General features: G+C 46.4%; 1 protein-coding gene across 1 annotated transcript; it reads right to left on the bottom strand.

Moving 5' to 3' along the window:
- Positions 1–8,948: 8,948 nt before the first annotated feature.
- On the bottom strand, positions 8,949–71,483 carry VAPB (VAMP associated protein B and C). The gene is made up of 6 exons (XM_082272152.1): positions 71,310–71,483; positions 30,832–30,984; positions 23,465–23,568; positions 21,939–22,019; positions 19,427–19,600; positions 8,949–10,038 (listed from the first exon to the last, which is right to left on the bottom strand). The coding sequence occupies exons 1-6, from the start codon at positions 71,365–71,367 to the stop codon at positions 9,880–9,882; spliced, it is 729 nt and encodes a 242-aa protein (XP_082128278.1). The 5' UTR covers positions 71,368–71,483; the 3' UTR covers positions 8,949–9,879.
- Between the last annotated feature and the right edge of the window lie 32,564 nt (positions 71,484–104,047).

Below are 104,047 nucleotides of genomic sequence, written 5' to 3'. Positions count from 1 at the left end.
AATCCCTGGACCATTAGAGTGGCTGTGGGGGTGCTGACATCTTGGCAATCGCAGAGGTAAGTACAGCAGGGTAAGGAGGGTATTTGGTGTTGGTTCACTTTTACATTTTTTTTCTGTAAAGGTGAACTAACACCAAGCTCCTGACAGGTAATAATGTGCAGATGGTAGGGTTGTATTCACCTATTGCTTTGCTCTGCATTGGTGTAGCACAGGCACTCTTTAATACAGAAAGACAAAAAACACACCATAAAAAGACACATTAAGCTTGCCTATAATCTTTGCGTCATCTCAGTGTGGAAGTCACTTGGAAAAGATTTTATTCTGTGCCAGATACAGCATATTGAAGGATAACATCATGGTCGCCATCAATGGATTCCAGGGACAGGTTCAGAGTATATGATAATGTCCAGAGGCGTGCACTCTGCAACATAATGCTCTTATCCTATAATTGCCTTGTTTGCCCCTCCACCAGCCCTTTCACTATAACTTCCATACCTAAGGCCCCATGCATACAGGATGTTTTTTCCTCCCTTGGATGCTTATGATTCAGGTGAGCAAAAAGCAGCATTAAACAAAATTGGATTTTTGTCTTACCGTAAAATCAATTTTTCTGATGTTCATTGACAGACACAGCTCTTTATCTTCTTGACTGTAGGGTTATACTGCCCCCTACAGGAGTAAGACACTAGGCAGAGAAAAAGCTTGAACATGCCTATGGGGCAGTCATTGGGGGTATACTCCCACTTCCTGCTGTAGGTATTCAGTTTTGTAACAAGCAGTGTCAGAAGGAAAAAACCCAACTCCATGGAGGGGGCGGGTGCTGTGTCCGCCAATTAAAATCAGAGAAATGGATTTTACGATTAGATAGAAATCCTTTTTTCTCTTTCGTTCATTGACGAACACAGCTCTTCATCTTCTTGACTGTAGGGACGTCCCAAAGCAGTGTCAAACATGAGGGAACAGCAGAAAAAACAAACTTCCCCAAGGCTAAACATATCCAACCAGGTAACTTGGAGCTTAACTGTCATGTCAACAACTGGAGCTCACCTGAAAAAAAAAACCCTCAAAAGGACAAGTCCTCTAAACAGCAACCTGCAAAACTTTGCATTCAAAAGAAGCATCCGCAGGTGCAAACACATCCACTTTATAAAACTTTGTGAATGTGTGTACAGACGACCATGTAGCTGCCTGCAAACATGCATCGCTGATGCCGGATGATGAAAGGTCCAGGAGGCACTGAATGCCCGAGTAGAGTGAACCCTGACAGGGAAAGGAGGAACCTGAACCTTAATAGAATAAGCCTGAACAACAGTATGTCTGATCCATCTGCAAATGGTCGCAGCAGAAGCAGCCAGCCCCTTGTGAGGTTCATCCGTGAGGACAAATAGTAAGTAGGATTTCCTAAAGGACTCCGTAGCTACCTGATACACCCTTACTGCCCAAACCACATCCAGGGAGTGCAAGGCAACTTCCTTAGGAGGCTTAGGACACAGGGAAGGCAACACAATGTCTTCATTCAGATGAAAGTCAGAGACGACCTTCGGATGAAACGACGGACATTTACGCAGAACCACCGTATCCCTGTGAACCACCAGGTAAGGTGGACAAGACAAGGCCGCCAGTTCAGACACCCTGCGCGCCGAAGTAATGGCCACCAAAAAGGCCACCTTCTGAGACAAGGTAAGCAGGGGAATCTCCTAAATATTTTCAAAGGGAGGCTTCTGGAGAATGGACAACACCAAATTGAGGTCCCGCGACGGCAATGGAGGATCCAAGTGTCCCACACCCTGGAGAAAAGTACACACCAAGGAGTGTGAGGCCAACGGGCATTGAAAGAAAACTGCCAAGGCTGAGACCTGGCCCTTGATGGTACTCAAGGCCAGGCGCTGCACAACCCCTTGTTGGAGGAAAGCCAAAATCCGAGCCACCAAAAAGGAACAAGGGTGAACCCGGAGGGATTCACACCACGCAATGTGCGCCTTCCACGTACAATGGTAAATCTTCCTAGAAGCAGATTTTCCAGCTTTTAACAGTGTAGGAATCAACAGGTCAGACAACCCTCTAACCTTCAGCACCTGGCTTTCAACAGCCATGCCGTTAAAGCCAGCGACTGCAAAGCAGGATGGAAGAATGGCCCTTGGGACAGCAGATCTTCCCTGAGAGGGAGTCTCCGGGAGCATCAGCGCATCAAGACAGGCAAGGCCAGTCTGGAACTACTCGGACGACCGGAATCCCTTCTGCCTCGATCCTGCGTAGTAGTCTCAGCAGAAGCTGGAGAGGAGGAAAGGAGTAAATCAGACAATACTGACTCCAAGGAGCCACTAAAGCGTCTGTAGCAACGGCTAGAGGATCCCGAGACTGTGTCACAAACCTCTGAACCTTCCTGTTGAGGCGAGAGGCCAAAGGAGCCACCTCTAGAGTACCCCACTGGAGACACGACCGATGAAACACCTCTGGATGAAGAGACCATTCTCCCTGTTCTAGCATCTGTCGACTGACAAAGCTTGCCAATTTTCCACCCCTGGAATGTGCACAGCAGAGAGGGCTGAAACGAATCGTTCTGCCCACCTTAGAATGCCGGCTACTTCCCATGCATGTATAAAGAAAGCAGCACTATAGCGTGCCCCCTTGGTGAGTGGCACTGTCCGATTGAATCCACACCGGCCACCCCTGGGGACGACTTGTCCAATGATCCAGACAAAGTCTGATCATTCGGGGCTCCTGTACATTGATTGGTAGTCTGGACTCTTCCTGAGACCAGACCCCCTGAGCACAATCTGTGCCAAGGACGCCTCCCCACCCGGACAGGTGCATGCAAGTCCGAAGAGACGACCGTCTGCTGGTCAGCAAAAGCTGAATTGCCTCCTACAACTTTTGAAGTTTCTCCCGAGGAAGAAACACTCTGGCTGAGGACGAGTCCAGAGTCAGACCCAGATAGACTAGGCTTGTGGATCGAACCAGGGGAGAATTCTGAAGATTCAGAATCCAACCTAACTCCCTCAGCGTTTGCAGAGTAATCTACAAGTTGTCCAACCAGGCAGATGAAGACTCCGTTCATAAAAGCAGATCGTCCAGATACCCCAGTACCGCAATCCCCTGCTGACGCAATAATGCTAGAACCGGGGCAAACACTTTCATAAAGACCCGAGGAGCGGAAGCGAGACCAAAGGGTAACGACACGAATTGATAATGCTCCTCTCCCACAGTAAAGTGGAGGAAACACTGATGGGTAATACATATTGGGATGTGAAGGTAGGCATCCTTGATGTCAATAGAGGTGAGGAAATCCCACTGAAGTAGGGACGCCACAACCGTGTGCATGGACTCCATGCGGAACTTCTGTACCTGCACAATGCGGTTTAGCGCCTTGAGGTCCAGTATTGGGCGCACCTTGCCCTCCTTCCTGGGAACTGTAAACAGGTTTGAGTAAAAACCTTGAAAACATTCCAAATTTGGAGCCAGATCACCCCTTGAAGTAACAAATCTTGCACTGCCGTATAGAGATTCTTTAAGCGATCTGGGGATAAGTGCAGGTTGGAAGGGAAGAACCTTTCCGGAGGATATGATCGAAACTCAATCTTGTAGCCTAAGTGAATGACTTTGTGGACCCACTTGTCCTGGATCAGGGAGGTCCACAGATCCTGAAAGCAGCGAAGATGTCCCCCCCCACTCCAGATACTGGTGAGGGCACCCCTTCATGTGGAGGAATTTTTGTCCGCAGGTCTGGCAGCAGCTGCTCATGGTCTACCTGACCAAGACTTTTTGGAAACCCCAGCGGAGGCCTGAAAGGGTTTGGATCTCTTGCCTTGAGAACCTGAGGGCCAAAAAAGTCACGTGTGAGCAGTCTACGATGGGAGTCTTTACCACTGGAAGCCTAAAGAAGAAGAGTACTCTTTCCTCCTGTGAGGCCCTTGATGATGTCACCCAAAGAAGCTCCAAACAGCCAATCCTCCACGAACGGATGATCAGACAAGGCCTTCTTAGAAGCTTGCTCCGCAGACCATCATTTCAGCCAGATAATGCGCCACAGGACCACTGCGGAGACAGACAGTCTAGAAAGCAGGGGAGTGGCTTCCAAAGAGGTGTCACAAACTGTAGCCCTTGGACCAACTGATCCGCCAGATCCACCAAAGCAGGCGGGAGCTGCTTCTCCTCCAGGTCCTGGCGTAAAAGCTTAGCCCACTTGGTTTAGAGTTTGCGACACCAGGGCAATAGTAATTACCGGCCTAATCGCTGAACCAGCCACAGTCACATATGGCGGGCCAGAGCCTCCACCCTCTTATTAGCTGGACCTGTAAAGGCCAGGGACTCCTCAACCAGAAAAAAGGTAGCTTAATTTAACCTGCAAACCGGCGAGTCCACTACAGATGGAACCATGTACCTTTAACGCAGTTAATCTCCATAAGGATACCGCAAGCAAAAACGCTTAGCACCTGCAAAAACGCCTGCTAAACCCCCCGTTGCGCCCCAGGAAAACCTGGTCAGCAGCAACTAGAACCAGCCCCCCTTAAGAGCCTGTGGCAACAGCCAGCTCATAACCTCACCCAGGGAGGGGAGTGGGGGGCCCAAAGACCCACAGTGACTGGAATTTTAGAGGTGCTGGGGGGGGGGGGGGCCCACATCCACCCCAAAACCCTCCAGGGGTAGTGGAGGGACAGCTACTTATCACACCAGGAACAGGATAGGCACCACGCCGGACAGGACACCTCTCTATCGTAATGTGGGTGCTGTCAGCCAGGAGGAAATGCTGCGACCTCGCGGGACGTTTAACTCGCAGGCCAGCCCCCGTCCAGTGGAGCTATGTCGCGGCCGACCTAGCGCAGAGCTGTATTCTGCACGCGCTCACTGGCCAGACCCTAAGGATCTATATTATCCAGTTTGTCGCCCAGTCCAGCACTTGATTGTAGATCACAGGAACAAAATAGGCTTCTGTAGGGAGCAGTATAACCCTACGGTCAAGAAGATGAAGAGCTGTGTACGTCAATGAACTTAAGATAAAAAAGTGTATAAAGCTGTGTTTTGCAAAAGCTTTTCAGCATGTCAAACGTTTGGACATTCATTCATTTCATTTGCCAGGATACTATTTGTTCTGCCCATTTAAATGAAGGCCCAAACGCTTTAAGCAACTAGCGCTAAGCGTGTTTAAGCATTTTTTTTATGTTGAAGCGCTCCCCTGCTTTTTTTTTTTTTTTGCTCTATGGACACAGATTAACATAGAGGGGAGTTTATAGGCAGAAAAGAAAAAGCAAAATGCCTACGAAAGGCAGCATTTTTAACACCCTGTGAGCATGGGGCCTGAAATTCGGTTCCCTGTTGTTCCACTGTGCAGCAGGCCAAGTAATTCTTCAAAATGCTTCCAATCCTTGTCCCCAATTATATTCACCAGGAAAATTATCCCTATTTCAAAACTACCAGCCAAGAAAGTCTGAAAACCATACTCCCGTTAAAAAAATATTTTTATGCAAATGCTATATGAATTGAGCCTATTATAATAATAATATCCTTTCTGAAAGTGCTAGTTTCCTGGCTGCTATACTGACCACCCCCCCCCCCCCCTCCCTTGCTTGAATAATCTGAATCACTGACCTAGAACAAGTATACAGACAGAATCTTCTTGTTCCAGTACAGCAACCTAAATGTAGTAAAGTAAGTTGGTCAGCAGAACAGCCAGGCACTTACAATTTTCAGAAGGGACTACAGGATAGCCTGTACTTATCCCATGCCAGGATCACATTAAAGTGAACCTTATCTGGCCTAAAACATTTCTAAGGTGCATTGCTGAAGTGGAGCACCTTGTAGTACCTGCAATACTGGTCTTCAAATCTGTCCCTGTGGATCCTCAAACCAGGCCGTACATAGGGTGTTGGATTTAGTCACTCCCTACCAAATACCCAAACCTCAGAGGCAGGGCTTAGCATTGGGGGAGGAGCCTAATTATAACATGGCTGAAAGTCAAGCCTGGGCCTAAAGCCTCGTAAACATGCACCGATTGTTGGCCATGAATTTTCGGCCAACGTCCGATCGGCCGATTGTTGGCTTGTTAGTATGATGCTTCCAACAACCGACTGCGACTTTTCGGCTGAATAAAATCTGGTGTGCATGCTATAAAATTTTTGTTGGCCTTCAACAGAACGGCCGATTGTTCGTCTGTCAGTACAGATTTCGGCAGACAAAAATCAGATGAGCAAGACTGGGCATGCTCAGAGAAGAAAAAACACAGGGAAAGTAAACCATCACATGACATCACTTCTGAAGTTGGTTTTTGTTGGCCAACAAAAGTCCAGTGCAAGTCTAGAGCACATTTCAACCAACACAACAACACTGTACAAAAGACGGCCGATCGGTCGGCCAACAATCGGTGCGTGTGTACGAGGCTTTAGATCCAAGGAATATCTGCAGTGACACAGGAATTGAGCAGAAGACTAGCGGAGGTACTTATAACCCATACACTTTAGCACTGTTACCCACTTTTAAAGCCAGGTCAGGTTCAATTTCCATGCAGCTTCATGTTAAAGTGTTACTAAACCCACAACAGTAAAATCAGTCTGTATATGCAGTAAAGCATGCTTGTTATACTCACTATGGGACCTAAGGGGTTAATCCTCTGCATTGTGTAAAAAGGCTGTTTGATCCTGTATGCACAGATCCTCCTCTTCTTCCACTGACTCCAGAACATGTCCGGATCAGACAAGAGCCTTTAAAGTCAGGCTGCACATACTCAGTTTGGTGTGTATTGCTAGAGTTTTTTTTTTTTTCTTGGGAGAGTGCATGTGATCAGCACAGGACCAATCAGCACTGTCCAGACAGAGGGTCAGGGGTCCTGGATCCTGATAGGACAGCTTAGTGCAGTATGAAAACTCCTACAAGCTTTACTATGAAGTAATAGACGTCACAAGGCCGCTATATACTGCTGATGAGAAAAGGCATTTAGCAGTTTATATTTACTAAAATAATTGCATTTCCATGTTCTGTGTATTATGGGAGACCAGATATAGTGAATGCAGGCTCCTGGGGAGACCAGATATAGTGAATGCAGGCTGCTGGGGAGACCAGATATAGTGAATGCAGGGTCCTGGGGAGAGCAGATATAGTGAATGCAGGGTCCTGGGGAGACCAGATATAGTGACTGCAGGCTGCTGGGGAGACCAGATATAGTGAATGCAGGGTCCTGGGGAGAGCAGATATAGTGAATGCAGGGTCCTGGGGAGACCAGATATAGTGACTGCAGGGTCCTGGGGAGACCAGATATAGTGAATGCAGGCTCCTGGGGAGACCAGATATAGTGAATGCAGGCTCCTGGGGAGACCAGATATAGTGAATGCAGGCTCCTGGGTTTAGTAACACTTTAAGCCTTTATTTTTGTTTGGTTAGCTAAACTGTATTTCAGGATAAAAAAGACAGACCAGAGAGAAAAACACAAAAAAAAAAACAGATATTTTTGAAAGATTTAATTTACAGCAGGGACTCCTAACGGGGGTTGGTTATATAACTGTTTCCCAATAATTTTTTTTTTTTTTCAATTTTTTTTAAACTGTAGATATAAAATGGTAAAGTCTGATGTTTAACAAGACCCAAGAGATCATTTCCAAGACAGCTGAATATTTTTTTTTTTTTTAGTTTTCACACACATATGGAACACACAAAAGAAAAAAAAACCCCAACAGATCTAGACGATGAATTCCAAGGTGTATATTGAGGTGTGTGTGTCATACATCCACACACATACATATATGTGTTTATCCACATCAACACCTAAAAGGTCACCTAAACAATAAAGTCCAAATATATAGTCAGCGTGGGGTAAACGACTAACAATGGAGCTTTAGGTGGAATTAAAGGGGCAGTGAAATAACGCAGATTCCTTCCAACGCTGAACGTTAATAAACTGCCAGGTGTAAATGGAGGAGGAGGCAGAAACTGATTTTTTTTTTTTTACAGTTTTTTTTTTTTTTCACACAGCATTATACTGCATTTTGCTCAAGTGCTCTCATGTACAACCAAACACAAAATGAACAAGCAGCATGTAATCTGATCCTAAGAGCATTACAGTCTAGCATACATACTACTGGCTGGCCTATGTGCCTTGCTTTTCTCCACAAACTGCAGATGCACCTACTCTCACATATCAATCTGGCACATTGTATACTTCCAGGATGAAAGTTGGGGACCCAGTGATCTACAAGTATGTAGAGCTGTGAAAACGCAAAAAAAAAAAAAAAACTCCCCAAAAAACGAGCACTAATGAGAAAAAAAAAAAAAGAAATCTGCTTGCCATAAGTCTTAACCTTAATAGTTACCTACAAAACCCCTTTAACAGGACGACAGGTATTGTGAAGAACTGATAAAAGTTAAAGGATGGCTATTTTGGGGTTCAATTAAGAATATACTGTTGGTGCTTTAAGAAATACTTATTGTAGACTAAATTCTTCCACCTCCCATAAACCGGCCTTTAAAAATGACTTAAAAATGCACCGTGGCAGTCAAGCAACCCGAAAAAGTGTGCATCCACTATCAACTGCCCATTTCCAGTATGGGCTCCCATCAACTGCCCATTTCCAGTATGGGCTCCCATCAACTGCCGAAATTCTGAGTTTATCTCAGTGAAATACTCTGAATAAAATACCCGCTAAGGGGCAGGCGCTGGCTGGCTTAATTCATTAATCGACCCTAAATCTCGGTAAACGTTTAGTTAAAGTTCCCAGCTGCGCCCACCATGCTTTAGGCCAAGTGAGATACTCAATGTTCGCCCTTCTGGATCCTCCGAGGGCATGACTGGTAAACCCAGCACTATATTTAGAAGTGAATATATATTTAATGCACCTAATAATTGCTAATTCTACTTCACCCAGCCAGACAGTATTGACGGATGGGAGGAAAGGGAAGCAGAGCCAGGATCTGAAGAAACCGCCACGGGATAATACAAACTAACATCTGCCCAATCTCAAGACTTTTATATTTTTTTGGATGGACTAGCATTTACATGTTCATCAGACAGCTTAGAAACAACTATTCTTGAGTCTACCACTTGGTCCCTTTTCAGATACAGTTCTGTAGCACCCCACGTTCAATATTAAGAGACAGTATCAGATACAAGAGGCGATCACTGTACAACACAGCCTTCATCTATTAGTAGGTACTGCCAAGGAGGACTGCACGCAACCAAAGCAACAAAGCTCTGTACTACACAACCTTGGCAGTTGCAATGCCCAAAAGGTTCCTGAACTGGATGGCCTACCCTACCGGGACAAAAAAAAAAGAAAAAACGCGTCGGGCTATGTGCAAATCCGAGCAGGCGCAAGATGGGCTGGACAACTCAGGAACGCTGGCACATGGGATTCATTAATCATGAGCAGCAAGAAAGATTATTTTATTTATATATGTATATATGTATATATTTAAGAAAGTGAATCACCCCCAACCCCCCTCCCGAACCCCAACTACTGAACACTGGAGATGCAATGGCACCACCTAGAGAGATAATTCATGAGAGATTGACATTTTTTCAGAACTTTTTTTTTTTCTTAAAAGAGGTAAACCAGAAACACTTATCCGGAACTTAAAAAGTGTTTTTTTTTTTTTCTTCTTCTTCTTTAAAATGACATTTTACAGTACGACGTTTTTTTGTAGAATTAGTCGTGACGTTACAGAATTGATCATGGTCTTGCTAATGAATTGTTCTGTACAACTGATCGGACCCTAGAAGCGAAAAAAAAAAGTTAGCGGGAACGAACGTAAAGGCAGGACCTGTGAAGTGTGGTACGGTTTTTGTTTTTTCTCTCGTTATGAATAAATTTAATTTTCTTGCTAAACCATCAACAGTATGATTTTTTTTTTTTAATTTTTTTGTTTTGTTTTCTCTCTCGTTAAAGCATGCTCCGTCTACAAGACCACTTTCCCTACAATGACACCGATGATAAAGAACACAACGATCATAGCAAGTATCCGGTTATTTAGGCCTTCCTCTTTTACAAGGCTAGAGGAAGTAGACCCGGGGTTACTGGAGATCGGGCTCTTTCTCATCCTTAGTCCTTCTTCCTCCTGCAAAACAGAGAAGAGCAGGGTTATTCTACCACCTAGTGGCCAAAGATGAGAATCACATTCTATAACAGTACACCAAAACTTTTCTGTGTTAGAAAGAATAGACATTGGTTAAAACTTTTCTTTTTTTGTCCATTTATGGAGATTTTTTACCAATTGACCTCCAAAAGAGTTACCCCCTTCAAGGCCTAGCCATTTTTGCGATACGGCACAGCGTTACTTTACCCGACAATTGAGCTGTCATGCAACGCTGTACCGAAATTAAAATTTATGTAATTCCCCCCCCCCCCACAAATAGAGCATTATTTTGGTGGTATCTGATCACCTCTAGTTTATTTTTTTGCGCTATAAATAAAACAAAAAAATATATATTTTTTTTTATTTTCTGCTATAAAACATATCCAAGAAACAAAAATCGAAAAAAAAAAAAAAAAAAATCAAATTTCTTCATAACTTTAGGCCAATATGTATTTTGCTACTTATTTTTGGTAAAACAAATCCCAATAAGCATATATTAATTGGTTTGTGCAAAAGTTATTGCTTCTTCAAAACTATGGTATAATATATATGTGCGATTTTTTTATACTAGTAATGGCGGTGATCAGGGACTTATAGCGGGACTGAGATATTGCGGCGGACAGTCTGACACTAATATAGCGATCAGTGTTAAAAAATATGCTCTGTCACTGTACTAATGACACTGGCTGGGAAAGGATTAACACCAGGGGCAAATAAAGAGTTACCATTGTGCCTTGCCAGTGTTTTTGCGTAAACTGTGTGCTGCTTTTACTAAGGAAATTGATAGATTTTATTCCCTACTTTGCTTGTACTAGTAATGGCGGTGATCAGCGACTTATAGCGGGACTGAGATATTGCGGCGGACAGTCTGACACTAACACTAATACAGCGATCAGTGTTAAAAAATATGCTCCGTCACTGTACAAATGACACTGGCTGGGAAAGGGTTAACACCAGGGGCAAATAAAGAGTTATCATTGTGACTAGCCAGTGTTTTTTTGCGTAAACTGTGTGCTGCTTTTACTAAGGAAATTGATAGATTTTATTCCCTACTTTGCAAGGGCACAAAATCCATTAATCCCCCCGTTAGGACAGAGCTTTGCCTTGTTTAAATAGGCAAAGCTCCAATCTGTGTCTCTGCCTGACGATTGGCGGGTGCCGGCAGACATCCAGTACCCGAAACCCACAGATCGGCTTCTGCTGTGAGTAATCACAGTAGAATCAGAGCTCCCCCTAGGCAGAAGTGTGTGTGTGTGTGTGTGTGTGTGTGTGTGTGTGTGTGTGTGTGTGTGTGTGTGTGTGTGTGTACAGGATTCTGCGAAGGAGGGCCACTCTGTAGGCATATATATCTGCTATGGAGTGGTTCGGAAGTAGTGTTCCGGAACAGAAAATAGGTGAAAATCCCCTCTCAGTTGTCACCAAAACAAGTGTCCCCATTGGAAAATATAGCAGGTGAATCTACCCAGTTGGGAAATATTGAAAAAAAAATCTGAAAAAGTCCTAGTTGCTGATACACTATAATTCCCATATGAAGTACTGTACTATAGTTTTTTGATCTCTTTATAGTCCTCTCGGACTGTATATATACATATTTTTTCTTGGGGGGGGGGGGGGGGAGATGCTCTTAGTAGAAATACACTTCTTGCTATCCTACCCCAGGGCTCCATATGCTGGCACAGATGAGCCATGGTCAAACCCCCCAAACCCCTCATCACAAATATACTCAGGCACAGTTGCGTTACGAAGGATAAGAGGTGGTGTGGCTGACCAGGTCTGTCAGATTACAGAGTACACAAGGCAGTGTGGTCAAACGCATTAGAACCCTTGTCAATTTTTATTGCTGTCTGTGCCCCCATTAAGATGATTCACCCTCACATTTGTCCTGTTTATATTATCAGTGAAAGAACATCCCAGATTTTGGGTTGTCCCCAGAAAAGTAATACAGACGGTCCTCGTGTTACAAACATCTGACTTACAAACGAATCCTATTTACAAACGGGGGGAGACAACAGGAAGTGAGGCAAAGACAACAGGAAGTGAGGCAAAATCTCCCCCTAGGAAGGGAAATTCACTACTGTAAGAGTTCTCATGGGAAAAAGGTGTCTCCACTGAAGATTTATCATTAATCCTTGTTTCCACAACGACCCCAAATTTTCAAAATCCAGTTGTCATAGGGACAGAACGTGAGGGGAAATCTTCTGAACAGGGGCACAGATAGGAAAACAAATGGTACAGGGGTGTTGACTCTTCCCTATGCTATCCAAAAAACTTAAAAATTTTTACTTTGGCTGGGGTTACACTTCATAAATGTACCTGTTCCGACTTAAAGCGGAGTTCCGCCTCCCCGTCCAAAAATTAAAAGTCAGCAGCTACACATACTGTAGCTGCTTGCTGACTTTTAATATTAGGACACTTACCTGTCCTGGTGTCCAGCGATGTAGGCACCGCAGCCGACGTTTCCATCGGCTGCCGGGTGTTGCCGCCGCCATTGCCAGTAAGGGAGCCGAGAAGTGAAGCCTTGTGGCTTCACGGGCGAGTCCCTACTGCACATGCGCTGTGCATTCCTACTGGCTCGGCAGAGGAGGGGGCCCAGCTTCCGAGGCAGGGCGAGCTGCGGCGCGGTATCCCGGAAGTGAGGAAGGGTACCTGTCAAAAGCAGGTACCCGTTCCTCCCTCCCTCCTGAAAGGTGCCAAAATGTGGCACCGGAGGGGGGGAGGAAGCAAATGAGCGGAAGTTCCACTTTTGGGTGAAACTCTGCTTTAAGAACAAACTTACAGTCCCCATCTTGTTTGTAACCAGGGGACTGCCTGTAGAGGGAAAATCTTCTAATGGGGATACTAGTTCTGGTGAATTAAGGGTCCCCAAGGAAGCCCTTCATTTCCTCTCAATTCCTGTTTGGCTATAGGACAGGAAGTGAAGGGAAATCTCCAAAATGGGATACAGATGGCGAAAAAAAAAATCTGACAGGGATTATAACCCTCTCTTACCTTATCCAAAACAAAAAAATATTTTTTTGCCAATAGTTCTTCTTTAACCACTTTACGGCTGCCTGGTATACGGCGGTCGCGCGCAGGCAGCTAAGGGGCGAGCACGCGCTCCCAGCGGCTCGCTCCCACCCCCACTTGTCAGCGGGGAAGCCGATGCATGGGGCAGGCAGCTCCGATTGCCACCTGACACCCACGATCGCTCCCCGCTGAGAGAGGACGGGCAGCTTTTGTAAACACAGCTGACCATTCTTCTCCCTGGAATGATCACAGAGCTCCTGTGATCCTTCTATATAGGAACACAGGTCTCTATGATCATTTCACAAGCCACGCCCCCCCACAGTTACAAAAACACCCCTAGGTACACATTTAACCCCTTGATCACCCACAGTGTTAACCCCTTTCCTGCCAGTGTCATTATTACAGTAACAGTGCATATTTTTAGCACTGATTACTATAGTAATGTCACTGGTCCCCCCCAAAAGTGTCAAAAATGTCAGGTGCCTGATCTGTCCGCGGCAATGTCGCAGTCCCGCAAAAAAAAAAAATAAAAATAAAAATCGCAGATCGCCGCCATTACTAGTAAAAAAAAAAAAAAAACAACAATAAAAATTACATAAATCTTTCCCGTAGTTAGTAGACGTGATAACTTTTTTACCAAAAACATGTAGCAGAAAACAAATTGGCCTAAAATGTTAAAAAAATTTGATTTTTACATTTCTTTTTTTTTTGGGGGGGGGGGGGGGAATGTTATATAGCAAAATGTGAAAAAATGGATTTTTGTAAAATCTTACCGTAAAATCCTTTTCTCTTAGCTCATCGACAGACGTAGTCCTCGGTGATACACCACCTTCGGGTTATGTTACCTCCGCAGGAGCAGGACTAGACAGGAAATTAAAAAGCTCTGGCCACACCCTAGGGGCAGTCCCAGAGGGTATATCCTCTCTCTCTCTGCCTCAGCAAATCAGTTATGTGAAAAAGCAGTGCTTAGAGAATTTAACCCAACCCAACTCCAAAACAGAGGGGCGGGGACTACGTCTGTCGATGAGCTAAGAGAAAAGGATTTTACGGTAAGATTTTACAAAAATCCATTTTTCTCTAGCGCTCATCGACAGACGTAGTCCTCGGTGATACACCACCTTCGGGACGTCCCAGAGCAGTATCACAACTGAGGGGTGGGAAAATGGAAATCAAATCCCAATCTAGAAGGCCCAACCGGTGCCAACTAGAAGTTTACAATGCTCATCCTTAATGATGAGACTCAACCAAAAAAAGAGAAAACAATTTTTTTTTTTTTTTTTTCAAACAGAAAAAAACCCCCGAGGTAGACCACCGGTCTCCTCAAATTGCGGCCTGCAAAACCTTGCGGCCAAATGAGGCATCCGCCGATGCCGTCACATCAATTTTATAGAATTTTGTAAAGGTATGTACCGACGACCAGGTGGCCGCCTTACATACCTGGACCACTGACGCCTGATGGCGAAAGGCCCAGGAAGTACTGAGCGCTCGAGTGGAGTGCGCCCTAACAGGGAACGGAGGACTCTGACCCTTAATAGAATAAGCCTGTACCACCGTTTGTCTAATCCATTTGGCAATGGTCGCGGCAGATGCAGGCAAACCCTTTCTGGGGCCATCCGTGATCACAAAAAGTGAATCCGTCTTACGGAATGATTCCGTAGCTTTCAGGTATACCCTGATTGCCCGAACCACATCCAAGGAATGCAACGCATGTTCCCGATGATGCTTGGGCTGAGGACACAAGGAAGGTAGTACAATATCTTCATTCAGATGAAAATCTGAAACCACCTTGGGAAGAAAAGATGGCTTAGGATGAAGTACTACCTTATCCCTATGAATCACTAGGTATGGTGACTGGCATGATAATGCAGCCAGTTCTGACACCCTGCGAGCAGAAGTAATAGCCACCAAGAAGGCCACCTTCTGGGATAGAGAAAGCAAGGGAATCTCCCTGATGTTTTCAAAGGGAGGTTTCTGTAGAACCGACAAAACCAAATTAAGATCCCAGGGCGGTAAGGGCGCGCGGACTGGAGGAGCCAGGTGCCGCACCCCTGGATGAAATTCCGCACCAAGGATTTGGTAGCTAAAGGCTTCTGAAAGAAGATTGCTAATGCTGAAACTTGACCCTTGATGGTGCTCAAGGCTAGCTTCTGCTCAACCCCTTGTTGCAAAAAGGCCAATATTCGAGTCACCGAATAGGTACGTGGAGGAAATCCTAAAGATTCGCACCACGCAATATAAGTCTTCCATGTGTGATAATAGACTTTGCTGGAAGTCGCTTTCCTTGCTTTAATAAGGGTAGGAATGACTGAAGTAGACAAACCTCTGTCCTTCAGTACTTGGGTCTCAATGGCCAGGCCATTAAAACCAGCGACTGTAAAGCACGAAGGTAAATTGGTCCTTGAGACCACAGACACTCCCTGAGACGAAGTTCCCACGGAACGTCTGCGACTAACATGTCCAAGTCGGCCAGGCCGGCTTGAGGAGGCCAGCCTAGAATTTCTAGGACCACTGGCGCTGATTGGATCTGAACCAGGCGTCCCTAGAGCTATCTGGCCCCGACCATCCGAGAAAGTCTGGTCGTTTTCTGTTCCCACACATTTATCAGATACCTGATAGTTATCAGGAAAGGTGATCTTTTCTGGTTGAACCTCAGGGACCGAAGTCACCCGACTAGAGGCTACTTGGCCTATCTGGTCAACCAGATCCGATTCCTGTGAGGTATCGGGACTAATCTTAGGAAAAGGAAAAGGAAAAGATCTTTTCAGGGAACGGTAACTACCGCTTCCTGTGGTACTTAAATGTTGGAAGGGAAGAATCGCACCGGTAGTAGTGGTTGATGCTCGATCTAATGTCCTGAATACCGGTGAAAACGTCCCCCCACCCTGAAACCGGGTGGGGGCGCACCTTCAGGCTGTGTACTCCTTTGCTTCGGGTTTGGCTGGGTTGGTCCCCTTCTTGAACCCTCCTGGAGTCTTGCCTTTCCCGCTAGTACCAGCCGGGCGCCCTTTATGGGCGGTAAAGAAAGGTCCTCGCTTGTTGCGAGGTCCCTTAGCTTTTGCAGCCTGTGGCAAAAAAGTGCTCTTGCCCCCAGTGGCATCCTTAATGATTTCATCTAGGTTGGCTCCAAATAGACGATTCCCCTGAAAGGGGAGATTGGTCAAGGTCTTTTTGGAACCTAGGTCAGCTGACCAGCATTTTAACCACAGCACACGTCTGAGGATCACTGCTAACTTAGATGCATGCCCTAATAGGGGAGTAGTGTCCAAGGCTGCGTCACAGATAAACCGTAGCCCTTGTATGATCTGTTCCATCAAATCAGATGTCTCCTGGGGAATATCTTTTCCCCTAAGATCTTGGCGTACCATTTTCGCCCATTCCGTAAGTGTCTGGGAAACTAGACCAATAACGATTACTGGTCTAAATGCTGACCCTATCAGAGAAAAGATAGTGCGGGACTCTGCTTCTATCTTTCGATCCACCGGATCCTTAAAGGACGAAGTGTCCTCCACTGGAATAACCGTGGCTTTATTCAGCCTGGAAATAGGCGGATCCACGACTGGTGGTACCGTCCATTTCTTAATGATGGATTCCTCAAACGGATAGCGTCTAGCAATATGCTTGGAAATAGTAAAGGTACGTTTAGAATGCTCCCATTCTCCTTTAATCTGATTACCAAAACATTTAGGTACAGGAAAAGCCTTCGCCGTCTTGATGGGCTTATTAGTCCCAAAAGGCCTCTCTGTTTCAGTTGCCTCTGCCGGTAAAGCCTCAAGTTTTAAGGTTTCTTGCACTGCCACAACTAGTGCGTCCACCAATGCTTCTTCCTGAATTATAGCAAGAGAAGAAGCGTCCTCCTCACTGTCTGAGGGGGCTTTACCTGGGATAACAGCCCTTGCAGAGGAACCTGCAACTGCCGTGACCATCTCTGAAATCTGAGTCAGAGGTGTCAGATGGTATAGGGGTAGGCGGGGGTCGCTTCCTTGACCCCCGTCCCTGACAGGCCGCCTCCACCCGAGCCACCATAGACTCCAAAATTGCTGTAAATGACTCTATACTCTGTGCACCGGCGGGTCCCGAGGCCCCCTCGAGGGAAACAGGTGGGGGGAATATGTGTGGCAGGGTCCATAATAACTCCAGTTACTTCCTGGATAATATAATTCAAAAGTAAAGAAAAAAACTTTTTTTTTTTTTTTTTTTTTTTTTTCTGACCCCCAGCGCCACAAAAAAGCCCCTTAGTGTTACCTGCTTAGGGATCCCTATCGATCGAGAGAGAGAGAGATAGACCCCCAGGCTCACCACTTGATGCTCAGAGTTAAACTGCAACAGCTTACAGCGCTGTCTTGACAAACAGGAAGTCTTTTGGCTGGCTGCCCAGGAAGAAGGGAGGCGGCTCCGCCCCTCTGCACGCCTTCCGGCGCCTCCCCCAAGCTCCACGAGGTGTAGGATCACCTCAAACATGGCCGCCCCCATGCTGGAGACACGAGGCTACGCCAAAATGGCGGCTCGTGCGATCCAGCAAAAAAAAATGGCGGCGGCCTAAACTGAATAGCGGTGTGCTGCAGGGCACACAACACTCTCTCTGCATGGGGATATGGCGTGGTTGGCGGTACCGGCCCTGGCGGACCGCGTGGCCGTTCGGGAGGCCTGCTAATAGCTGGAGATCTGATTTGGAAGGCAGTCTACATGTCCGTGGCTTCTGACTGGTAGGTAGCTTATACTTAACCCATAAGATTCCCAGAATGCCACAGATTACATCTTTAAAACATGTATACAATAGATTGTTAGCTCCCAAGCCAAGCCTCCTGGCTTTTGCACACATAAATCACACTCAAAGTAGGAGGATTTGTGACATGTTATAGGATAGAAAGGACTCTTTCTTACCATACAGAGAGGGGCCCGCGTTCACCACAAAACCCGTCAGGGAAAAAGGGGGAACATACTACTCACCATACCGGAACCAGGCGGGCACCAACTCCTGACAGTACCCCTCTCCACCGGGGCGGGAGGGCTGTCGACCGATACGGACGCCGTGACTCATGGTCTTTGGCGTTTCGGCGAGACGTTTAACTCGCGTGGACAGTCCTTTAATGGGACTTTGTCGCGGCCGACCCAGCGCGGAGCTATGGCCTGCACGCGCTCGTAGGCTGAACTGGGGTGACCACCGGATCTCAACATCCAGCCCGTCGCCCAGTTCAGCTTTCTTGCTTGAAGATCTCACAGGAACACTGGAGAAAAAAGCTGTCTAAAAAAATCCTTTAAGAAAAAATTCTTGCCAGGACCTAAGATCCCAGCAAGGTGTCTAGGTCCTTACTCCTAACTAGACAGAAAATAACTGATTTGCTGAGGCAGAGAGAGAGAGGATATACCCTCTGGGACTGCCCCTAGGGTGTGGCCAGAGCTTTTTAATTTCCTGTCTAGTCCTGCTCCTGCGGAGGTAACATAACCCGAAGGTGGTGTATCACCGAGGACTACGTCTGTCGATGAGCGCTAGAGAAATATTGTTTTTTTTGTTTTATTTTTTCAGAATTGTCGCTCTTTTTTTCTTTATAGTGCAAAAAATAAAAATTGCACAGGTGATCAAATACCACCAAAAGAAAGCTCTGTTTGTGGGAAAAAAAGGACATCAATTTTATTTAGGTACAGCGTCGCACGACTGCGCAATTGTCCGTTAAAGTAACGCAGTGCCGAATCGCAAAATATGGCCTGGTCATTAAGGGGGCAATTCCTTCCGGTCTAGAAGTGGTTAAACAACACACAGCTGCAATAAAAGATGAATGGTATTTAGATTAAAATAATGACAGTTGTCAGCATGTCTTCCTGGCCGATTACCCATTTCTGCAAGTTCAAATGGAAACCTAAAGCTTACACAAGGCTTTCCTTTGGTCTAGAATAGATGATGAAAGGAAGCAAGGCAAATGTAAGCTCCTGGGGAGTAGGATGTTAAAGTGAACTTTCACTTTAAAGGCTAATGGACAGATTAAAAAGTGAAAAACTATTTACCAGCCTCCATTTTTTTTGGTTCTGAATGTTCCTTCGCAACTGCGCTTTTTCTATCAGTTATCCGAGGCAAACTAAGCATGACAAACGGGTTTATGTACTAAAACTGGGGAGTAAAAAATCTGGTGCAGTTCTGCATAGAAACCAATCAATTTCCAAGTTTTATTGTCAAAGCCTAACTGAAGAAGCTGAAGTTAGAAGCTGATTGGCTACCATGCACAGCCGCATCAGATTCTCCAGTGCTCCAATTATACTAAGCCCCAGCATGACATGCTCATATTCAGTCCACTGTATAAATTACAGAGGACATTTCTATATTACCCCTTACCCACCCAGGACTCACACTGAGCGATGGGAAACATCTTACCTTAAAAGGTTTGTTCTCCTCCCGTAGCCTCTGGATTTCGGCCTGCAGTCTTTTGTTATCGTCTAACACCTTCTTATACTCGGAGTCGTCCAAACTGCTAAAGGATTTGAACATGGTAGTGGATTCTGTCTTTATTATACTGCTAGTTATAGCCTTGTTTATTTCCCCTTCATGCTGAAAAACAAGACAAAGACAAAATGAACAGGCTGCATGGACAAAAAGGGAAGTGGATCTCAAAGTATAACTTTTTTTCTGAAACAAAATGTGAGGGACAGTTACTCACGTGATCGCGCCTAGGTGTTAAAATTAGTGAAAAATAAACTTTTATAAATATTCAAATGAAAGGATATCATAAAAGATTGAGCAGCTAGTCTAAAACAACAGTGGGTTGTGAAACAACTGCTGATTTGGAAGAGGGCTGGATCAGGATTCCGGTATCTACCCCGCTCAGACATATGGCGGTTTCAACATATCATAAAAGATGCAAGAAAGCTCATGGTATAGTATGTATAAACTCCGAATTTAATAAATAGTAGTAACTTACAGTTTAGTATTCAAGGAACAGCTGTAGAGCAACGCCGCAGCCGGTTTACGCTCCAGAATCCGGAAGTGACGTAGGGGGTAGCACGGGACCCGACGCGTTTCGTCATCAAGCGTATGACGTCATCAGGGATCACCTGATGGCGAAACGCGTCAGTTCCCATGCTACGCCTTACGTCACTTTCGGATTCTGGAAGCAGCTGGAACGCAAAACAGCTGCGGCGCAGCTCTACAGCTGTTCCTTGAATACTAAACTGTAAGTGACTACTATTTAATAAATTCGGAGTTTATACATACTATACCATGAGCTTTCTTGCATCTTTTACGATATGTTGAAACCGCCGTACGTCTGAGTGGGGTAGATACCGCAATCCTGATCCAGCCCACTTCCAAATAAGCAGTAGGAGATCACGGATATATCTTCAGCGGGGAGTTAAAGATAAAGGGCATTAAAGACACCATTTACCTACGCTGGACCAAGGGGTCGTCTGGTAAGTGGGCTGAGCACATGGTGACGGATTCCCCCATTTGCATGGAGAAATGCAATTTTGCTGCACATGAAGCACTTTAAGAACAATCATTCAGTTTCATTTGTGGCACGTTTTGCACTTTGGAGATACAAGAACTGCATATCTAATATGATTTAAAGTACTATATGCACAATCACTTTAAAATCTAAGCACTTTAGGGGGAACCCTTTTTGGCCTATTTAATTGTGGTTTGTGATTTGTGTTTATATTTATTTATTCATTCATTTATTTAAATCATTTAATAAAAGTGATTGAATCTGATTCACATTATTGAGCGCTGTCCCCCAATTTGTCACATAACTTTTTTTCTAGTTTGGAATAGGATGCTGAGGGTTTGAACACCTGTCAGGATATTTCTGCTGACTGCGTCCCCACTGGAGATCTGTGTGCACTGGTGACCACAGTAACTAAAACAGAAAGTGAAGAGAAGCTAACAATTTGCAGCTATCACTGAAACAAGAGGCGAAGGGAAATCTTCCGATAGGGACAACTGTTACACTGACAATGATCTAAGAGGACATTTCCACTCACTTATTGTCTTCTCTAAAGACAGCAAATGAGGAGAAGGCTCTGTAATGTTGACATAGGAACCTATAATCAATAACCCTTCTAAGCTCAGTCAAAAGTAGAAAACAATTTGGCTGAGGTTTCACTTTATGAATCATAACTAATAGGCATGAACCATGACCACTTAAAGGAATTGTAAATGCTATTTTTTTTCTAACCTTTTCAGGCAGGCAGGGCAGGGTTTAGGATCACCGTGATTGGCTGTCACTGCAGTCACGTGATCCAAAAACTCCTGACTGCAAGCAGCGATTGGGAGCTTCCCCTTTGGCACTGGTAACTGTGTCGGGAGCGTGCTCTCAGCACAGCTGTATTGATCGCAATTCACACAAATATGCGGCCTCTCAGAGCCAAGAGACAGGCAATCAAGATGCCACAAATTTGCATGCGTCGGCGCCAAGGGGTTAAATTAAACATAGTGTACTTACCTGCTCTGTGCAATGGTTTTGTGGAGAGCAGCCCTAATCCTCCTCCTCTTCTGGGGTCCCCGGCTGACTGCCCCCATAGTAAGCTGCTTGCTCTGGGGGGGGGGGGGGGCACCTATGTGTGCTCGCTCCTGAGCCCCGCAATGTGTGTCTATTGACTGACAGAGTATGCCTCAGCCCCAACGACTCCTCACAGGCTGTGACTGACAGCAGCAGGAACCAATGACTCCCACTGCTGTCTCTGAGCCAATGAGGAGAGAGAGAGAGCGAGCCAAGAGAGATTTTGCTCTTGTGCACATTGCTGGATGGAGATCAGGCTCAGGTAAGTATAAAATATATAAAAAGCTTCCTCAGTCGGAGCACAAACGATTAGCCTCAGACACAACAAAATGACAGGTACACCTTGCAAACATTGCCAACACCAGCAGAGAAATGAAGAACTGGCATACTTACAGGTTTTTCATTTTCAGAGGGTAGCTCGAAGAGACACCGCAGTTTGGAGTCCATGAGGTCGTCCGGCTTTGCATCTTTCCACTAAAAAAGATTAAAAATGACAAATTTAGAAGCAATGAAACTTGTAATGGGGGCAGTTTTCTATTTTCAATATAATAAAGTTGTGTGATACCATTCAGGATTAACAAGAAGGGGCCTCGTCACCCCCAGGTGCAACAGTTCTGTACTATGCCTGCACTGCCAGCAGAGGACAAACCCAGTACTGCAAGCTTGTACATTTCTGGAATGCATGCATTTGCTCGACCAAGTCACTATAGGTAACAGCGGAGTCCTGGAGAGAAGCACCCTTTATGCCGTATACACCCACGGGGACGTTAAACAATGCAAAAAATGTAAAGTAGAATGCATTTAAACAAATCAGAACTTGAGGCAAACAGATAACACACGGCTTAAATGCATATACATGAAATGATTGTCTGCTAAGGATCTCTTGTAGTGTTTGGCCAGTCTAGTGATTCACACACAGGCTGCAGTCAGGTAGGCGACAATCCCTTTTCCTGTGTCACTTCTCCACCATCAGCCTGCACAAATGGACAATGAATCTGCATCATCAGCCAAGTCCTTCAGGCAGACAATACTGACATCTGCATCAGGAAACATCAGTGTCACCTAATTGGCTATAGAGTCCCCAAGAAGTGTGCGGGTCACATGATTGGTTAGAATTACAAATCCTTTACCAAGAAAATCATTTCATGTGTATGCAGGTCAAATTCTTAAAACCTGAACTATTGGTTAATTTCAACAATTACATGAATAATGCAACCCATTCCTTTACTATCTCAACCTAAATCCAGCCAAAACTCTAAAGTGATTGTAAAGGCACCATTTTAAAAAAAAAAAAAAAAAAAAAAAAAATTTTATAATATATATATATATATATATATATATATATATATATATATATATATATATATATAACCAGTTATACTTACCTGCTCTGTGCAATGGTTTTACACAGAGCAGCCCTGATCCTCATCTCCTTGGGTCCCCAGCCGCTCCTGGCTTGCTCTGGGAGAACTCGTGAGTGCTCACTCCCAAACCAAGTTTATTTGTTTAAAAGAAACACAAAGCGTGGCTTGGCCCGCCCCTCTCCCTCCTCATTGGTTGTGATTGACAGCAGCGGGAGACAATGGCTCCCGCTGATGTGTCTGAGCCGATGAGGAGGGAGAGAGCCACTGCTCTCATGCACGTTGCTGGATTGAGATAAGGCTCAGGTAAGTATTTAGGGGGGGGGGGCAGATTGTAGAAGGTTTATTTTTTTTTTTACCTAAATGCATAGAATGCAAAATGTTCATGATGTCCCTGGGAAGGCTCTGGCATTACATATATTGTACAATCTGAGTGCAATGTGTGTGCCCAAGTTAGAGGATGCCTTGTTTGCACAGACTACAAAAATGCCTTTACTCCTAAATGGTGTCCCATACAGCTACAACAGAGAAATATTACATACAATATACCATACTTACTACAGCTTCCATATCTGAAATGTCTGATGGAGCATACATGGACTGCACCATAAACTTATGCTTGCTCTTCTCATTGGGGTCGTAGTCGAAAGGTTGGAGCATAACTGAAAAAAAGAAAATGCATCACTGTTTTGAGAAGAATGGATCAGTACAGATAGGAGTTTTGAAACAGCAGCAGTGAGGTGAGACAGGTATTTTGTATGAAGGACACTGACAAATGCGGTCTACAGGTATCGAAACAAGAACAGCCTGTGCTACACAAATGCCTGAATCCTATAGAGACAAATCATTTGGTTAAAAACGGCCAATCCTCCATTGTTGTGTGCCCATATCAGTCTCTACAGATGAGCATGAATTGGAGGTTTCTCAGCACACATCTAACACATCCCATTGTCAGTGAGTTATGAAGGCGAGAGGTCATCCACACAGTGACATTATACACACAGTTACTTCCTCTAACTGTATAATCACCAAGCATGTCTCAGGGTTGCAGGAAGCTGCTGACTTGTTCATGAGTTAGGCAAGAGGTCACCAACGTTACTACCATAAATAAACCTTCATGTCTAAGTTTTCTTCTAGCTGTCAATATATTGCTCAGTGGCTCCCATCAGCAATTTCAACATAATCCTTTTAAAGAATTCTGTTCTGATTAAAGATTCTCAAAGGAGGTGCTGAGGAAACCCCAAAACACAATGGCTATTCCTGAGAAACAAAATGGGACGCTGTGATTTATGCAATGAACCACGGACACCTACCATTTATTTTCTGCTAAAGAAGTCTCTTTTCTATTAGAGCAGTGGTTCTCGATTGCTGAACCATGACCTCCCCTCTCACAGGCCTTCAGCCAGCTTTAGAGCCCCTTACTTCTCAACCTACCATAGTGGCCCATAGGCCCCCTGAGAGCCCTCAGCCTTTCCCTGTGCCCCTCAACCTCCCACAGTGGCACTCTGCCTGCTTCAGAGCCTCCTGCCCTCTATAGTGCCCCCAACCTCCCACAGTGGCACCCTGCCTGCTTCAGAGCCTCCTGCCCTTTATAGTGCCCCAACCTCCCACAGTGGCACCTTGCCTGCTTCAGAGCCTCCTGCCCTCTATAGTGCCCCAACCTCCCACAGTGGCACCCTGCCTGCTTCAGAGCCTCCTGCCCTCTATAGTGCCCCCAACCTCCCACAGTGGCACCCTGCCTGCTTCAGAGCCTCCTGCCCTTTATAGTGCCCCAACCTCCCACAGTGGCACCCTGCCTGCTTCAGAGCCTCCTGCCCTCTATAGTGCCCCAACCTCCCACAGTGGCACCCTGCCTGCTTCAGAGCCTCCTGCCCTCTATAGTGCCCCCAACCTCCCACAGTGGCACCCTGCCTGCTTCAGAGCCTCCTGCCCTATATAGTGCCCCCAACCTCCCACAGTGGTACTCTGCCTGCTTCAGAGCCTCCTGCCCTCTATAGTGCCCCCAACCTCCCACAGTGACCTCCTGCCTGCTTCAGAGCCTCCTGCCCTCTATAGTGCCCCCAACCTCCCACAGTGGTACTCTGCCTGCTTCAGAGCCTCCAGCCCTCTATAGTGCCCCCAACCTCCCACAGTGGCCTCCTGCCTGCTTCAGAGCCTCCTGCCCTCTATAGTGCCCCCAACCTCCCACAGTGGCCTCCTGCCTGCTTCAGAGCCTCCTGCCCTCTATAGTGCCCCCAACCTCCCACAGTGGCACCCTGCCAGCTTCAGAGCCTCCTGCCCTCTATAGTGCCCCCAACCTCCCACAGTGGCACCCTGCCTGGTTCAGAGCCTCCTGCCCTCTATAGTGCCCCCAACCTTCCACAGTGCTCCACAGCCCCCTCCGGAAACCTCATTCCCTACAGGGCCACCAAGTCTGCTGCAATACCCTAAACCAATCCACAACCGCCCCCCCCCCCTCCCCACAGAAACACCAGCAACTCAGTGTTTTTTCTATATCCACACCCACACTTTTACTAAACTTTACTCTTTAGTGTTGGGGCATGGAAGGTTTTGGTAACTGGGCTTGGTCTCAAAAAAGTTGAGAGCCACTGCACTAGAGGGCGCCCCCTAGGTGATGAACTGTTTCTCTCCCAAGAGCATTCTCTCCTGCTACCCAGAAATCCTTCTTCAGCAGGCTGTAAAAAGACCAGAGTAAGCTGCAGGCCATGGTAGGAAATAAAAAAATAAAATAAAAACAGCACTCCTTGAGTTACCTTGCACAGCCTGCCGAGGCAGTTCCTGCTATTTACATCTCCTATTACAAACCCCCTCTGCTCTGATAGAGAGGGTGAGTGGTCACATACATACACCAATACTAAATGAAGTTGATTAGTATTTGGCGGCTGGAGGCATGAACACAACAATAGGTGCACAATGACATTATAAAATGTAGGCATTTACATTCAACTAGTGCTGAGCAGTATTCCTTAAGGGAAATAAATATTCAACTCTTCCACAATGTCGTGTCTATTAAAGTAAATACAAATTTACCCAAGTTCTCATACACAACCCATAAACCAATAAAGGAGTCAAAGTCCTCAGTGAACTGTATACTCTAGACAACAGAGAGATAGGGAGAGATTGTGGGTAGAGAGGTACATATATAGATACATGTAAGGAGGGACAAGAAAGTTAGAGTGAGAGAAAGGGGAGGAGGATGGAGAGAGACAGAGAAGGGGGGGGGGGTGAAGAGAGAGCGAGAGAAGGGGGGAAGAGAGCGAGAAAAGGGCGGGGTGAAGAGAGAGAGAGAGAGAGAGAGAGAGGGGGGGGATGGAGAGAGAGAGAGAGAGAGAGAGGGGGGATGGTGAGAGAGAGAGAGAGAGGGGGGGGGATGGAGAGAGAGAGAGAGAGAGAGAGGGGGGGATGGAGAGAGAGAGAGAGAGAGAGAGAGAGAGAGAGAGAGAGAGGGGGGGGGGATGGAGAGAGAGAGAGAGAGAGAGAGAGAGAGAGAGAGGGGGGGGTGGAGAGAGAGAGAGAGAGAGAGGGGGGGATGGAGAGAGAGAGAGAGAGAGAGAGAGAGAGTGGAGAGAAAAGAGAGAGGGGGGTGGAGAAAGAGAGAGAGTGGGGGTGTGGAGAAAGAGAGAGAGAGAGAGAGAGGGGGGGTGGAGAAAGAGAGAGGGGGGTGGAGAAAGAGAGAGGGGGAGTGGATAAAGAGAGAGAGAGAGAGAGAGAGGGGTGGAGAAAGAGAAGAGGGGTGGAGAGAGAGAGGGGGGTGGAGAAAGAGAGAGAGAGAGAGAGAGGGGGTGGAGAAAGAGAGAGAGGGGGTGGAGAAAGAGAGAGAGGGGGTGGAGAAAGAGAGAGAGGGGGTGGAGAAAGAGAGAGAGGGGTGGAGAAAGAGAGAGGGGGGGAGAAGAGAGAGGGGGGAGAAGAGAGAGAGGGGGAGAAGAAGAGAGAGAGAGAGAGAGAGAGAGAGAGAGAGAGAGGGGGGGGGAGAAGAGAGAGGGGGGGAGAAGAGAGAGGGAGGGGGGGAGAAGAGAGAGAGAGAGGGGAGGAGAAGAGAGAGAGAGGGGGGGGAAGAGAGAGAGAGGGTGGGAGAAGAGAGAGAGAGGGTGGGAGAAGAGAGAGAGAGAGAGAGGGTGGGAGAAGAGAGAGAGAGAGGGTGGGAGAAGAGAGAGAGAGAGGGTGGGAGAAGAGAGAGAGAGAGGGTGGGAGAAGAGAGAGAGAGGGTGGGAGAAGAGAGAGAGAGAGGGGGGAGAAGAGAGAGAGGGGTTCAAGGGGGGTGCAGGCAGTCCATATGTTCATATTGGGGGGGGGGGAGGGCAGACGCCCATCCGCTGCTCAATCACCCCGGTCAGCAGCGCAAACAGCCTGGTCAGCAGCTCAGTCAGTAGCTCAGACAGCCTGGTCAGTTGCCCGGACAGCCCGGTCAGTCACTCAAGACAGCCAGCTCTGCCAGCCGCGAGTAGGCCACAAGCTGCGTCCTTTGGCTCGATCCGGCTGCGTGAGGCGATCCGTCGGCATCCAGTTGGCTTGCTCAGGCACCCGGACAGCCGCGAGTAGGCCGCAAAGCTGCGGACCAAAATTTCAGCCCAATCCAGCCACGTAATGCGCAGATCCGCGGAATAACATCCATCCACCCCCCCCCCCCCCAAGCCTATAACCACCACAGGGAGCCCAAAAGACATCCCTGCCCCAAGTCACTAACCCCTAGGGGGCCGGGAACTTGCTCAAAGACCCGTGTGCGATCTGGACAGGCCACGCAGCAACAACCGCATCCACCACCCCCCCCTTACTGGAGTAAGTGGCAAAGCCAGCTCCTACCTAACCCTGGGACGGGGGGGACGTGGGGGTAGGTTGGGGCCAAAAGAACACCGTGACTGTGTTAGAGGGGCTGGGGGAAATGGAAGGGAACCCAGGGGTCCAACCATCCTAAGGAAAAGCCCACCCTGAAACCGCCAGAGCTATGGGGGGACACTACCTACCGTACCAACGACAATCAGATGGGTGCCACTCTGGACAGACTACTTCTCTAATAGAAATGGGGGTGCAGACCGCCAAGGGTCAAGCTGTGACTCAGGCCGAACCAGGTTGTGTGTGTCCCGGCGAAGTGTTTCACTTACGGGCCAGCCCCTGTTCGTTGGGGCTCTGTCGTGGCGAGGCCTAGCGTGGGGCTATAACCTGCACACGCTCGCTAGCCGGACTGGGAGACCTTAAGGATCTAGGATATCCAGTCCGAAACCTTGTCCAGATGTTGATTGCAGTTCTCTCTGGAACATAACTAGCTAAAAAATTAAAATTTTAACAAAGGTTCCCTTTAAAATAAAAAAAACAAGCTAAGACCAAAGTCCCAGCCGGGAACTAGGTCCTACTCCTAAACTGGGCAGAAACAAACTGAATCCTATAGAGTGAGTGGGTGTATGCCTTCAGGGACTGACCCATGGGCGTGGTAAAGTTTTTTTTCCTGCCTAGTGTCCTACTCCTGTAGGGGGGCAGCATAACCCAATGGTTAAGAAAAATATAGAGCTGCGTCTGTCAATGAACGAGAGAAAGGGGGGATAGAGAGAGAGAGAGAGGGGGGGGGTGAAGAGAGAGAGAGAGGAGAGTGGGGGGGGGGTGACAGAGAGGGGGGGTGGATGAGAGAGAGAGAGAGAGAGAGAGGGGGGGGGGAGAGGCAGATAGAGAGTTAGAGAGAGTGAGGAAAAGAGAAGGAAGGAGAGATAGAAATAATGAGGAAAAAGAAGAGGATGGAGACACACAGAGTGAAAGAGAGACAGAGGGAGAGAGAGAGAGACAGAGACAGAGAGACACAGACAGTGGGAGAAAAAAAAGGAGGAGACAGAGACAGATGTGAGAGGAAGAGAGAATTTATTGATTCATCTACACGTCTATTTATGATACATAAATGTGAAAAAACAAAACTAAAAGAGGGGGGAACTATCTGGGGCTTAAATGAACCACAAACAGATCAGACCCTACTCAATAAAGGAAAGGGGACTTTAGAGTGTGTGAAGTGTGCAGAGGTGAGCATAATAAAGCATCAGTTAGGTACAGAATAGATTCATCCAACAAATATGGATAGTCTGCTGATGATCCAGCATATAACATGGGTTTAGACCCATACTATATACTGGTCATCAGCAGACTATCCATATTTGTTGGATGGATCTATTCTTCATGGCGGATTTGTAATGACATTTGTATTTCTGTGATGCTTATTGTATTTTTTTTATTATGTGTAGACAATAAATTGTTTTTTAACTGTACCTAACTGATGCTTTATTATGCTCAGCTCCGCACACTCTACAGTCCCCTTTCCTCTATTGAGTAGGGTCTGACCTGTTTGTGGTTCATTTAAGCCCCAGATAGTTCCCCCCTCTTTTTAGTTTTGTTTGTCGGCCATTGGGATGTGGGTGTCGTTGTGTGCAATCATCCTCAACACCGGGTTGCTCCTTTCTGATAAATGTGAAAAAAACGTTATGCGCTATCCCTGTGTATTAACCACCTATTACTTTATTGAAGGAGAGTGCTGCACTTTTTTCTTTGACTATTTATGATACATACAGTATATTTACACACATAGACACCGTTTCTTGTCTTTCTTTTGTTGGGTGTGATATATTGAAGCCCCTTTATTCTAAAGCTAGAAGGGTGAGCAGGTATCACACCAGCGCTCTATATAACCATCTATTCCTGCTGACTGCAGTTTGCCCACTGGCCAAACTGTTCCTGGAAAATGCTGATGTGTTGGATTTGGGTAGGTGTACCAATTACGCCTTAAGCAGCAATCTGCGGGTCCCATTTTCATTTGTCTTTGCATGCACAGGCTGTGATTGATTCAGTTTAAAGCTGTGCTTTCTGTAACCCTTTATGTAGCTTGGACTAGCGGCATGCTTTTCATCAGCTCTGTACACAGGGAGTACCATCCTAGCAGTGTGTATGAGAGATACAAGAAGCCAATGTGGCTCCTTTGTTCAGTGGAATGGAAACACACATAGTGTGCTGCTGCTCAGGACAAAGTGCCGAGTTCAGCAGATCTGCTCAGCCTGTCTAATGTCAGAACACAAGACGCACGTAGTGCATCCATGCCATGTAAGCATCATCTTTTTCAACAACCAGCTCACTGATCCATCTAATAAATGTCACCAAATCCTGTCCTACAAAAATGGAGCAAGATTTCCCCAAGAATTATCTGATCGATAGCCATTGAGGGGAGGAAGAAGAACCCTATCCTCTACCAAGACGGCAGCCTAGACTCAAAGACACAGTGAGCCTCATAGCAGCATGAGGTGTGCTTGGGCACACCCTAATCACCCTGTATGGTGCAGATTCCCCCTGCTGATATTTCACCAAAAGCCTTCCAAGGGGGCTCCTAGAAAAAAAAAAAAATAGTAAAAAAAATAATAAAAAAATCAAATAATAAAAATAGAAAATGACTGAAACCGTCCACCGCCCCACTGACACCAACCTCTGCTGCCCTACTGACAAGTCTACTGCCCTACTAACACCATCCATGTTTTAATAAATTTGGGGTGCACACCCTAATGCAATAGGCTGCGCACACCTATGCATAGCAGCTTATTTCTGCAATAATATGAAAAAAATATATCTGATGCTAGGCCCACTATAAGGTCACACAGTGGCAGATTTCGCTATTAGGTGGCAAGCAAGTCTTGTAATTGTAGGTTCTTGGAATTTAAAACCCTGGACCTGCTAAGGGTGTTCTCTCCATGCTTGAACAGGGAGATATGTGAAATGAGGACACAGGATTTGCAGCTTTCCTTTAATCCTCATAACAGACTACCTGCCTCTAGGGATCAAAAATAAAAAATATATATTTTTCTTTGATCATCAAAAGTAGGAAAATAGTCTGTAACTAAGCTGGCATGACAAATAAAGACCAAGTGATGAGCAAGGTAGAAAATGGGAGCTCCTGGCATAGCACTTACCAGACACATTGATGGAGGAGCCGGCTTCAATGACCCCACTGTTGGGCCTCACACAGTACCTACGAGGCGCAGTGGTCTTCACTTTGAAGCAAATGTTTTTTTCTGTGGGGTTCATAAGTTTCAGGTTTGTTGTAACGACATCTGTGAAAGGACCTGAAATGAGAAAAGACACTTGTCAAGACAGAAGTCCATGATTGCACAAGGTTTACATGGTGGCATGAAGATTGGCCTTACTGCCAAGAAGTGCTCTGCTTCTGAATGGGAGCCCAGCTAGGTCTCCATCAACATGGATGGAGTATGCAAGTCCTCCCTTCAGTGTTCCCCCAAGGGCTCATGCATTCTCCCACAAACATACTAGGCCTCGTTTATGAAAGCACTGACATACAACTATAGTGCCAGATTTACTGATGGCATGTCAATTCATTATAAACTGTTATATTTCACTTCCTCCCCCTTGGGTGTATAGACCAGGTCTGGGCGGGAAGGGGTTAACAATGGCAGTCTTTCATCCTTTCATATGTACAATTAATACTTGGGCTTAGGCCATTCAGGGAAAAGTAATGGGATTTTTTACTTAAAATCTGTAAAATCCATTTCTCTTATGTTCATTGACAGACAAAGCTTCTGATTCTTCTTAACCATTGGGTTATACTGCCCCCTACAGGAGTAGGACACTAGGCAGGAAAAAGCTTGACTACGCCTATGGGCAGTCCCAGGGGGTATACTCTCACTCTCAGCTATAGGTACTCAGTTTTGTTACAAGCAGTGTCAGAAGAAAGCCAACTACACAGAGGGGTGGGTGCTGTGCCAGTCAATGAACATCAGAGAAATGGATTTTACGGTAAGTCAAAAATTCCATTTTCTCTTTCGTTCATTGACGAACACAGCTCCTGATTCTTCTTAACCACTGGGATGCCCCAAAGCAGTGTTAAACATGAGGGGTGGGAAAACATAAGAAAAAAAAAATTCCCAAGGCTAACCATAGCCAATCAGGTTACAACCATAAACAACTGATGCTCATCTGAAAAAAACAATAATACACCCTCAAATAGGACCAGGTCCTCTAAACAGCAGTCAGCAAAAAAAGCATCCGCAGATGCCAACACATCACCTTTATAAAAATGTTGTAAAAGTGTGTGATGACCAGGTGGCCGCATTGCAAACCTGCGTCACTGACACTTGATGACGGAAGCCCAGGAGACACTAAGCGCTCCTTGACAGGGAAAAGGAGGAAAGGAGGAACCTGACCCCTGATATAATAGGCCTAAACCACTGTCTGTCTAATCCATCTGGAAATGGTCACAGAAGAAGCGAAGAACCCTTTGTGAGGTCTGTCCATGAGCAAAAATAGCGAGTCTGACTTCCTAAAAGACTTCGTAGCTGCCAGGTACACGCTGATTGCCCGGACCAAATCCAAATCATACAAGGCAATTTTCTTTGGAAGTTTGGCCTGGGGCACAGGAAAGACAACACAATGTCTTCATTCAAATGACAGTCGGAGACCACCTTAGAAAGGAATGACGGACAGGGGCAAGGCACCACCTTATCCTTGTGAATCATCAATAAGGTGAACGACAGGATAACGCCGCCAATTCCGACACCCTGCACGCAGAGGCGATAGCCACCAAAAAAAGCCACCTTCTGGGGCAGTGCAAGCAGGGAAACCTCCCAAATATTTTCAAAGGGAGGCTTCTGAAGAGCTGAAAGCACCACACTAAGATCCCAGGGAGGCAACGGAGCCCGCACTGAAGGAACCAAACTTCGGATACCCTGAAGAAAGGTACAGACCAACGAGTGTGAGGCAAAAGTCAGAGTCAGACCCAGATAGTCCAGTTTTGGTGGACAGAACCAAAGCAGAATCCCATCAAAACTCCCTCAGAGTTTGCAGCACAATCTCCAGTTGTCCATCAGAGCAGTTGGAGACTCCGCTCGCAGAAGATCGTCCAGGCACCCTAGTACCGCAATCCCCCACTGACTCAAACAATGCCGGCACCGGGATCAACACTTGTGAAGACCCAAGGAGGAGAGACCAAAGGTCCATGCCACAAATAGATAATGCTCCTTGCCCACGGCAAAAGAGAGGAAGCGTTGGTGACCGGCACATATTAGAATGTACAGGTAGGCATCCTCGATATCGACAGAAGCGAGAAAAAATCCCCGACGTAGGGACACCACTACTGTGTGAATGGACTCCACGTGGAACTTCTGTACTCGCACAAGCAGTTTTGCGCCTTGAAGCTCAGAAATGGACGTACTTTGCTTTCTTTCCTGGGAACTGTAAAGAGATTTGGGTATAAAACCCTGAAAATGTTCCCAAATCTAAACCAGCACCCCTTGAAGGAACGAGTCTTGCACTACAGAGGATAAGACTGAACTTAATCTTGTAGCCTGACTGAATAACTTTGTGGGCCCAAGTGTCCTATACCAGGGAGGTCCATGGATCTGGAAACCAGCAAAGACGTCCCCCCACCCCAGATACGGATGAGGGCACCCTTTCATGCAGAGGCAGCCCTCTTCGCAGGTCTGGGAGAGCCCGCTCGTGACTTGCCAGACCAGGTCCTCTTGGAACTTACAGTGGATGTCCTGACTTTTGATCTCTTGTCTTGAGACCCTGAGGGACAAAAAAACATCTTATGAGCCGAGGAGAATGGCACACATCTATAATGGGGCTCCTTGCCCTTGGTAGCCTGCAGAAGAAAAGTACTTTTCCCCCCCTGTGAGATCTTAATGATGTCATCCAAGGAAGCTCCAAACAGGCAATCCCCTACAAGGCGGAGATCAGATAAGGCCTTCTTAGAAGTCTGGTCCGCAGACCAGTTCCAGTGGGGCTATGCCGCGGCTAACCTATCGAGGAGCTGTGGTCTGCACGCGCTCGCTGGCCAGACTGGGGGGGGAGGGGCCTCTGGATCTAGATTATCCAGTCCGGCAATTGATTGTAGATTCTCCCAGGAACAAAATAACAAAGATAGGAAAAAATTCCATTCAAAAAGGAAAACAAAATCGCCAGGATCAGAGATCCCAGCAAGGAACTGGGTCCTTACTCCTGACTAGGCAGAAAAAAAACGTAGTGCCTATAGCTGAGAGTGGGTGTATACCGCCTAGGACTGCCCACAGGCGTAGTCAAGCTTTTTTCTCCCTAGTGTCCTACTCCTATAGGGGGCAGTATAACCCAATAGTTAAGAAGAATCAGGAGCGGATTCCGTCAATGAAGGAAAGAGAAAACAGGTTTGCTTTAACTACTTAAAGGACCAGGCCTATTTTGACACTTTTATTTTAAGTAAAAATAAGTATTTTTTTTGGGTAGAAAATTGCGTAGATCCCCAAACATTATGAATATTTTTTTAGCAGAGGCCCGAGAGAATAAAATGGTGGTCATTGCAACTTTATGCCACACGGTATTTGCGCAGCAGTTTTTCAAACACAATTTCTTTGGAAAAAATAGTTTAATGAATTGAAAAATTAAAAGTCAGCAGCTACACTTACTGTAGCTGCTGACTTTTAATATTAGGACACTTACCTGTCCTGGAATCCATCGATGTCAGCACCACAGCCGATGTTTCCATTGGCTTTTAGGTGCTGCTGCCTCCAAAGCCTGTAAAGGATTCCCTACTATGCATGTGTGCAGCGTGCTGGCGCTTTCTGAATGGCTCGGCGGCGGGGAAAGAGGGGGGGAGTTGAACTTCTGATGGACCTTGTAGCGGTGAGGTCCGACAGAAGTGGGGATGTGAACCTGTCAAAAAAAAAGTACCTGCTCCCCCCTAAAGGTCCCAAAAGTGCCACTGAAAGGAGGGGGGGGGGGGAGGAGACAGATAAGAGGAGCGTCCACTTTGGAAGCTCCACTTTACTATTTTTTTTTATTACACTGTCCCTTTAAGTTTTTTTTTTTTTATCACTTTTATTGCAGTCACAAAAATCGTAAACATCTCTTGTGACAATAAAGCATGACAGATCTACTTTCTAGAGAGATCTTGGGCCAATAAAACCCCACATCTCTCCTCTACAACGGAGGGCATCAGATCAAAAAAAAAAAAAAAATTGATTGAATGCTTTCCACTAAAAAAAAAAAAAAAAAAAAAAAAAGGCCTTGTTTACATCGGCCCTGAACCTAGGCCATAGAGATGAGCAGAGGCCATCTTTCCTCTGTAAATCTATTTGACCAGCCACCGCCATCAAAGGATCAGTTTCCGGCTTCCCGATGAACCAGGTAAGCCCGATAAACACTGGAAAGAGGCAGGTGGGGCTGCTCTAAAATGCTTTAGGAGCTGCTTCTAAAAATGATCCAGTGGCTAATCAGCTGCTCGGATCACTTTTAGCAGAAAGAGCAGCGGCAGAGTAAAATTTTAATAACGGGGTTATGGCATCTAGCTGCAGCCATAATTCCAGTATTATACTGTAAAGTAATGGCGCATTTTCCTAGTCAGGCGGTCGGCAAGTGGTTAAATGCCCTGATCCCCAACATATATGCGCCTTTCTGCACTTCCCACTCTGATCAAGACCAGCAGCCCTAAAGTATCCAGTACTTCCAGGTATAGAGGAACATGGGACAGCAGTGCTGTCACAGGGGATTCCACAGCCTTGTGTAAGCTACAAGAGGGCTTTCCTTTCGCTTCTGAACAGAGTGGTGGAGGAGAGGAATAAATGTAACTATGTGGTGCTCGGGAGACACGAGTTAAACATAAAAACACATACAGTATATAAAATCATACGTTGTGTGCCCAGGTTGAGAATTTCCCTCTAGCTGGTTAGCTTACTTTGCCACCATATATAGAAGAACACGAGTGCAGAATAGAGTTGCTCAAGGCAATAAAGAGGCTTCCGCACTCACACAAAAGGTTCCTAAGGACGAACTAACAAAGTTTAGGATGTAGAAGGCCCTAGTTGGGTCTTGTGACATTTGTGTGTCATAACTGACATCTCTTCTCTAGTCCTTCAAAAAAATCCAATCATACACAGCAGCTAATAGAATTTGTGAGGCTGAACAGGAACACATATAATATAACTCTATAACTTGTACCTATAGGTAAGCCTATGATAAGGCTTACCTATAGGTACTGTAATGCATGCAGCCAGTGACATCACTGGTGCATGCGCTCTGATGAAATGGGCGCCCGTGCCTTTCCTTCAGAGCCCTGTGCTGTGAGCGGAGGCTCCCACGCGCATGCGCGGGAGTGACGTCATCGTGGCTCCGGCCAATCAGAACAGGAAGGAAGACAGGTGAACATGTCTGCCTTGTCAGCGGTGTGCAGGTGCTGCTGCAAGGGCTTTGTTCTAAGGTAAGTATTTCATAATGAGCTAGTATGCGATTCATACCAGCTCATTATGCCTTTGTCTTTCAGGTTTTTATTTTTAAAATATTTTTTTTTTTTCTGGAGATTTACAACTTTTTAAAAAAGAAGGGCATTTCCTGTTCCTAGATACTCATGTGCCTATCTGTTTATCTGCGGTGTGAGATTTTTCAAGACAGGGCTTGACAAATTTTCTTTGTATCTAGGAGCCAACTAATTTTAGGCTTAAAGATTACATAAAATCCCCAACCATTATATATTTTCTAAAAGCAGACACCCTAGAGAATAAAATAGCAGTAGTTCCAATTTTTTATGTTTCACAAAATTACCGCAAACGTCTAGGAAAAACAAAACTTCAGTAAAAAAAAAAAAAAAACACAATAAAAAAGGTACATTTTAGGGGGCACAAAAAACACAATAAATTCCCCATTTTTTTGTAAAATATAAAAGTCCAGGTTGCACAGAGAAAATATATACCCAATATGTCAAACCCTAAACCTCCAAGTACCCCATATTTTCCATGCTATAAAAGCCACCTTTAAGTCATCAGTTTAGCATTGCGAAGGAGGTCTGGTGCAGGAATTATTACTCTTATTCCGGCGTGCACGGCGATATTTAACACGTGTATTGCAATCACGCCTCGTGCATTTAGGTTTGTACGTACGTACATGTCAGGGTGGGGGCCTCACTTTTTTTCTTGGGGGGGGGGGGGATTTATGTGCTTGGGTGCAACGATCGCTGTTTTATTCTATGGGGTCTCTGCTTAAAAAAAATGTATATATATATATATATATATATATATATATAATGTTTGGGGGGGTTCTAAGCAATTTTCTAGCAAAAAATACTGATTTTACCTTGTAAGCAACGAGTGTCAGAAATAGGCTTAGTCTTTAAGAGGTTAAATTGCCTTCACTTAGGGTCCTTTCACATGGGCATTCCACCCGGCAGACTCCGTTGTGCTCAGTGGGGATTGATGCACCAATCCCCGCTGAGCAGACGGATAGCAGGTCCGTCACGGCTTACTTTGCAGAGACGGAGATGTCAGATCCCCGCTCTCCTTTATGGGAGATCTGATGATAACGGACCGCCTGTCTGTTTTCATCCGATCCTCCAGATGGATGGAAAACAGGGTTTCCATCGGTCTGGATTTCACGGACAGAATCGGATCGGATAGCAGCGGGTGTTAGCAGACATGCCACCGCTGACATTCACTGATCCATAGGGCTGCATGGAGCATCCAATCAGGTGCGCCTGAAAAACCGCCAGGTGGACCTGAACAAAATGCCTGTGTGAAGGGGCCTTAGGCCCCGTTCACATAGGGGCGATCCGACTTTGGGTGGCGACCTCCGAGGTCGCGGTGCGAGCAGCGCGCCGCAACCTCGGAGCGGCCGCCACGGACTTCATAACATTGAAGTCTATGGCAGTCGCCTCTGGGTCGCCCCAAAGAAGCCCCGGACCCTTTTTCTAAGTCGGAGCGACTTGTGTCGCTCCTATTAGAACGGGTCCGCAGGTTCCCTATGGAAGGCGACCTACGGCGACCTGTGAGGCGACCAGGTCGCCTCACAGGTCGCCTTAGTGTGAACGGGGGCTTACAGTTCATTCCTTTGTTTTACAATGTATCTTTTCATTCTTTTAGTCCCTGTTCACACTAGGGCGACCTGTGAGGCAACCTGGTCGCCTCACATGTCGCCGTAGGTCGCCTCCCATAGGGAAGCTGCGGACCCGTTCTAATAGGAGCGACACAAGTCGCTCCGACCTAGAAAAAGGGTCTGGAGCTTCTTTGGGGCGACCAGGAGGCGACCGCCATAGACTTCAATGTTATGAAGTCCGTGGCGGCCGCTCCGAGGTCGCGGCGCGCTGCTAGCACCGCGACCTCGGAGGTCGCGGTGCGAAGTAGCGTCGCTCGTATGTGAACGGGCACTTAGATCATTGTGTTTATAGTTATCTAGCAGCCTTAACAATGTTGATAAACATTTGAGGAGGCTCTTTTTTTTGACAGCTGTGAGTGAGCAGAGAACAGCTCTGTAAGAATCGAGAACATGCTATTTTAATATCCTGAGGGGGGTTCATCGAGATTGTGATTTTTTTAACAATTAATTGTGCAGCTCTAGTAGAAGAAGAAAAAACAAACATTTACCATGTTTTTTAGCAAACAAACTGCTCCAGGCTCTTTCAAGTGCCATTCATGACAAATCTAAACCCGTGGTTGCATCATCTACACTAAAAGTAAGGGCCAGCCAATCAGAAATCTCATCCTTCCCTTTAGCAGTGGCCATGTGATTAAATGTCTAAGCTTTGGTCATGTGAGGACAGCACAGGAGGGAAATAGGCGCAGCATTTTCTCCAGGTAAGATAAGCATTTCATCCACTATAATTTCCCTTTCCTGACCCATCCCACGTATTAGCAGGGATTCCCAAACTACGGCCCTACAGCTGTTGCAGAACTACAAGTCCTATGAGGCATTGTAAAACGCTGACATTCACATACATGACTAGGCATGATGGGAATTGTAGTTCCTGAACAACTGGAGGGCCATAGTTTGGGAATCCCTGTATTAGTGTATAGGTCAAGATTCAAGAATTCCTGCAAAAACTAGTTTCTGGTTTTGAAGTTTTTGTTGTTCACAGCAACCAATCAGCTTCCACCTGACATTTTTTTTTTTTAGAGACAGGTTAGACAATGAAAGAACTGACTGGTTTGTTTTCATTCTCATTAAGTCAAGGCAGAAAATGTCAGGGAAACCCAATGTTTGCATCTTCAATTCAATCCAAACCTTTCTTCCCCAGGAACCCAGTAATACAAAGAATAGGCTGGCCGCACCCACGTTACAATTATTTCCCTACAATCCTGTTTTCTTGGAGAATATTTTCATGTACTCAGCCAAAAAAAAAAACCATTGCTAATTGCCAATAAAGGATTGAAAGATTACCGCACACATACCAAGATCTACAATCCCAGTGCCTGCCAATGGGAACATGATGTAGAATTTACATCCACACCATGTGTTCTAATCAGCTTAAACATATCTACTGCACCTTTTCACAGACCACATACCACGAATGTGATGTCTACATTGTTTCAGCGTCCTCTACAATGCTGTGATCCAGCTCTACGTATGAAGCCTTTTCTTAAAGAAGAGGAGCGGCATTCTAAACAAAGCGTGCTATCGTTTACATAGATACTAGAGGCCTCCAGTGTGTGGAATATGCCTTCTGAACTCTTAAGAATGCCAAACCCGTCAAACGAGATCCTCAGCCTCATCACCTGGTTTCACCATAGACACAGATTCCACACTTTCCTGACTGTACAGTTCCCTGCATTCAGTTCCAAAACTGGATACAATTTCCAGATTAGGAGGACATTTCTGTCCAATAGGCATGCACTGATATATCGGGCGCTGAAAAATTATCGCTGTTTTCCTGATAGAAGGAAATAAAAAAAAAAAAAAAGTGTTCGTAAAGGCATGCTGGGTCCCATTGACTTTACTGCACAAATCCCACCCGATTGACGTCAAGGCGAAATCCCCCCCCCCCCACTGACGTCACAGCAAAATCCCGCCCCACTGACGTCACGGCAAAATCCCGCCCCACTGACGTCACGGCAAAATCCCGCCCCACTGACGCCACGGCAAAATCCCGCCCCACTGACGCCACGGCAAAATCCCGCCCCACTGACGCCACGGCAAAATCCCGCCCCACTGACGTCACGGCAAAATCCCGCCCCACTGACGTCACGGAAAAATCCCGCCCCACTGACGTCACGGCAAAATCCCGCCTCACTGACGTCACGGCAAAATCCCGACCCACTGACGTCACGGCAAAATCTCGACCCACTGACGTCAAGGCAAAATCTCGCCCCACTGACCTCAAGGCAAAATCCCGCCCACTGACGTCAAGGCAAAATCTCGCCCCACTGAGGTCAATGCAAAACCCCGCCCCACTGACGTCACGGCAAAACCCCGCCCCACTGACGTCACGGCAAAATCCCGCCCCACTGACGTCACGGCAAAATCCCGCCCCACTGACGTCAAGGCAAAATCCCGCCCCACTGACGTCAAGGCAAAATCCCGCCCCACTGACGTCAAGGCAAAATCCCGCACCACTGACTTCAAGGCAAAATCCCGCCCCACTGACTTCAAGGCAAAATCCCGCCCCACTGACTTCAAGGCAAAATCCCGCCCCACTGACTTCAAGGCAAAATCCCGCCCCACTGACTTCAAGGCAAAATCCCGCCCCACTGACGTCACGGCAAAATCCCGCCCCACTGACGTCACGGCAAAATCCCGCCCCACTGACGTCAAGGCAAAATCCCGCCTCACTGACTTCAAGGCAAAATCCCACCCCCCTGACTTCAATGCAAAAATTGCATCTCATTGACTTTGTGCAAAAACGTCAGCCACATTTTTTTTTTTAAGAGTTTAGAAAAACTTTTTCCATTTTTGGCCTAGTGCATCCTTCACTTTTGGTTTCAGCTTCGGCACCGGAATTGTCATTTTGGTGCACCACTACTGTCCAAGGATAGATTGGGAAGAAAGGGTTGGGGGAGGGGGATGGTTAAAACACATGGTTGAGCAAGGTATATGTCAAATAAATTTTAATTTGGGAATGGTTCGAATCCATATACCATTGTAATGGCTGTCTCTGTGCCATTAGGGAGATTTCTCTTCACATTATGTACCAGAGGTACAACAGGAAGTGAGAGGAAATCTCTCCAAGAACAGGTGTTCTCTTTTGGAAGAGTTTTACGCAATACTGTTCGGATTCCCCATCACTTTCTTCCCCCCTGGTGACAATGCCTTCTTGTAACAATGGGCTTACTTCCCATCTATCTGCATGTAGTCACTGCACCCATCTAGAGCTGCCCCCCTTTCATTTCCTTCTGATGCAACCAGCACCACAAGTCCCATCATACAAGTAACTAGAGACGAGTGGTATTATCAATGTTCCTGCACACCTCAGCAATGTATGGCCTATTTATAATCTGGGAATATCCTCCAGCTGGAAAGAGACTAAATTAGAAGCAACTAAGCCAGGCCCGGCCGCAACAACATTTTCTTATGTCAGGAAATAAAAACAAGTATCAAATAAATATATATATATAATTTTTTGCAACACATGCACGCAAAACACGAACACACTGATCTACTGTCATGACCCACAGACCTACTCTCATGGGTTACTGGATCAAAAAGGTTTATAAATAGAACTGGACTTATTCCAAGATCAGGTAGCCAAAGCACTGGAGAAAAATAAAGCTGGAGCCTCAATTTATAAACCCGTTTTCCAGCTGTCCGTAAAATAAGTTTCACTGCTGCTCTGAGCTCCTGCAGTCCCAAGACTGGACTGACCGACCGCGGGCCTCCAAATTAATTTGTCCTTTATTGTTTTTAACTCCATTTCAATTACTTATACAGCACTGTCTAGAGGACCACATTCATATCCGTTCCTGTTACCCAGGAACTTACACTTAAATTGGTCCTTGCATTTGACTCATAAGAACATTAAAGGGAGGCAGTCCCTGTTACCCAGGAGCTTACACTATATGTTTCTGAGTCACATGTAAGGACCAATTTAGGGGACGCCGATTCAGCCACTAGGTCTAGGATGATTTCAGGAAAATTAAACTGGAGAAAATTGAGGGATCCAACACCAACTCCAGGCAAATACCAGCATATCTAGCGATTCCAGATCACAACACTCTCAGTTGGTTGGTGGGCAGAACGCTCCTTACATTGGTGGTCGGTGGGAAGAATGCTCCTTACATTGGTGGTCGGTGGGAAGAATGCTCCTTACATTGGTGGTCGGTGGGAAGAATGCTCCTTACATTGGTGGACAGTGGGAAGAATGCTCCTTACATTGGTGGTCAGTGGGAAGAATGGTCCTTACATTGGACAGTGGGAAGAATGCTCCTTACATTGGTGGTCAGTGGGAAGAATGCTCCTTACATTGGTGGTCAGTGGGAAGAATGGTCCTTACATTGGACAGTGGGAAGAATGCTCCTTACATTGGTGGTCAGTGGGAAGAATGGTCCTTACATTGGTGGTCAGTGGGAAGAATGGTCCTTACATTGGACAGTGGGAAGAATGGTCCTTACATTGGACAGTGGGAAGAATGCTCCTTACATTGGTGGTCAGTGGGAAGAATGTCTCCTTACATTGGTGGTCAGTGGGAACAATGCTCCTTACATTGGACAGTGGGAAGAATGCTCCTTACATTGGTGATCAGTGGGAAGAACGCTCCTTACATTGGTGATCAGTGGGAAGAACGCTCCTTACATTGGTGGTCAGTGGGCAGAATGCTCCTTACATTGATCAGTGGGCAAAATTCGCATTATTTATTCATTTATTTCAGGTACTTATATAGCGCTGTCAATTTACGCAGCGCTTCCTTACATCGATCAGTGGGCAAAATGCTCCTTACATTGGTGGTCAGTGGGAAGAATGCTCCTTACATTGGTGGTCAGTGGGAAGAATGCTCCTTACATTGGTGGTCAGTGGGAAGAATGCTCCTTACATTGGTGATCAGTGAGAAGAATGCTCCTTACATTGGTGGTCGGTGGGAAGAATGCCCCCTTAACATTGGTGGTCAGTGGGAAGAATGCTCCTTACATTGGTGGTCAGTGGGAAGAATGCTCCTTACATTGGTGGTCAGTGGGAAGAATGCTCCTTACATTGGTGGTCAGTGGGAAGAATGCTCCTTACATTGGAGGTCAGTGGGAGGAATGTTCCTTACACAAAGGCTAGTGTAGAACGTAGTGTAGATCTTTATTGCCTACCCAAAGCTGCACAGCCTCAGAGGGAAGATCTTGCAGGATCGAGGTTATAACTAAGTACGAAGTGTCACCAAACTGCTGGTGACACTAAAATGTCTTTTCTCTTAATCAGCAAAATGTGCAGTATAATTGATCAGCAGTGTGTCACATGGCATTGTCCACCTCACTCCCATCTACCCCAATTCTTTCTGGGTTGCTGCTGAAGATTTTCCTCTCACTTGCTGTCTAGTGAAACCATCATCCGCAGAACAGTAAATGAGGGGAAATCTCTGAAATGGATTATGTTCACAGGCCTGTGTCCACGGCATCAGTTTGAGACGGTTCGGAGATCAACCCTTTTTATCTGCTTCAAGCAGGTTTTGCATTCCCATAGACTTATTTAGGAACGTAAATCGCTTCTGAAGCAACAAAAGCCCATTGACGCAGGCCCTAATGGAGACCCAGATAACAGTAAAAATTAAGCAGAGGTTCCAATCCTTCCTTATTTTACTTGAAGGTGAAAATTATTATTTTGGCTGGACCTACACTCTAAGCTGCCCCCAAATATTAGAGGTCGGACGGGCATATGGGCATGCTCCCACTGATAATTTTATCATAAACATGGATGTCCATACCTATAGAGCGTGCATGTTTAAGCCTTAGGAGGAGAGCCGACGGGCATATGGGCATGCACCCACTGATAATTTTATCATAAACATGGATGTCCATACTGGTAGAGCGTGCATGTTTAATCCTTAGGAGGGGGGAGGAGAGGGCGGACATCCTTGGCCTGGCTATCTTGAATGAACTCTACACGGGGGTTTGGCCTCTGGGCAGCCTTCGGGCGTTGGCCTGTCTTGCTGGTTCCCTCACACTTCATAAATAATCAGCAGTTGATCTTCCACAAGCTGCAGTATGGTAATAAAGCCAGTGAAGTAATGTAATTAGCAATGACAAGGCTTGGCTACAATTACAAGCGCTGGCAAGGCGAGTCAAGTTTATTTATATTATGGAAGGCTCTTTTACACTCCAGCCCTTCCTGACTAAATTATCTGGGGGAAACACAATCGTGTAACCTCAGCCTGGAGCTGCAGGTGAAGCCACACATCCAGCAGAACAGGACAGACACATACCATTTGACTGAAGGCAGATGAACGGCGATAAGGCGACTGTGTACGTTCCTTATCTGGCCATGGGAGCAGAGAGCTCATTAATCATTGTCTAAGGGGGACAATTTGAACATACAGAAACCAATCTCACTACTAGGCCTCAAGTCTGTAAAAGAAGCCCGGTCCCCGTTGTCCATAGCAATAAGATTTATATTGCATGTTATGCTACTAGTGAACTATGAGGGTACAAATGGTTGTCACGAGCAACAGTAGCAGGACACTGCTAAGGCCCCTTTCACACTTGTGCGACTTGTCCCGCGATTTTGGACCGCAAAAATCGCATGACAAGTCGTTTTCCATTATTTTCAATGAGCCCCGTTCATATCAGTGCGACTTGAAGGCACACCGACTTCAAAGTAGTCCCTGCACTACTTTGGCACGATTTTTAGGCCAAAGACATTCAAGCCCAGTCAAAATCGCTGCAAAAAATTGCAGTAAATCGCACGGCTTTGAAGTCGCACAAGTGTGAAAGGGGCCTTAAGCCCAAACATGCCTTTGTAGGCCCTGGGTGACAGCAGCAGCCAACTAGACCCCTTCTTTCAGTTCAGTTTTTAGCACACACACTGCCCTACTCTGTACACATGTATGGAAAGTGTAAAGTCAAAGCTTTACAATATATATATATATATATATATATATATATATATATATATATATATATTTTTTTTTTTTTTAAATCCCTCTCGGTTTCTTGCATTAATTTATTACAGGCATCTTTAAAGTTCCAAAAAGTCACACGGCACTTTACAAATAAATATTAGATTAGTGAGGGGTTATTGCTGTCTGGGGAGATTCGCCCTCTATATTAGTCCTGGTGACCATTGTGTCACCAGAAGACGAATAGAGGGGATATCAGCTGGTTGAGAGGGATTTAGCTCACTTTGGAGAAGTTTTCTCACACTTCATGTAGTGTCTACCTGAAAGGAAGAAGTTTCGGGAAATCTCACCAATAGGGGTAGAATAACCTGACATAGGTTTTAACCATTCTTGACCCAAAGTTACCAATTTTAGGGGGATTTTAGATACACTTTAGGATAACTCCATGTTAAATTTCCCTTTAAATAGTTTGGGTTTAGCTGGCCCAAACAAACTAACTATCAAGTGCTCTTGCTGGGCTCACTGTGTGAGCTGTACGCAGCCTCAGCTACATACAGTATACAGAGATTTTACTGCAGCAGGACGAAGACTTCCCATCCAGCACCAGAGCAAAATCGAGTCAGGCTAAGTGTTGCTCGGCCAGCCATTCATAGAAGGCTTTGTATTCTATAGATGAACACAAAGCTTCTTCTGATTAGCTGAGACAGACAGGTGATATCACAATCTCTACCTGAGCCAATCAGCATTTATTCATTGAATACAAAGCCTCCTGTGAATGGCTGAGCAGCACTCAGTTTAACTTGGATCGGATAAAAATGGACAGGCGGTCAGTTTTCATCCAATCTCCCATAGAGGAGAGTGGGGATCTGACAGCTCTGTCTCTGCAAAGTAAGCAGAAACAGAGCGGTCATCCGCCTGCTCAGCGGGGATCGGCGGATTGATACCCGCTGAGCATAATGGAGTCCACCGAGCACACCGCCCGTGTGAAAGGACCCTACCACATAATCCAAAAAAGTGAGAGTCTATAAACATGCGCTTTATGCTGTTGCACATATAAATGCATGTATACGTTTGTAGGGGTTTAAATAAAAGTTTAAACACATTTCTAACATCACAACAGAAGCGCAGCGGACCAGTGTGAAGACATACATAGAATTTAAAAGGGAATGCATTTTTCTTGAGCTTTATTGCGGTAAAAAGGTGCCGATTAAGCCCCATCAATAAAATTCCTATTCATTTAGTTTCATGATATTAATTAAAAAATCGAATATAATACAATTATTTATAAAAATATATATTTTTTAAAAAGCTGTAATTTTCGGTTTTTGGCAAAGTGCATCCTGCATTTTCGGCTCCAACATTTCCATTCAGTGCACCTCTCCTTTATTTACTTCCTGACACTACATGGACAGCATGTGGTACAGAAAAAAGTCTCCTAGGAATCTCAGGTATTAAATTAGCCAGGTAAGAAGAAAGAATATAGAATTTAGGAGGTGAAAAATCAGAATTGACAGGTTTTCTATGTGCAGGGAGAAATGCCTACTTGTTTGTATATGGCATCCCTCACCAGCTGGATCAGCAAGGCATTGCTCCTTTGCTGCCAAAAATGCTGCAGAGTGTAAGTCGCCAGACAGCAATGACTGACTCATTAAGCTGGTGAAGGAGTGACATATGCAAGCAAGAGAACACGCCAGTGGCAGGAGTTTAGGTGTGACAAGAGCCTAACCCAAATCTAAAATTAATTTTGTAACCTTATGCAAGCTAAGCAAGAAAAAGGCCAGCACTACGGACCCCCAACATCGACTTGGTATATAAAGTGGCTGTAAAGGCTTAGTTTTTTTTTTTTTTTTAACCTTAATGCATTTTATGCATTAGGGTAAAAAACCTTCTCAGCTGCATGTGTTTCCCCAGCCCCCCCCCCCCATTATAGTTAGCTGATCCTGATCCAGCGATGTGCACAAGAGCCATGGCTCTCCAGGCTCTGTCCCCTCTCACTGCAAAGATTGATGGCAGCGGGCGCCAGTCAGGGGACGCAGACAAGGTGGACTCGGCAGCAAGCCAGCACAGGTGCCTCCATGGGAAGCGCCTTCCGATGGAGTCACTCGCCAAAAAGCACCACTGAGGGACCCTAGAAGAGGAGGATAAGAGCAGGCAAGTATAAACACAGGGTGAATAAAAATCAATTTTTTTTTCATAAAAATGTTTATTTTTTATCAAATGTATTTTATTAAAATGCTTTTGTAGTAAAAATGTATCTAAAGATAGCTTTCTATTTAGGATAAATTCCTAATTTATTCAGCATGAAATGGAGCTTAGTTATGTAGCATGAGGCTGTATATTCTGCAATATTTACATTTTTGGTAAACTCATTCAATGAATCCAAGCTCTGCAAGCTGAGATAACATGCACTGCATTGATGCATTCACATCATTTGGCCCTAACTACCAGCAAGAATGAGTCCTTGCATTTAAAGAGCACCTGTCCTTTCAGATCCATCATGGCAGTGCCTGTTGGCAGGCATTCACTCACCTGCTGCCACCACGTCCCTCACCTTGTTGTGTCACTGCCGCATAACAAGTCGTCCCATTAAAGTGAATGGGACAGTTGGTAAGTCAACAGCGGGTGAGAGGAGGAGCCCCTGCGGGACAGAGATGACAGTTGCTCTTTAAAAATTAGGGTTTAAATTAAGTTGATTTAAATCAAGCCTTTTTACTTGTGATTTAATATGATTGTAAAGTCTCGTTTTTTTTTTTCCTATCAAACTTACCGGTCCTGTGCAGTTGGATTTGCACAGAGCAGCCCAGATCCTCCTCTTCTCGGATCCCTCTTCGGTGCTCCTGGCGCCTCCCTCCTGTTAAGTGCCCCCCCCCCCCCCCCAACAGCAAGCAGCTTACTATGGGGGAAACCGAGCCGAATCACAGCTCCCTGTGTCCATTCAGACACGGAGCCCTGACCCAACCCCTCTCTCTCCCGATTGGCTAGCTGACTGATTGACAGCAGTGGCAGCCAACCACTGCTGTGTCTCAGCCATTCAGGAGGGAGAATCTCGGACGGCTGAGGCACTCATGGACATCTCTGGACAGAGAGGGACCTCAGGTAAGTATTAGGGGGTAGTGGGGAGGCTGCTGCACACAGAAGGCTTTTTATCCTAATGCATAGAATGCATTAAAACCTTTGCAGGATGGTGCACGTAAAGTGGACCTGTACACAAATACGATGCATAGTAACCAGCAATCGCAATTCTAGAATGCTCACCTTTTTTGGAGAAAAGCCTGCTCTAGGCTCCCTCCAATGCTGCTTACATCATAAAAAGATTTGGTCATGTGATCTCTGCTTATAAGAAGGGTCAGCCAATCAGGATTTTGATCCACCCCTTCAGCAGGTATCACATGATCAAATGCCTAGGATTTTGGTCACGTAAGTAGCATTGTAGGAAACAAACAGAAGCATTTTCTAATAAAACGGCCATTGTGTACTTCCATTGCAGCATGACTATAGACCTAGCTTCATATTAGAGTATAGATTAGAGGAAGCCATAAAATTAAACTTCTATTTGATATTCTGTTCATCATTTGAAATGTGATCTCCAGGAGTGCCTGTACTGAAGCGCACCACTTTCCCAGCTGCTATACGGATTAGTGCTGTTGAGTATGGTTGGGTCTACTTTTGGCACAGATCATAGAGTCTGTAATGTCCAGAGGGGTCCTAAATGCACAAAGAGAAATCTACTGTTCATACAAGTAAACGGATACTATGGCCTATCTAATGCCACTGTCCTAAGTTTGGCTGTAGCTCTTTCCTTTAACCACTTGCCGACCGCCGCATGACTATTTACGGCAGCGGTCAGCCCCTCACAGGCAGAGCGACGTAGTACTACGTCACTAGCCTATGAGGGTCTAGGGAGCGAGCGCGCGCCCCTGGAGGCGTGGTCACAGACCCCCCCACGCGCGCGCGCGTGTGACCGGCGGATCCGATGTCCGGCGATCGTCGGTGCAGAGGGAGAAAGGCAGGCGGCTAGTGTAAACAAGCCGCCTGTCATTCTCCCCTGTGTATGAATGGTGATTATACGGTTCTACTATGTAGGACCGTTGATCACTGTTCCTACACCTCAAGCCACAGCCAATCACAGTTAGAATCACGCCCCTAGGGACATACATAACCCCTCCCTCTCAATAAAAGTTAACCCCTTCACTGCCACTGTAATTTTACAGTAACAGTGCATATGTATAGCACTGATTACTGTAGTAATGTCACTGGTAACCCCAAAAGTGTCAAAAATGTCAGTCAAGGGTCCGATCTGTCCGCCGCAATGTTGCAGTACCACAAAAAAAAAAAATTGCAGATCGCCGCCATTACGCGTTAAAAAAAAAAAACAACAAAAATCTTTCCCTTTGTTAGTAAACTTTTGCGCAAACCAATCAAAATACGCTTTTTGTGATTTTTTTTAAAAAACATAGGTAGCAGAAAACAAATTGGCCAAAAATGTAAAAAAATTTTGATTTTTACATTTTTTTTGGGGGGGGGGGGGAATTTCATATAAAAAAATGTGAAAAATAGTTATTTTTTCAAAATTTACGCTCTTTTTTTTGTTTATAGCGCAAAAAGTAAAAATCGCACAGGTGACCAAATACCACCAAAAGAAAGCTCTGTTTGTGGGGAAAAAAAAGGATGTAAATGTTGTTTGGGTACAGTGTCGCGCGACCGCGCAATTGTCAGTTAAAGTCGCACAGTGCAGAATCGCAAAAAGTGGCCCAGACGTAAGACAGCAAAATCCTCCAGGGGTAAAGTGGTTAAGGGAGACGATGCCAATTTATCTGTAGGTACCTTATGACTCAATCCAGCCAAAAGGTCTCAGGGCAATAGTCTGTCTTCAGGTTAGAATAATGCAGCTCAGTGTTTCATACAAAAGAACATGCAGACTCCATATCTCTCCCAGAAAAAAAAAGCCATGGGCTCACAATGATGTCATCATATGGCACCAATGGTGATGTCACAGCTGTATCAGTACACTAATGGGAACACAAACATACTACTAGCCGAAAGCAGAACTCAGGACCCAGTAAGTCCACTGTAGTTCCCGGCACATTATAGAACCATGGGCTTCTATTAGGTTTAATATGACAAATGTCAAAATGTAAAAGAAGCAGCTGCAACTTTTATTTATGGAGACTCCATAACCCTACCCATTCAGGAAAAAAGTGAAGGGTCTCTTTAAAGCCTAACTACCCACCCCCACCTCCCTCCCAATCCAGGTATTCTCACCTTCACAATGCAGCCTTGCCAATCCCCCCTCCCCCACAGCCTCTGCAAACAATCCCGATGCTTCGGAGTATGGGGAAGCATGTGATCTCATCCTAGGATGCAGTGCTCAGACCTAGTGGTTAATTCCTAAGCAGTTTAACCTCCAACACAACCAACCCTAAGCATTTTGCAGTGGGTAAGATGGGGGAAGGAAAGAAACAAGGGGAAGACAAGTATAACTGGGTTGGTGCGATGGGCTTTACCTTGAATGGGCACCATTACAGGGTCACTTTAACCACTTGCCGACCGCCGCACGCCGTTCTACGTCGGCGGTCAGCCCCTCACAGGCAAAGTGACGTAGGGCTACGTCACTAGCTTGTGAGGGTCTAGGGAGCGAGCGCGCGCCGCCGGAGGCGCGCTCCCGCTCCCGCGTGGTCACGGACCCCCCCCCCCCGCGCGTGTGACCGGCGGACCCGATGTCCGCCGGCCACTCTGCGATCGGCGGGGGAGAGGGAGAAAGTCAGGCAGCTTGTGTAAACAAGCTGCCTGTCATTCTCCCCTCTGTATGAGAGCTGATCATATGGATCTACTATGTAGATCCGTTGATCACTCTGCATACAGCTGAAGCCACAGCCAATCACAGTAAGAATCACGCCCCTAGGGACACACAGCCCCTCCCTCTCAAATAAAGTTAACCCCTTCACTACCAGTGTAATTTTACAGTAACAGTGCATATATATAGCACTGATTACTGTAGAAATGTCACTGGTAACCCCAAAAGTGTCAAAAATGTCAGTCAAGGGTCCGATCTGTCCGCCCCAATGTCGCAGTGCCGCAAAAAAAAAAAAATCGCAGATCGCCGCCATTACGCGTTAAAAAAAAAAACAACAAAAATGACAAAAATCTTTCCCTTAGTCAGTAAACGCAATAACTTTTGCGCAAACCAATCAAAATACACTTTTTGCGATTTTTTTTACCAAACATAGGTAGCATTAAACAAATTGGCCGAAAATGTTAAAAAATTTTGATTTTTACATTTTTTTTGGGGGGAATTTCATATAAAAAAAAGGGAAAAATATTGCTATTTTTGCAAAATTGACGCTCTTTTTTTGTTTATAGCGCGTGATCAAAAAATCGCACAGGTGATCAAATACCGCCAAAAGAAAGCTCTGTTTGTGGGAAAAAAAGGACGCCAAATTCGTTTAGGTACAGCGTCGCACGACCGCGCAATTGTCCGTTAAAGTCACGCAGTGCCGAATCGCAAAATACCCCCTGGTCGTTTAGCAGCCAAATCCTCCGGGGCTTAAGTGGTTAATGAGTAACTCCAATTTTATTGAGAAAATAACACCCTCTGGGTGATCTATGTACACTGCTCAAAAAAATGAAAGGAACAATTATTAATCTGAGTATAGCATCAAGTCAATAAACTCCTGGGATATTAATCTGGTCAGTAAAGTACCAGAGGAGGTTGTTAATCAGTTTCAGCTCCTTCAGTGTTAATGAAATTAACAACAGGGGCACTAGATGGGCAACAACGAGACAACCTCCAAAAAAGGTTTTACAGGTGGAGGCCACTGACATTTTTTTCCCTACTCATCTTTTCTGACTGTTTTTCACTAGTTTTGCATTTGGCTAGGGTCAGTGTCACTACTGGTAGCATGAGGGAATACCTGAACCCTATAAAGGTTGCACAGGCAGTCCAACTCCTCCAGGATGGCACATCAATAAGTGCCATTGTCAGAAGGTTTGCTGTGTCTCCCAGCACAGTCTAAAGTGCATGGAGGAGATTCCTGGAGACAGGCAGTTACTCTAGGAGATCTGGACAGTGCCGTAGAAGATCCTTAACCAATCAGCAGGACCGGTATTTGCTTCTTTGTGCAAGGAGGAACAGGATGAGCACTGCCAGAGCCCTACAAAATTCCATCCAGCAGGCCACTGGTGTGAATGTCTCTGACCAAACAATCAGAAACAGACTTCAGGATGGTGGCCTGAGGGCCCGACGTTCTCTATTGGGCCCTGTGCTCAGTGCCCGACACCGTGGAGCTCGATTGGCATTTGCCATTGAACACCAGAATTGTCAGGTCCACCACTGGCGCCCTGTGCTTTTCACAGATGAGAGCAGGTTCAAGTTATTTCCCTTTGGGTGTATCTTACCAAAAATGACATTTTTGTTGCAGGGGATGCCCACAATCTGACTTCTGGGAAAATCAGTCAGCCAATAACACAAGAAATTACATATCTGGGGAATATTCCGTACACCCTCTGTGTACAGAACGCCTCCAGTTTGCCATAATGAATTTTACAGAAAATGACAGCGCTGCAGATTGAAGGAAAGGTGATCTTTAAAGACATTCATTTACAATATGACTTGTGTCGCAATTGTATATGTTATATTCATTTTTTTATTTGCCATCTTTTTTTACCAGGAGCTTCAGTTCCTAGGAAAATGTTACCCCCCCCCCCCCCCCCCCCTAGTAATGGTGGCGATCTGCAATTTTTTTTTTGTGGGACTGTGACATTGAGGCGGACAGATCGGACCCCTGACTGACATTTTTGACACTTTTGGGGGGACCAGTGACATTACTACAGTAATCAGTGCTAAAAATATGCACGGTTACTGTAAAAATGACACTGGTAGAGAACGGGTTAACTGTACTGATCAAGGGGTTAAATGTGTCCCTAGGGGCGTGATTCTAACTGTCAGGGGGCGTGGCTTGTGAAGTAATCACAGAGACATGCGATCCTATATAGCAGGATCACATAGCCTCTGTGATCACTTCAGGGAGAATGACAGACGGCTGTGTTTACATCAGCTGTCTGTCCTTCCCTCACAGCTGCGGGAGATCGCGAGTGGCCGGCGGCCATCGGAGCCGCTGGTCACACGCGCTGGCTCCCCAACTAACGAGCGGGGGACGGGAGCGTGCCACCGGCAGCGCGCGCTCGCCCCCTAGAGTCTCCTGAGCGAGTGAGGTAGTACTACGTCACTTTGCACAGGAGCGCCTGCCTGTCGCAGTAAAACTGCGGTGGGTGGGGCTGAAGTGGTTAAATGTTAAGGACTAATTCTTGCTGGTAGTTAGTGTGAAATTGTGAGAATGCATCAATGCAGTGCATGTTATCTCAGCTTGCATTTATTGAATGAGTTTACCAAAAATTAAAATATTACAGAATATACAGCCTCATGCTACATAACTAAGCTCCATTTCATGCTGAATAAACTAAATTATGAATGTATCCTAAATAGAAAACTATCGTTAGATAGATTTTTAATCTAAAAGCATTTTATTTAAAAAAATTTGATTAAAAAAAAAGGAGTCCAATTTAAATAAAAAAAATTATAATTCAGCACTTTGACTTAGATACCATCTCCAATATCACTGGGGCCATAGGACACTTCACTGATAACAGGGCTGCTCTGGAAAACACATAGCCAGTCCTTTGCTCGGTACAAAGGCTGATGTTGCATCAGAATAGTAGAACAATGAGAAGTACACAATGATAACTGTACACCAATACCTGCACATGTAGGGAAGAGCTCTCTGTATAGCAATGGACGTCTTATTCTATAGGATTAAAGAAAAGGTTCACTCGGGATGTACAGAGAGAAATGCATTAACCTATAGTGGCCAATCAATCCGCCAATAAAGAAGTCATCTTTAACCACTTAAGGTCTGCCCTATAGCAGTTTTTCTGCTACAGGACGGCACCTCTGCGACCGATCGATCACACACACATTATATACATATATATATATATATATATATATATATATATATATATATATATATACACACACACATACATATACATACATACACACATACACACACACAGGTCCCTCTAAAAAAATTAGCATATTGTGATACAGTTCATTATTTTCTGTAATGTACTGATAAACATTAGACTTTCATATATTTTAGATTCATTACACACAACTGAAGTAGAGCAAGCCTTTTATTGTTTTAATATTGATGATTTTGGCATACAGCTCATGAAAAAACAAAATTCCGATCTCAAAAAATTAGCATATTTCATCCGACCAATAAAAGAAAAGTGTTTTTAATACAAAAAAAAGCCAACCTTCAAATAATTATGTTCAGTTATGCACTCAATACTTGGTCGGGAATCCTTTTGCAGAAATGACTGCTTCAATGCGGCGTGGCATGGAGGCAATCAGCCTGTGGCACTGCTGAGGTGTTATGGAGGCCCAGGATGCTTCGATAGCGGCCTTGAGCTCATCCAGAGTGTTGGGTCTTGCGTCTCTCAACTTCCTCTTCACAACATCCCACAGATTCTCTATGGGGTTCAGGTCAGGAGAGTTGGCAGGCCAATTGAGCACAGTAATACCATGGTCAGTAAACCATTTACCAGTGGTTTTGGCACTGTGAGCAGGTGCCAGGTCGTGCTGAAAAATGAAATCTTCATCTCCATAAAGCTTTTCAGCAGATGGAAGCATGAAGTGCTCCAAAATCTCCTGATAGCTAGCTGCATTGACCCTGCCCTTGATAAAACACAGTGGACCAACACCAGCAGCTGACATGGCACCCCAGACCATCACTGACTGTGGGTACTTGAGCCCGGACTTCAGACATTTTGGCATTTCCCTCCAGACTCTGGCACCTTGATTTCCCCGAATGACATGCGAAATTTGCTTTCATCCGAAAAAAGTACTTTGGACCACTGAGTAACAGTCCAGTGCTGCTTCTCTGTAGCCCAGGTCAGGCGCTTCTGCTGCTGTTTCTGGTTCAAAAGTGGCTTGACCTGGGGAATGCGGCACCTGTAGCCCATTTCCTGCACACGCCTGTACACGGTGGCTCTAGATGTTTCTACTCCAGACTCAGTCCACTGCTTCCGCAGGTCCCCCAAGGTCTGGAATCGGTCCTTCTCCACAATCTTCCTCAGGGTCCGGTCACCTCTTCTCGCATTTTCTGCCACACGTTTTCCTTCCCATAAACTTCCCACTGAGGTGCCTTGATACAGCACTCTGGGAACAGCCTATTCGTTCAGAAATTTCTTTCTGTGTCTTACCCTCTTGCTTGAGGGTGTCAATGATGGCCTTCTGGACAGCAGTCAGGTCGGCAGTCTTACCCATGATTGCGGTTTTGAGTAATGAACCAGGCTGGGAGTTTTTAAAAGCCTCAGGAATCTTTTGCAGGTGTTTAGAGTTAATTAGTTGATTCAGATGATTAGGTTAATAGCTCGTTTAGAGAACCTTTTCATGATATGCTAATTTTTTGAGATAGGAATTTTGTTTTTTCATGAGCTGTATGCCAAAAATCATCAATAATAAAACAATAAAAGGCTTGCACTACTTCAGTTGTGTGTAATGAATCTAAAATATATGAAAGTCTAATGTTTATCAGTAAATTACAGAAAATAATGAACTTTATCACAATATGCTAATTTTTTGAGAGGGACCTGTATATACACACGTAATCTGACTCTTCCGGGTAGGCGGCTCGCTCCTGCTCCGATTGCACACAGCGATGCAGGTACTGCGGACTCAATGTTCGCCGCCACCCACTGATCATTAGGCAGAGATGCAGAACAGCACTCTGCCTATGTAACAAGGCAGATCGCCAGGAGGGAAAGCATGGATCCTGTGTTCCTGAAAAGCAGAGAATAAATTCCATCTCTTCCCCTAGTAAAAGCAGCACACAGTAAGAAAACACCAGCTAGGCATAGTTATCCATTTGATCGCCCCTGACATTAACCCCTTAACAGCCAACGTCATTAGTACAGTGACAGTGCATCATTTTTAGCCCTCAAAAAGTTTCAGAATATCCGCTGCAATGTCACTGTTGCTGATTGCCTCCAATATTAGTAAAAATAAATAAAAAAAAAAAAAACTCTATCCCATAGTTTGTAGACACTATATAATTTGCGCAAACCAATCAATATACATTTATTGGGATTTTTTTTTTTTTTTTTACCAAAAACATTGCAGTCTAAAGCGCAATCCAAGCACAGATCGCTTATCAGAGTGAAGAGTGCAAACGAGGCCCGGTGATCCTGCCACAAAAAAGTCTTCTGTCTGACATTAGTGTAACACCAAACCTACCTAACTGTTCTATCTTATTTTATTCTTAGGGCCATGTCAGGCGTTTATAGGCAATCATCCTTTTATTTTTTGTTCAAAGCGTAAGGGCCCTTTCACACAGGGCGGATCTGTTTAGATGGACTCCACTTGCTCAGCGGGGATCACTTCCTTGATCCCCGCTAAGCAGACGGATGACAGGTCCATCTACGCTCACTGAGTCCCGCTCTCCTCTATGGGGAGATCGGATGAAAATGGACTATTTTCATTCAACCAGCTGGACAGATGGGGATACGTATCACCATACCTCCGTTTTCAGTGGATCTTGTTGGATCGGATGCCAGGCGGGTGTCAGCGGACACATGTGGCGGGTCCGCCTGTCCATTTTACAGGCGGACCAAATTGGTCCAATTGTGTGAAAGGGGCCTAAGGCTGAGTTCACACTGGCATTAAAAACAAGCGTTTGAGAGGCGTTAAAAATGCCCCTCAATCACCTATGCACAAGCTACAATAGACAGCACATAGTGCTGTTCACACTATCAAAACATGGAGTATTAAAAATTGAAGCGTCCGTTTAAAATTGAAGCCTCATGTCGAGTCGGGAGGCGTTTGAATCCTTTCAACACCTCCCATTGAAGTCTATGGTAACGCTTCACAATTGCTTTGGCAGGCAGTTGCAGGTCTTTAAAATTAGCTTATTAACGGTAATGGAACGGTGTTTGTGGGGAAGTTTTAACACACTTTAGGGCCCCTGTCACACATGCGGACCGTTCAGATCCGCCTGTGTTTTTTTTGGCGGATCTGAATGGACGCCCCATGCATCCCTATGGGGCATCGGATGTGAGCAGAGACATGTCTGCTGATATCCGATCCGTCAAATCCGGACGGATGGAAACCCTATTTTCCATCTGTCCAGCGGATAGGATGAGAACGGACAGACGGTCCATTTCCATCCGATTCCCCCATAGAGAACAGCAGGGATCTGACAGCTCTGTCTCCGCACACAGCGCAGAGACACAGCTGCCATCCGCCTGCTCAGTGGGGGATCAGAGGATCGATCCCCCGCTGAGAAAAACTGAGTCCGCCGACAGACTCCACTGTGTGAAAGGGGCCTAACACTCGCCAAACTCTTCAGAGCTGCCCATAGGGTGTTTGGTGAGCATTTTTAACTCCTCATTAACGCTTGTAAAATGCCTAATGTCCATACTATAGCTCCTTAAAGCGAGTAGAATGCCCATACTAACGCTATAGGAGCGTTTGTTAAACGTTAGAAATGTAGTCAAGTGTGAACAAGCCCTAACATTCCCCTTTGGGTGATCTCTGTACATTGCAAGGATTTTAACAAACTTTGTTTCAGATTCCTACCTTTAGTTATTCTGAAGAAATCAGTTTGTTCTTCTGTGCAACTCTAATGGGAGTAGTTTCATAATCAATCAGCTGCTGCACCTGCAGAGCTCTGAGGAAACGTGCAGGGTCTGAATCCTTTTAGACGGCATTTCCTATTGGAAGAATCTCACCAAAAATGACATTTTTGTTGCAGGGGATGCCTGAAATCTGACTTGTATCTTAGTGCAGACTTCTGGGAAAATATATATATATATATATATATATATATATATATATATATATATATATATATATATATATATATATATTTTTTTTTTTTTCCATGAAAGTAGAGAGTTACCCTTTAAGTGATTTTTTTGATAAAGAAAATCATAGTTATTTTTAATTGAATTGCTATCTCAGGAATTTTGCAGCAATTTGCATTTGATCATTGTTTCATGCCAGCGAACAGTCGCTCTGAATTCACCTCTATGGCATCATATTGACGTAGGCTGAACATAGGCTTAACACAGGGGCACACAGAACACAGCTGTGCCATGTTCACCCCATACATGTGCGGTGGTGTGCAGTATGTATGCATTGTTTACACAGCACAACTCGCCCGCAATGCATGCCACCACAATGTGCTGCGGGGCACAGAGTGGAATGAAGGGTCATTTTGCGACACTTTTTTCAACTCTATGTAAGCAGTGAGCTGCGATGTAACAATGCACAGCACTGCCCCATCACAACATACAAGTGTTTTAGCGTGCAAGCCCCTAAGGATTTTGACATCACTACATTACAGGATGTTTTTTTCACTTCAGAGCGCATGCGCCAGTGATGTCACTGGCTGCATGTAAGGTAAATATATCTCCTAAACGGTACATGTTTAGGAGATATTTACAGTACCTATAGGTAAGCCTCATCATAGGCTTATCTATAGGTAAAAGTGTCAGAGGAGGGTTTACTTCCTCTTTAAGAATTTGTCATAGCACATAGAATAAAGTGGCCAATCAGAAAACACATTGCCGAAACAGACTACAATTAGCACTTGAAACATACAATCTGGTTGTTAGGGGTAACTGATTTGGTTGCGAATGGAAAATCTTGGTTGCTAGGGCTGCTAAGAGCAATATCTTGGGTGCTAGGGGTTACTGTTACTGCTTTGTTTACTAAGGGGCATATCTTGTTGCTAGGGGTTACTGTTACTGCTTTGTTTACTAAGGGAAATATCATGGTTGCTAGGCACTTCAGTTTTGGTTTTAATAAGGTAATATCTTGGTAGCTAGGTGTTACTGTATAGGTTGCTAAGTGAATTTTATAGATTGCTAGGGGTTACTGCTTTGGATACTAATTGTAATATATTGTTGCTAGGGGTTACTGTTACTGCTTTGTTTACTAAGGGGCATATCTTGTTGCTAGGGGTTACTGTCACTGCTTTGTTTACTAAGTGAAATATCTTGTTGCTAGGGGTTACTGTTACTGCTTTGTTTACTAAGGGACATATCTTGTTGCTAGGGGTTACTGTCACTGCTTTGTTTACTAAGTGAAATATCTTGTTGCTAGGGGTTACTGTTACAGCTTTGTTTACTAAGTGAAATATCTTGTTGCTAGGGGTTACTGTTACTGCTTTGTTTACTAAGGGAAATATCTTGTTGCTAGGGGTTACTGTTACTGCTTTGTTTACTAAGGGAAATATCTTGTTGCTAGGGGTTACTGTTACTGCTTTGTTTACTAAGGGAAATATCATGGTTGCTAGGGGTTACTGTTACTGCTTTGTTTACTAAGAGAAATATATTGTTGCTAGGGGTTACTGTTACTGCTTTGTTTACCAAGGGAAATATCTTGTTACTAGGGGTTACTGTTACAGCTTTGTTTACTAAGGGGTATATCTTGTTGCTATGGGTTACTGTTACAGCTTTGTTTACTAAGAGAAATATATTGTTGCTAGGGGTTACTGTTACAGCTTTGTTTACTAAGGGGCATATCTTGTTGCTAGGGGTTACTGTTACTGCTTTGTTTACTAAGGGAAATATCATGGTTGCTAGGCACTTCAGTTTTGGTTTTAATAAGGTAATATCTTGGTAGCTAGGTGTTACTGTTTAGGTTGCTAAGTGAATTTTATAGATTGCTAGGGGTTACTGCTTTGGATACGAATTGTAATATATTGTTGCTAGGGGTTACTGTTACTGCTTTGTTTACTAAGGGAAATAGCTTTGCTGGGGGTTACCGCTTTGGTTATTTAGGGTAATGGATTCGTTTCCAGGGGTTACTGCTTGGGTTGCTAAGGATAATACCTTCATTTTTAAGGGGTTTATGTTTGGGCTGCTAAGGGCAATATCTTGGTTTCTAAGGGGTTAGTGCTTGGGTTGCTAAGGGTAATATTGTAGTTTCTAAGGGGTTAGTGCTTGGGTTGCTATGGGTGAGATCTTGGCTTCTAGGGGTTACTGCTTGGGTTGCTAAGGGTGATATCTTGGTTTCTAGGGGTTACTGCTTGGGTTGCTAACGGTGATATCTTGGTTTCTAGGGGTTACTGCTTGGGTTGCTATGGGTGATATCTTGGTTTCTAGGGGTTACTGCTTGGGTTGCTATGGGTGATATCTTGGTTTCTAGGGGTTACTGCTTGGGTTGCTATGGGTGATATATTGGTTTCTAGAAGTTACTGCTTGGGTTACTAAGGGTCATATCTTGGCTTCTAGAGTTGCTAAGGGTGATACCTTGGCTTCTAGAGTTGCTAAGGGTGATACCTTGGCTTCGAGGGTTGCTAAGGGTGATATCTTGGCTTCTAGGGTTGCTAAGGGTGATATCTTGGCTTCTAGAGTTGCTATGGGTGATATCTTGGCTTCTAGGGTTGCTAAGGGTGATATCTTGGCTTCTAGAGTTGCTATGGGTGATATCTTGGTTTCTAGGGGTTACTGGTTGGGTTTTAAGGGTGCTATCTTGGTAGTGAAGTTACTGCTTTAGCTACTAAGAAAAACATACTGGTTGCTACTGTATGAGTTACTGCTTTGGTTGCCACAGGTAATATCTTGGTTGCTAGGGTTACTGCTTGCGTTACTAAGGGTAATATATTGGTTGCTGGGGTTTCCTGATCTGTACACCATTGTATTCACTGTTTCAGATTTCCATTAGTTAGAACATAATTCAAGCTAAAGAATGATGAAGTGACCCCACTAATACAGCACTTCAGATTGCCCAGTTCAGTGGGTACATCACCGACATATTCAGAAATGCAGCACAAAGAGCGACAACAATGTGCAACCCATCCAATCAGATTCCAGATAGGTGATAAAAGCATTGCCAATGGTCGGACTGCTATGGGTCGCTGCACTTTGATCCCCCATTTTCATTGATATGCTGGTATCATCGCAATGACAATCAATCTGATCTATAAAGTGTAAGCGATAAGTCACCACCCCGGGGACACTTCTAGTACGCTGCTCTAGTTATATTCAGACCCTTCCGGCCAGGACAATGGTGTCCTTTCCTCCATCACTGGATGCCTGTGCTATGTACAGTGATGGAGCGTTCTAAATATTTAATGATCATCATTTTCAGGCTGCTTAGTCCTGATGGGATATCAGCGGAAGCAGGCCGAGGAGGTTGGCTCACACCCCCCTTTCCCTAGATACTGGTGGTCAAAGCATGTTTAAAGCCGAACTACAAACAGCTGAATACACCAATGAAATGCATTTGCGGAAGACATTTTACTTGCCAAAAGTGGTTCATGTCTGTCCATCCAGTCCTGCAATTTACACAACTCTGCCACACAGTACAGCAAAACATCTGATTTTTTTCACTGCTGCGGTTAAGTTGATGGGTTTAAGGCCGATTAAATCAGTTTAAGATGCTTCTGAGATCATTTAGAATTCACTGACAGGCCTCCTGATTTTGACACTTCCCACAGCAAAAGTATACCGACACAGGTCCTTACCCCAGCCTGTGACTGGATGTTGAAAGAAGAAGCAGCAGACTAATGAGTTCATCTGTCACTCTGCTCTCTCCTCCTATCAGCATGCTCCTTGTTAGCACAAACTGTTGAACAACTGATTGGCTCATGTTGCTGCTTCTCCCTCTCTGAATCAGAGCTCTGCTGCACTAAGAATACAAAAGGCTAAATACCAAGTTAAATGTAGTTACTAATGGGCCATACACACTATAAGATTTTCTGAAGACTTTTTCCTTCAGACTTACCAAAACCAAATAATATGAGGTCAAGCCTAAACACTTTCAATTTGTATGCAATCTGGCAGGCCCTTGCACTACATAGAAAAGGTAAATCTGAAGACAAAAGTCTTCAGAAAACCTTATAGTGTGTATGGCACTTAAAGCTGGATACACACTATACAACTTTTGTTGTTAGATTTCCTTTAGATTTACCTTCAACTATGTACTGCAAGGGCCAGATTGCATACAAATTGAAAGTGTTTAGATTTGACCTCATATTATATGGTTTTGGTAAATCTAAGGCCCCTTTCACACTTGTGCAACTTGTCATGCAATTTGGGACTGCAAAATCGCATGACAAGTCGTTCTCCATTATTTCCAATGAGTACCATTCATATCTGTGCGACATAGTCGCACCGACTTCAAAGTAGTCCCTGCACTACTTTGGCACGATTTCAAAGTGTTTTAAGGCCAAAGACATTCAAGCCCAGTCAAACTCGCCTCAAAATCGCATCAAAATTGCGCAACTTTGAAGTCGCACAAGTGTGAAAGGGGCCTAAAGGAAAAAATCTAAAAAGACAATTGTATAGTGTGTATGGCCCATTACACCGCTTGTATTTGGAAAACCAAACACGTTGATAAAATAATGAATACAGATCTGTACTGATTTATCCATCTGGAGTTCAGCTGTAATGCTCCATTTACATCTCGCCGGTGCGACGTCGTGTATGCGGTTTCATGCAAACCCCATGCGTCATTTCAAAGTTCAAACAAGGCACTGTACTGCGGTATGGTACTCCACTCATTAGTACGATGCATGGGGGTGCCATTAGGAATTAAAGCGGAGTTGCGGGCACAAAATCTTTTTTTTTTTTTTTTTTTTTTTAATACCCCCCAAACAGTAACCCTCCGACCTTTATATATCCGCTAATCCTGTTTCATATAGTTAAATACGAGTTAGGCAAGCATAAAATCTTACTTTATATAATTTCTGCAGAGCGCCGCCATCGTTGTCCTGGTGAGCCGAGTCTGTAGTGGGGAAATGTCTGCCTAGCTTCCTGCTTCTAGTGGGAGGAAGGCGGTGAATCCAGTGCAAAATCTCGCGCATGCCCAGTACTATGTGATCGGCATAGTACTGGGTTTCCATAGGGACGGCGGCGTGGAGGAAGTTGCCGTCCCTATAAAGCCATTCTCTTCTTTTAAATATGGCGCCGTCCGCACTGTGCTCCGACTAACATCGCGTCATTTCCTGTTTGGAAATAACGCGATGAGAGGAGCGGCCGGCCTTCTACGTCACTGCGCATTGCATCCTGGGAGCGACGAGTAAGAGCTCCCAGGATGCATTGAGGGACAGGAAGTGACGGCGCGGGCCAAGGAAGGAGGAAGTGGATGTAAAGGTGAGTATATTACCTTCTGAAATAAGGTACTGTATTTTCTGGCGTATAAGACTACTTTTGAACCTCAAAAAAATTCCCCAAAAATGGGGGGTCGTCTTATACGCCGAGTATAATATCTCCAAGGTAACCTAAGTATAAGTATTACCGGTAGATGAAAATTAGGGGGGTCATCTTATATGCCCAGTCATCTTATACGCAGGAAAATACGGTAAGTAAAAAAAAAAGGCCGGGAATATCCAATTCTTGTACAGGGAACGATAAGGAAGCGGATGCCATTAAATATAAAGACGTGATTTTGTGCCCGGAACTCCGCTTTAAGGACACTGTTGCACATCTGCAAAAGAGGCCAAATTTTTGCAGGACAAAAATACAATCTTAGAAAATTATACTGTTAAATAACACCCCACTTCAATATGTGGTATTGGGGGGCCACTGGTCTATCACACCAGTTGTTCAAAAATTGGCCAGTGAGTTTTTGTGCACAGTGGGAAGGTGCGCAATTTTGCGGCTGTTCCTGCAACGCATTGATTTGAACAAAGCCTAAAGGAAAGTTTTTTTTGTTTTTTTTTTTTTAATATGTAGAATGGCACTGCTGCCCTCTCTTTCTGAAGACATTAAATGACTTAAATGTTGAAAAAAAACAGGCTTCAATGCGTTCCACGCCTGACGCAGAAGCGCAACAATCAGGAATTTCTACTTTAGCAACTTGACTAGCTGCATGTTAATTCCAGGCCTAGGATTAGGGGCTGGTTCAGCTCCCATCTTATCTTGACAGGTTCCCTTTAATTACAGTAATACTTTTTATGCTTCCTCTTAGCTCTATTTTCTGGGGTCACATGGGGTTAACTCCTCCACATCAGTTAGGAAAAATCAGATTATGCCAGTAATTATTCATGAGAGGCACGGGGTTTATCTCCGAAACCCAATCCTGCGATTTAATCGCCATTTCAGGTTTACTTTACGGAAATATTTCCTGGCTCCCTACATCTTGAGCTCCTACCACCATTTGTATTCAGGGAATACCATTTCCCAATTGTATTCTCTCTCATTATATTCCAAACCCCGAGACATTCCTGTACGGGAGCTTTTCAATTTGCCTCCCCGCACGCAGCAATCGCAGCCCTATCTGAACAATCATGATTTTCAATCACCCCAAAGACACAACGCCACCTAATCCCAGAGCGCACGAGAGGCCAAAGAATTCAACTAAATATAGTGCCTGGATGTTCCGATATTAGCGCTATGAATCACAGCTTTTATTAGCCCTTTCAAAGCCTTTGGGCTTTTTGATCCCAAAATACCCTCATTTCAGGGGGGCAGGGTGATGAAAGGGTTACAGGGGGAAGCTGAACGGGCCTGGCTTGCTGCATGGCTCCTGGTACCGATACGGTGACCGGCCAGTCAGCCAGGGAAGCAGGAAAGGGCCCGGCTTGCTGCATGGCTCCTGGTACTGATACAGTGTCCAGCCAGGGAGCAGGAAAGGGCCCGGCTTGGTGCATGGCTCCTGGTACTGATACAGTGTCCAGCCAGGGAGCAGGAAAGGGCCCGGCTTGGTGCATGGCTCCTGGTAACGATACAGTGTCCAGCCAGGGAAGTAGGAAAGGGCCCGGCTTGGTGCATGGCTCCTGGTACTGATACAGTGTCCAGCCAGGGAGCAGGAAAGGGCCCGGCTTGCTGCATGGCTCCTGGTACTGATACAGTGTCCAGCCAGGGAGCAGGAAAGGGCCCGGCTTGGTGCATGGCTCCTGGTAACGATACAGTGTCCAGCCAGGGAAGCAGGAAAGGGCCCGGCTTGCTGCATGGCTCCTGGTACTGATACAGTGTCCAGCCAGGGAGCAGGAAAGGGCCCGGCTTGCTGCATGGCTCCTGGTACTGATACAGTGTCCAGCCAGGGAGCAGGAAAGGGCCCGGCTTGGTGCATGGCTCCTGGTACTGATACAGTGACCAGCCAGGGAGCAGGAAAGGGCCCGGCTTGGTGCATGGCTCCTGGTACTGATACAGTGTCCAGCCAGGGAAGCAGGAAAGGGCCCGGCTTGCTGCATGGCTCCTGGTACTGATACAGTGTCCAGCCAGGGAGCAGGAAAGGGCCCGGCTTGGTGCATGGCTCCTGGTACTGATACAGTGTCCAGCCAGGGAAGCAGGAAAGGGCCCGGCTTGGTGCATGGCTCCTGGTAACGATACAGTGTCCAGCCAGGGAGCAGGAAAGGGCCCGGCTTGGTGCATGGCTCCTGGTACTGATACAGTGTCCAGCCAGGGAAGCAGGAAAGGGCCTGGCTTGGTGCATGGCTCCTGGTACTGATACAGTGTCCAGCCAGGGAAGCAGGAAAGGGCCTGGCTTGGTGCATGGCTCCTGGTACTGATACAGTGTCCAGCCAGGGAAGCAGGAAAGGGCCCGGCTTGGTGCATGGCTCCTGGTACTGATACAGTGTCCAGCCAGGGAGCAGGAAAGGGCCCGGCTTGGTGCATGGCTCCTGGTACTGATACGGTGTCCAGCCAGGGAAGCAGGAAAGGGCCCGGCTTGGTGCCTGGCTCCTGGTACTGATACAGTGTCCAGCCAGGGAAGCAGGAAAGGGCCTGGCTTGGTGCATGGCTCCTGGTACGGATACAGTGACCAGCCAGGGAAGCAGGAAAGGGCCCGGCTTGCTGCAAGGCTCCTGGTACAGATACAGTGACCATCCAGGGAAGCAGGAAAGGGCCCGGCTTGATGCATGGCTCCTGATACTGGTAAAGTGGCCAACCAGTCAGCCAGGGAAGTAGGAAAGGGCCCGGCTTGGTGCATGGCTCCTGGTACTGATACAGTGTCCAGCCAGGGAAGCAGGAAAGGGCCTGGCTTGCTGTATGGCTCCTGGTACAGTGACCAGCCAGTCAGCAAGGGAAGCAGGAATGGGCCCAGGTTGCTGCATGGCTCCTGGTACCAGTATGGTGGCCAGCCAGTTAGCCAAGGAAGCTGGAGGGGGCCTGACCTGGTGCATAGGTACTGGCATGGTGGCCAGCCAGTAGGCCAGGGAAGTTGGAAGGGGCCCAGCTTGGTCTATGGCTACTGGGTCCTGCCAGCCTCATGTCTTTCAGTTCTGGGTGAATCAGCTTTGGTTTAGGGTTATATCAGGTTCCCAATAGAGAATCCAATACCATAGCTAAGTACTCTTCTATAAAATGACAGCATGAGATGTATACAAAGAGGGGAAACATACTGTATATGAGATCTCATCCAATAGATGATGTGAAAGAGAAGCAGTGTAACATATACTTAGAACAAACACTGTTTAATATAATGTACAATAGGGTGTCATAAGAGGATGTAGGATTATATATATATATATATATATATATATATATATATATATATATATATATATATATATAGTATGGTGTCATTCACATTGTATATGGGGTGTGAGAGCAGCAGAGTCACCTATAGAAAGCAAACATGGGGTTCACTATAATGTCCAATGTCATCCATGGCCTATGAGATGTGTGGGAGCAGCAGAGTAACATATAGATACACAGTGTATGTTATGGTCACATTATATATGGTATCAAATCGCAATTATTTTTGCTTAGAATAAAGATCACGCTTCTCAGTGTAACATCTTTTACATTATACAAAAAAAATGGGATACTTTCCTGTTTAGTTTTTTTTTTTTTTTTTTTTTTTTTAATTCTTTCAAGTGTATTTTTTCCCCAAAAAACTGCAATTGAAAGACTTCTGCGCAAATACAGTGCAACAAAAGATTGCAACGATCAACATTTTATTCTCTAGGGTCTCTGCTATAGAAAAAAAAAAAATCTATATATAATGTTTGGGGGTTCTAAGAAAATTTCTAGCAAAAAATACTGATTTTAACTTGTGAGAAACAAGTGTCAGAAAAAGGCTTAGGTCCGGTTCACACTGATGCGATGCGGGAAGGCTGCGAACTCGCAGCCTGTTCCCGCATCGCACACGCACCTCCGGCAGTTCACACTGCCATATGCGATACGCTGGGGGTGTCAATGTAATCTTAACGACACCCCCAGTTTGATCGCATATCGCAGTGCGATCGTGCAGTTTGCACAGGATCGGATTGCACAAGTGTGAACCGCTGTGCGATCCGATCCTGATGCGGCTGCAAAAATGCCTCCTGTGCGTGTTTGCTGCGGGAGCGATGCGAATTTAGCCATACAGTTTGTATGGCTAAACTCGCACCGCACAGCTGATCGCATGTAATGTCGGAGCAGTGCGCTCCGACATTACATGCGAACCCCGCACACGCACAAGTGTGAACCGGGGCTATGTCTTTAAGGCTCGGTTCACATATATGCGATGCGGGAAGGCTGCGAATTCGCAGCCTTTTCCCGCATCGCACACGCACCCCCGGCAGTTCACACTGCCATATGCGATACGCTGGGGGTGTCAATGTAATCTTAACGACACCCCCAGTTTGATCGCATATCGCAGTGCGATCGTGCAGTTCGCACAGGATCGGATCGCACAAGTGTGAACCGCTGTGCGATCCGATCCTGATGCGGCTAGAAAAAAGGGTCCTGTGCGTGTTTGGAGCGGCTGCGGTGCGAATTTAGCCATACAAACTGTATGGCTAAACTCGCACCGCACAGCCGATCGCATGTAATGTCGGAGCAGTGCGCTCCGATATTACATGCGAACCCGGCACACGCACAAGTGTGAACCGGGGCTAAGAGGTTAAACTGCCCTCACTTACAGACGGAAGTTCATTCCTTTGATCTAGAAAGAACAAAATGATACATTGTAAAACATTGTGTTTATAGTTATTGCTCAGCCTTACCAATGTTGATAAACATTTGACTGGCTTTTTTTTTGACAGCTGTGCAGAGATCAGCTCTGTAAGAATGGAGGACATACTGAGCGGAGGGGGGAGTGAATCGAGGTTGCGATTTTTTAATCGTGCAATATATATATATATATAACAATGTTGTAAATATATGATGTACTCTTGAGATATATAGGTCATGTAAATACTCCTATAGTATACTGTATATACGGTGTCATGTGAGTACAATGTTGTGCACACACCTCTGATCTGTGTACAATGTGTGATGGGGACACACACACCTCTGATCTGTGTACAATGTGTGATGGGGACACACACACCTCTGATCTGTGTACAATGTGTGATGGGGACACCTCTGATCTGTGTACAATGTGTGATGGGGACACACACACCTCTGATCTGTGTACAATGTGTGATGGGGGACACACACCTCTGATCTGTGTACAATGTGTGATGGGGGACACACACCTCTGATCTGTGTACAATGTGTGATGGGGACACACACACCTCTGATCTGTGTACAATGTGTGATGGGGACACACACACCTCTGATCTGTGTACAATGTGTGATGGGGACACACACACCTCTGATCTGTGTACAATGTGTGATGGGGACACACACACCTCTGATCTGTGTACAATGTGTGATGGGGACACACACACCTCTGATCTGTGTACAATGTGTGATGGGGACACACACACCTCTGATCTGTGTACAATGTGTGATGGGGACACCTCTGATCTGTGTACAATGTGTGATGGAGGACACACACACCTCTGATCTGTGTACAATGTGTGATGGGGACACACACACCTCTGATCTGTGTACAATGTGTGATGGGGACACACACACCTCTGATCTGTGTACAATGTGTGATGGGGACACACACACCTCTGATCTGTGTACAATGTGTGATGGGGGACACACACACCTCTGATCTGTGTACAATGTGTGATGGTGGACACACACACCTCTGATCTGTGTACAATGTGTGATGGGGACACCTCTGATCTGTGTACAATGTGTGATGGGGGACACACACACCTCTGATCTGTGTACAATGTGTGATGGGGACACACACCTCTGATCTGTGTACAATGTGTGATGGGGACACACACACCTCTGATCTGTGTACAATGTGTGATGGGGACACACACACCTCTGATCTGTGTACAATGTGTGATGGGGACACCTCTGATCTGTGTACAATGTGTGATGGGGGACACACACACCTCTGATCTGTGTACAATGTGTGATGGGGACACCTCTGATCTGTGTACAATGTGTGATGGGGGACACACACACCTCTGATCTGTGTACAATGTGTGATGGGGGACACACACACACCTCTGATCTGTGTACAATGTGTGATGGGGACACCTCTGATCTGTGTACAATGTGTGATGGGGACACCTCTGATCTGTGTACAATGTGTGATGGGGACACACACACCTCTGATCTGTGTACAATGTGTGATGGGGACACACACCTCTGATCTGTGTACAATGTGTGATGGGGACACACACACCTCTGATCTGTGTACAATGTGTGATGGGGACACACACACACCTCTGATCTGTGTACAATGTGTGATGGGGGACACCTCTGATCTGTGTACAATGTGTGATGGGGACACCTCTGATCTGTGTACAATGTGTGATGGGGGACACACACACACCTCTGATCTGTGTACAATGTGTGATGGGGACACACACACACCTCTGATCTGTGTACAATGTGTGATGGGGACACCTCTGATCTGTGTACAATGTGTGATGGGGACACACACACCTCTGATCTGTGTACAATGTGTGATGGGGACACACACACCTCTGATCTGTGTACAATGTGTGATGGGGACACACACACCTCTGATCTGTGTACAATGTGTGATGGGGACACACACACCTCTGATCTGTGTACAATGTGTGATGGGGACACACACACACACCTCTGATCTGTGTACAATGTGTGATGGGGACACACACACCTCTGATCTGTGTACAATGTGTGATGGGGGACACCTCTGATCTGTGTACAATGTGTGATGGGGACACCTCTGATCTGTGTACAATGTGTGATGGGGGACACACACACACCTCTGATCTGTGTACAATGTGTGATGGGGACACACACACCTCTGATCTGTGTACAATGTGTGATGGGGACACACACACCTCTGATCTGTGTACAATGTGTGATGGGGACACACACACCTCTGATCTGTGTACAATGTGTGATGGGGACACACACACCTCTGATCTGTGTACAATGTGTGATGGGGACACACACACCTCTGATCTGTGTACAATGTGTGATGGGGACACACACACCTCTGATCTGTGTACAATGTGTGATGGGGGACACACACACCTCTGATCTGTGTACAATGTGTGATGGGGACACCTCTGATCTGTGTACAATGTGTGATGGGGACACACACACACCTCTGATCTGTGTACAATGTGTGATGGGGGACACCTCTGATCTGTGTACAATGTGTGATGGGGGACACCTCTGATCTGTGTACAATGTGTGATGGGGACACACACACCTCTGATCTGTGTACAATGTGTGATGGGGACACCTCTGATCTGTGTACAATGTGTGATGGGGACACACACACCTCTGATCTGTGTACAATGTGTGATGGGGACACACACACCTCTGATCTGTGTACAATGTGTGATGGGGACACACACACACCTCTGATCTGTGTACAATGTGTGATGGGGACACACACACACCTCTGATCTGTGTACAATGTGTGATGGGGACACCTCTGATCTGTGTACAATGTGTGATGGGGACACACACCTCTGATCTGTGTACAATGTGTGATGGGGACACACACACCTCTGATCTGTGTACAATGTGTGATGGGGACACACACACCTCTGATCTGTGTACAATGTGTGATGGGGACACACACACCTCTGATCTGTGTACAATGTGTGATGGGGGACACACACCTCTGATCTGTGTACAATGTGTGATGGGGACACCTCTGATCTGTGTACAATGTGTGATGGGGACACACACACACACACCTCTGATCTGTGTACAATGTGTGATGGGGACACACACACCTCTGATCTGTGTACAATGTGTGATGGGGGACACACACCTCTGATCTGTGTACAATGTGTGATGGGGACACACACACACACCTCTGATCTGTGTACAATGTGTGATGGGGACACACACACACACCTCTGATCTGTGTACAATGTGTGATGGGGACACACACACACACCTCTGATCTGTGTACAATGTGTGATGGGGACACACACACCTCTGATCTGTGTACAATGTGTGATGGGGACACACACACCTCTGATCTGTGTACAATGTGTGATGTGGACACCTCTGATCTGTGTACAATGTGTGATGGGGACACACACACCTCTGATCTGTGTACAATGTGTGATGGGGACACACACACCTCTGATCTGTGTACAATGTGTGATGGGGACACACACACCTCTGATCTGTGTACAATGTGTGATGGGGACACACACACCTATAATGTAGAAGGTTGTATGGCCCTCCCCTAGTGGTATAGTGTGATGTAATGGTGTCATGCTGTGTGCACAGTGCTCTGATCACACATAGCCCCCTCTGGACAGTAGGCTCCGATCACATCCGGCACACACAGTCCGATCTCAGGATATTATGAAATGCTCCCCCCTGCCCCCACCCCCCGGGGGTCCCTACCTTTGAATTTGAGCTCATGCTGGGGTTCCAGGACGAGGACCTGCTCGGATTTGGCCATGTCTCCTCCGGTGCGGGCAGTGCATGCAGTGCTGGGGGTGCTCGGGGCCTGGGCACTCAGCTGGTGATGCAGCAAAGCGGCGGAGGGCGGAGGCTGCTGACGTCACGTACTGCAAGGCCCGGAGGAGGCTGCACCCGGGCGCGCATGCGCAGTGTGCTGGGAGGAGGAGGAGGGGGAGGGTTACTGCAGGGGACAGGCAGGGCGAGCTCTATGCATGGCTGATAGGGGCTGGACGTGGCCTGGGAAGTGTCCCTGGCTGACATGGCTCCCTGTATACCTGTGCAGGCCTCTGTGATAGGCACACCAGGGTCTGAGGGCTGCTTCCTCCATTATTGTGTCCTGCCTGGGCCCTGACATCACCTCAGTATTAATAAAACAGGACCTTTTCCTAATAAAATAACTAATGTATTCCTGCACAGTGACATCAAATCACCACACAGACCATGTTAGAATAAAGACTTCTGGTGTGTGCATTTTATATCTCTTCTACTTCCTGGTCTGGGGAGGTAGACAGGTCCTGGCAGGGTTACCTCACTAGTGCCTTCCAGGACCTCACACATCCGCTACTTCCTTCTTCATTGAAACCAATAGGCCGTGTTTGTTTTGTGTGGTGCAAAAGCGACTGTGCCCTATATTCAGTTCACTAGGCCAAGAGTCGGCTTGTGGGAAAATGAACACGTCCCAATAGTTTCAATAAACCAGGAGCTAGAGCTTGTGCTATTAATGCCACCTTCACTTTTATACCGCTGGACCAGCTCCAGGTCTACTAAAGCCCATAGGTCACATTGGTTTTGAATGGCCCAAAAACAAACATGTCCAATTAGTTTTAATAGGTCCAGAGTTGGCGCATGTGCAGCAGTTCAAAAGCAAAGTTGTATCTCTGCATGATGACGTCACATCATTGCACAGGCCTTTATTAAAATAAAGATATTTGATGTTGTTTACATTTTATATCTGCCCACTTCTTGGTCTGATGAATCACTGGTGATGAAGACAGGTCCTCACATCTGCCCCGGGAGGGTTACGTTATCAATGCCTTTCAGGGAAATCTTGCCCATGAGCTGCTTATTGGTTTATTTGAATTAATAAGGCATGATTGTTTTGAACAGTACATGCGCAATGTGAAAACAAATGTGCCCTACTAGTTTTAATAGGCCAAGAGCCAGCAAGTGCCCAGACAAATGTGGCTTGGTAACCAAGAACGTGTCCGAAAATGAACATGCCTTATTAGTTTTAAAAGACCAAGAGCCGGCACATGTGCAATGAAAGGAGAACATGTCCTATTAGTATCACGTTTGCTTTCACACCATGCATGGACCAGCCCTTGGTCTATTGAAGCTTGTAGGGCACATTTGTTTTGAACGGTGCATGCGCTGTGCGAAAACATATGTGCCCTATTTGTTGCAATAGCCCAAAAGCGGCACGTGAAGTAAGAAAACAAACATGTCCTATGAGTTTCACGTTCACCATGCATGCACCGGCCCTCGGTCTATTGAACTTATAGGGCACATTTATTTTGAATGGCGCATGCACGGTGTGAAAACGATCATGGCTTTTTTAGTTTCAATAAACCCTGAACCAGTACATTCAAAATGTGAAAATGAACATGCCCTACCAGGTTAAATGGAGAGATAACCGTATATGCACAGTGCAATAACTAACATGCCCTATTAGTTTCAATAGAACAAGAACTGGTGCAGGTCAAGTGCGAAATCCAGCATCCCCTATTAGATTCAATAGAGCAAGAGCTAGCGCATGCGTAGTGCGAAAGTGAACAGTCACACGCCCTATCGGTTTCGATAGACCAATAACCTACTCATGCCGTATGAACTGCTACTGAATCTATGAGTGCCCTTTAAGCTTCAATAGCACACTGTACAGTACATGCATGAGAACAGATACAAACATCGTAAGGATGAAGAAGTCAGTTGCGATTACATTTTAAAAAAATATACAGTGGGTACGGAAAGTTTTCAGACCCCCTTAAATTTTTCACTCTTTGTCATATTGCAGCCATTTGCTAAAATCATTTAGGTTCATTCTTCTTCCTCATGAATGTACACATAGCACCCCATACTGACAGAAAAACACAGAATTGTTGACATTGTTGCAGATTTATTAAAAAAGAAAAACTGAAATATCACATGGTCCTAAGTATTCAGACCCTTTGCTCAGTATTTAGTAGAAGCCCCCTTTTGATCTAATACAGCCAGGAGTCTTTTTGGGAAAGATGCAACAAGTCTTTCACACCTGGATTTGGGGGTCCTCTGCCATTCCTCCTTGCAGATCCTCTCCAGTTCTGTCAGGTTGGATGGTAAACGTTGGTGGACAGCCATTTTTAGGTCTCTCCAGAGATGCTCAATTGGGTTTAAGTCAGGGCTCTGGCTGGGCCATTGAAGAACAGTCACAGAGTTGTTGTGAAGCCACTCCTTCGTTATTTTAGCTGTGTGCTTAGGGTCATTGTCTTGTTGGAAGGTAAACCTTCGGCCCAGTCTGAGGTCCAGAGCACTCTGGAGTAGGTTTTTGTCCAGGATATCCCTGTACTTGGCCGCATTCATCTTTCCCTCGATTGCAACCAGTTGTCCTGTCCCTGCAGCTGAAAAACACCCCCACAGCATGATGCTGCCACCACCATGCTTCACTGTTGGGACTGTATTGGACAGGTGATGAGAAGTGCCTGGTTTTCTCCACACATACCGCTTAGAATTAAGGCCAAAAAGTTCTATTTTGGTCTCATCAGACCAGAGAATCTTATTTCTCACCATCTTGGAGTCCTTCAGGTATTTTTTAGCAAACTCCATGCGGGCTTTCATGTGTCTAACACTGAGGAGAGGCTTCCGTCGGGCCACTCTGCCATAAAGCCCCGACTGGTGGAGGGCTGCAGTGATGGTTGACTTTCTACAACTTTCTCCCATCTCCTGACTGCATCTCTGGAGCTCAGCCACAGTGATCTTTGGGTTCTTCTTTACCTCTCTCACCAAGGCTCTTCTCCCCCGATAGCTCAGTTTGGCCGGACGGCCAGCTCTAGGAAGGGTTCTGGTCGTCCCAAACGTCTTCCATTTGAGGATTATGTATGCCACGGTGCTCTTAGGAACCTTAAGTGCAGCAGAAATCTTTTTGTAACCTTGGCCAGATCTGTGCCTTGCCACAATTCTGTCTCTGAGCTCTTCAGGCAGTTCCTTTGACCTCATGATTCTCATTTGCTCTGACATGCATTGTGATCTGGAAGGTCTTATATAGACAGGTGTGTGGCTTTCCTAATCAAGTCCAATCAGTATAATCAAACACAGCTGGACTCAAATGAAGGTGTAGAACCATCTCAAGGATGATCAGAAGAAATGGAAAGCACCTGAGTTAAATATATGAGTGTCACAGCAAAGGGTCTGAATACTTAGGACCATGTGATATTTCAGTTTTTCTTTTTTAATAAATCTGCAACAATGTCAACAATTCTGTGTTTTTCTGTCAGTATGGGGTGCTATGTGTACATTCATGAGGAAGAAGAATGAACTTAAATGATTTTAGCAAATGGCTGCAATATAACAAAGAGTGAAAAATTTAAGGGGGTCTGAATACTTTCCGTACCCACTGTAAGTGCAGTTTTCACATTGAAGGCGAAGAAGACATAAATGAAAGAGATATGTCGCTCCTGTTCTACTAAGTATTTTTTACAGATCAAGTTTGCATGGCTGTTGTCAATTGTATTAAGGGGGGGGGGGGGGTCTGCTTTATCGATTGCTCATGACGAAGCCGTCACTGCACACCGCCAATCAAAAATCTGGTGTGCAAACTATAAAATTTTTGTTGGCCGTCAACACAACGGCCGATAGATCTATGAGTCCCTTTCTCTGTAGCTTCAGCTGCACAGATGAATGAATAGGAAGTGCTCCAAGGCTTCCTATGCATTCACAAACTGAAGCATAGTAAACACAGTTTACCTTGCTTCAGTGAAGAATGAACACAGGAGTGATTGGTACCGATCATTCACTTTGTTCATTCAAGAATGGAAGGGGCCAGTAAATTTCATATTTACTACCCCTTTCCCTGCAATCCATCCTGAAACATCCCCCTGTGTGCCCGCAGCAGCTGCTGCCGGAAAGGAGAGGAGAGAAGCCTTAAGCACTGCGGGGGAAAGGGGCATATAAGGGGAGCCCGGACAGCAGATGGAAAGGGAGCATATGCTGGAACCAATCCCCCTGTATTGAAAGAAGAGGAGAAGATGGCAGCACCTCAAGGGAGGCAGAAGAGGATCGATATCTGAAATAAGACAGTACAGCCAGAACTCCTGCTCAGCAGGTGCCCGGGCCCCCCTTTTGAACTGATGGTGCCCGGGCCGAGCACAGGAGGGCTGGCTGTACTGCCTTATCAGGGGCCCTGCCTATAGGCATCAGAAGTAAAGAAGTGGCTTTTCCAATTATTGATCTTTCTTCATCATTGGTGGAAACAGTCATTACCTATACAGTCATTCAGACATTCTCATAATATTCCATCCAGGAAAACAAGAAAACGTTCTGTGACAAAGAAGAGGTCCTAGCAGACTCTAAAATGTAAAAAACGATTCTAATAGTTTTACATAATGCAGCAGTATCCAAACACATAGGACACACAATGTAAGAGGATATTTATTTTAACCTTCCAGATCAAATACACTTTTTCACACTGGTACTGACTAGTAATCAAGTGTTTCTCTTCTTCCTCAGTTTGTCTTCATCACTCAGCTAATGTGACCCCAGCGATGACGGAGAGGGGCAGGGGAAAATCAAATGAGGATGCTGTGCAGACGACCGATATCCTCCTTATCAACTGATGATGTCACTGGTTGTTAGGATGCTGGCGGGGCTGCAGAAGGTCATTATGGTGCACAATGAAAACCTGTAACTAAAAGGCAGGCTTCATCTACCTGCTGATTTGTATACAATTTTTGGGTAATTTTCAGGCATTTTGCCAAGGCACCCCTGAAGAAACCTCAATGCACCCAGGGTGCCGGGGCGCCTTGGTTGAAAAAGGCTGGTTTAGGGCACCAAAACATGTAGGCCTGCAAGCTCTGGTGATGGACATCCAGCCCTGTTAATGCAATTGTTGGTAAAAATCTTTCATTTTGAATGTGGAGAGACTAGCCCCCATGCACAACTTGTGTGCAAACAGCTGTGGGGTGTAACCACTCACACCACACGTAAATAGGACTTCTGTCCAGCAGGGTCATTGGTTCTGGCCACACATAAAAGTAATACTTGTATAGGGTTGATATAGGTGCATTTTAGGTATGGAATAAGTGTGGTATAGGGTGCAGTATGGATTAGGTACACTTGTGGCGCTTTCCACTGCATGGTACGGCTCGGTTTGGCTTGGTTTGGCACTTTCCACTGCATGGTACCCAGTGGTGTATTTTGGTTTTGTGCTGCCCTAGGCAAGACTAAAATTGGTCGCCCCCCCTCCCCCATGTAAATTTGCCCCGCTCCTTTTTTAATGGATGTGACTTCCTCCAAAATTGAAGGACTACAAGTCCCAGCATGAACCCCTGAGATCTCACGAGAGGGGGGGTGAGAGGGGGTGGGAGAGAGAGAGGGGGGTGAGAGAGAGAGATGGGGGTGAGAGAGAGGGGGGATGATAGAGAGAGGGGGGATGAGAGAGAGCGAGAGAGGGGGTGAGAGAGAAAGAGGGGGGATGAGAGAGAGAGAGGGGGGATGAGAGAGGGGTTGAGAGTGAGAGAGGTGGGGGATGAAAGAGGGGGTGGGAGAAAGAGAGAGAGAGGTGGGATGACAGAGAGCGAGAGAGGGGGGTGAGAGAGAGAGGGGGATGAGAGAGAGAGAGAGAGGGGGGATGAGAGAGAGAGGGAGAGAGAGGGGAGATGAGAGAGAGAGAGAGAGAGAGAGGGGGGTGAGAGAGAGAGGGGGGATGAGAGAGAGAGGGGGGATGAGAGAGAGGGGGATGAGAGAGAGAGAGAGAGAGAGAGAGAGAGAGAGGGGGTGAGGGAGAGAGAGAGAGAGGGGGGATGAGAGAGAGGGGGGTGAGAGAGAGGGGGATGAGAGAGAAAGAGAGAGAGGGGTGAGAGAGAGGGAGAGACAGAGAGAAGGGGTGAGAGAGAGAGGGGGTAAGAGAGAGAGAGAGAGGGGGAGGCGAGAGAGAGGGGGGATGAGAAAGGCGGCCCTAGCAACCAGTGGCCAATAGAGTCTCAGGTAGAGGGGGGGTGGATTTTTTGCTGCCCCCCTGCAAAGTGCTGCCCTAGGCCTGGGCCTTGTTGGCCTAGGCCAAAATACAGCAGTGATGGTACCACATGTTACGTGTTAGAACGGTTCGGTACGGTTTGGTACAGCGGCGCTTTTCCACTACATGGTACGGCTCGCTTAAACAGTACCACCTCGGTTGGGGTTCCAAGCGGGCCGTACCTATACCATATGCCACAATCCTTTGCATGCAGCCTTGATTGCTTGTCACTACTAGCCACTGATTGGTCAGAGAATATTTGTAATCCCACCCACTTACTACTTTAGTGGAAAAGCAAACCGAGCTGAGTAGAGCCTATACAGTGCTGAAAAATGCTGACTCGTACCACACAGTGGAAAAGCAAACTGAGCCGAGCTGGGCCAAGCTGTGCCGAATATAGCCGAGCCGGTACTTGCAGTGGAAAAGTGCCATTGGTGTCATGCTCTCAGTGGCTCAGTCCCTGCTAGCAGTATCAGCAATGGGCAAATAGCCCACTCACCTGTCCCCAGGATGCTGCGGTGACCGCTTGCTGCAGAAGGGGAAAAGCCTTCAGTGATCAGCAGTGGGAAGCAGAGGGTGAGTGGATGCTCCAGTCTCCCTGCTGCAGCAGTGCAGGCATTGTGGTGTAGGCAGGTGTCCCAGGCTTGGATCTCTGCTAGTATGGTCTCAGGCTGGCAGGTAAAATATTTAGACACAAGTGCTCTGTCTCTAACTCCCTTGGACTAAGAAGAATTTTCCAGGGTAGTTAAAGCGGAGTTCCAGCCATTTACTCACCTGTCCAACGGTCCAGCGATGCGGCCGCCGGAAGCCTCGATCCTCTCCCTCGGCGCCGGCATCACTGCTGTGGGCACCCGGCTGTTACAGTTTGCGGCTTCACAGCCGGGTACCCACTGCGCATGCGCGAGTCGCGCTGCGCGCCGTGATTGGCCGGCAATCTTCTGGGACCTCTGACGTGTCCCAGAAGATTGCAGGGAGGGAGGGGGAGAGGAGAACTTCCGCTCAGGGCGCCGCGGCGCTCCGAGCGGAAGTGGGAGCGGGTACCTGTCAAAACTAGGTACCCGCTCCCCCCCCCCCCAAAAAATAACATGCCAAATGTGGCATGTCGGGGGGTCAGGACTCCCTAAAGCGGAAGTTCCACTTTTGGGTGGAACTCCGCTTTAAAAGAAAATAATCTCACCACTCCTGCTGCACAATGTATATTGGGAAATGTAGTGTAACCATCATATTGTAGTCATTACATACTGCCAACTCAAACTACAACTCCCAGGATTCTTAGCACTCTGCATAGAAGTCTATAGGCTTGCTTGGCTTTAGCTCTCCCCCTGCTGGCCGGAGGATGGTGCAACATAATATCAGTATCTCAGTAGAGAGAGAGAGAAGATAAAAGGGCAATTTTTTTTTTCATCACCATATTGCAAAGAACCTGGATACATCACACTAAACTGCAGCTCATAGAAGTGAAACAGCCCTGTAGGAAAGAAAAGGGATTTCCATTTGACTTGAAAATGTATGCATCAAAATGCAAGCCTTTTGCTTTATCAAAACAGACAATAGTGAACAGGCTCATTTACAATATTGCATTGTGGTAAAACGTGTGCTGTCGTGATGTACGTTAACACAACACATCTTAGACTGGATTCACACTTATGTGAATTGGATGCGGGTTTCCCCCACATCCAATTTGCATGACAGGAGAGTGTGCATGGCTCTCAATGGAGCCAGTTCACACATCTTAGGGGCAGCTACGGAGCGGATTCCACAGGGGTCCTCTGCATCTTTGGCTCTGATTCAGGTCTGAATTCAGGCAAAAATTAATCCCTGAAATGGAGAACAGGGACACACCGGACCCCTGCTGTGAGCCGCATCCAGTTTATTTGTGAACCCATAGAACTAAGTGAGGTGCGTTGTGGTGCCTTATCATTGTTAATGGACTATAACGTACCTAGACAGTGTAATGCAAAACAGATGGAAATTATCTACTGTATCTTTTGTGAAAAAAAAAGCGCAGGTATGTTTTTTGTACTGTCACTTGAAGGGTGTCGGGCCTTCCCCTATGCAAATACTCACTTCCAGTAATTCGTTGTTTGCATAGGATGTTCAGTCTCATCAAGGAGGCAGGTGAAGGTAGGATGTGCCATTTAATGGTACCTACAGGAATTTGGTGTGATGATATTTAGGGGTCTTTTTTTAAATATGGTGCTACCTACAGTGTTTTTAGCCTTGGATAACAGGGGAAGAATGTAAATGGATTCCCTTTGGGCATGTGTCTTCTCACCTTTCCTGGTGAAAGCTCTAAACTTTCTTTTCTACAGCTGGCCATAGATGGCTCAAATTTTGGTCAATTCCTGCTGAACTGAATGAAAATTGGCACAAAACGACTTCCTGGTTTTCAACAGGCTTTGGTGACAGAGGCTCACAGCTGCAACCTAGGAATGCTACGTCACCAGTGCCTTTCAGGGACACCTCATCTGATCTGGCACATGTGACATAGGAGATTTGGTGAGGCTTGTTATTGAACAATAAAAGGCAGCCCTAGATCTTCCACGGCACATGCGCTGTGTGAGATTTGGCGCGGCATATTATTAAACAATATCAAGCCATGTCAGATCTCTTAAAGAACATGCGCCTGATCAGGCACAGACATCATCAGTTTGCCTACAGAGAACATGGAGAAAAAAGCCGGCCATTGATGACATTTTTTTTTTTTTTTTTTTTAATTGTCGACGTTGGTTGCAGAGCCTAAGTGTGAAGGACTTAGCAACCCTGGACCCAGATAGGGTTCTAATTTTTCTCCACTCTAGACTCTACCTAAACTAAAATTGACCGGAGCTTATTTTAGAATTGTGGCTTGCTGTTCGCTGATTCTAATCCTGTTCCTTGTGTCCTTTTAAAGAAGAATTCCAGATATGGACATATTTACATACCCACTAGATCCCTTTAGAGCAGGGGTTTTCAAACTTTCTAAACAAAGGGCCAGGTTACTCTCCTTCAGACCTTAGGGGGGCTGGACTGTGGCCATTGAGAGTAGAAAATGTCCCGGTATCAGTGGGAGTAAACACTGCCGCATCTTTGGTGCTAGGGAGAGGAACCGTGCCCCATCGCAGTGTTATTTGGAGAAATTGTGCCCCATTGTTGGTATCATTGGGAGGCTCTGTGCCCCAGTGTTGGGGTCATTGTTAGAAATTGTGCCTTATCTTTGGTGTCATTGGGAGGAATTGTGCCCCGTTGTTGTTGTCATTGGAAGGCACTGTGCCCCAAGGGCTGGATAAAAGCATGCAAAGGGCCGCATACGGCCCATGGGCCACAGTTTGAAGACCAGTTGCAGGTCGAGCCACTGCCCTGCTGTACTGTGAACACAGAAGATCAGCCACTCAGCATTAGTACCATTCAGGGATCTCTTTGCATTTTCCCAATGAATGCAAAGCATTTTTTGATTGGACAAGATGGAGAGGTTGGGCGGTGATGTCATTCTCTCCACCTCTATTTAAATTAACAAAATATTAAACATGAAGGGATATATATATATAAAGTTTTGTATAAACATCATTTGGGATTATAATATTTTTTAATATAATTGTTTCTGCTTATTATTTTGCTTATCTATCACCAAAAGGGAAGACCAAGATGGTGGAGTCCACACTTCCGCTGTGGGAGCTAGAACATTGCATTATATAATTATTGCCACATATGATTTTAATGTTGCTTGGGTTTATGTAGACACACACAGGATTTCTGTAATATAGTATATTAAGATCAACGGAGATTGGTATGTATGGGAAGTGTCATAGTAATTCGAGAGGGTGGTTTGCATTTAGGAGGGCTGAATGTAAAAAGGAAGTATACGTCAGATGCCAAACGCTCGCAGGACGTGACGTCGGTGCAAGCGAGGTGTACACCTGATTGGGAGGGGGATTGGGAGTGTCAGGTCACCTGTGGCCAGGTGACGACTGCACCCTGTTGGAGGCAGGGGTGCACCACAAGGTAGTGAACTCAGTAGCTGACTGCTGCAGATGGACAGGAACGTGAGCCCAAGATTTCCCAAGGTGTAGAGTCTAAGACCCAGCAGGTGTTCATCAGAGCATCTAGTGGTGAGGATGGACTTGGCTGCAGCTGGGCCCAGGTCGTGGCCCCTGGGGTCCCCCAGGTCACGCTCCGTAGGAAGAAAGGGGAAGCAGCCAGTCAGGACACAGGGGATAGTGATGGGTAACCACAAGGTAGTCAACCCAGTAGCTGACTGCTGCAGATGGACAGGAATGTGAGCCCAAGATTTCCCAGGGCGCGGAGTCTAAAAACCAGCAGGTGTTCACCAGAGCCTCTAGTGGTGAGGATGGACTTGACTGCAGCTGGGCCCAGGTCGCGGCCCCTGGGGTCCCCCAGGTCACGCTCCGTAGGAAGAGGGGGGAAGCAGCCAGTCAGGACACAAGGGATAATGTTGGGTAAGCCGAGGTCGGGACAACAGGCAAACAAGGGTAACCAGTGAACAGGCCAAAGGTCAGGGTCACATGCAAACAGGAGAAGTCAGAGACAAGCCAAAGTCGGTACACAGAAAGGTAGATCAAGCACACGGCAGACAGGAAACAACTAACAAAAACTGTTGAACAGCAAAGCAGACCTGCAGTGCACTGGTTAATATAGACTTCCTGGAAGGCCTGGGGTGGGGCCGAACAGGGAGGAGAGATGATAAAAAGGAACCAGACGAGGTGCAAAGACGAGGTGCAATGACCTCCGATGCAGGGACCCAAGACCTCTCCTCAGGACCAAAGCCTTTCCAATGAACAAGGTACTGAAGAACTCCTCTACAGAGTCGGGAATCCAGAACTTGACTGACCTCGTATTCCTGATTATCCTCAGAGACCGGTGCCATGGTAGGGAGGGGACGAGAGGACTTATTGAGGACTAAAGGCTACAGAAGGGAAACATGGAAGGACTTAGCGATTCTGAGGCTTTTGGGGATCTGAAGTTTGAAACAAACCGGATTCAGTTTAGAAATGATAGTACTGTATATGGACCAATGAATCTTGGAGCAAACTTCAGGGAAGGCACTCGAAGCTTGATGTTCCTGGTGGAGAGCCAAGCTTTGTCCCCTGGCTGAAGAGAAGGCGGTTTACGCCTGCGGCGGTCAGCAAAGCTTTTGAATTTGTTGGCAGCTGCCCGGAGGGAATCATGAACGTCACTCCAGATAGAATTGAAGGACTCCTGAGCTGAAGCCAACGCTGGGATATCCGGAGAACAGGTCATGGGAAGCGGAAGTTTAGGATGTCTTCCATAAACTGCGAAAAAGGGTGTTCTCTGCGAACTGGTATTTACATGATTGTTATGGGAAAATTCCGCTCACGGAAGTAGAGAGGACCAATCGTCATGATGAGCGAAGACTAAGGTGCGAAGAAAAACCTCTAACTCCTGATTAACCCTCTCCGTCTGCCCATTGGATTGAGGATGGTAAGAAGAGGAAAAATCCAAGGCAATATTGAGGGATTTGCAAAAGGCTCTCCAGAAACGAGACGTAAATTGAACGCCCCTGTCGGAAACAATGTGAGAAGGAACCCCATGGAGGCGGAAAATTTCTCGAATAAAAATGGGAAGACCAGGAAGGGGAACAAAATGAGCCATCTTGGAAAACCGATCGACTATCACCCAAATGACCGTATTACCGTCCGACAGTGGGAGATCGGTGATAAAATCCATGGCAATATGAGCCCAGGGTTCCTTAGGAATGGGCAAAGGCATGAGGAGACCAGCAGGAGCTTGTGTGGATGATTTAGACTAAGCACAGACATGACAAGCCTTGACATAGTCTTTGACCTCCGAGCAGAGATTAGGCCACCAGTAGTGACGGCTGATGAGCAAGAAGGACCGGAGAAACCCCACGTGGCCCGCCACCTTGGAATCATGTCCCCAACGCAGGATCTTAGCTCTTAGCTCAGTGGGGACAAAGGTCTTACCAGGAGGAATTTTTGAGTCCAGGGTGGTAGAATGGGCAACAATGCATGAAGTTAGGATGATCGGCTCAGGTTCAGGAGTGGACTCCTTGTCCAAAGTGTCAAAGGACCTCGAAAGTGCATCAGCCCGACTGTTGCAGGAACCAGGTTTGTACGTAATCGTGAAATTAAAACGGGAAAAGAAGAGACTCCACCTGGCCTGTCTGGGATTCAGACGTTTAGCATTCGGTGAAGATCGTTATGGGGTGAGAACCTTCCAAAAGATGACGCCACTCTTCCAGCGCCAATTTGATTGCGAGAAGTTCCCGGTCGCCGATGGCATAATTTCTCTCTGCTTGAGAAAAGTTTTAGTAAATGGTTGACGTTTCTTCTCAAAGAGTTGAAGAAGCACGGCTCCCACCCCCACTGAAGAAGCGCCCACTTCAATAAAGAATGCATCCCCAGGATTCGGTCTCCTCAAGAGAGGCCCAGAGACAAAGGCCTGTTTCAGATCATGAAACCCAGCGACAGCTTTGGGGGGCCAGACTTTGGCATTAGCACCCTTCTTTGTCAAAGCGATAATAGGTGCGGCAGTGGAAGAGTAATGTCTTATGAACTGCCTATAGTAATTTGTGAAGCCATGAAAGCGCTGTGTGGCCTTAAGACTAGCAGGAAGGGGCCAGTTGGTAATGGCTAAGACCTTCCCAGGATCCATACGAAGACCCAAACTTGAGACAAAGCATCCTAGAAATAGGACCTCAGAACATTCAAAGGAAAATTTCTCCAGCTTGGCATAGAGATTATTCTCTCTAAGGCGCTGGAGTACAGTGCGGACATGGTTTCTGTGGACACGCAGATTTTCCGAAAAGATAAGAATGTCATCCAGATAGATGACAACAAACTGGTACAGCAGGTCCCTGAAGATTTCATTGACAAAGTTTTGAAACACAGCCCAAAAGGCATGACCAGGTATTCGTAGTGACCGCCTCGAGTGTTAAACGCAGTCTTCCATTCATCACCTTCTCGAATTCGAATGAGGTTGTACGCCCCTCTGAGATCCAACTTGGTGAAAAAGGAGGCACCCTTCAACCTATTGAATACTTCAGATATTAAGGGTAAGGGGTATCTGTTCTTAATAGTAACAGCGTTTAAGCCTCGATAATCAATGCAAGGTCTCAAGATACCATCCTTCTTGGCGACAAAAAAGAACCCTGCTCCTGCAGGCGATGAGGATTTCCGGATGAAACCTTTCTCAAGATTCTCTGCGACATACTCAGACATGGCCTGGTTCTCTGGGATGGACAATGGGTAGGTACGACCCCTGGGCAGAGTTGCCCCGGGAACAAGGTCAATGGCACAGTCAAAAGACCTGTGGGGAGGAAGCACCTCAGCTGATTTCTTACAGAACACATCCCGGTAATCGCTGTATGCAGCGGGAAGGTCAGAAGATACCGATGTGGTAGCAACGGAAAGTCTCTCCTTTGGGGGTCACCTTGGAAAGACATGACGAGAAACATGAGGGGCCCCAAGCCAGGATCCACCCAGAGACCCACACATGGGGAGAGTGGAGCCGTAGTCAAGGAAGGCCCAACACAATGGGGTTAGAGGCTTTGAGTAGGATGAGAAAGGATATCCACTCCTGGTGAAGAATCCCTACCGACATCCTAATGGGTAGTGTCTGGAAGCGAATAGGGCCCCCTGGGAGAACAGTGCCATCAATTGCCGAGACTACCAACGGCGTAGAGAGGGGTGAAAGGGTGAGCTTTATAGAACAAGCAGTTCTCCAATCCATAAAGTTGCCGGCAGCCCCCGGAATCCAGATATGCAAGGGTCGACTGGGGAGAAGTGCTTACATGTAGAAGAATACGGGAAGGTGATGTTTCTGGGTCCAATATTCCACATTTTTAATGTATTACCCAAGCGTTTCCCGGGCAAAGCGAGCAGGAGTCACGAAAGTGGCCCTAGCCTCCACAATAGAGGCATAAGCCCAAAATTCTGCGTCTAGCACGTTCTTCGGGGGCAAGTCTGGTTCGGCCCAGCTGCATAGGTCCCTCAACAGGCAGAGGATGCTCCATGGGACGAAGTGAGGGGAGCTCAGAATGGCTAAGATCTAGGGAGTGTTGGCGTCTTTTTTTATGGACCTCTCCTGAAAACGAATATCGATCTGGTTGCATAAGGAGATGACATCGTCCAGACCGACGGGGATGGTTCTTCCCGCTTATTCGTCCTTCACTTGGTCAGAGAGGCCATGCAAAAAGGTAGCGACCATCATTGTTCCAGCTCAATTCAGCTGAGAGGATACAGAACTGGAGAGCATATTGTCCCACTGACTGGGATTCTTGGCGGAGACGTAAAAGAGCACTAGCCGCTGAAGAGGCCCTAGTCGGCTCCTCGAAGATGTTACGAAAGAGCTTCAAGAAGTCGGACAAGGTGGAAACTACCGGACCATTCTTCTCCCATAGGGGGGCAGCCCAGGCTAGAGCTTCACCAGAAAGGAGGGACATAATATAGGCTACCTTTGCCCGATCTGACAGGAAGTTTTGCGGCTGAAGCTCAAAATGGATGGTACATTGGCTAAGAAACCCCTTGCCGGCCTTGGAGTCTCCAGAAAAACGGATTGAAGGAGGTAGTTGCAGCAAATGCGAGTCTGTGACTGGCGCGACAGGCCCAGCCACTGGTTGCTCTTGGGGTTGCGGATTCGGGGTTCCCAACGAAGTCTGAAGCTGTTCAAAGGGGGAAGCCAGATCCTGTAGGAATCACATCACCTGAGTCTGATTAGCTTCTTGCGTCTCGAGTCTGTGAACTAAGCCCTGTAATGGATCGTCTGGGGGGAGCGGCATGTCAGCTGGGTTCATGGCTGTTCAAACTGTCCAGTCACCTGTGGCCAGGTGACGACTGCACCCTGTTGGAGGCAGGGGTGCACCACAAGGTAGTCAACCCAGTAGCTGACTGCTGCAGATGGACAGGAATGTGAGCCCAAGATTTCCCAGGGCGCGGAGTCTAAAAACCAGCAGGTGTTCACCAGAGCCTCTAGTGGTGAGGATGGACTTGACTGCAGCTGGGCCCAGGTCGCGGCCCCTGGGGTCCCCCAGGTCACGCTCCGTAGGAAGAGGGGGGAAGCAGCCAGTCAGGACACAAGGGATAATGTTGGGTAAGCCGAGGTCGGGACAACAGGCAAACAAGGGTAACCAGTGAACAGGCCAAAGGTCAGGGTCACATGCAAACAGGAGAAGTCAGAGACAAGCCAAAGTCGGTACACAGAAAGGTAGATCAAGCACACGGCAGACAGGAAACAACTAACAAACACTGTTGAACAGCAAAGCAGACCTGCAGTGCACTGGTTAATATAGACTTGCTGGAAGGCCTGGGGTGGGGACGAACAGGGAGGAGAGATGACAAAAAGGAACCAGAAGTGAAGTCTGGCCTCTAATGCAGACATGAAGGAACAGGTAAGCTGCCAAACACTATTGCAAGTCCATGACAGGGAGATTGTCGGGTGTAGTGGGAAGGCTTTAGCTTACAAAAGGCCAATGATTACGAGAGTCCCCAGCTTCTGAAGAGCCCGATAGGAGGGACGAAATGCATCAAGCGGGGACAGCATTGTGACGTATATCCGGTATTTGGAACGCATGCTGTGCGGCGAACCTCACCAGCCCATATGCTTGGTTTTTTTGCATACATTGTAAGTGCATCTGATTTTATTTTTTCAATAAACCTTTAAACGGTTTTACGCTATAGATACCTTTCTTTTATCTTATACATATATTGGATGAAAGCCATATGATTGAAGGAACCACATAGGAAAATTCTAAGATCTAGGAAGCACCTTATGTGTTTGGGGGAGGAGTGGAGCCATTATTACTTATATCTGTGCCTGGGAGCACTACATGGTTATTTGATTGCCATTTCTGGTGAGTAGGTGTGACGATACTTACCGTCACTGGGAGTGAACGACAGATACTTATTGGACACTGAGAATATGGACTGGATTGCTTCAAATGGGGTCTGTATTTACACTTATGCTAATGTGTATTGTACTTCAATGGCAGAGACTGGCTTTTTCTATTGTTTAAGCCTGCGTGTCCCATTGTTAAATGTTAATGAACTCACATATTGTTTCTATACAGATGGCTAGATAATTAGTTCAGGTTAATTCTAGTTCTGTATACAATTTCATCTGCAAATGATAATGTAATCAGGCAACCCCTGACCTGTGTGTGGTAATCTGATCAGGAAGGGGAGGTCAGTGCTGTATATAAATTCTGTGTAACTGTTCAATAAACAGAAGATTCCAGTACAAGCTAAGTTGTCGGCTAGCTTTGTATAGGGGCGGCTGGAAAATCTGATATCTATGTTCATGACTGGGAGGAAGCCGTATACTGACAGAAGTCCACAAGTACAGTGTGGGTTGCAGTTCCGTTACAGTAGGGATCACAAGAGGGGAGCACTAAGAAGCACTGTGATATCACCAGCAGAAGAAAGCTATCAGCACAGACACTTTATTGCACCTTATTGTACTATGCGTGTATGTCGTTGTGCTATATTATATGCTGCTCTTTTATATTTCCATGTGAGTGTGTATTCAGGGGAGAGTGGGTTTTAATAAAGCTGTTTTAAACATATTGCCCTATGAAGCCCATGTCATTTCTCTCCATGTTACAACATCATTGATTGAGCTGACCCCTAGTGACGATTGAGTGCTTACAATCTGTAGGAGGATTTGGAAGCACGGGAGCACTATTGGAAATATCTTTTTTGAGCTGATCTACAGCGGTGGTTGACCAATGTTTACAGTGAACTTGGGAGCTCGCTGGCTGTCATTGGAGGTTTTTAAGGCACAGTAATTTTTTATATCTGGTGAGTGAGCAATACCTAAGGGTTTGGGCACAGGGTGAAGGCGTATGAGCTGACTACACTCCGTGGTGAACTATCATTCTTTCCCTAAGGACTGTGTATATTTATGGACTCACTTATATGATTTTCGCTCTTATATTTGGACTATTGAGTTAATTTTGCACCTATGTGATATGTGCACTATATTTTGTATTATAGACTTTATGTATTTTATTTTGCACTAGCACTTTCTTACTGTTTATTTGCATTTGAATGTTCATATTGCACATTATATAATTTTTTGGGAGATCCTGATGAAGGAGTACGCATTCTCTGAACGTGTGCTTCTCCTGCCTTCTCAGCTGACATCACCCGCGCCTCTGCACAGACCCGGGCGCGAATATAAAAAATAATAATAATAAAACGAACTCCAATGCAATAATGTTCCCTTCTAAAAAGTTGGCAGTGGAAGCTCCTGTTTTACAGAATGCTAGAAAATGTCAGGTTTTAGGCTGGCTTTAGACCTATGCACCTATGCACTTAAAGGTGGGAAGACAATGTAATAGAGCAGCACGAAATGCCAGCAGAATGCTTGGATGTATAGGGAGAGGTATAAGCAGTAGAAAGAGAGAAGTGCTTATGCCGCTGTACAGAACACTGGTGAGACCTCACTTGGAGTATTGAGCGCAGTACTGGAGGCCATATCTCCAGAAGGATATAGATACTCTAGAGAGAGTTCAGAGAAGAGCTACTAAACTAGTACACGGATTGCAGGAAAAAACTTACCAGGAAAGGTTAAAGGACCTTAACATGCAGGGCCGGTACAAGGGGTGGGCGGAAGGGACGGGTGCCCTGGGCGGTACCATTTAATAGAGGAAGGGGGGCGCAGGTGAAGTGTCGGCAGAGTACACTGTCTGTGTGTATCAATGTACACACCATTGGCTTTATATCAGCAACAATGTGCCGAGTGTGCTCCTGCACTCGGCACAAGACTGGAACTGCAGAGCCCTTCCCTTCCCGTGGAGATACTCCCCCTGACAGGACCTTCTCAATTCACAGTGCCGGCTTTGTGTGACGTCATTGAGACGCCGGCCGGCCGGCCGGCGGAGGCGGGATGGCAGAGGATCGCTGCCAGGGCTGAAACCTAGAGGAGGAACCAAGTGTGTATCCCGCACAGGGGCGGACTGACTATTAGGGCGCTCGGGCATTGCCCATGAGAGGCTCAGTCCGCCCTCCCTGACGGTGGTTTCTGCAGCGCTGGGAGAGGACTGAGAGGACTCTGGTGCTGGCAGGGATGAGCGAGCAGCTGTAGTTGCAGCAGTAGCCTCAGGCTCTCTGGGCACTTATTCCCCCGGGGAATTCAGCTTAGGGGCGGGGCCACAATCCACATCCCCGCCATGTAGAGTGCACTGCAGAGTGGATCGGTCTCAGAGCTGGTAGCAACCTGTTTGCAGCACAGCAGCAGGTTAGTGTGTGATGGCCAGCCCTCTGCCCAGTAGTTTAGTATATCACTGATTTAATCTATACCATCCAGGCTGAGTGTTGATTTCTGTATACACTGAGTGCACACTGATAACTGTATAGTGAGTGCCACTCAGTGTACAGATATCAGTGTTATATATAGGGAATAGCACTCTGAGTACAGTCACAGGTATTAGCACTCTGTACAGAGATCAGTGTTATTGGGAATAGCACTTAGTGAGTGCTATTCCCAATATATAGCACTGATATCTGTACTCTTAGTGCTATTCCTTATAAATAACACTTATATCTATACACTGAGCGGCACTCAGTATACAGATATCAGTTTTATATATATATAGGGAATAGTCCTCACTGTACAGATATCCAGGAACAGTCTGACCATTTGGTCACCAGGGCAGTGCCCGGGGCCATTAGGGGGCCCCATGAGAGGCCCCTGTCCTAAATTTCTCTCCACTCCTCCTTCTTCATATGGAAAGGGTCAAGTTGAAGAGGAGCGGGCGACATGGGTTGGGTGTGTACATGGAGGGCACAGTGTACAACTGAGGACAGTATACACTCTCACAGTGCGCAGCTCCTCCACATGTGAAGGGTCCTGTGATGAGAGGAGATGTGAGGAGAGAACCCACCCTTTGTCCTATGCTGTGTCTGGGGACAACCCCACTCATGTCCCTTCCTCCCAGGGCTGGACCCGATCACACTGTCAGTCCAGTCTGGGCTCTGCTTCCCCTGCCTATCTTTTTGTTTCTCCACCTAACTCTGGAATATGTGGCAGGGAAAAGCCTCTGCTATGCCTGAACTGGGGGACAGCCCCCAGTGCCATTGCTGGGGATCATTGTTGCAGAAATTGATGCGAATGCTGTGTGTTATTATTGCGTAAATTGGGAGCTGTTTTATGTATTCTCTTGTATTCTCAAACCTTTCACTTCTCCATTGCTTAAAGCGGTAGTATCCCGCTTTTTGACACTTTTACCTACAGGTAAGCCTATAATAAGGCTTACCTGTAGGTACAAATAATATCTCCTAAACCGGCACGGTTTAGGAGATATTTGCAGTGCATGCAGCCGCTTGTGAAAGCGGCGCATGCGCTCTGAAGGTCCGGGGGGACCTTCAATTATGTTTGCCGGGAGCTTGCCGGGAAAATCTCTTCCGGCCAATCAGCGCGCCGGAGCCGCCGAACCCGGAAGAGATGGCGAGGGATCATGGCAGCGCCCGCAACGATGTGCGGGGGTCCGTATCGGGGCTTCGTTCTAAGGTAAGTTACACATAATGGGCTAGTATGCGATGCATACTAGCTCATTATGCCTTTGTCTTGCAGGTTTTTTTTTTTTTTTTTAGAGTTTACAACCGCTTTAAAAACCCCAGTTTACATGCTTTGATGCCTTTTGGCACTTCTTAAGGCTCAATTACACTAGCGGTTGGGGGGTGGTTGAGCCATGTTTTTATTGCCCCTCAACCACTCCCCCTTTCGCTTTAAAGGCAGCGGCCAGGGGGGTGTACACATGCCACAATGCTTTGCTTTGCACCCATAATTATACCCCCAGTCTTGGTAAAGTGGAACTCCACCCAATAGGCTCCCCTCCTCCCCTGCCACATTTGGCATGTAATTTTTTTTTTTTTTTGGTGTGGGGGTACCTAGTTATGACAGATTCTCACTCCCGCTCGCACAAGTTCTCCTCTCCCCCTCCCTCCCTGCAGTCTTCTGGAAAACATCAAAGGGTCCAGAAAAATGCGGGACCATTCACAAAGCGCAGTGAGGCTCGCGCATGCGCAATTGCCACCCAGCTGTGAAACCAAAAGCAGCATAGCTAGCTGCCCACAGTTAGGATGCTGGGGGAAAGAACCTGAAGGCTAGTGAAGAACGGTGCTGGATCCCTGGACAGGTAAGTGACCTTTTATTAAAGAGGTTGTAAACTCGCATTTTTTTTTTTCACCCTGCAAGAGAAAGACATAATGAGCTAGTATGCATCGCATACTAGCTCATTATGCAATACTTACCTTAGAACGAGCCCCCGCCATGCCGCTCACTCACCACTATGACGGGCGACATGTCCAGTCGCCCGTCTTCCAGGATTCGCGGCATCCGGCCATCTGATTGGCCGGAGCCGCGGTGACGTCACTCCCGCGCACGCGCGCCAGAGCCGACAGTCACGGCACAGGACTCTGAAGGAACGGCACGAGCGGCCGTTCCTTCAGAGCGCATGCGCCAGTGACATCACTTGCTGCATGTAAGGTAAGTATCTCCTAAACGGTACATGTTTAGGAGATATTTACAGTACCTATAGGTAAGCCTTATTATAGGCTTACCTATAGGTACAAGTTGTAGAGGAGGGTTTACTTCCTCTTTAAAAAGTCAGCAGCTACAGGATTTGTAGCTGCTGACTTCTTCATTTTTTTTTTTCAGCGTGAACCTCCTCTTTCAGTGAATTGAAGCCAAGCTGCAACCGCCCCACAACTGCTCATGATGCATGCCGGTGTGGTACGATAGTCTGGCCTTTAGGGTGTTAAAACAGGTGAACTTCTGCCTCCTCACCACCTGTCAAATGCTCTCCAAAGAGCGATCTGAACACGGACTGTTCTTCAGAGAGCACCGCTTGTATAAACGAGCCCTTATTGTGTTTCAGCATACCTGAGATGTACTTTTATGTCTCATAGCCGGTAAAGATACATGAAAATGCACATTGAAGCGCAGCACAGCACGCATTGATTACGTGACACGTGTCCCCATTCAGAGATGTATCCTCACCTTCTGTTCTGGTGACATCTATTAGTGATGAGGGTTTCCTATATGAGCAAAGCACGGGTTCTCTTTAAGGAACTGGCATATATTTCAAAGTGACAAACATAAATAAAATAGAAAAGCAATTTGGAGGAGATGTGCCATTGTTAAGGTGTACATGTAGCACTACTCCCTTGGGAGCCGCTGGATACAGATTCCCCTGGGTTACCCATAGCAACAACACTTGACAAAATAGCATATTCTAAGTGCTCGGCTCAGTCAGAAAACAGTCCAAGGGTTTTGGTTTTTTGTAGATTTATTTGAGAACTGGGACAGGAGAAGGGATGACTGGGATATTCCAACTGAACAAACTATGCACAATTGTTTGGACTTCTATGTAACTCTGAGTGCGGCAAGGCCGCTGCTTCACCTTGCCACTTTAGTGAAGAAGAATTAACTGAACTGTACTGTACTGTGTATCACTCTTCAGGGTCCTACTCGGCACCCCCTTTGTCCCTACTATTCAGAGTTATAAACGGCACCCTCTTTTACTCTGACACTCTGTGTGAGCTGGCCCCTTGATCCTCTGACTTCACTGGAGTGGTCCCCCTTCCTGGGCAGACCCCCTGGCAAATCTCCTGGTACTCACGGACACTGTTCTACCCGGGAAGACTCTGCCAGCAGCTCGACTGTCAGCTCTATTGGATCCTCTGCAGCTCAACTCCACACCTGGTTCACTAGGCCGACTGCCTGAGACCACTTTCCTCATACAGCAGGAGGAGAGACAGCCATCTACCTCCTCCTGGGACTCTGCTTCCCGCCTGTCACATGTCCCCCTATGTCACGTACCTGGAGGTGAGCCTGATATGGTGAGGAAGGCTTCTCTTACGCCTCTGACTCAGGGCCCCTGATAGTGCAGACAGGAGGCACCGGAGTGTAGAGTAGCACGAGTGCCTGAAGGTTGCTGGAAGTGGACAGGGGGCCACATACAGTACAAGGATTGCCAGGGTGAGCAGGAAGATGAGCAGGCAGCAGGTGCTGGAGACAGAAGCCAGGATAGCAGGAGAAGCTGGGTGAACCTTCTCAGGCAGGATGGCCAGATCTGGGTAAGACAAGAGCGTGGTAAGACAAGACGGGTCAGGAGCCAATCGGTAATGTAGAAGCCAGTGGGAGCAGACAGAAGCGGAGGTCTCAGGACAAGCCGAGGTCGGTACAGGCGGAGAGCAGAGGATGGTCAGGACAAGCTGGGTCTGGAACTTGGAAGCAGGATACAGGTTTGCAGGTAGCAGGTAGCCAAGGCTGAAGACAAAGCAGCACTGGAGCTGAGCAAAGGCTGGGTTTAAATAGCCCATTTGGCGCCAGCATCTATCGGACGTTGCGTACTCACGAATGTGAGTGCGCAAGTTCGCGCATTCGCCATTGCCAAGTCTCTGCGGGTTTTAACAGGAGCATATTTTTGCATGTGAACAGCAAACCTCTTCTTACACCCTGGCTTTTATGAGCAATCCCAGGATGCACTGCAAGAGTGCCCACCCACTGAGATTCCCACAAAATCCAATGTGTCACTGGCTGGGTTTCCTCCACTGTCCAACAAGCTCCCTTATTGGATACAGTGGGGACATTCCCTCACACCCAGTAAATCACACCTGGGAACATGTAACAGGCAATCTAACAGGTCAGGCTCCCCTGATAAGCAGAAGAAGCATAAGATGATTTTACATAGCACCTACCTAGGAGGGTGCTACATACAAATTACAATTGTGCAAAGTTCTGTGGAACCTGGTAGGTAATTAAAAAGGATGCATAGTCTCTTAAAGTGACACTAAACAATATCCTTATTCTCGAAAAATCAGCTATACACATCTACTACTTAAAGTGGGACTTCACTCTCCCAATCAGTATTGATTGTTTTTAATCCTCATGCGGCCATCATTAGTACATAGATAGGAAAGTATATCAGATTTACTTGTTTTAAACTTTTTTTTACATTTCTTCAGTAACTTTCTGGTTTATTGCCTAGGCAAAGGATGTCACATCCCAGGATTCATCAGGAGCGGTTTTCTCAGCTAAGCAAACTCTCCTGCATGCATGCTTGAGACAAGGGCAGATGGATTTCAGACATTGTATGAATCATTTGCCCTTACTCAAGGTTGCCATGGCTAGAAATGTTAGGGGAGTGTTTTTCAAAGTGATTTTCCAGCAAAATAAAGTATGAAGACATGTATGGATGGGGGGGTTAACCTTTGAATATTAAAAATGAATTAACCACTTGAAGACCAGGCGTTTTCTGGCACTTTGCGTTTACAAGTTTAAAACAGTATTTTTTGTTAGAAAATTGCTTATAACCGCCAAACATTATATATACAGTATCTCACAAAAGTACACGCCTCACATTTTTGTAAATATTTTATTATATCTTTTCATGTGACAACACTAAATAAATTACACTTTGCTACAATGTAAAGTAGTGAGTGTACAACTTGCTACAGTGCAAATTTGCTGTTCCCTCAAAATAACTCAAACCAGCCATTAATGTCTAAACCACTGGTAATAAAAGTGAGTACACCCCTAAGTGTAAATGTCCAAATTGGGCCCAAAGTGTCAATATTTTGTGTGGCCACCATTATTTCCCAGCACTGCCTTAAAGCGGAGTCCCGGCCTCCGGGGTCAATTTGAGCTAAAAATACCCCCGGGACAGTCAGAGCTAGTACATTCCATAATGGATAGCCTCTGAACTGTCCTGGGTCGCACTTACCTGTAAGAAGAAATACTTACCTTGAAAATTTCTTCTCCAGCGCTGCCATCTCAGGTGTGGACAGCTGAAGCCGCAGCGTTCCTCTTCGTGTCCTCTTCCGTGACATCGGAGTCCCACAATGCACTGCACCGGCCCCACTCGTCACTTCCGGTGCAGGCACGGCATCCCTGCACAGCTTCTGGGCATGCCCAGAAGCTGTTTAGCAGTGAATGCCGCGCCTGCACCGGAAGTGATGAGCGGGGCCGGTGCAGGCGCATTGATTCCTGGGAGCGATGACGTTCAGCTCCCAGGAATCATTGCAAACCGGAAGTGACGGCGCGGGCCGCGGCCGCAGTGGGAGGAAGTGGAAGAAAGGTGAGTATATTTTCTTCTAGAATAAGGTAAGTGACCAAAAAAAAAAAAAATCGGCAATATCCATTTCTCTTTCAGGTTTCCCTTAGCAAGCGGATGGCCCAAAATCGATTTTATCGATTTTGTGTCCGGAACTCTGCTTTAACCCTCTTGGGCATGGAGTTCACCAGAGCTTCACAGGTTGCCACTGGAGTCCTCTTCCACTCCTCGAGGGTGACATTACCTGAGTTGGTGGTTGTTAGAGACCTTGCACTTCTCCATCTTCCGTTTAAGGATGCCCCACAGATGCTCAATAGGGTTTAGGTCTGGGAACATGCTTGGCCAGTCCATCACCTTTACCCTCAGCATCTTAGAGGGGTGTTTGTGGTCATTATCATGTTCAAATACTGCCTCCCGAAGAGAGGGGATCATGCTCTGCTTCAGTATGTCACAGTACATGTTGGCATTCATGGTTCTCTCAATGAACTGTAGCTCCCCAGTTTCAGCAGCACTCATGCAGCCCCAGACCATGACACTCCCACCACCATGCTTAGGTGGTGACACACTTGTAGGCAAGACACACTTGTCTTTGTACTCCTCACCTGGTTGCCACCACACACCCTTGACACCATCTGAACCAAATAAGTTTATCTTGGTCAAAATCAGAGCACAGGGCATGGTCCCAGTAATCCATGTCCTTAGTCTGCATGTCTTCAGCAAACTATTTGCGGGCTTTCATGTGCATCATCTTTAGAAGAGGCTCCTTCTGGGACGACAGCTATGCAGACCAATTTGATGCAGTGAGTGGCATATGGTCTGAGCACTGACAGGCTGACCCCCCACCCCTTCAACCTCTGCAGCAATGCTGGCAGCACTCATACGTCTATTTGCCAAAGACAACCTCTGGATATGACGCTGAGCACGTGCACTCAACTCCTTTGGTTGACCATGGCGAGGCCTGTTCGGAGTGGAACCTGTCCTGTTAAACCTCTGTATGGTCTTGGCCAACATGCTGCAGCTCAGTTTCAGGGTCTTGGCAATCTTCTTATAGACTAGGCTATCTTTATGTAGAGCAACAAGTCTTTTTTTCAGATCCCCAGAGAGTTCTTTGCCATTAGGTGCCATGTTGAAAATTTAACACACCTGCTCCCCATTCACACCTGAGACCTTGTAACTCTAACGAGTCACATGACACCGTGTAGGGAAAATGGCTAATTGTGCCCAATTTGAACATTTTCACTTAGGGGTGTACTCACTTTTGTTGCCAGTGGTTTAGACATTAATGGCTGTGTGTTGAGTTATTTTGAGGGTATAGCAAATTTACACTGTTATACAAGCTGTACACTCACTACTTTACATTGTAGCAAAGTGTAATTCCTTCAGTGTTGTCACATGAAAAGGTATAATAAAATATTTACAAAAATGTGAGAGGGTGTATTCACTTTTGTGAGATACTGTATATTTCTTTTTTGTACATCACAGAACACAGAGCAGCCATAATAATTACTATCTTGGGTATATGCCACCTATAGTTGAATAGACACTGGCAGCCAAAAAGACAGGAAGTCCCCCTCTATATAATCCCCTCCCATACAGGAAGTACTTCCATTTTTTCGCCACTGTCTTAAAGGTGATGGTCATGGTTGGAGAAGCTCTCCTTATTTTTAAAGAAGAAGAAAAAAAGATTATGCTACAATCCCGATTAGGATCTCTGGATCCAGAGGATTGGCGATCAGATCCATCCAAAAGTGGAAGACTAAAAGGATGGTCCCTAAACCTCCGTAAAGGGAAATTAGGTATTGCCTGTAGGTGCTGGACCCTGGGATCCGGACCCTTGGTAAGACTTACTCTAAAGGCATTCTGGCAGGGTGTCCTACAGGTCCAAGGGAGTGGCCCCAATAATCAAGGGGACCTGGTCCTTGAAGGTTGGACAAGTGACAGTACCCGCCGTGATGGGTGAAGATTGGATACTAGTTATTGGCAGAATCCTGCGGTGGAGATGGTAGGTTCACTTTAATTATGATGCACTGTTACCTTCTAGTTTAACAGATACCAGGTTCCATGTTTTATATCTCCAATAGAGGCAGTATGTGTATTCAACTGTGTCCTGCATATCTTGAATGCTTGGATGCCTTTTCTGCTCTCAACCCCCCTGATGCTTGGCAGGCAGCAGGACTTTGTACATCCCGCCTGCGCATCTGCTTACCCTCTGTGGCTCAGGTTCAGGGAGCACCTTTGATTGCCAGCTCTGCGGCGGAGATTGCACGCGTGCACAAGTTCAGCCTATTTACATGCACGAGCATGCACGTGGAACAGGGAGGGGGGCATGTTCGTGATGCGTTGGCGTGCACGTGGCATGCGGACGTGTACGTAGCACACCGCACATGCGCAGATAGGGCAGAGATGGCGCGACATTTGAGGAGTATTCCCGGAGTATTCCCAGCTTCTGTCAGAAACATGGATGGGACATAGAGCAGCTGCAGCTGGGTGCGTGAGTCACTGTGGGTGGATGTTTACAGGCACTGACTGGTTCTGTTACTTTGGGATAACTGTGCTGTGTGTAATAAGCTGTTACAGCTTGGCACAAGCTTTGAGTACACTAAAGAGTACCCCAGGTTTTCTTGTCTGGAGCAATGCCCTCCTGGAAAAGGAGTTGGGGAGGGGGGGCACAGGGGGAAGGGGCACAAGTGGGCCGCCATCAGGATTGGAAGTTCCTAGCCATGCATCCTCTGTGTAACCTCCCCTGAGAGGCCAGGGGCTACTGGCCAATCTGAGCCATTACGGTTGTCGGGCATAGTAGCCACATCTAGTGCTTCTGTCTCATCCTACCTCACTAAGGGTGATTTGGCATCAGCTTTAGCCGGCCTTGAGGAAAAAATTGCTGGCATGATTACTTCAGTGTCACAAGGAGGAAGGAAACGTGACAGGTCCCCCTCACCTGCCCCCAGTGTTTTAGTTCAGGATTGGGCAGAGGATGTGGAAGAAGTAGCTGTAAATGGTTTAGAAGAAGGCCAAGCAGAGGATTCCACTTATGGGGAGTCAGGGTCTGAGGAGCCATTCTCGGCCTCTCAATCCCAGAGATTGTTAATTCAGTCTCTCACTGAAATGGTCCGGTCTGGATATAAATTACCTCCCTTGGAGATTTCTAAAGTCTCTTTGTCCTCATTAGGCTCCTTACGCCCTCCTTAAAATTCTCAGGCCTTTCTCTTACACCCGCTTTTAGAGCAGATAATATATATGCTGATTAGGATCATCCTGATAGGATTTTTATTCCTCCCAAAAGGTTTTCTTTGTTGAATCCTATGGGAGAAGAATTCATAAGAAAATGGAGTATGCCTACAGTGGATGCTGCTATTTCTTCTGTTAACAGAAATTTAACCTGTCCTGTGGATAATGCCCAGGTTTTTAAAGATCCAGCTGATAAGAAATTGGAATCTTTGCTAAAAGCTTCCTTTGCTATTGCAGGGTCTGCAATACAACTGGCAGTGACGGCTATAGGACTTTGACAATCTTTAAAAGACCGGGTGTCCAGGAGTGTTCCTTCTCATAAAGAGTCTGGTGAAGATTTAGCAGATTTTCCTCTGGCTTTGTGTTTTGCAGTAGATACGCTTAAGGACTCCATACAGCAAATGTCACGGTTTGCACTTCCGTCAGTTCATTTGCACAGAATCCTCTGGGTAATAAGTTGGTCTGTGGCATTACCGTGTAAAAAAATTGCTAGCTGGCTGTCCCTTTCAAAGGAAGCGCCTATTTGGTGACGATCTGGACAAATATATCCAAAAAGATTGGGGGGGGGGGGGTGGGGTGTCGTGCGCTTCTGCCAGTTAAGAGGAGAAGTTAACCTTCTTTTAAGTTGTCTAACACTCAGGTTCCTAGTACTTCTAATTCCAGGCAGTTTCGACAGCCTCGGCCGTCTGGATCTAGAGCCAAGCCTTCAGGTCAAGGGCAGAAGAAACCCTGGGCCATGAGGTCTACCAAGCCTAGCTCTAAATCTACCTTGTGAAGGAATGCCCCCACTCAGTCAGGTAGGGGGAAGGCTGCTATAGTTCTTGGAGGCCTGGGTGGAAATGATTCAGGACAATTGGGTTATTTCCACAGTCTCGCAGGGGCAGGGCCGGACTGAGAATAAAATTCAGCCCTGGAAATAATTTCATACCAGCCCCATAGCATTATTATACCAGCCCAACAGCATGACGTCATTATTTTCTTGTTCATAAAAGAGAAAACCATCCATTTTAAAGCACATTTGAAGAGTGTATTATAGATAAGATAGATATGAAAGCGTATAGGGCTATATTTATATATAAAGCCATAGAGTTGAGTGAGGGCTATCTTTCTCTCACTCAACTTCCTGCCTGAGAGAACAGACCGGATCGTTTTCCCCGCTGCCGGCAGGTCTGGTAAGGGGGGAAAACGTCCGGGAAGCGGCGGGGGCTACCTCTCCCGCCACCCATAAGGGTGATCCTGCGGCGAATCCGCCACTGGGACCACCGTTATATTAAAGCAAACCACCCGCCGTTTAAAAAAATACTGGGGTTATGGCAGCTATCTGCTGCTAAAACCCCGGTATTTAACGACAAAGTACTGACATAAATACACAGTGGGTGGTCTGTAAGTGGTTAAAGAAAGTAAGGAACTTCAGAAGGCTCAAATTTAATGTTAGAGTAGGAGTAGCTCTGGGGACCCTGATGTAAAGGGGGGGGGGGGTTCTCTGGGGACCCTTATGTGAGGGGGGGCTCTCTGGGGACCCTGATGTGAGGGGGGCTCTCTGGGGAACCTGATGTGAGGGGGGCTCTATGGGGAACCTGATGTGAGGGGGGCTCTATGGGGACCCTGATGTAGGGGGCTCTCTGAGGACCTTGATGTAAGGAGGGGGCTCTCTGGGGACCCTGATGTGAGGAGTGGCTCTGTGGTGACCCTGATGTAAGGGGAGGCTCTGTGGGGACCCTGATGTAAGGGGGGCTCTCTGGGAACCCTGATGTAAGAAGGGGGCTCTCTGGGAACCCTGATGTGAGGGGGGGGGGGCTCTCTAGGGACCCTGATGTAAAGAGGGTGCTCTCTGGGGACCCTGATTTGAGAGGGACTCTGGGGACCCTGATTTAGGTAGAGGTGCTCTCTAGGGAACCTGATGTAAGGAGAGTGGGCTCTCTGGGGGCCCTGATGTAACAAGGAGGGGTCTTGGGACCCTAATGTAAGGAGGGGGGCTCTGGGGACCCTGTATTATGTGGGGGGCTCTCTGAGGACCCTTATGTAAGGTGGGGCTCTCGGGGGACCCTGATGTAATGAGTGGGGCTCTAGGGACCCTGATGAGGGTGGGGGGCTCTCTGGGGACCCTGATGTAAGGAGAGGGGGCTCTCTGGGGACACTGATGTAACAAGGGATCTTGGGTCCCTGATATAAGGAGGGGGGCTCTGGGGTCCCTGATGTAAGGAGGGGGGCTCTGGGGACCCTGGTGTAAGGAGAAGGGCTCTGGGGTCCCTGAAGTAATGAGGGGGGGCTCTGTGGACCCCGATGTAATGAGGGAGGCTCAGGGGGCCTTGGTGTAAGGGGGGTGGCTCACGGGACACTAATGTAAGAGAAAGGGTGCTAGGGACCTGGATGCATAGGAGGGTGGCTAAGGGGACCCTAATGTAAGAGGCGGGGTGGCTCAGGGGACCTTAATGTAAAGGGGTGGCTCTGGGGACCCTGGAGTAAGGGGGGAGAGTGACTCTGGGGACCCAGATGTAAGGGGGGGGGGTGACTCTGGGGACATAAGGGGGAGGGGTCATTGATGTAAGGGGGAGGACTCTGATAAAGAGGGGGGTGGGGATTTATGATGTAAGGGGGGAATTTCATGTGAACAGAGGGGCTCGTTCTGACTGCGGCACTCTATGTTGTTTTGTATGTTACTTACTCCTCCTGACCCCTGCACTCTACACAGTATGTTGTACATTACATAGCCCTGACCAAAGTGTTTATTGTCCCAACAGTTAAGGTAGGCTCAGTCAGTCAAAGTGATCAGTTTCTGAGCAAAGTAAAGCATATGAGATGGAAACATTTAATTTTTTTAAAATTCTCATTCATTCTGTGGTTTATATGTGTCTATAAAACTGTTACCTGTGGCACAGTAATTAGGAGTATTTTGTGGTAGAAGGATTGTGGTATGTGTGTGCAGTGTATACAGGGAGTGGGCACAGATTCTGTTTAATCACCTCTCCCCCCTTTAAGCCATTTCCCCTTTTAGCTGGGTACACACTTAAAGGAGAAGTACGGGGAAAGCTCGTTTGGCTGTACTTCTCCTATGGATCACAGGAGTGCAGTTTGTTCTGCAATACAGTTCTGTAAGCAACAACTATTTTTCTGGCAGTGCCCCTCCCGAGACAAGACTCTGGATCTGCCCCTGATGTGTTAGGATGGCCCAGTCAAAAGTCCAGACTTAAATCCAATTGAGAATCTGTGGCAAGACTTGAAAATTTCTGTTCACAGACGCTCTCCATTCAATCTGACAAAGCTTGAGCAATTTTGCAAAGAAGAATGGGCAAAAATGTCACTCTTTAGATGTGCAAAGCTGGTAGAGACATCCCCAAAAAGACTTACACCTGTAATTGCAGGGAAAGGTGGTTCTACAGAGTATTTACTCGGGGGGGGGGGGGGGGGGGCTGAATACAAATGCACGCCACACAGAGATATTTATTTGTAAACATTTTTGAAAACCATTTATCATTTTCCTTCTACTTCACAATTATGTGCCACTTTGTGTTGGTCTATCACATAAAATCCAATAAAATAAATTTACATTTTTGGTTGTAACATGACAAAATGTGGAAAATTTCAAGGGGTATGAATACTTTTTCACGGCACTGTACATGCTGTTCTTCCTGTTTAGTAGTGTGCACAATGGTTGTATTGTATTGTCCTCATATCTCAGGAAAAGTAAGCAGATAACAGGCATAACCTTTGCTTTACCAAGTTTCATGTCTTGTCATTATCATCTCTGAAGGGCCAATGTATTGACAGGCTTTGTTATAGTTGATAATGCTGAACCCACGTTGAGGGATATCATGGCTGCGGTCACTACCTGCAATACCTCCATTACAGCGCTGACTACAGAACTTAAAGGTGTCAAAGCTGAAATCTCATTTCTTAGACATGATATGCAGAAGCTTAGGGAGCGGACATGGGCTGTGGAGGGCCGTGTCAGTTCTCTGGAGGATGACATGACACAATTGCAAAGAGAGGTTAAGCATACATCGCTCCTCTCCGCTCAACAGGCTGCCTGATTGGATGACCTTGAGAACAGAATACGGCGCAACAATATTAGAGCAATTGGTATACCGGAGAGGGCTGAAGGCAAGAACCCAATTGCTTTTATTGAAAACTGATTAGTAACTACGTTTGGCCAAGAATCGTTTAGCTCTATGTTCTCCGTGGAAAGGGCGCACAGGGTGCCCATGCGCTCTCCCTCCAGGCGCTCCGCCGCACACGTTTATATTCAAACTCCTAAACTACAAGGACAGAGATACAATCCTGGCTAAAGCTAGAGGAATGCAGAGGCAGCTGGTTGTGGACAACTCCAAGGTCTCCCTTTTTCCTGACTACTCGGTGGTGGTGCAGAAGCAGAGGGCAAAGTTTGGAGATGTGAAGAGGAGACTGAGAGCTTTAAACATACAGTATGCTATGCTGTACCCCTCTAAACTTCGGGTAGTGGCTGGAGATGAAGTGAAGTTCTTCGATAACCCTGCAGCTGCGGCTCAATGGCTGGATGTGGAAGGAAGGGCGCTGCGTGCCGCGGCTTCCCCAAGGCGTGGGGCCCCCTGAATGCAGCACCCTGCTCAGGACTTACTATCTCTGACGTTTCCGAATCATCTGGGATCGGGTGCCTCGTCTGTTCTCTTACTAAAGGCGGGGGCTGCTCAACATGTACTAACTGTACTCCATGTTTCCTGTTCTTTGGAACGCTAAAAGTGGGGGCTGCTCAACATGTACTAACTGTACTCCATGTTTCCTGTTCTTTGGAACGCTAAAAGGTGGGGGCTGCTCAACATGTACTAACTGTACTCCATGTTTCCTGTTCTTTGGAATGCTAAAGGCGGGGGCTGCTCAACATGTACTAACTGTACTCCATGTTTCCTGTTCTTTGGAACGCTAAAGGCAGGGGCTGCTCAACATGTACTAACTGTACTCCATGTTTCCTGCTCTTTGGAACGCTAAAGGCGGGGGCTGCTCAACATGTACTAACTGTACTCCATGTTTCCTGTTCTGTGGAGACTGCTTTGTCAGCTGCGTCTCCCACCGTTTCCCCCCGTTGGGTCCTGGTTGGACGATCACCTGCAATGTTTACCTCCAACCTGACCATGTTGGCGGTGGGTATATGTGGGGATCCCCCGTACCTTGCTGTTTGTCTTGCCCCCGCTGCCTTTTTAATTTTTTCCCCTTCTTATATCTTCTTTTCCACAGGAA

This window comes from Pelophylax lessonae (genome assembly GCF_965119305.1).
Source record: "Pelophylax lessonae genome assembly, chromosome: 11".
NCBI lineage: Eukaryota > Metazoa > Chordata > Amphibia > Anura > Ranidae > Pelophylax > Pelophylax lessonae.
This window is presented reverse-complemented; position numbering and strand designations above follow the sequence as displayed.

What these genes read in the sequence shown, in the direction of transcription:
- VAPB (XM_082272152.1), bottom strand. Translation starts at nt 71,367, where the DNA reads ATGGCCAAATCCGAGCAGGTCCTCGTCCTGGAACCCCAGCATGAGCTC. An exon ending in GCATGAGCTCAAATTCAAAG is followed by an intron (nt 30,985 to 71,309) that starts GTAGGGACCCCC and finishes TTCTCATTTCAG; the next exon opens with GTCCTTTCACAGATGTCGTT. An exon ending in TTTCAGATATGGAAGCTGTA is followed by an intron (nt 22,020 to 23,464) that starts GTAAGTATGGTA and finishes AATCTTTTTTAG; the next exon opens with TGGAAAGATGCAAAGCCGGA.